At 46.7% G+C, this 144179-nt stretch overlaps 1 protein-coding gene across 1 annotated transcript; it reads right to left on the bottom strand.

Annotated features, from left to right (window-relative positions):
- Window positions 1-7536: 7536 nt before the first annotated feature.
- Window positions 7537-85000, bottom strand: FRMD4B (FERM domain containing 4B; the record flags this gene model as incomplete). The annotated part of the gene is made up of 23 exons (XM_082289025.1): window positions 7537-7657; window positions 9102-9234; window positions 9811-10616; window positions 11261-11386; window positions 12550-12697; window positions 14153-14209; window positions 16887-17115; window positions 18355-18474; window positions 18562-18695; window positions 18826-18967; window positions 19456-19594; window positions 20000-20076; window positions 29715-29801; window positions 30707-30764; window positions 31816-31881; window positions 33072-33155; window positions 46609-46631; window positions 47579-47635; window positions 59193-59277; window positions 62483-62575; window positions 64089-64183; window positions 64896-64961; window positions 84839-85000. 23 exons carry the CDS (start codon window positions 84998-85000, stop codon window positions 7537-7539), a joined length of 3108 nt encoding a protein of 1035 aa, XP_082145151.1.
- Window positions 85001-144179: the final 59179 nt, after the last annotated feature.

The raw sequence follows: 144179 nt of genomic DNA on the forward strand, positions 1-144179 counted from the left end.
TTGGAGAGCAATTTCTATGATACTGGCTTTCATTTTTTTGCTTATACCCACCCCCAACATTTATTCCCCTCTATTACCAATACATGGCATTTCCAAGTGCAGCTGGAACGAGTCAGAGAATGTGCCCATGTAACATAACCTTGCATTACTTTTAAGAAACTCATAGGCTGATGGGAGAGTCTAAAATTGACAGACAGTAGCATACACCAAGCATGTCCAGCAATGCAGTGCAACCCAATACAGGGATTATAAAGGGTCAGATGATGGGATCTTAACAATAACAACCACTAAGGAGCGGGAGCAGTCATAGAGAGACACCCTGTGGGAAAAACACCAAGGGAAAAAAACACCCACCACACCTCCAAACTCTTCCAGATATAAATATATCAGATTAAGTTTGTTGCTTAAATAGAGTAAGGACATCTGACTTTAGAAGTATTTGCCCAACTCACTTGACAGGGAGCTGCAAAGTCAATCCCTGTGAGAAGCAGAGGGCACAGCAGTGGTTGGATCAGGGGAGGATGGAGCAGCAGGCATGGGGATACGAGCCCTCTAGTGCTGCCCCAGCTCAACAAATCTCCACATTTCACCTCTCATCATCTCCCATGATCTCTCTCATCATCACTGCATTGATGTCTGGTAATTTCCTCTGCCCCTAGAGAAGCAAGCAGGGCTGCATCTCCTGTTTCAGTGGGACTTGGACGCTTCTAATTTGGCCCCCCAAAAAATAACTCAGTGATTTGTTTATATATTTTTCTAAGATTCCATTTTTAAAGACGTCTGAGAGCAGCTACAGTACCTCTGCAGTAGGAAACCACCTCTGTCATCATCCACGTTCCTTATTACAGGGAAAAGAAAATGTTAACAAGTGTAGGGAGAAAAGGTGAGTATGGAGAAGACTTTGGTCATGACAGAAATTAAGGACAGAACATTTCAGCCTGGCGCAGGGCACTGACCTCCCAGACTGGCCTGTCCAAAGCAATCCTGGAGGGAAATGCGTTGGCAAGTCGGATGTGTATGCCTTGGTTTGTATCGAAAAGGGTTAAATACTCAGGAGATGGATTTCTAAGTAATTTCAACTGTTTTAAACCATTTAAAAATACCAAAACCCCCATGATTTTAGGGTAGGAGACAGCCCCACATATGAACGTTTACACTGAGATTTTGCTGGTAGGGGTCTGGAGATGACACGAAAGGCAGCTGAGCTGCTCCTGGGCATCTGGGCTGATGCAGGGCAAACCTTTGCCCCATTCAGAGCCAAAACATGATCCAAATCTGAGCCCCAAGGACTGAGTTTCTGTGCTTGCTTGCCACTGATCAACACTACACCCACCGTGCAATCCCCCAGCTCTTTTTTTTACTGACCACCTTCTAAAGTGGCTGGAGCAGCACCCCCAGCACAGCCAGGGCAGGCATGCTGCTGCTCTGCACCATGTTCAGTTACACAGAGCAGTTCTGTGGCTACAGGAGGGAGTTTGTGCTCCCAGATATCATTTATAGCACAAACACGGACAAAATGCTGAAGCACTCAGCATTAGTTTCTGCTAACTTGGTATTTTCCTTTCCCAGCTTGTTATTTATGCGACCTTGGTGAAGCACTTCTAAATACCTGAATGTTTTCATCCCTGGGTGGTGGTTTGTTACCTCTTTTTCCCAAAGCATAGTGCTAACAGCTGCCAAAAGGAGTAGAAAACCAGCCTGTGGTGAATAAAAACAAGTCTGTGAGAGACCACAAGTAATTTTGTTATTTTATGGGGGAACAAGCAATTCATGACGTTGATTATCTGACCACGACTTCAGGGACTGAGCTGCGGCTCTGCCTGAGACTTTTCACCAATGGGCAAACCCAAAAGGTGCCCTGAGCCTCAACCTGCTTTGGGACAGAGCTGAGGCTGGTTGTGGCCATCAAAGGGGGACACCAACCCCTGCACCAGGCACTGCCTGGGGACAGAACCCTGGGGCAGCACTGGCTCCTGTCTGATGGGCGCAGCTCGCCCAGACACAAAGCAAACACAGTGCTGAATCTCACACTGCCCCTGGGCATTACACAGGGCATTTACCCAAATGTTAACTGACAGAGGGCTTGTTATTCCAAATCTGTGTGCAAAACACAGAAATTCAATACTTTGCATGAGAAATGCAAGCTCAGACCTTCAGAGAAGATATTAATCTTCCTGAAAACTGTGTAAAAACCCATCTGTGACAGCATGTGCAATTCAGCAATTATTTACTGCTAACTCTACCTTTATTCTTACAATTCATCTGTGCTCTGGGCAGGGCAGAACCTCAGGAGTGATGAAAGCCTCATGATAAAACCAGTAGCTAGAATTAAATGTTAAAATGTACCCTCTCTTTTTAAGCCAAATCTATAGTTTCACTCCCAGTGTTGCCTGCCAGCACAATTAAATCAGAACTGCAATGACACGATGTCAAGGATTCTTCAAGGAGCAACACCATCATCATAACCTTTGCAAGGAGCAATCACCTCCACATTTATATGAAACACTGAATTCAGCACAAGCAGGTCAGGTGAGAAAAAGCCATCCTGGGAAATAATGTCACCCTTCACACTGAAATAGGGTGTATCTTTCTTTTATAGCATCCAAACCTATCACAGCCCCACACCTCATGTCCTCCTGCCACCAAAACGTGCCCACAGGCAGTGATGCTGCAGAAGCCACATGGCCACCTCATTCTGTACACATGGGGCACGTCCTTCCCTAACCTCAGGCTGGGAACAGGTGGAAGGATTTCTTCTAGAGTTACTCCAGCTGAGCCCTGGCTGGCTGCAAACTCTTCTCCATCTGCAGCCCTTTGATGACACTAATGATTAAATATAAATTGAGACTCATTCCTGCTGCGCTGGAATTGGGCAGGAGATGTCCTGGGAGGCAGAGCACATCCCTCTGCAGTCAAGGACTTGCTGAAGGATTTATGGTGATTCCCTTCATCATACGGGACAGAGAGGTATAACAAAGGTGGAGAGATGGCAAGGAGCTGCTTCTTGTTAGAAGTCTTGCTTCTCTGTCATTAAGGCCCTGACCTTTGTGTCATGTGTCCTTCTGGGCTACCAGCATTGATCACAACTCACACTGTCCCTTCTTCCAAGGAGGAAATGCCACCTCAGGCCTGATTTGCTCCATCAGAGCGCAGGGTAAATATCTGTGATGAAAAATCCTGTCCTGGGAGAGATTTCACTGAGAGAGATTTCACTACTTGTGTGAGGCCCTGCTGTAGCCGAGACTCTCAGTTTTATTAAATATGATAGAAAAGTACAAAGGAGATGGAAGAATAGTGTGGAACGCAGAAATCTTCCTAGAAGTAGTGTGAACATATCTAGACAGTGCCGGGCAAGCACAGGGTGCTTCTCCCCAGGCTCAGGAGCGCTTCTCCTGCAATGATTCCAAAGCCCAGAAGATGGAGCAAACCTTCAGTCTTTACAGGATTTCCTACACGCATTTTGTGACGGGCTGGGTCACGGTGGAGGCTTCTCACCTACCCAGGAGCTGCAAACATTGCTGCTGCATTGTTCACACTCCCGCTGAGCAAGCCCAAGGTCATCAGTGAGAAGTCAGCAGAAACCTGCAAGAGTCACATACTGAGTCACCTTGGCCAAAAACTTTCACATAAGTATAGCCAGGTGAATGTTAAAGATTAGTGATCTTTAAACATTTTTCCTGTGTTGGGGAAGGGAGTCCCGGCCTGAGCCTCATCCCTCCTTGTCCCTGCACCAGAGGAATGTCCAACACCAGCCTCCCACGGGGCTAGTGGCAACTCCCATCGGTGTTTGTCCTCCCATATAGCAGAGTATTTTTGTTCAAAACAGAAGAGAAAAAGCAGACAGCAATTAAAAATATCAGGCATGGCTTATTTTAGTTCAGTGCCCAAATTCCTTTGTAAGGACTCTGGCAAGGACTGGGTTTTCTTCTTAACTAAAAGCACTCAGAAACACTCCACTACACAGAGATTTGAGTGGGGTTTTGTTTCCCCTCCACAATCCCATCAGCAGCATCGACATTCTGAAGAGACAGACGTTTGTAAAATCGAAACCTGTGGGCCCGGTGTTCCACCTTGTTCACCTCTTGGCTTTGTTCTGATATTACCAGATAAGAATTGCTAGATATTTCTTCATACTGGAAGGGTCAGGAAGGATTCCAGAGGAGCACAAGAGGCAGGAAGGCTCCTCTCTTCAACTCTGCTGTCAGGCACTAGATGTCCTCAGTTATCCTGGTGAGACAGGCTGTGGTTAAACAGCAACACGCAGATGAGATAGGAATTCGAACAAAGCACAGGCAATTTGTATTTCAGCTGTGAACAAATAAGATAATCATTACAAGTATGTCTTTATTACCTCCTCAGCTGCATTATACAGACTGGTCTCTGTGAGCAGTTGTGCATGTGCATCAAAACATCACTCCAGAAATGCAACAAAGCAAGCTGGAAATCTGCAAAGGGCAAAGTTAAAGGTCCTGGGGAACAACTGGCAAAAATTGGGTGCAGCACCAGCTCCCTTGACTGGCAAGAGGTGCCACAGGAACGTCGTGCTCTCCCTTTCCCTCCCTATGCCACCCAAGACTGACCCTAAGCAACATCTGAGAAAAGAGAAGTTGGATATTCTTATTCTCTCTTCTTCTGGGCCTCCTTCTTCACTCTGTACTTCCACCCTTCATAAAAGTTCCCAAAAACACAACTCTTGCAGAGCCAGGCATGTGGAGAATGACAAGAGGGGCTCAAGTGCTACAGCTCCACCACCCTGCTTCCATTTCCAGCTCCTCTGCCCAGCTCTCACTGGAAACCGCAGCCAGGCTCCGAACTCTGGCCCTAGAGGTTTTATACACAATACCCCCAAATACAGCAGGCCATCCTCAGCCCAAACCCACCTCAAATTCCCATCTTCTCAACAACTTCACCCAGAATTGCCCTGGTTCTGTCCCAGCAAGCCAGGAGGCCAGGCTGAGTGCCAGCGTTGTGCAGGGCTGAGCTAAATCCTGAACTGACAGAAAAGCCAGTACAAAACTCAGTGGCTACAGCATTAAAGGAATGCAAAAAAAGTTTTAAATGGGGCACAGGCCTTGTTACACATCTTGTTTCCTTTTTGTATGAAAAGCTTTGGGAGTGCTGACTCCATGAGCTCTGGGTAAGGAACTGGACTTGGGACCACTCATCTTGCTGCTCAAAGCACTGATGGTTTGTAGCAGCAGGGAGCAGTCAATGAATGGAGAATGTCTGCCAGCAGACAAACCTCAAAGGCTACTGGGAGAAATGAAAAAGTACAGTGTCATGGGGGTAATTTTAACGGGCACATCTGCAAATGTTTCTAACACCTATTTTCACCAGCAACCTGGAAATAAGAATATAATCCTTACTGGTGGTTGTGAAGTTTATGGATGCCACAAAAAGTAGGGAATGACAACTCTGAAGAGAGGAGAGTGAGACTGAATAATCTCAACTACTGGCTGACCAGGGTGCAGAAGCAGTTGCACATCTGAAAGCCAAGTCACTCCTACAGATAGGGGGGTGTCTCGGGGCACAAACTCCAAAGAGGACACAGCATGTGAGCAACACAAGCCCCAAGAGCGAGGTTCCAAATGGGAAAGGCTGTGGCAAGTTCTAGGTGCAAGGACAAATGAGCAAGAAGCATTTTCAACAACACAAGGCCACCTCTGTCTCTGTATCACTGCAGGGATGCTGAGTGAGCCCACCATGGATCCTCAGTGCAGCTGATGGAGAGGGAGAAATTCTGACTTGAAATCCTGATGTTTTGGGAGTCTCTGAACTGCCTGGGGCCAACCTTCCTGCAGACAAGGCCACTGACCCTCTGCACTTCGCCCAATACCTCAGGCCAAAAGAAATCAGACCATGGTGATTTACTTCAAAGCCCTGAAATAACACACACTGCACTTTTCCAAGCACTCAAGGAGAAACAGGAGGAATGCTGAAGTGGTTTTGGTAACACACTTTTTAGTTTATTGACCTATACAAAATAATAGGTCTAAAAAATTCAGGAGTAGTAAAAGAATAAGCAAAAAGAGCTTTCGCATTTCTAGAAGGCTATACAAATATGCAAAACCAAGGAAATAAGTTACTTTTTATTTTGTTTTTTCGTTTAATTCCAAATCGCGACTCTAATAATACAAACGACTAAGTACCAGCTTAACAAGTGTGTCCTTCTGTATATATTACATGCTCTGGAATATTGGTAAAAAAAGTCAAAAAAGTTTATCAGAAACTTTTCTATTCACAATATGAACAAGGAGTAACTAATCCTTTGTATAAAAGAACAAAAGAGCACCATTTCTGGAATCCTGAAGCACAGTACAGCTGAGAAACGAGAGAGATTTTACCGTATGCAGACGAGTCATCAGGAATCAGGCAGGACAACCCCATGCCAATTTGTTCCTACAGATGGATGACCTGAGGTAGGTTTATCCCTCTTAAATCAAGACTGCAGTCGCAGGGTTTTTTTCCTACACAAATGGTTCTGTGAAAACGCTGTTCTGTCACTCAGTGACTTTGCAACGCACCTGGCAGTTCAGGTGACTCGCGGTACAATCCTAATGCCCCCCACTTTAAGGCACCCACTTGGCTGTTTGTGTTTGCATCCAACTTAAAATACTGGCCATTGCTATCAAATTGTTCCCTGGGGCTCCCCACTGTGGATCCTCGACCCACTGAGGCACAGCAATGTGTCACTGTCACCTGGTGAACAGCGGTCACCGTGCAGCCACCGTGAAAATTTGCCTGCTCCTCCACACAGTGAGGTTGTACCACGGAGAGGTCATTAAATGGGCTGCTATTAATTATGCTTTATGGTGGAAAAGAGAGTTCAAAGTTAACTGCTTCTGTTTCCAAATCCACAACTACCTATAGTTTTACATGACATATTGTGTCAGCATTTTTTTGCTTTCCAGAACTTGCTTGTGGTGCTAACAAACACTCTTAACAACACCCCAAAAACTGGACAGACTCATTCAAACCTCCATAATAAAAAAACTCCAGCCTTCCTTCAAGTAATGTTCCAATACTGATTCAGTCACCCTTTGCCTCACTCATGCACACAGTATCTATCCTTCATAAGCCTATGAAACTCCTTCCAGGTCCTCATAAGCCATGGCAGAATAAATTTTCATTTTTTCTTCTTCTTTCAGACATCAGACTTGTGCTCCTAGTATTTTCCGTAAGAGTCTCCTTTTCACATTTTTTTTTTTCTCTGAGGTTTGCCTTCAACACCTTCCAATCTTTCCAAAAAGTGCTTGCTATATATAAATACTTCAACCAAGTGCTGCATCTGGTCATAGATGAACTGTGGCTTGCCCTGGCTCCCAAGGGCTGTATGGATTCACAAAGAAACACCATTTGTGGAAAGACTTTGTCAGTTTGCTACAGTCCCCCTCTTAATGCTGAATTCAACCTTTCCCAGCAAAACAGCCCGCTTCCTCTTTTTGTTCCTTTTGCAAGTTCCACCCGAGGTCCGCCTCGGCGCCGCGGCGTTTTGTGCAAGGCACGCAGGGGTAGGAATGAGGGGCTGCACTGGGGCTACACGAGCGTCCCGGGCTTGGAGTCCTCATGCCAGTACAGCCTCTGCTCGCTGCTGGGCAGGTCTTCCTCCAAGCCATCCTCCTCGTCACCGCCCAGCTGGCTCGGCTCTGCGTACGTCCTGTAAGGCAGACACGGCACCGGGATCAGCTGAGGGTCTTCCCCAAGGCCCCTAAATACATGCACCTCCCTTGGGCTCAAAGCTGTGCTGGTTATTTTCAGCTTGCCTCCAAACACAAACTCATTTTTTTGTGCTGCAATCAGTAGAATTGTGTGCAAGAGGGATCTCAGCTGCTCAAAACTGTGATAGAATCGCAGACTGATTTGGCTTGGTGGGACCCTAAAGAGCATCTTGTTCCAACCCCCCTGCCCTACGTGGGGACACCTTCCACTAGACCAGGGTGCTCCAAGCCCCATCCAACCTGGCCTTGAGCTCTGTTAAGACTGTTGGGTGTATTAATTGCTTGTTTGCCATGATCACATTAAAGTAGAAAATAAAGCAGATGGACAATCAGACAAGTGATTCAGAATATGGAAAATTAATAGCTAATGAACCTCATTTAGATAAAGCTGCTAATATAAGCAGAATTTTCAAAGCTCAATTATAAGAAATTAAGAAATTAGTAGAAACAACATTTTTAAACACTGTTGCCATAGATATTTTAAATCACTTCGATAAAACAGCCCATAGCACTTAGCTGAGAAAAAAAAAAAGGATCTAGCAGCAGCTTTTATGTATTCCCTTACACTTTCATTTATTTTAAAACAAACAAAATTAAAAATTCAGTATTTTCACACAAGTCGGTCTGGCAGCGAGCACAAACTGCAACCCACAAAGCAGGAGGCACACGTGGGGTACTCATTACACTGAGCATAAGTGTATTTAAATGTGATGGCATTTGTGGGGGCAGAGTCATTCCCCAGGGCAGGAGATTTCTGTCCTCACAGCCAAGTGTTCTACAGTGGAGGAGACCCATCAAAAACGCCACAGAAGCAGCAAGAGCTGCAGGAATTCCTGCAAGGACTAAGCAGACCCTGGGCTCTCTGCAGCCCTTGAGAGAGCCCCCACAAGCAGGGGGCCTGTGCAAACAGCAGCACAACTCCCATGGCTCCTGGGTCCAGCTCTGCCAAGGGAGATTCCTTGTTTTTCCAGAAGTTTATCAGCACAAGCACTACAGCTTCAGAAACCCAACAGGACTGTGTCCTGCCAAACTGCTGATGGGGTTCAGGATGGAGCCCCCCACCAGAGGGACTGGGCTCACTGTGAGCTCTGCCTGCAACACTGCCCAGGGCATCACAGCTACAGGAAGTGGAACATCTTTGATTACCCAGCTGCAGCCAGAGGAAAAGGTTGTGCAACCAGTGAGTTCATTATGACTGCTCCCCCAACTTCCTTCAGTGTTGGGGTACAGTTAGTGGTGGTACAGCTGATCTGCTCCACACAGAAAACCTGCTCTAAGTACTCTTCACCCTGGCTCTTTGAAATCAAGCTGATTTGCTCAGAAGTTTTAAGAGCCCGTGACATGCAGGAGGAAGGGCAGAAAATCTTAATATATTTTACTCACCTGCTCTGCAAAGGAAGGTTGCCATAAACATTCCCATAACAGCTGGCATAGGAGGAATGAGACAACGTATCGTAGTCTGAAAGTCCCAGTGCAAGGGGGTTTCTCCAGTTCCCAGCAGTGTTTGTAGAAGATGCTGCAATTAAAAAAAGGATTACAACAAATTAGACTTTTCTTCAGCTAGTCAGCTGAGGCAAACAAGACAATTCTCATCAGTGATCTCTGGGGTTTTTCAGGGCACATAGGCAGACAACACAAACATAAAATACGATTTACAAGCCCTGTAGGGAGGAAAGCACTGTACAGGTGGTATCCTGGAGCTTTAAAAATGCTTTCTGACACATTCAGTGATGTTCATCGGGCTATATTTGGAAGCCATCACAGCCACTGCATTTACATGGCATGAAGCTTTGTACACTGCGTCTAGTTGCTAAATACACCTGTCTGAAACTCAAATGCTCTTTGCCCTTCTCTGGGTTACTGTACTTACACAAAGAGCAAAAGGTCGTTTTACACTTGGGAGACGGTAACAAGCAAGACCTTCCTTCCAAGAACAGAACAAGATCCTACTTTTCAGGATATCCACCTTTCAGGACAAAGCTCTGGCCTGGCTTCCACTCTGCTGACTTCACTGAGGCAGTTGCAGGGGACAGAATTGAAAGCACAGCAGGAACTTACAAAAACATTCAGCACAGCTGAAATCAGACATTACCTGAAGAGAAAGACGACACCCGACTGCTTGGCGAGCACGGTGTCTGCAGACCAGCAAAGCCCAAACTCCTCTGAGACCCTCTGTCAGACTCAAAGCCTGCCTGCAGGCTGTGACCCTGCTCCTTCTGGCTGGAGGCACGCTGGTACCAGCCACGGAGATGCTCTGCTACTAAGGCCTTGTGAATGTTTTTGGTTATGTGCTCCGTTTTAGCAACTTGCTTCCTCGGGAGCCTCAGGGTTGCGTACGGGTTGTGTGGAACTCTGTCCACTTTGTCCTCGTGGTAGGACTGGAATTCCCTGTATCGGTCATATCCGTAATGTGCCGAGGAGCGGTAGGAGGGATTGACACTGTACTGCCCCTCCGTGTCACTCTCATAAACATATCCTCCGTTGTAATAAACATCAGCTTCAGTGTACGGGGAGTATCCAGAAATATAGTAATTAGTGGAAGGCTGCTCCTGACTTTTCTGGAAGATACCATTGCGGACATCCTTATGGGCCAGGTTTGGCATGCTTCCCGAACTTGCAGCAGAAATATTGTGTTTCTTCGACCGTCTTCGACCCCTGGTCCTGTTGTCAAGGGTCTGAGTGGTGTAATATGGATTAGGAGTGGGTGTCACGCAGTAATACTCTGCACTTGACTGGCTGGTGTAGGATGATCCATCGTCCAGGATCTCTGTGCTGCTGCTCCGCTGGGACTTGGACAGGGAGAAGGCTGTCTTTTCAGCAGGAGTCTCGGACAGCAGGTGGGTCTGGGATTCCAGACTTCCGCTGCGCTGCCGGCAGTGGTGTGGGGAAACATCTGGCCTGGAACAACACAGATGCTGGCTGGTTAAAGGCAGTCTCACACAAACATACACACAGAGCTGCGGAGAGCACACGTGGACAGGTCAGCTGCCTCCCCAGTCGAAGCACAACACAAATCCTGCCTTATCTTTCTACACAGAGTATTTGCAATGCACAGAACTCAGTTTGGCTGAATTTTGTATTGGCTGCAACAGTAGGAGATCTCCCATATAATAATCTGTCACGGTGAGCAAGGTTAATCTGTGACAGGGACACACAGAGCTAAGGTCACAGATGCACATTTGGTATTGATTTACAGGAGGGCTCCCTCAGCTTTTACGTAGTTAAAGCCTACACAAGTAATGAGCTTGGAGCAGAATATGGGAAGACGGGTTTCCTTTGGACCTGTCTCTCAAGCTCTTGATAACATTTTAAGATTCTTAGCATCTCTCCTTCCCCAGCATGGATTGTCAGCTGTCTGATAGTACAGGTGAGCTCATACTACAGTTCTGTTCCCATAGTAATGGCTCTAATCAACGTTTAGAGAGCCTGACCCTGCTGTGGGAAAACTGTACAGCAAAGGACCCTTTGCCCTATTAATGCCATTTGCTTTTATTCTTGTGTTTCCCCCGCTGGACATGGCCCTTAAAGCACAGGTCCCTTACTGTAAGTGGCTGCTGCTGTAGGCGTTGCGTGTGAGCACGGGGGTTGTGGGCATGCTCCTCCCACCGTGGGGCTGCGCCGGCCGCTCCAGTGTCCGGAACGGGCTGCTGTGGGTTGAAAGCACGTCCCTGTAGCAAAGGAGACAAGCCCAGTGAGGTTAAACATCCCACAAGTCACAGCACACCGAGTAGGTGCACCTGAAGTCTTGAAGAAAAAAACGAAGGGTGGAACAAACATAACTGGATGTGCTTCCCAATGTAAAGAATAGAATTGTTAAATAGGAAGAAAAATTCAACCCCTTCCTGTGGTTCAAGGGAGGTCTTTACAGGATGATCAGCAGGACAAGCTGCTGCCAAAGGACAGAAGCATCGAGGAGAGAGCAGGTAACAGAGAAGCAAAGGAATTAGATTTTCAAACTAAGCACATCACAGCTAAATGGGTACCTATGGCTATAATTTGACTTCTGAACTTCATGTGGAGGAGTGCTTCATTTGTCTTGAGACACAGATGACAAAACAGCAAAGACACGGCATTACTCAAAACTCTAAACTGTTCTAAAGCGTGTCTTTAACAGCCTGCTCACACAAGACAGTCCAAGAAATCTCAGCATCAAGTGGGAATCCCTACACTGAGGATAGCTGCTAGCACCAGATCTGACATGATCACACATGGCACGATCACACAATTATCTGCAAATCTACTGCTACTTATGTGCTCCATGGAGCTGTTCTAGCTTGGAAAGTGCCCAAATCCCATGGATACACACAGCTGGCACTAATGATGGAAGCTGGTTTAATACCAGTAACTCTGCTTGTAAATGGAGAATTGTCCATCAGGCCTTACATGAATTGTGTCTGCTTTGACAATGTACCTGCTGAAATACCGATACCATCAGGAGGGATGGGTAGGGTTTGGTGCTGTCTGAATCCACTAAGCACAGTCATCAGGAAAATGACAAGTTGTTTAATTAACACTGAAAAAAAACCCAGAAACTGAGACGAAGAGTGACAGCAGTGGTAGGCATGAGCAACTCCTTAAACACAGCCCTTGCTATTAAATTTCTCACCCATCTCAAAACTCTTCACAAAAACTACAATACTCTTCAGTTTCAGACAGTGTGTCAACTACTAATAGACACTTTTGTTCCTAAACAGGAAATTCAGCTCTCATCACCAACTCCTGCAAGCCCAGAAGAGCGTGGAAGCAGTGGGCTCTACTGGAATGCTTGGCAGGGGCAGGATGGAGCTCATGCCACCAGGTGGAGAGTGCAGCAGCAGTGAGATGTGCCTACCTGGAGTGCCTGGTTTCCAAGAGCTGCTCATTTATGGATGACTTCCTGAGATGAATTCTCTCCACCCCAAGAGACTTTGGTGGAGGAAGTCTTGGAGAAAGCTGTGCAGAGCTGGGTCTCTGCGCTACCGCAGGAAGCGATTCACTGACTGTTGGAAAGGAATATGCATTTTGTTAGAGCAAAATCCTTGGTATTTTTGCCCTGTGTGCAAATCTGTGGCCCCTAAGGAGAAGCACTTTGCAGTACAGAGACAACAACAGGAGCTGTGGATCCAGAAAAGCTGTCCTGCCTGCACTGAGCTCTCCTCCACATGGACAGGACATCGTGGAGGCTCCTACAGATCCCAGCAGCACTGACTCCTATGGAAACTACACCCAGCTTGGGGCTGTGCCAGATCACAGAATGGAACTTCCTGGGAAAACATCTGCCTGCAGAGCAATCCTTTTCAGAGCCAAGCAGGCAAGCTCAGCCTCTGCAAAGGCCAGTTCCTCTCCCTCACCTTCCAGCTCTTGAAAATGACACTTTAAGAATTAGTTTTGAAACACAGCCTAAAAGGGACTGACTTCAAAAGCAACTGAATGAGCAAAGACAACTGACAGACACATTTGGCTGAAGGCAACTGGCAAGATGCTGGTTTGATCCTTGTTCTCACTTTGCTTAGGGCACAACCAGGTCCTGACAGAGTCAACAGGAAACTCCAACTTATGCATATAAATGCAGGACAAGCATCACAGAGAACATGTTCACAAGCCTGGCTCCACTTCTACTTGTACAAGCAGGAATCAGGTGTAAATCCATTTTATAGCACCACCTGGTTTGTGTAAGTCTAAAACTGGGACAAAGTGAGATCAGAATCAGGCCTGAACTCAAAAGTGAGTAATAATTCAGATAATGTTTGTCCCCAAATGATGATTATCCAGTTTAAGGGAGAGGCAAGCCAAGTCCTTTCTACCTTGTGGAACAGGGTGTGAGTGTGTCTGTGGGTGTGTGTGTGAAATGAGTAAGCTGAGCAAACACCAACCCATGCAAGATGCAACCTCACTAGGGAACAGATAAATGTAAATAGAGCGTTAATATCTGTGACTATTCCACTTTTCTCTAAGTTTTATGGTAGCTGTGAGGACAGAAGGGCTGGGCTAATCATCCCAGTTTGTAAGTCCTTCAATTCTAGGCCAGGTCCTAGGGGTGATGTATCTGGCACCCACAGTGTCCTCAGCTTGCAGGTTGGTCATGTTAAAACCAACTTCCTTCTCTAAAGCTGACTCAGATCAGCTCACAGAGCAGCAACTTTCAATAACTAACCCATTAAGAGGAAAGACATTCCTGAGTAGCTATTTTTTCCTCCACTATAAAGTAATTTATCATCGAAAGCCACCAAAATGATAGAATCAGAGAATGACTTGCACTGAAAGGGACCTTAAAACTCATCTTGTTCCAACTCCCTGCCATGGGCAGGGACACCTTCCACTTAGAAATTTTGCTCAAAGCCCTGTCCAACCCGGCCTTGAGCACTTCCAGGGATGGGACACTCTGAAGGACATTAAGTCAAAGAAATAGCTCTGAATGGACACACTTCTTGGGAAAAAAAGGAGAAGCATCATACCATCATCATAGGTGGTTGTGTCTGACAGGGAGCTGCTCTCGGATGGAATGATATCATCTGTGAATAAAAACAAAGACCTTAAGCATAAAAGAGCCAACATCAACTTACAAATATCTAAATGCAGTTTATTTTCTAGAGTTTCAGAGCCAGCTGATACTTGTAACACTGCAATCTGTATTCTTTAGCCTCCACAGCCTGAAGACAGTCCTGGTACACCATCACTCTGTGTGTTCACTGCAGTTCAGCTAGCAACCCAGGTAATTATCAAAGGAGATTTATTTTTTTTTTATCTGCAGCAGGAATCAGGCCAAGATTTACAAAGGTGTTTTCCACCCGACTTCCAAAGATCTCACAGGGTGTTTTGGTGCTTCAGTCAGAGTCAGGAGCCTACACAGACATGTAATCTTGGCTGTTAGCAGCTAATCTCCTCTAGGTACACCTGAAACCCCACCAGATAGGTACAAAAAGCCTTTTGAAATCTGGCATCCGCTTTTGAATGTTTCATCAGCATATAGATTCTGTTTCAATTAAATTAAGATATAATTTTAGAATAATTCCACTGATTTCCATCAAGGTACTGCAGATTCCAACAACACAGACAGCAGGAACTGTTGTATGGGCATACTAATCTTTTGTTTCTTTTACATTTTGTTTCTTATTCACAGCACTTCACTGTACCTGCCTCACCCTGATGCTACACACTGCTCCTCACTGAGAAACAGCCTGTCCTTGCTAAGGCTTGGAGCAGACCACCAGCAGCAGAGAAATGAGGCTCAACTAGAGATAATTAACCCATGGACAGCTCAATCCCTAGGCTGTTTCTGGCAATATATGGCACTGGTGGGATAAAAAAATCTCCATGAACCTTCAGGCATGAGAGAAAGGAAGCAACAAAAAATGACAGTGGCAGCCACTTTGTGTATGACACCTGCTTGTGTCCTCAGCCACCACAAGCACGTGCAATGTGCAAGGAGCTGCTCTTGCTGTCAGTTTGCTGCCAGGAAAGGTCTGGTTACAAGAATGTGGTAAATAAAGCAGCTGTTCAAGAACAGCAAAAATCAGGACTGGCCCCTGCCCTGGGGGGACTTGTCAGACCACCGAGGATGGGCTGCAGCTCAGCTTGCAACCTGACACTGGGAAAAAGCTTCAGGGGAGCTGATTCATGTGGATTTGACCACAGGGTGGTAAAGCATGGAACTGAGCCCAGTGCAGGGAGGAACAAGGCCTGCTGAGGAAAAGAAAAAAGCCAGCCTAAAGCTATAGTGCTGGTTTCAGGGAGGGTCTGCAATGCTGACATATTCAGATATGGTGACATATCTGAATTTAAATCCCAGATCTGTGCAACTCCCTTCAAAGGTGGAAGAAACTCTGGGCTAGAGATGGAGGTAAGGAAAGAGAAAGTGGAACATGGAGAGCAGTCCAGTATGTCCTTCACCTCCTTCCCCTTGGGGCTGGGATGAAAATAGCTATGGTTTGATTCAGTAAATCAATGGGACTATTTAACATATTACTCCCAACAAGTCATTCCCCAAATTCACAGACGCACGTGACTCATCACTGCTCAGCCTTCTGAAACCCAGACCTGGAGCCCAAGAGCACCACTGGTGACAGTGGCACGGTTACACATAAAATCAATTATTGAAGCAGGTGACAGCTCTGCTTCAGGTATACAAATACACACTGCAGGGTGAGAGCCTGGGACTGGAAGGGAATTCAGCTGCTTATTTCTGGCTCGGACAACAGGGCAAGAAACTGCCAGCAACAAACAACAGTGACCATGGATGGGTGGATGGATGGATGGATCTCTCTGCTCACCAGCCTTCCTGGGCCTTACCACACACCAGGTGCCCCAGGTAATACAGGACCTTCCACAATCAGTATCCAGACTGGTGAGCAAGAGACTGGAAAAACACACGTTTCCCTCCCCTCTGTCAATCAGGAACAAGCTGGGCCACATCAAATACCGATGATCAGCCTTTCAGAATAAACACTTTGTGATGATGGATAGCCCAGTGATGCTGTGGGGTGTGTCGGGGTAGGGATCCAAAACTCCTTCAATTGGCTTGGATACTAGCAGGTTTTCACACATTATCCTATGAAGCAGCAAGAATCTCACTTCCCTTAGGAGAATCACACTCTCAGAATGGAGGGACCAAGAGGATCTGCTTTTACTGTGCTCATCAATGGCAAATGGGTTTAGTTAAAAATCTGTTTGCTACTAATTGCATTCAAAAACTCCTGAACTTCACTTATGACTTCCTGGAAATCAGGAATTTTGCATCGAAGAGCAATGTCTTTGATCTTTATTTCCTCAGTCCTGTAGAAAAACCTGCCTGCTCTATTCCTGCCGGAACTGAAGTGCTGCGGGAGGGACGGGGGAGAGATCTTCCATGTGACAGCTCAGATGTACAGCTGCACTCAACACACCAGGAATTCAAGCACCAGAAAAGCTTCATCCAAGATGTTGCTGCCAGCCTTTTTGTGCACAGCATCTTCAGTCCATACCTGGTGCTGGAGCACGTCTGTGCTTGCTCCCAAAACTGCAGCTCACTCGGCCCCCAGCCCACAGCAGAGCACTGAGTGTATCAGATGCAGCAGTTGCATCTTTTTATTCTTATTTAACTGCCTCGGAGAAGGTAAAAACCATATAGAGGAGATGTAAACAAAGCTTCTAAGTAAGCCAAATTGCTCTTTTTCCCTCCTGTTTGCATCAGAACATGGGGAATTCTCTCACCTGGTAGAGCCAGAGTTGATTTCTGGGTTGGTTTTTTGCCACACTTGATTCTATATTCATTTATGGAGTTTTCTATCTCTTGCAGCTTTTTTACAGCATCAGCATACTCTTGCTTTCTTTTCTTCTTCACGTTTTTGCAGAGGTCTGGCTCGCTGGCAAGTTTCTTTGCAGCTTCCACCAACTTTTGGTGTATGATAAAATTGCTCTCCAAGTCCTGCAAAGTAGGATCCTGCAAATTCATGAGATGAGTTATTTACTTGTACTCCACAGAGAAATTACCAGCGAAGGTTATTAAAGAAAAGATCTATTTTTGTGGTAATGAAGTGAACTCTTGAGCACAAAATACAGAAATACCGAAGTTCATACACAAGACAATCTCAGCATATGAAAGAATTAGATCTTATTTCTGACTAGGGTACGATTACGAGATCTCTTGGGCAAGGTCCAAAGGTCTCAAGCCCAGGTGACATAACACAGGCTCTTAAATTCAGGTTTAGGCTGCTAAACCTCCTGCTATGAATCCAACCCTGAAAACATCTGTTCAAAATCTCTCTCTACTTTAGAGAAAATAAAAATGGAAATTGGTATCACCATACCTACGTAAGAGGGAGTTTCAGGCTTTAATTAATTGTTTGTAAACTACTTTGAGAAGCTCAGATGAAAGGCACTGCAGAAGTGCTAAGCAACACATTATTAAATCTGGTCAGCAGGATTTTGGTTTAATAGCATTTAAGCAGTTCACATAAAATCACTTTGCTGCAGACATGGAGCACACCAGCCCTGTGAGGCAGGGCAGAGAGTTTCTGGTGAAAGACAGATGCCAAGTGCCCAACACCTACTTACTTGGACGATACAGCTTGTTAACAAATCTCAGAAGGAATGAGGGGGAATGGAGTGTGTCCAGAAACTGCAAACATCTGAATTACCATATCATCGAGTCAGTCTCTGCCAGCAAAGTTCATTTTAGCTTCTTGAGCAATGCAGGAGGTTTTACTCAGGAGGAACCTTCATTAAGCCACAGGTAAAACTCCTCCTCCTGTCACACAACTATGCTCATGGACAGATGACTTTGCAAGGGGGACAGTGCACACCCCTGCCACGTTCTGGGTTCAAACATCATCCCAACACTACACATGCCAATGTTCCAGAAAAGCTCAGAGCCGTGAGCTGCCAAATGGCATTATGCACCTGATCTTTTCTAATTAGCAGCAAAATATTCATTAAAATTCATGCAGCCATGGCCAAACCAGGGGTTCAGGTCGGGTGAACTTAAGGCCTTTAGAAACAGCCAATTTCCTGGCCAGTTCAAAGCGTGGCTGAAAGAAGGGCAGAATGCATCTGGCTTTCCCACTCCATGCAAGGAACTGTCCCAGCTGCCTCCTCTTAAAACACCCAAGGAAGAGCTGGATTATTTGCAAGTGGCTTTGGCCACCAGTCTGGCTCCCAGCAAACCAGCTGCCATGCTCACCTCCTCACTGGGGAGCAGGTTGTCATCCAGCTTGAACGCCGTGCCCACGCGCCTTCTCACCTGGGGAGGCTCCTCTCCAGCACCCAGAGGATACTCCTTGGGCATCTTGCCTGTCAGCTCCTGGGGAACAGAGAGGGCTCCACATAAGGCTCAGTGGGAGAAAAGGGCTCCCACCTCCCTGACCCCAGCGTAAGGTGCAGTTCTCACCGCCTCTCGCAGGCAGATCTTCTTCAGCTCCTCAACTTTCTGAAGCAGTTTTTCCTGAAGGAGTTTCTCTTTCTTCTTTAGTTCCATAATTTTCTCCTTCTTTTGTTCTTCACTGACCTCTGAATCCTGAGAGCCTGGAAAACATGCTTTGTATCAGAGGATTTCCACGTAAAGGCCATTTTTATTGCCTGGTAGCCTCATTTCCCTTTTAACAAACACAAGCCCCATTATACCTGGCTACTTCACATTTACGTGCAGTATTACCTGATGAGATCAAACTGCCATTGCTGGCCATAATAAGCTGGTTCTTGGCCTCCAAAGTCACCAGCTTTGACACTTTTGGTGTTCCCATCTCTGTCAGATCCATGGCAATATCATCCAAACTTCTGGCTGAAGGAATTTTTGCCTGAAGGAGTTAAAAAAAAATCCAGCCTCCTTGAGTTACCTCTAATTAACTTCAGAACACATCACAGACGATGACATTTCACACCTCATCTCCCACAAAATTAAGGGCTAAAGCAACAGCATCACACAGGTGCTTGCACTGTGCACAGGCTGTTTGGCATTCCTCTCCCCCAAAACCTGAACCATCTCCCAGCTCAAAATCTCTGCAGTTTTCAAAACAAACACAGGAAGGAGACAAAAGAAAAGGCAGATTGGACATCCAGACATGGGAATTCCCTCTTCCATGATTACACTTCCATAGCCTTTAACTGCAGGCAGGCTAAAATGGATCAAATAACAATACTGCCACTAATAGACTGGCTCAAAAAACTGACAAAAACAATTTGTAGTTTTTCTCTGGAGACTAGTTCATCTGTGGAAAAACACGCTGAAGAATATACAGGAAAGGTGTTGAAACCCATGCTCGCAGTAAAATGCCTCATAACTTACTTTGCTTTGCTTTCTGTCCAAGTAAAACTGGTGCTGACTGATTGCCATCACCCAGATGGACTTGATCAGGGAAGTGTTTGCATACCAGGTCTGCACCACCAGCCCGCTCTGACTAAAGGTCCTTCTTGATACTGAAATTCTGAGGAGGTTAAAAGAAACACAGTTTCAAGACAAGTCTTTGAGGTTTGAACTCCACAATGCCTCTCTCTTAACCAGGCAAGGCTCAGCCTTAATTTTAGGGATGCGAAAACTCAGATTTCCTTCTCCCCATCACCCAGTGCTGCTGCAAATCTGGCCATGACAAACCGTCCTCCCTCTGCTACAAGAACTCCCTGAATGGACACACAGGGAATCTGAGAGAACACCCAGGGATGTGAAAGCCCCGGTCTGCCCTGCCAAACGCTGATCAGGATCAGTCCCAAAGCCCCGAGTAAACTCACGCTTAGCTCTGAGGCACCTCCCACCCCATTCACTAACACGTGATGATGAGTTCCCACTGGGTAAAGATTAACCTCATTGACAGAACTGCCTCCTGCAGCCTCACCTGCGGGGATCGTGTACTTCCACAGCAAATTTCTTCTCACGGAAATAGAGATTTTCCAGCTGTTTCCATTGAAATAGCTAGGAGAATTGGGAGAGAGAAGCAGAACATGGTCACTGAACAATCACCAGTCCTCTTTCCCCAAGGTGGCATAATTTCAGCAAATTCCTGTGTATCCTCAGCTATGGCATGGACTGAGCAATAACTACATTCATAACGTCAATTAGAAGAAGCACATAAATATAGGATGCCCCCTCAGTAATTTCACACTCTTACAAACAATGTGCTGCAAATTGAGGATTTTGCCAATGACAACATCTGCTTCCATCAATAGCACATTTAATTTCACTGCTACAAGTTCCCAGAGATCTTGGCAGGGCAGTTAAAGTAATTTTCTCTCTGATTAAACACAAAAATCTCTTTACAAAGTAATTGTATAGACAACTATGGTCTACTTCCCTGAGTCAGAACATCCCCAGGGAATGGCAGCAGCTTGGAAATAGCAAGTCTTGTGAAGACACTGTCTGAGACATCCAGCGTGACATTTTGGAGCAGGGGTACAGCATGTACAGAACAACAGCAGCTACAGGAGGAAGCCACCCCCAGCACATACTCCTGCTAGAAACCCACATATTTCCTGCAAAGTGCCAGCTGGGAGAAGAGATCAAAGTCAGTCGGCGCTTGGCAGCTGCACCCATGGGATCAGAATTTCATACGAATTCGCTCTCCTTTAGCAGCAGCATCAGCCACCCCCTGGGGATGAGCCATCGGGGGCTGCATCCTCCCAGCCCAGCCTAGGCTGCTCCCCGGCCCCTCAACCCAGGTTTCAGCAGCACCACCTCCTGCCCCCTCTCTAGCAGTGCCAGGGTGCCTGGATGCACATGGGGACCCACAGGGCATCCCCAGGGATGTCCCCTGACCATGATGGGGTGCACAGGTGCAGCAGCACACTGGAGTTTACATCAGCTGCTTTCCACACCTGCAGCCCACACGCAGGTACTGGAGGTACCTCAATCCAGCTGGGCAGGCAGGGACAGGGTTCAGTGAGAGACCAGCCTCCGACACCAGGGATCCAGCTGAGGCACCCAGACCATCACAGCAACTCCCTCCTTTCCCCACTGGAGTTTTTCCAAAGCCTCCACGGGTGCAGCCACCACACCAGAAACTCCCAGGACACACAAAATTCCCACTGGCCTCTGCCAAAACCTGACTTGCCGTGCTCCCTCCCACTACAGAAGGACTTCAGGTTTTGTAAAAATGACGTATTACACTGCTGCATCTAAAACATTTATAACACAATGAAACATAACCCAGCACATTTGTTTTTCAGGGAAAAAGTGGCTCTTTAAGCAGCCTTTCCCTCTGTTTAATTAAAACTTTCCTTTCTAGAACTACAACTACCAGAACCTGCTGTAGAAAAAGTGAAGCCAACTGGAAATGTAATTTACTTAAATTAATAAACTATTTTGTAGACGATTGTGGAAGTTTCACTCTGCTGCTTAAATAAGTTTATACTTGTCTTACAGCCCTCCTGCCCAGTCACACCGCCGCCAGAAGCGCCTCTTTACAACTCTGCACTGAGCTTTGAAAATACGTAATCTTAAAAAACGCAAAAGGAAACAGCCCAAGCGGTCTGTCAGGACACTGACAAATAGCACCCGAGGGTGCTCCAGCAGGGATCCCAGCCGGGATCCCGGCACAGCCCCGGCTGCCTCCCCGCGTCCCGCACTCACCTCGCCGCAGCCCCGCTGCCGATCGCGGCTCCCCGGCCCCGCCGGGCCGTGTCAGGGGTGACATGGGCAGGGCCGAGCCGTGCCGTCCCTCCGTCCCTCCGTCGGGCTGCTCTGCCTTGGCAGCTTCGCCTCCCACTGCTGACACACGCCTGACATCACCACCCACCCGCTCCGCTGCGACGCCTCCCACACCCCTTTCTTTCCCCAGATAAAGGCAAAGCCCAACGGCGGAGGGAACGAGGAGGATTCTGCGGAGGGGCTTCACCCCTTGGAGCACCCCGAGTGCCTGTGGGGGCCAAGGCGGGGGCAGTGGCGTGGGGGTTGCTCGGGGTCCCCGCGGTGCCGTGTCCCGGCCCCGCCAGCCTTGACTCACACCCAGGGGCAACAGGTTCGACCAGAAGCATCATCCCGGCGTTCCCGGCCGGCCGCCCGCTCCCACGCTCGTAAAAACCATGGGCGGGCTTCAAACATGACCTCTGGAAAAAAACTGCCTTGCTGCCTCTTATCGCGGCGGGTGATGACTCCCCGTCCCCTTTATCACTTCCTTCGGGTTTTTCCCCTCCGGACGCGTTCGACATTCCTGAGGACTGCGGGAGAAGGGGACACCTGCCCGAAGGTGGTGAGGGTCGCGTTTGGCAGCAGGACAAAAGGCAGCAGCCCCAGCACCTGGAGCAGCCTCCTGCCCAGGCAGAAGGACACAGGGGTCTGCGCGGACCCTTCCGTCAGCCTGTGCAAATCCGACACCAGGATCATTTGCAGTACCGAGAAAGGGAAGAAAAGCCTTTGCATTTTTAAGAAAACCTGCATGGAGTTGCCTCAGGATGTGGGTAGAGCCTTGCCCCATTTCCTCCCCACCCTGTGAGATCCATCCCAGCCCAAAAGGAGCTGACAGGCGCCCCAAGCATTCGCAGCTGGGTACATTCACCACAAAGACATCTCTGCCTCCTTGACCAAAGTCTGGGATAACTCCAGCTCCCCCCTCTGCTGCTCCACAGCAGGAGAGATGGGAATTGGTGTTGTACGAAAAGACACATCTTTGCTCTTGTGGACTGAAAAGTGCCCTGTCCTCAAACTATCTCACTTAAGAACAATATAAGCTCCTTAGCAATCACCTCATCTGACCAACCCTCCTAACTCAGGTCCTCGTAAAAAAGGTTGATGATTAAATGAACAGCTTTAGAGTAAGTTGAGAGTTAATAATATTTATACAGATGCACATAGAAATAATCCTGAATGAAAATATTACAAGTTTCTGCCTAACACGCTTGGATTCATAAAAACAAGAGGGAAAAAAATGGACTCCATACAAACAATGACAAAAAAAAGCAATAAAGCGGTAACTTTCTTTAACCGAAATTTTTCTAACTCTTGGTCAAAAGGCAGCACTCAGGAAACCATCACTGCACTAGAGATCTCCTGCTCCCTTCAAATACTCCCTACCCTGTACAGACATGTTCCTAAATAATTCCTAACTTCAATCTTACCTAAACTACATGTATATTTAAAGACAAAAGAGTGGCAAAAAAAACCCCAAAACAAACTGGAACTGGTTTTTGAGGGCTGGAAGAACAATTAGGAATAATTAAAATGTTTTTGTGGAAGTTTTGCAATGTATGTTCCTTTTAACCAGATGATTAAGTCCACCTGAGCTAATTAATGTTTTCTTAATAGCCTTCCCATCCATCTAGGTTGTCAGATCCTTAAATGCTCCTGAAAACTCCTACTGAGCATCCCAGGGGCTGCCTGTCTGACTCTTGGGGAAGAATTTGGCCTGGTCGAGGTTTCTTTTCTGGGATTTTTTGTAGAAGGCAGAGGTGCAGCTCTGGCCACATCTCATTACCCAGGCACCTCTGTGCACCAGCCAGACTCCTACCACCCAGCTGCTGCTTTTCCAGCCCACGAGTTTAGGCTTCCTGCATTTCTACTGTGATTCAGTTCCAGATACCAAGGAACACTGAAGGAAAAGGAATCGCCCTCCTTCTCACACAAAAAGAACTGTAATAGTCTAAGAGACATGGGATGCCCAAATGTTGAAACACCTTAAAAGAAGCAGCTGGTTTTTTACCTGGCTGATCTTGCATCCAGTTTTGAATAAAATGCAAGTTTGTCCGGGCCTGATAGCAGGAGCAAACTGGCTCAGAAAAACGGCCCCGTCAGGATTGCAGGCAGGAGCTGGCAGAGCCCCTGCCCTGAGACATGCAGGAGAGCTGCTCAGGGGCTGATGGCTCAATATTCCTGTGAGCCTGATGGATTTTGTTTAAAAAACCAGTATTTTAGTATTTTTTTTCAAGGTTTTTTTTTGCTAGGAGAAAATGTGGAGAGCAGCTGAGTGCAGGGGCTATGTGGCCACACACTGCTGCACCAGCCCCAGGCACAGCACGTGTCATAATTGTACCTGGGATGTTTCCAAGGTTAGTGGCAAATTCTGACCGAGAGCTAAATTACCCAAATCTCTGACTTTCCACCCAAGGGGTCTTTGGTTAAGGTCAGCATGGAAGTGCAAGCCATGCCACAGTGTTTGCAGCAGCCTTTCCCTCGGGAAGCACTTCCAAAGTACCTCGTGGTACGTGCGATGCCTGCAAGGAGGCTCAGCAACCAGCACCTTGGGAGCTGGCTGGGAACAGCAATCTAAAGACAAATCTGGCAATTCAGAGCAAGGAAACATAAAAGATTTCTGCCCACAGGAATGCACCCCACCCAAAGAGGGAAATTACCACCCTGGCAGCAGTGCTGGGAGCAGGGCTGTGTTTCAGCCCCTCCACTGCACTCGGCTGTCTGGCATCCTGCCTTCAGCTGGAATCCTTGTGTGTTACACTGCTGCGCCTGCCCATGGAGAGAGGCATTTGAGGAGATGGCAGGAGAGCCAAACTGCCCCACCTGCAGCAACTTCTGAGGGAAGGAGGCAGACAGCTTCCACCTCTGCCAGCATAATTTGGCAGAGCTCACCTGCAGGCATCCTTCATCCCTTAAATATTAAGCCAGTACTCTAAAAATCTCTTCGATCATATTTTTTTCTAGTACTTCATGATCCTTTTTTTGCCTGATCCTCACTAGCACTGGCATCACAAGGCAGAGGGATGTCTCAACATGAAACTGCCCCAAAACGTTTGTGTTTTGTGGCACGTGACATTCAAGCAACTTTTTGCACATCTGGAAAGAACTGAATTTCAGAGCAGTCTCGTAAAAGCCCTGTGCTTATTTTAAGTAATTACGTGAGCTTAGTATCTTCTATCTAAATCAATGGCTTGGTGAGAAATAAACACCATAAAAGAAATCTCTGCCTAATTAGAGCTGCCTGCTGAGAAGGCTGTTCCAACGCTGCTGTGTTCTGAACTATTCAGCAAAGCAGGACAGCACATTTACATGAAGTAAATGTTCTGCAAGGGAAAACCTTCAGCATCAACTCTTAGCATATGTCGAATTAAGAAAGAAATATCATAATACCTCCTCCTCACAGATCAGGAGCAATGCATCCCAACAAAGAGAAAGTCAAGCAAAAGAGTAAGGAGGCTTGCAAGGATGAACAAAGAGCTCCTGGACAAACTCAAACACACACAAAAAACGCCCTACAGAGGGTGGGAGAAATACAGAGAAATTGTCTGAGCAGCCAGGGGTCTGGTTTGGAAAGCTAAAGCCCTGGGAGAATTAAATCCAGCCAGGGATATTTTGAGGGTGGGCAGGCCCTGGCACAGGGTACCCAGAGAAGCTGTGGCTGCCCCTGGATCCCTGGAAGTGTCCAAGTGCAGGCTGGACATTGGGGCTTGGAGCAACCTGGGATAGTGGAAGGTGTCCCTGCCATGGCAGGGGGCTTGAAACGAGATGATCTTTCAGGTTCCTTCCAGCCCACACCATCCTATGATAAACATGACCCATTTCAAAATGAGTATATGCTAACAAAACCACTTCTGAGAACACAATGCAGTCAGGATGTCAAGCAGTAGAACCGATATTCTTGGACATTTGAAACAATACCATAGCAAGATTAGTTCTTCTCTTCAGATAATGTAGTTAATTTATCGTGAGGGAGTCACCCACATAAACACAGTAAGTGGGAGAACAAGTCAAAGAGCCTTCTCCAGCCCTCAGAGGATCCCCACATACTGGCTGAACACAGAATAAACTCAACTCGTGCCCTAATACACCCTCCATTAACAAGACAGACATTGTTTATCTCACCAGTGAGAAGAATGGGGTAGAGATAAAGGGAGATCTATTCTGGCTTGAAATGACAAACAAAGTCCTGGGATGTGTTTTATATTTTTCCTAATTGATTCAGAGGATACCAGGGACAGGATCTTGGCATGCCACCCTACAGCAAGCAGGAGGCACTTCTCCAAGCAGGAGGTGTCCCTCAGTATTAACTGCAGCTGAAAGAGAATATGTTTACAAAGCAGCAGGACTGCAGAGTTAATCCCAGGTCTGAGCTCAAATCTGAGCACGGGTTGCCAAACTCAGTCTGTTTTAATGCCCTGTGAGACTTCAGGATGATAATCAAGTGAGCTCAGTGTAACCTCCAGCCAGTGTGGAGCCACCGTTTTTATCTACAAAGACAATTTTCATAAATGACACACAAAATAATTCTCCCTTTTCAGTCTGTTACGGAGCTGGGGCACAGTGCTTCCCTCACTGCCTCAGCTGGCAGTCCTGGGTGAGGGGTAACACTTGGGCTTTGCTAGAAACTGCTCCCAAAGCAACACAAGCTCCCAGGAGTGACTTGGAGCAACAAAACTCCCAAAACCATCTCAGGTCAACCAGCAAAATATTAATAGCTGGAGCCAAACCTCCCCAGCCAGCTCTACACAGACAGACAGCCAGGGCAGGTTCTCCTGGTCCAGCCCCACGTCACACACCGGCCTCTCCAACATCGCACGCTCCCCTCACGGATGGTGATGATGGAGCACTGGCAGGGCTGGGCGAGAGGGATCTGGAAATTGCTTCATCCAGGACTCTCCTGCAAGTTGCTTCCTGTGAGGAGCTCTCAGCCTTGGACTTCGTGCAAGTGTTGATCCAATAACAAAATCTTGGGATAACCACTGCGCTCCAAGGCTCGTATTTAGGTATCTTTGCCTGAAGACCTACTTGGATAAAGCCAAAAGATTTCACTTTTTGAGGAGGGTGGTTATATTTCTTTGGATTTAATGGACCCTCCATTGATGGGTGCAGCTAATATATGTTTTATTTTTATTATTAATAGTAAAATTTTATTCTAAATATGGACTTAGCTCTTGCCAAATGCCTATGATTCTACAGTGAAACAAACACATGTGGCAGCAGTCATAAACATTGCAGAGAAGACATGGGGAATAGAATAAATCCCCCTGGTGTGAATTCACTGGGGCACAGGCACCAATTCCTGTTAAAAGCCTCCCATCCGAAATGCTGCAGCTTTCCCACCACAACAAGTATCAGAGAGGTTTGCACACCCAGAGATCACTCATAGCTTTAAAATTCGGGAAGGCCAACTTGGTCTTCATTAGACTTGAACTCAACCTTTCCCTTCTATTATTCTCTATTTATTAATCAGCTGCATGTATATTTAAACATCACCAACTGGAGAAGTGGAGCATAATGAGGATGCTCTTTCCCAGATGGCTAAGGATAAACACAACAGCAGTTTTGATCCACAGTATAAACAGCTGGATAATACCAGCACATGGCAGTTGTGAGTTTGGCTCCATTCCCAAAAACCAAAGCAAGAAAATTCTGCTAAATCCAGCAAAAGTAGCACCTTTGACAGGAATCGTTTACATGCCTATTCCCCTCCTGCCTGCTGCTCCAGAGAGACTCTTGGGAGATTCAGGCAAGCTGCATATACTCTTCTCTCTCTGAAATAAATTATGATACATTCATAAATATGAAAATACAACAATACTGATTAAAAGGAACTTCTGCCTGCTGCATCACAGGCAGCAGGGCTGTAGGTACACTGAAATAAGCAGCAGCATTTTAATTCCAAACCCATGTCAGATGTGGGTGCCCCTCTAGATCTGATGTCTGCTTGTCCCCCCAAAAGTGATCTGATTCCAATCACTTATCCCAAGTGCACTTTGTATTGCAAACCCTGAAATATTTTTCATATAAAGAAACTGTCTGCATACTTAGCCCCATATTACAGGCAGCCATGGCTCAGGACAAGCTGTGGCTTGGATAATTTTTGTCCCTTTGCACTGACACCAGACAAATCCTTAAGGGTATTTACAGCCATATCCATCCCCACAGTTTCAATGAGCTTACTGGAATTACACCTTCCACCCGCAATTAGGCTCCTCTCTCTCACCTTCCCTTTTAATCTCTATCCTCTGTTATATAATTATAATTTCACTAAAGCCAACAACTATTCTCATTTCCATTGTAACACTTCCACTGCAGAGATGACCTCTGGTTTTTATTTTATTTTTCTTAATCCTGCTGCATTCAAAGCCAACGCCTCATAACTAACTGTAGCAGGGTGTGACTTGGTATCTGGGCCCTGCTGACCTTAAAAAATGTTCTTAATCTGCCTGGTTGATGTTGTAAACTGAAATCCCACAAGCATAAAAAATGCTTGACAAAGCAATGCATCCAGCCAGGCAGGCTCCATCTTCTTGGAGAGCGTTGCTGGTCACAGCTGGACATCTTGGCTGCAGAATGATCCTTTCCTGGCTGGAAAATCTTATAGATGTTGCCTTAAATCAGGGAAGTGCTCAAGGGCAAGAGGACCTCCTCGATGCTCTCCTTTGAAATTCAATGGCTTCATCAAGCTGACTCGATTTCCAAAGAGTTCCTCTGTGTTGCTTTTAGTGCAGGCATGGGAAGAGACATCTGGGATGAAACTCTGTGTTTTACTAAACCAAGCAGAGGAAGGACACGAGAGCTCACCCTTGGACACACAGGTATATAAATACACCAAAAAAAAACCAAGTCATAGCCTGCTCTGGAAAAAGAGAAGATCAAGCTGGAAGCTTGAAGGGGGATTACTCCTTAACAAGGAAGTTTTGTTAAGCTGTGCTTTTTGGCACCAATACACTAAACAATATCATTTTGCAAATGTAAAAATTCCCGGGCGGAGAGCACAACTTCATGTGAACTCCTGCCCAGATCGTTCCTGGGGAAAGAAGAACAGCAAACTCCCAGGTCTCCATCCCCTCATGGCTTAGATGTGAAGACATGACCAGGAACAATGACAGCCCTGGCCCAGCAGAATGGCTCCAGCACAAGAAGCACCAGCTCTCCCACCAGCCATGGGGGTTAAAGAACCCTTCAAAGACTTTCAGGGATCAGTCCTGTCACAAGGACACACATGTGGCTACAGGATGGGGGGAGCTCCCACCAGCCCATGTGTTGGGTGCCTGGTGGGTTTCCAAGACTGCTGTCTGGGCTCTCTGCTGGGGGCTCCAAGGGAGCCAGCAGAGCAAGGCAGGACCCTCTGCCCTGTTCAAACAGCACAGGAGGGTGTGGGCAGAGTTCACTTTGCAGCAGACACACTGGGAAGTAGTGGGTTGGAGAAGGAGAAGAACAATCTCCAGTACTTGGCATTTATTCTCAATTCCCCCTTAGAATTCATGGAAACACAGAGTTACAGAGTTGCCTCTACAAGCCTGCAATTTCACGCAGTTCCCCTCGTATTCCGCCTCTATCAGTGGAGCCTTTTACACGTCACACAGAAAAAACCAAACTACAAAAGTGAAGTAAAAACACTGCCCAAGTACAAGACCTTGCCAAAACACAACTGCTTCATATTTCTGTAGTTATCCCTGGGGGCTGAAAAATTCCCATCCTGAGACCACCAAACTCAAGACACATGAGCCAAAGCTCCCAAAGGGCATTTCCACTATCTAGGAGAGGGAGAGATTTACTCCCTCAGTGCCAGCAGAGATCTCCTTCTGCCTCCAGCCCTTGGTCTTCTGCCCACCAGTCTAATAAGCAACAGCTTAAAAGAGTACATTCTGACATAAAACACCATACCATGTTTCCCCCACAAAAAAATCAGATGCAAAAAAACTTACTTTTCGGGGCTTAACTTTGTCTTGTAAGTCGTACTGGCCGATTCCTTTGTAACTTATTCCAAGCCACCACGGGATTCCTTGTTTATCCTGAAAAATGGACGTCTACGTCAACCAAGAGCTACTTAAGAATTAGGCAATTCCAAGAGTACAGCCCTTTTCACTCTGTGACAAGTACAAGTAGGTACAGAACAGAGATTTTCTGGCAAACAAATTGAGGTGAAGTGGATTGCTGGGGTGAACGTGGAAACTTTCTCCCTCTGCCTTCTGAGGCAGAGGCACAAAACCAGGTGGTGGCTGTGCAACATGGACAGAAAAACGACAGTGCTGCTGAAACAACAGAGTGTCACTGGCTGGAGGAGTGGCTGTGAAGGGGAAGGACAGGGGACAGAAAAAAACTGTGGCCAATGACTGCATCCACTAAATTCAGGCATGGATAGCCACAGGAGGAAAGAACAGCGTAAGACATCAGCTTCTCAGGTACCACAGTCATGGCCGTGACTCAAAAGTAAGGAGACATCATCTCTGCTGAGCTCTTCGGCACAAAACACTTTGGCCCCGGCTCTGCTCTACAAATGGGAATAAATGGTGTATTTCCATCACTCTCCAAAAGTATTTCTCAGCATTTGCCCACTCCAAGCACGCACCACTAATCACTTGCCACTTAGGAGGAGTCTTTTCCACATTTTATTTTTCTAATCTTGATTAATGTCTCTGGGGAAACTGTTAACTGCTTCAGGTCTACAAGTGATATCCAGTTTAATTAAGATGCTAGGAATTTAGCTCCTGATAGGATTACGTAAGGTTTTACACAGATTCCTTTCTGCTCTCTGGAAACAATTCTTAAAGTATATTGAATGGGGAAAAATTACAGAGCTTGAAAAATGTGGGGTTTCATACTGATAGAAGGGCACTGAATCATCCAACTGCTCCTTTAGGAATGCAATCCCACATAATAAGCTCAGCAATCACATTATCTATAGGCAGTTACTGACCTTTACTCCATAGTAATGAACTCCGTATGTTGGCAAAGCTTCTACCACTTTCATGTACCTGCAGACAGATTTATAGCATATCAGATGATTTTCTCTGGAGGGAATAATATCTATTAACATATTTTTTTCACACATACATCCAGGACACGTCATTTATCATTTGTATATTTTGAAGGCCTTAATAATTGAAGGCCCATGTTTTCAGAAAAAAATTTAGCATCTTGGCTTGGGGAAAGATGGGGTATTTTGGCTCAGCTAAAGCAAAAGGAAAATCTCTCATACAACAGAACGTTCAATCTCTTATCAGAGGATCACAGAACTGAAAGCAAAAATTCTGAACTGAACATGTGAGCCTTTTGGGAAATGTTGGCAGTAAAGACCTGCCTATAATTATTCCATTATGAAGCTCTGGTTACAAAGGATAGGCTCCAAATAAATCTGTTTATGCCGTTGTACAACTGTTTCATGAGGCAATTCAGAAAACCACTGAACAGACCATTTTTCCCTTGTTCCTACTGAAAAAAGACCACGGATTATTGAGACAGATTTACAGGCATTGAGGTACGTGAGAAAAACTACAAGGAGCCTGCACAGTGCAGCCATGGCCATCATCTCAAACATCTCATAACACATCCTACTGCATTTGCTAGCAGGAAAAACAGTAAATATTAATGGTAAAAGAAAAATACAATTCCACAGGCTCAGTGTGCAACTTGGAAGACCTTGCTATTTTGAAAGCCAAATTCTAAACATTTCAGAATTTCTTACTGAACTTAGGATAATACTAGCCCTTAAGAGTTTGGAGTGAGAATTAATTGATGGCAAGCCAGGTATGGAGAAGATCCATAAAGTAAGATCCAAACAATTTCTTTTGTGTTTGAGGTACCCAAATGACTACACAAATGACAAACTGCAAGCCTGTGAAATGTGAAACTTCAAATAATTCCCCTTCGCAACATAACTCAATAAAAAGAGAATCTGACAGATACAAACAACATCGTTTGCAGGCAATAATGACCCAAACAGCCTGCCTTGCCACTTCTCAACAAAAAAAGAACAGGAGAAAAGTAAAAATATCATCTTCACAAATTAACAAGTGTCATACTCACTGAACAATGGCTTGTCCTCTGGTCAGACCTTTAATTTGTGTATAATGCTCAATTACTCTGTCCTCACTGCAAACCAAGCACAAAACCCAATTTAGAGGCTCAGTGACTTTGTTCATGTCTTGACGGCATCTGTCGAAGCTCAGCCACCTGCTCAGCATGCAGAGCAGGGTCCCTCTGCATGTTTCTTGCTCTAGTTTACATTCTGGTTCTTGCTGATTTCTTTCCCACCCTTCATTAAGCAGTGTGGAGCTGCCTGGCTGGTCCCCACCATCGCATCCTGCCTTCCAGACTAATTAACGAATCATTTCAGATCAGCCTGTTCTGCTGCAGATGCTGCTGCAGAATAATGGTGCTAATTGTATAAATTCATCTTAACATTCTAAAGGACCCAAACTTCAAAGGCTGGTTAATGCTCCATATCTAAGACAGAAAAAGTTTAACCAGAGCTGTTTTCATTCCAGTGGATTTTTCCCCCTGACGTTTCATAGGTGAAAAAAACATTTGTCAGCAATGACCTTTCTGCATTTTTCCTGTTACATATTTCAACATTTTGGTTTGGAGGAATGTGAAATAAAATATGCATTTATGTGTCAGACACTTGAAAGCAAAGAAAAACCCAGCAGAATTCATTCTGAGACAAACAAATAATAAGCAAGCATGGTATACTTGAAAATCCATCACGTACACATCAAGCCTAAAAAACCAAAACAAATGAGGGAGTTGAATTTGCACAAAGGGCATCAATTCCAAGGAAACAATATCACTGATTCATCCTAAATGCTGTGCTCCTTTACATCAAATTCAAGCCCCAGAATTGGAACTGCCTTTCTCTTTCCAGCCTTTCTAGATTATTTTCTTCCCCTGTCCTGTTGAGAGGAGCTGGGTGGGCAGCTGGCAGCCAGCAAAGGTCACCCAACCACAAAGGCTCCACTGTGTGACAGATGAAGACCGAGGTGCTCTCTGCAAACCCAGGCTTGGCTGGAGTTCAGATTTCAGCTCCTTCTATCGCAGGGTCCCCACATATTCTGATCCAGCAGTTTCTGACATAGCAATTGAATTTGAGCAAACTTTCAAGGAAGAATTTGCATCAGATCTTGCATAATTTATAACCTTCTAAAAACTGGAAATGCTTGAACATAAGCAATTAACTCCATGTCCTGGGCTGAAAACTTTCAGAAGAGTTTGCAAACTGCTTAAAAGTGATCTTGTTGTTATCATTCATAGCAATGATTTACATTTTAAATTAAACAGCTCACCAGTAAGCAAGTGATGGATGCTCCTGCAGTGTCTTGGTAGGAAAGACGGGCAGCGTCTTCAGGTCTTTTCTAGTGTTCTCATCGCTGAAAAACCAAAAATGGCCCAGAGTCAGTGCTAGTGAATCAGAGATGGACTCATCAGTTTGGGCAGAAGGAAGGGCTGTATTTGCTACTCAAGAACGTGGCGTGTTGCCCCATGTCAGGCTGTCATAGCAACGTAACTCTAGAGGCCCTCTCACATGACAGCGATGGATATGGTGTCATGCAGGCTCATTATGCACACACGTGATGCTCAGGCCACCACTGTATCAATATTTATCTTGCACACCCTCACTCTTATTTGCTGAGTGCAGAATGAGCCCTGAAACAGCTGCAGAAGGAATGCCTCTGCCCAAAAGCAAGGCTTGTAGTGCTAAGTTTTGCTCTCTTTCCCTAAAGCCCTTCCTCTAGACAATACATTTCATGAAGCAGCGTGGTATTTGTCAAGTCTCAGAGTTTAACGATGATCTGATTCAAAACAAAGAGTTTCAGTTCATATGCTTTAAAATATTTTCAGTGAAAATAGCTGTCCTGTACTGCCCATTGCTGAGAAAGTTCAAATATTCTGGACTCTAGGCCCAGCCTGGAATGAAACACAGCGGGGTTGAAGTATGTGAATGCAAACTTCATACTTTTGTCACGACAAAAACCCAGCAGAATATTTAAAAACCTATTTACAGGCATCAGTAAAATGGTTCATGTTTTCTCCTCACACAGTCCATTAATTAATCAGCTGAAACCTGCACGCCCCATTTCGGCAGGATTTCTGCGTGCCTTTGCAGCAGCGCCAGCAAGCACCAACATGACTTTTCTATGCAAAGAATGCATCAGTCACGTCCATCAGCATCTGCCTCAACTTTGTCCAGGCTTTCCTTGAAGGTATTTTTCTGCTCCCAACTTCTGTTTTCATCAGACTGAACTATTAGAGTTTTCATCAGAGCTATGCCCACCCCCCCTTCTTCCGTCAAATTCCACACCCTGCGCATCCCTAGAGTAGATCCGTGGGCACTGTGGATGGAGCTCTGCACTCGAGGACACAGCAACCCCCCCTCCCATGATCCCATCTCCCAGTTGCCACATGGAAAGCCAGGAGATGAAAGGTTTTTTTGTTCCTCGGGAGCACGGGCTAATCGCCCTGCAAGGCCCTTCCCCAGCCCTGACAATGAGCCTCAGCCCAGAGTGAGGGGGACCACCTCTGGGGACGAGCAAACAGTTCAATCAACAGCCTATTTATTCTTCAATGTCTTTGATGAAGCTGCCAAGAAGGGGTCAATTAACGCCGAGGAGCGCTGGTTGCTGCACTCTTCTGCCAGGAATATCCATTTTTCTTTGCAAGCTGGCCAGCACCCAAGGGCCACAAACAGGGACAGCTGGGTAGAAAATCAGGATCTCTCCTTCCACCGCTCAATTACAGCCAACGCTCACCAAAGTTGAGTTTTATTCACCCTGTTACAAGCCCATTTTGATGGGATCAAAAGGCTGCAGGACATCTCAGCTTGCAGACAGAAGGTAGATAACCAGGGGTTTGTAGGGCCACATGGAAATGCAGACAGAGCATGCTCTCCCAAGGCCTCAGAAACCAGAGCGAAGAACAAAAAACCCACCCCAAAACTAAAATAACAAGCCCTGAGCAACCGGGCCTGAACTCCCTCTTGGAGCTGGAGGTTTGGCCAGATGACCTCCTAAGATCCTGTCCAACTTCAATCATAGACTCACAGGGTAATTGATTATTAAAACACGAATTTCCTCCCATTTTTAAACCTGACTCATCACTGCAATGGCTGCTCTAGCAGGCAGAGTTGGCAGGGAAATACAGTGAAGTAGGAGAGGTTTTGGAAGGAAGTAATAGCAAAGTAGCTCATTTTTACCAAACAAAAGGGCTGTTTCTGTAACTGCAGAATCTGGGCCCCCGCAGTATTCATAATCAGAGGTTTAATGGGTGGTCATTAAAGCCCTATTTAGAAACCTGGTTTTAAGGGCTGAGGCAATAAGGAGCCTGATGCTGGGAGGCCAGGCCTGAGCTCTGGCAGAGGCAGCCGGGCACGGGGGACAGCTGACACCCCAGCTGTCACCACTACACATGGATGGAGAGGTCCCAAATGGTCCTTCACCAATCATTATGGGTCCAGGAGCCTCCCGATCACCAAGAGTCTGCAGAAATGCCACAAATCCTGGCAGCTGCATCTCCCATGCTCTGAAATGCCACCTCTTGCAACACTCGTGGCCTCCAACAGCTCTACTCGCCTTCCTGTTTGGTTTTTGGGCCCCTCGCCTCTCCAGATCTATCTGAGTAGCAACTTTATCCTCATCAATGCCAAAACAAGGGTGCTAGTTAAGCTTGAGTGATGAGTAGCAGCTGATCAATATGAAAATGTCTACCACTGAATTTAAATTTTGAGGGCTAACCAGCAAACCTGCCCCAGAGCAGGGCCTGTGGGCTCTGAGCAGGGACACAGAGTGATCAAAGGGCTGTCACCACGTCTGTGCCATGACAGGGGGCACGTCCCTGCAGCACTGACCCAGAACCACAGCCCTGCTGCAGACTGTCAGCAGGCAGAGGCCACGGAGCTGTGACAACTTACAGCAGAGCTGGGCCTTCTCTCTTCTTCTGTCAACCTACAAACCCATCCAATTTCTTGCAATAGCAGAGAATACACTGATTTTATGAGGTAAGATTGGCCCCTGGGACTTGTCTTCCTGAAGGGACCCAACCTCACACCCTGAGGTTCAGACACACCATCCCATCCACATGCACTGGGAGAAGTCCATCAAAATGGACTTATAAAGCCTGAAACTCTCTGAGAAACAACATGAGGATTTTTTTCCCCCTGCATAATTGTAAGATGGAGCATGAAACAATCCTAGAAAAATGTAAAAGACCTGGGAAAAACAGGGCACAGCTCCTTGCACACTGGATGCCTTCAGACAGTGCAGGCTGGCACGCAGCAGCCTGGATCTGCTGACTGCACGCCCCAGGATTAGCATTTGGGATGATTCACGGCTTCAGGGATAATAAAAGCCTCAAACGGTCCTCCCCCTCCTTCCACAGAGTCCATTATCACTTCATCTGCAGCAACCAAGTCTCCCCTTGACCTTCAGGATCACTTTCCCAAGCCCTCTGAGAGCCAGCCGTTCCCCAGAGGTGACAACTCCAGATAGCAGGAGCGGCGGCTTGAATTATGACCTGTTCCTGTTTGGTTTCACAACGATCACCAGACGATACAGCAATCCCAGGGCAGACAGCCCCGGCTCCAGATCTCCCACCATCCACACTATCTGCCAGCCAAACACCCAGTGCTCTATCTGGCATGTCCATGGTGGGTTCCCACCAGGAGGAGGATGTTGGGACAGGGAGGCCCAACTTGCATTTAATCTGACCTCTGCTACAGAGGGGGTTTCTGGACTGGTGGTTTTTGGCATAATTTCAATACATAAACTTAAACCGCCCAGAGTCAATGGGGCCGAACAGTTTTTGGCAAAAGGTTTGTTTATTCCCCAGGAGGAGAATATAGGAAACTCTCATCTCAAGTATTTTTCCACTATGGAGAAAAATTAAACAAAAGCAGCAAGACAGACCCTTTCCTTCCTATTCCACCCTCTAAACAGGAGTTTTCTCTCTGGCAGATACAAAGAAGAAGTTGAATCAATCTGGACAATGCAAATGGAAATAATGAAAATCTGCATCAGAGCCTACTCATGCTGAACCTCATCTTGCACTCCTGGTACTGCCCATAATTAATTCTCTGTCCCAACATGATCAAACGTTGGGCAAGATGCTGTCCCCAGCACACCCTGCTCATCAGTGCCAGGTCTATGGAGAGGGAAGGCAGTTTGCCTCTAAAATAACCAATAAAAATACTTAATCATGTACCAGACTATCGATATGACTACCCACTTGAAACTATCTCCAGCAGCAAAACAGGACCAATCTCATGAGCTTCCTACAATCTGCTGATGTTACAGTGAAATTTTAGGCATCTTGCTAAAACCCCCACCAGAAATCCATGAAGGAACCAAGCCAGACTAACGTGGCATGCTCTGCCTAGAGCACGTTACTTAAAATTAAAGAAGAGTTACATATTTATGCCCCCAGAAAGTACATCTTGACAGCTTCTAATGGAATGATACAACACTCCCTGCCAGGCAAAGATTTACAGAACTGTGCTAATTAGGACCATTTGTCAATGGGTGCCCTGGCATTTCCCTGCACCCACTGTCAAAAACCAGCTTATGCCCATTGCTAATGCAGGTAAGAGCTCAGATGGAGTAAGATGTGGTTAATGAGATTAACAAAACATGAAGAGCAAGTGACACACCCAGCAGCAAAAGCAATATATTGGACTACAGCATAGAAGCTTATCAGCCCACAGATTCTTTGTAAATATTAACAACTCGATGAGGACAGGACTTCAGACAACTCTTAACTGACTAAATCAAAGGCAGGTGTGTCTGCCTCTGCCGAATTATGTTGATAACACATTATAAGGTACAAATTTATCACTAGGGAAAGTGCTTTGTATAGCGATTTTCCTCTATTCTTGGAGCCTCTTGACCCCACACAAATATTTTCTCTCGTATTGCTGTAGGATCATTGGATAAGTCACTCCAGGGTCCTTCTGACAGTCATTATCTGATGTTCAGCTAGTTCTTGAAATGAATTTTAGGCATAGCACAGGTAGAATTTAGAGTGGCCTTGCCTTTAGAAAATGTCAACCAGCCTCTCAAAATTAACCTGAAAGTTATTTCACGGACGCCTAAATACCAGCAAGTTTGAGAATTACGTAGGAGATACAGGGAAATGTGGAGCTGCACAGTGAAAGGATGATATGCTATTACCCTACATCGTGAAGATGCTTCAAAACATTTCCATCAGGATTTGTCACCTCATTCTCTTCAAGATATTTAGAGCTAGCAAAAGAAATACTCTGAAACAGCACACAATTAGAGCAGATACTTTAAAGTTTGACAATCAAGGGTTTCAGGTCAGATTATTCAGCTGATGTCAGTAATAGCCCTATTTCTTTAGAAGGACCAAATTCCTATGCACAAAATTGTACAAGAACATCCTGTGCTGCTGCCCACACCCCAGCCTGGTCCTAAAGTGACTTTCTGAAGTGACCAGACTCAGGCAAACATCACCAAGGTCTCCAGGGTGCTCCCATTCCTTACACTCACAGACGAGAACCAGCAACATGGACCATCCCACTGCAGCTGGGCTGCTTCAGCAACAGGGGCCTGTTCTGCAGGCTTTGAGTTTGTCGTAAAATAAATGGAAGGGCAGAGCGTGGCAACCTCATGCTCCCATGGAGGCTGCTCTGCCCTTCGAGGTACCACGAGAAACAGGTGTGAGGAGCAAGCAGTGAGGCAGTGGAGGGGGAAAAAATGAGCAGGGTCAAAAGTGCGGGAGAAAAAAGGGGGGAAGGAAGAGAGAGCAGGGGAGGTACGGGGAGAGACGATGGATTTAGCAGCTTTTGAGTATGCCAGAGCAGCAGGATCTTGGCAGCAGGATTTTGAAATGTGCTCTCCGACAAATCCTCTTTTGTGGCAAATGCCAGACGTTTCCCATCATTTCCCAACCTTTCAGTTTATGGTCTGCTGGCACACTCAAGAAAGTTATTTGTCTATTGAAGGGAACCCAGGATGTGGAGAGGCCATGAACAAGGGGCTCCCGTTGGTACAGGACCGCCAGAGCCCGACCTTCCCCACAGCCAGTGGCAGCTTTGCCGGGGGCAGGGCTGCAGAGGCTGCCACTTGAACACCAGATAGCAGCCGCCTGCTCAGAGAGGTATTTGAAGGGGCATTTAAGAGCCTTCCACCCCCATCTGTGAAAAGAGCCCTGATAAGCAGTGCAGATGGCTTTTTCAACCCCAGCTTGTTGGACATCTAGGCTGTGGCTATGCTGTGGTTTCCCACCTTGTGCAGCAGCAACAGCTTTAGTTTCACAGCTCAAGGGGGACCTGCACCAAACACAAAGTGTGGCTGGGACTGGACGACCATTCCCCACACTTGGACCAGAGCCTCGGACTCCCAGGCCTGACCAGCTCCAGCCCTGCTCCCTGAGCCCAACTTCTCTGCCTCCCGAGCACTGCCCAACTCTTGGGCAGAGCAGCAGCACCTACTGATCTGCTGGGGTTTGGTGACCACACACATTGGCTTTTGGAAGATGGGCCAAGAGCACCAAGGAAAATGCAACATTTCTCCAGTCAGCTGTATGCACACACCTCTCCATGTGAGGACACGGTGAGCAGACAAATGGGAACATGAGCTGCTCCCAGAGCCACCTTGACAGACAAGGCACTGCTACAGCTTCCACTCTGCAGACAAGGGACAGGGTGCCAAGGAAGCAGCTCTTTGTGGCTAGAGAAAATCTGTGACCTGGAGCTGCCCTAAATCCTCAGGATTTAGGAATTTAAATCCTAAATTCTTTTACAGCTCTTGGTGTGAAACATGAATATTCTGAACACAAACCCTTTTGGTCCTTGGACCTACTACCTACAATGCCTGGTGAATCCTGTCCCACAGACCTGGTATGACAGATCCATGTTTAAAGACCTGCTTGGTCATACCCACAGCACATGTTAGCAGTGCTCCCCTAACAGACCAGACAAAAGCAGAATGGCTCTGCTTTACCTGGGGATTTACTGCCAAGCAAAGATGGATATTCACAGTTGATACAACGCTTGAAGGATCCCAAGCCCTTCCTCACAACAACAGACTGTTATTTCTAACATTCATGCTTTCTTCCTGTTCACACAAAAGTCAGCTTAGCCATATTAGTTGTGGGTTTTTAGCATGTCTGAGTACAGTAGCAAAGTTTAAACCCTGTTATCACAGCCCAGCTGATACAGAGATACATGGAACCACAAGAAAAATAAAGTGTCCAAATAATGATAAAGACCTGACAAATCTGCAAAAGCAAAAAACTGAGGTTGAAAAGCTGTCATTCCATTTCCTCAAAGCACCAAATACACCTCACATGACAGATCTCAGACACCATGGGAAGCAAAAGCAGAAGATTTACTTTTGCTTTTCTAGAGTGAGTATGTTGTTAGGAATCAGACCAAAGCCCAAACTCCTGCTCACAGATGAGGGTGCAAGACTGGAAAAACTCCCTGTAGACCTGAAAAAGTTTTACAGATATTCAACAAAAAGGAGGTGAATACATTATAATGCAAAACCCATTAAATGTGATTTTTACAACAGGAAAAGGCCATGTGTTTTAATACTGAACCTGTACTTAAGGGGATTTCTAGGGACAAGGGGAAAGATCTTTTACACTATGGCTGTCATGGTGCTACTCCAAGCCTGGCAGCTGTGACAGCTCGTCCCCAGCACTGGAGACAACTTGGGGGATGATGAATTTCCTGGCACCGTGCTTGTCTTGTCTCTCATCTGTTTTGGATGCAGAGCACACACAAAAGACCTCTCTAGGTGGCTGGGTTGTACCCACTCTAGCTCTGCTCTCTGAGTTAAAAGTACTTTAAAAAAAAAAGAAAAACCAAAGAAAAGTACTGTGGAGGGACAATTAAAGATGACAAAACACAATAACCCCTTTTCTGCCCCGCTGGAAACTGTACAAACATCATGCATATGAAATGTAAAAATTACTGTTCCTTACCAAACTGCCATAATTGTGTGTGAATATTAACAGTTACATTGCTATATACAAGTAGTAAATCCCATGAGATCAGGTTATTAAATTACTGCAAACATCCTTTTTTCCCCCCTCTTCTTCTAATCCTTTTTGCTCATTTCCACCCACAGTGCTTCCACCTAATTAATCTGCTACATAGTAAGTGTTCTATACTAATTCCTTGACAGCCCTTACAGAACTGCTTTAAAATAGGAAATTGTAAAAAAACCCATTAAAATTACATCATTGCAGGCTGTATATGCTTTGGTCTGCCATGAACTGGATGAATCTACAAGCAGTGCCAGTGGAAAAAGCCCCGTTGCTCTGAAAAGTCTATCCAAAAAATGGCATCTTAAGTACTTTTTTTTTGGTATTTGCACCTGGTTTGCATGAAAAATAAAACACCAGGAGAAAACAATGTCTTCTTCTCAACTGCTGCCTCAATGCTGAGGGAGATGGAGCTCAGCAGTTCCCTGCCTGGCTCCCTTCTGCTTGCTGCCTTTCCTCAGCTCCTGTTCCTCATGGCAAACCTACAGGGACTCACCAACAAAAGAAAAAATTTCACCCTGCTAGAGAAAAATCACTGTAGTCTTCAACCAATTTTCTTTGAAAAGGATATAAAATTCAGTTAAGCTCTTGAGAAAGTGGGTATCTGATACCTGTCAGTAGGGGAATCATCATCATTGTATGAAATAGATATGAAACATGAGACTTTCCCTAAACTTGCTTATTTACTACCTTGGTTCATCAGATCTTCCCAAACCAAGCAAAATAAATAATCAACCCCCTCAACTAACAGGCTCTGAGTAAGTAGACTTTTGCTCATCTTGTCCTAAATTAGCTGTTTATTGAAAAAGAGGCAGCTGAGGAAAGCACACAGCTGGGTTTGACCGAGACAGAGTTAATGGTTCAGAGCCAGTGCCTCACCAGGTATTTAAAGAAAAAGTGCTGGGAGTCACAGCTGAAAGGCAAAACACACAATGAGTCACTTGGCAAACAAGGGCTGAGGAGCACAAGGGGCACAAGGCAGCGCCAGTGCTGAGCACTGATTTACAGCCAGGCAGACTCAGCCCACGGGGAGCTGGGGGCAGCCTGGAAAAAGGCTGAGGATATCAGTGCATGGGCGTTTCAAAAGTGCATTGCATGGAAAAGAACATCAGAAACTGAACTATGGTGCTGGTATGACAGGCACCAGATGGATGTTCTGAGAGTGAATCCTCTGGTGACCCACCAGCTCTTTTGTATCACTCACTGATAGAGGTGTGAGGGAATACTTGGGGCTGAAAGAGGATCCAGACTGGGCTCCAGTCTTTGGCTGCCAGATGAGATGTCCCCTGGTAACTCATCCCTGAACTTGTCTTCCTGCTCCAACCCCAGTCCTGGACATGGCCACAACTGGAGTTTTGGTCACGTGAACCTGACAAGATTCCCAAAATCAGGCTGGACAAGCAACCTCCAACAGACCTCAGGTGTGTCCTGTTCCTCAGGGTACCTTCATTTTGAGGTTAGCAGTAGAGTGAGCAGGTGCTTTGCTATCAGACAATTATTAACTTCTTTCCAACAGCTATTTTCTAGCACTGCCCACGTTATCTTTCCCACATTCTTTTCTACCAAGAGATCTTCCAGTTTGCTTGGCAAAACATTCAGCTTCCCAACAAAACACTACCCAAAAATCTCACACTGAGCACTCACTTTTAATTAGGAGCAAATTGTTAATACTACTTTCTGCACCTAGATCAAGAACTTCCACTTTTTTTTCTCAGTAGAGTTTTAAAGTTCAGGAGTTTCTGAACCAATTACTCCATAGCCTCACTTGCAGGGCTATCTCTCACCCAAACCTTTTCCTTTTACAAACTGTCTTTATCACCCCCATAACGATAAACCCCGGTGCCTTGCACATGTCAGCTATCAGGAATTCATTATTTTGTCTGTGTTATGTTATACCAGTCGGGAGTTATCTTTGCAGCCCACAGGCCAGAATCAAAAACGAATGCGTCAGCTATTTAAAGAAAATAGAAGCCCTCCTCCAGCAATTTAATTAACTTCCACGGAGCACGGCTGGGTTTCAGTCCTGGAAATGGTACTGGGGAAAATACGGTCCAAGATTATCAGTCAGAAAATAAACTTCTTTTTTTTTCCCCCAAGTCACTTTCCTTATATAGTCCCTGTAGCTAATCTGATTTTAATAAACATTTTTCCAATGCTAGGACAGCATTTAGGACTTCTCAGTTACAAACCGTCTCTCTCATTAAGCTACAAAATATATAGTATTGTACAGCATTTTCGAGGGCAAATGCTTAATCTGTAAACTAAATACAGCTAAATCATTTATTTCCCAAGGAAGACAGACTTTATATGTTGCATATTTACAAGATGAATAATTAACAGACTGCCAAAACATTACATTTCTTTAAAATTTAAATAAAATTCCTAAAATAAACAGAATATGTACGTTTTTCCCCCAAAACTGAGCCATGCCGGAAGATGCAATTTGAATCATATTCTCTTTCTAAAACCTTTGCATAGAGATTAAAAACCAAGATTTCGTAAAACCAGGCTTGCAGATTTTTCTGTTTCGTTTGCAAATACGAGAGTGGAGGAACGCAATTAACTCACGCAGAGTTTCAAAACTCCAATCAATGACTAATGCTTGCTTGGGGTTCCTATTGCAGGAGCTGGTTGAAAAGTGCTGGGAACTCAGCTTAAACAGAGGAGCAGTCAACTGGAAGCCATGGATGAGTCGTGAAAAGCAAACACGAGCCAGTGTTACATCCTTCCTCTTGAGCAAAGTATGCCCAACACTGCACAGGAAGGCAGAGGGGCAGGAATGTGCAGCATCCCAGCCTTCCTGGGGACAGCACAGCTGCAGGACTGTCCAGAGGAACTGCTCTGCCCAGGGCAGCCCTGACACCATCCCAGCTCACTGACCATCCCTGTGACATCCTCTTCATCACACACAGCAGGGAATTTTCTTGGCTGGGATCACCAGTTGGGTAAACAGGAAAAGGAAATAAAGGGTACATGGTGAGCTACACTGGCTGTGGTCTGCTGCCACCTTTGTTCCTCATTCCTCCTGTGTCCCAAAGCCAGTCTAGGCTGCCTTTGAGAATCGAGAGTTGTCCAAACCAGGACATGCTGCGGGTGCAATTTTGAAGCATGCACTTAAGTTTTATAAAGATGTCTTCAAAACCAGGTCCTCTCAAAGCGGGACTTGGGTGGTTCACCTCACATAAAGCCTCTCTCCAAGTAATAAGGCACAAACTAAATGATCATTAAGGTCCCTTCCAACCCAAACCATTTTATGATTCTATGAAACCCCTGTCCTGTAAGAGCCCAGCTCATGACCTTGGGGTCCTACTGCAAAGCACCTGCAAGGGCCAAACCCCAAAGTCCCTGGTATCCCCATGCTGCCAGTGCTACCAGACTGCAAAGTCGCTCCAGAGTGACCTCTGTGGTGTAGAAATCAAAAGTTTTTCACTTTCTCCAATCGCCCACCTGTCAGGTTTGCTCACTGAAAAGAAACAGATTTCCAAGGAATGCGCTCACCCACTCAGCATGGGGCAGGGGAGGGTGTTGCTCAGGAGGCTGCTGCTCCCTGCCATCAGGGCGTTATCTGAGAATGTGAGCAGTGGATTGGGAAAGAGGCTCCTGTAGAACCACAGGAGTCTGATACGTTCAGGGCCTGGTACAGAGCTGACGTCAGCGGGAATGCTACACAGTGACCCCACCACAGGATGTGTCCCCATGGAAAAGCTGCCTATGGGATATGTGTGAAAAATCAGGCAGGAAGAGATCCCCAGCATTGCCTGGACTGGCCCAATCCTCACTTCAGAGAGCTAATCTCCAGGACTTCAGGCAATTCCTGTATTTACCCACGATCATTCAGCACTAGTCCAGTACCAAAAAAATCAACCTGCACATTCTCATGGAAGCAGAAGTGGTGTAAGAGCCACATTCCAGAAGGTGATTCAAAGCAGAATGGCCAAATGGCAGCGAGCAGAGAACACACTAAAGGCACTGCAAAGGGAGGCAAATCACACTGCACAGGAGCACTGCTGCAGGACAGTCTGTGCACCACAGCAAGCTGGGCAGCAGAGGCCAGTCCTTCAGTATCATCATTAAGATATGCTGGTAATTAAGCTAGTGCTTTATCAGCACTGGCCCAAAGGACCACTTGTGATCTGTGACATGAAATTCCTTCACTCCTGGTGTGCTCACGGGGCCTGGGACAGCTGGCCATGCTCATTTGCTACGGGGGCATAACATATGCTCAGTTTAACAGAGGAAACAATCGCTGCAGCTGTTTCCATGCAACTCTTAGGAGAATAGCTGCATTTGGAAATCACTCTTGTAGCAGAATGCTCTTCCCTCCAATTTTCTTTACATACTTCTGAAGGTAATCATGGGCAATCCACTCCTTGCAACGTGTCCAGGGAACCATGGGAAACAACCACAGACACAGTTCTTGGCCTCTAGAAGCCATACTTACAAACCTATTTATGGCAAATGATAAGGAGGCAGTGTTAAGTTTAAACCACATTTTCACCACTAAAGTGGTTTTTAACCTTAACCCCTGATCTTGAGAATCAAGAAAAATGTGCCACCAGTTGCTACAGCTTAACAAATTACTTATGGTGGAGTCAGCAGTGATTTTCTGGTTATCTGTGCCTAAACTGAGCTAAGCTTAGGGTGTCCCTGTGAGATAAGACAAGACAAGGGGTCTTCCTAGAGAAAAACTCAGCACACTACAGGTAAAAGCAATATACTGGGGATCACAAAGCAGGTCTACAGCATGGACGGGAACAGAAATGGTCTGCACAGCCAGCCCAGCCAGCTGGTCAAAGACATCTTTTTCTCCCTGCAGGTGTGACAGCACGCTGAGGATGAGACTTTGATGGACTTCACAGAGCGTGTCCTTCAGCAGAGAATGGACAGGCATTTGAAGAGAAGGGGTCTAGGGCATTGGCATTGACTTGACAACTGCCCCCTGGAACGGAAAGCAGAGTCACTCTGGCAGTCAAACGTGACTTGCTCTCTGCATTTGGGCAGACAGGTCTGTACTGAGCGCTCTCCAAAGCTGTTGTAGCTAAAGTGTAAAACACACCTCTCCTCCCATATGGAAACTCAGCAAGTAGTAAAATATTAACATGACCAAAGCCAATCTTCTGAACTTCTATTTGCTTGGTGAGCTCTTTCGAATGGAAGGTCTTTCCCGAGCGAGTGTGTCTCCACCTGCTCCCCACAGCCCCTTATCACAATCAGAGCTGGGTAAGATGCACCTTCAAGGGGAAGCCCAACCTGATGATGCAGCTTTAAACAGCTCAAGCGGAGCAAGGGGGTCCCCCATCAGCCACAACACAACTGCTGGGTCAAGTGCAGGGAGGGAGAGGCCCTGGGGCAGCTGCAGGAGAACACGGCTCATTGATCCCCGCGGCAGCTGACAGCCCCACGTCCCTGCACGTGCTGCCACTGCATGGGCATGGCTGTGGGCAAGGTCACCCACATGGACCCAAACACAGTTCTGCAGGAGCACAGGCAACGGTTTTCTTGGCAAAAGTTTGGCAAAGCACAGGCTTTCTGGCAGGAAGTGTGGGAGCTTTCCCCTTCTCCCACTTCGGCACCCACATTTGGGAGGGGAGCAAAGCGTGGTAGCCTGAAACACTGTTTTGACTCAGAGTTTGCTCACAAAAGGCATTACTCACCCTGCAGACTCAGATTTTATCCAGCCCAGCAGCACATTTCACTCTCTTTGGGCACTGCTCGCAGCTGGACTTTACCCCCATTTGTGATTGTTTGCAATACAATGCCAACACAGAAAAACACATCCATCAAGCACACCAGTATTAGAAAGGAAAATGTTATTACCTGGAATAGTCCCCTTTAGCTTCCTACAATTGAAAAACAGTGACAGAATTAAAACATGATCTCTTCAGAAGCCCTCGATTTTCCCAGCATTGTTCACTTCCCCACTCCCACAGCTCTGCGGGCAGATCCTGACCCCCGCCACACTCCCTGCAAAACACGGAGCCTGCCTGCATGTGCTCGAGAGCTGAACTTGGCCCCTCATGCTCCCAGCTGTAGATAATCCACCTACAGCATAAATACAACTGCTTCCAAAATGGGGGTGAATTTCACATCACAAATCAAATGTCGCTTTTACTGCACAAGAAGTGAAATACAATTCTCCTTCCTCTCTCATCCAGGCAAAAGTTGGCTGTACAGTCAGCAGTTGGGAGGAATTGTGCTCACTGGAGATGAAAACAACTGTTCAGGCAGATCAAGCTGCTGCAGCTTTGCTGGGGCACATTGTCATTGACAGTGCAACAGGGGAAAACCCCCAATATTTTAAAGGCACAATTTTATTTCATAGAAAGCGGCAAATAACTGGAGTTTAAGTCTCAGTACAACAAAACTAGATTAATGAGAGGGAAAAACTGACTCTGTATATTTCAACATAACAGAGGTATCAAAACCATATGCTCTGAAAAGAAGATTCACAGGCATAATATAGCTGATTTAGCTGCAATATTTACACTTTTCTTCCCAGATCTCTGGAATGTATTTAAATTAGGGTAAGTGATAAATTGAATGGAAACCTGCCCAGATAAATGACTTCCCTTGATGAGGTTTTACTCTTTCAATTTAAAACTCCTCAAATAAATATTTGTCTTACTCGCCTATGAGGAAAGTAACTCCTGTATGTTCCAGCTTCCCCTCCACTCCCCAGCCGCGGAAACCATCAACAACCCTGCGGGGGCTTGTCTGTATGGAGTGGGGAAAAAACCCCAGGAAGGGGAATGTGCTGAGCCAAACCGAGCCGGGAAGAGACACTCACCTGGAGCACCAGGGCGGCCAACTTGAAGACGGTCTCGCTGTCCACTTCGATCTGCCCCTGTGCCGGAGAGAGCAGAGCGTGAGCGGGCGCGCCCGGCCCGGCCGCGGGGAAGGCGGGGAGGGGGCAGCGGGGAGGCGGCGCCGGCTCTCGCTGCCAGACCGGCGCTCCCCGCCCCGTGTCCCCCCGCTGCCACCGCCACACAGCCCGGCCACACAGCCCGTCCTCCCACCCCGAGCCCTGCCCTCCGCCTGCTTTCTTTACAAATCTCGCTGTTACTGCATTTCACGGGATGCTGCTCCGTGTGACTGCACCCGAGCTCACCAGGACACGGTCCCGCACGCTGCCAGCCCTTGCCATGCAGCAACGAAGGGTTTTTAATGGCTCGAAGAACACACCCTTCTCGGGGCAAGGTTCACAGGTCACAGAACCAGAGACTGGTTTGGGTTGGAATCATAGAGTGGTTGGGTTTGGGACCGTAACAACCATCTGGTTCCAAGCCCCCTGCCCTGGGTAGGGTCAGCTTCCACCAGACCAGGTTGCTCCAAGCTCTGTCTAACCTGACATTCAACTCTTGCAGGGATGGGGCATGGCAGATACATGGTTGGATGGCACCCAGGAGCACATATCAGCTCAACAAGTATCAGTATTTGACAAGATCTAAACCCCTGACTCAATCTAGAAGAAAAGGTATTTCCCAGCTCAGTGCTCTCCAAAGCACAGAAGCTGAGCTTGGGTGCATCTATCCACTGGGATAGCCGTGTCCCAGCCAAGAGAAGACCAAGAAACTACATCATCTCTTGGTAAAGAGTTTTATTGCTTATAATTTTAGGACCGTTCACTCTTTGTTGTGATGGTGGTACACAGCCCTCTGATGCTAAAGCAGTCATACTGATTAATCACAAAGACAGCATAACTGAGTCCTTTGTCCTGCTCAGTCTGCATCCTACAGTGCTCTAGAACTCCTGTGGACTTGGAAGAACTGTTCAGAAAAACTGCACGGACCCCATGCTGGAAATCTCCTGTGCCTTGAGCCCACTCCAAAAGCTGCCCTGTCCTAACACCACTGGGTACTCAGAAATTCCACAGGTGCCAAAGCATCAAAACTACACAAGGATCCCGGTTTTTTCCCCCTGCTTACAAGCTTAAGTGCAAACTTTCAACCAGGAAAACCCCTGGCCTTGGTTCTACTCTGGGACCAGCAGAGACACTGGAACAGTAAAGGCGATGTACTGACAGTTGCAGCCTTTAGTTCTCCTGCATCCTGCAAACAATGGGTAAAGCACAAAACTGAGCCTATGAAGCAGCCCAGGAACACAAATTTTTCTTATTGACCTTCTGCAAATGGAGATAGTGGACATGATGCCTGCCTCCTGTCACTGAGATTCCAATACATCCTTAGTCCCCAGGATGTGTTGGCTGAATGAGGAGACAAAGCAGACCGAAAGCTGAAATAATGCCAAAACCAGGGCAGCAGGAAGATCTACAGAATTACATACAGATACAGGGAAATGACATCTAGAAATATATTAGGGCACATCTGGAGCTGAGCTAATTTACCACAGCTGCAGGTCTGGCCCACAGAGCCTAAATTCAAAAGTGAACAAACAAATAATTCAATTTTCATGGAAAGGAAGTTTTTTTGCCAGCTTTGTCAATAAAACATTCTGGCAACAGCACTCCCCCAGGCTTCTCTGACAGGCAGACCAAGAGGAATTTCCCCTTCCCAACAGGTGTGGCAACAGCTATGCAGAGTAGCCTCCAAAGAATTCCCAGACATATTTTATTAGAAGGAGAGGAGGGGCGCATCACAAGTTAAGAGAAAAAAACCAGCTTGAAGTTCATCCTTCCTTCAGATCTCTTTCATGTTGATGCTTAAGAAAAGAGGCAAGATTGAAGCCCAGAAGCTCTTCACATAGGTGCCATTTTCAGGCACTTTGTTACTTCCAGGTCTGTATCAGGTTAGTCTTTGTCATGCACATCTGAGCTGGCTTTTTGAAAGCTTAAATTGCATCTGCCCAAGCAGCCTCTGAGGGCAGCTGTGGTGGTGAGAGGATTACGGGAGATCAGATCACCCCTGCACCACGCTGTCCTGCACCAGCAGGCAGAGAACCCAGACATGGGAAAATGCCATCACAGAGAACCTCAGCTCAGCAGGAAAGGTGAGATCTGGCTCGGCAAAGCTGTCCCTGGATCACAAAATCAGGGAAAACAGGGCCAGAAGGGGCCTTAAAAGCTCATCAAAACCATCTCCCTGCCCCAAGGCGGAATCAGCTACATGCGGCTCATTGCCTTTTAAGCCTACAAGAAACGAGGAGATTTATCTCTCCAAAGCCCTCTCGATTTATTGCTGGCTCCCAGATAAGCTTGGTAAGCATCGAGATAACTCGATGAGCTGCTGCAGCAGAGTCTCTGCTGACCCACCAAGAGCTGCTGCTGGCCTTACAGGGGTGTTTGGGACTTAATAGCCAAGCACCTCCTCACTTTTCATCTTCAAAGCACCTCACAGCCATTAGCTAATTAGCAATAGTAATTACGAGGCTGCTCTTCTGTGTTTATTTGCTTTTTCCTAGACACTGGCCTTTAGACACTATGGTCACTTTACTGGCTGCTATGGCGTGGCCACAAGTGTTAACAGGGATCCCACAAACCACTTCATTTAGGGTTTTAGGAGACCAAAGAGAGCATGGAGGAGGACTGGCTTCTCTAGGTGATGAAGTTTCAGTCTTTGCTTTCAGAATGAGCGATTTGATGTGCCAGTGCCTTCAGCTTCAAACGCATTTGCTTAGAAGCTGTAAAGAAGTGAAGAGGTAAGAGAGTCCTCCCTGACCTGACCTCTCGAAGACGTTGCAGGTGTCTTGGCCAAGCAAAGGGGACAAACAGGTCACCCCAGGAGCAGGGCTGCCACCGTGTCTCTCCAGCTGCTGCAAACCTCAGAACAGGGTAGACCAGCCCTAGTTATTATCCTGTATCACCACACAGCAACAGTGGCAGGAGAGTGGGGCCACTCTAAGCAAGGCTCAAGAAAAAAACAAAAAAAAACAACCAACCAAAAGAACAACCCACCCTTTAAAGGGACTAAAATCACAGAAAAAAAAAGATGCAAGGGAGTGAAGAGACTGCCATGAAGACCTGCAGTAGCTAAGTAGCAAGCCAGGATTTGCAGCAAAGGATGCCAAAGCCCAGCTCAGCCTGTATTTGACAGACTAATGCGCTCCAAGTGACAGTGTCTTGGACAATTCTCTCTGAGCCTGGAAGTATTTTTCATCATAATATAACATTATTTGCCATCTGGCTTCCCAACTGGCCATTGCTGTAATGTAATCCAGCTCTGCCCTGGGCTGTCATGGAGTTTAGACAGGCCTTGACTTGACACAAATCCAGACAGTGATATGTGTCACTCTGGAGTGCAGGACCATAACTCTCCCCACTCACTCAGGCAATATTTTGATTTTATGATCATCTTTCAGCCTGGAGGTTGGAAGACGGGGGTTTCTGTTTCAGTATTGCTTTATCAGCAAGGTCAAATTTCAAAAACAGATGAGGAAAATGACTGTAAGAAGATTAATTTTCAATGCCTGCCATTGCCAGGGTAATTCAAGCAGAGACTTCAGTGAGCAAGTGGGGGGCCCTGAGAGCCAGGGCAGCCAGTGTTCCCACAGCCACGTACTGAAGATGAAGATGGAAGGTTTTCCTAGATTTATCCCAAGTGGGAACAGGGTCACCAGCACGAGGTTAAGTAGATGTATGTCATTCAGATAATGGAATCTGAGTCTTCTACATTTGAGATGTAAATGAGTTTAAACAGTCTAGTGACTGCAGCTCCAGGGAGGGGATGAAACTGATATTTTTAAATTAGAGTTTGCACAGGGACCAATCATTTTAACCAGTGAGACTGAGACCACTGGCTGTCTAAACCCTGCACTTGGTCCAGTGGATTCAGGTGGTGGCTTTTGTCATCCTGATACACATCAGAGTAATAAAAGGCTACAGCAGGTGTCCAAACTGGTTGGTGATTACTGCAGAGCAGGAGTAGGTCACTATCTCAGCATCTGGTAAAGACCAACTCAACCTTCAGTGCCCATGGGCAGAGTTTAGCCCCCAGTTCAGACAGCAGCTCAAGTCTTTTGCTGCACAGACATAGACTTAGAATGTGATAAAAATCACAAGCTCGGTTGTGAATGGAGCAGTGAACCCTCATTAGACACAGCAACAACACTAGAATTTACTGCCATAGAGATACAAGTCTGAAATCCTCATGAAAACTCAGATCAAGAGTGGTGATAATCAGATGAGCATTAACTGTGTTAAGCAAATCTTTAGGCTGCAAACTCAGATTAAAGCAGGTTTAAAAAAATAAGCAACACACAGGAACTGTCATGTTTAACTCTTTAGAGCCAGAGCAAGAAGTAAAAGTGGACATGGTTTGTTCAAAACACACATAACCTCCAGAGGTTAAAGACTGACAACAAAAACATTTCACCTGAAGATTTGAGAATTCAGATACCAACACACCTGTTCCCTCAAACCAATTCCTTAAAATTTTTATGAGCCAAAGACACCCCCAAAAATGCACACACTATGATTGAATAGCCTCAAGACAGCCACAATATTGAATATAATTACCAGTGGTTGCCGAAAGGTGTTTAAAAAAGCTGAAAGAAGGGTGCAATTAGTCAGAGGGAAAGAAAGGACCCAAACGTCTTCAAGATGTTCAAACTGAAGCAGGCAATTAGCTGGGTGTGGACCCAGCACAAGTGAACAAAGCAGTGCCAGCGCCCCTGTGCCCTTATCCAGCACCATGGTGACTTCCCACCAGGGATGCAGCATCCCTGCTGTGTGTCCTGGCAGCCAGAGGATGGGCTGGCAGGTCCCAGCAGTGCAGAAAGCCTAGCAGCTTTTCAGTGTTTAAGGCTTTTTTTGGCAGGTTAGGGAGGGCAGTGGGTGTTGGCCACAACCTGTTACACCACACAAGCTGCGCAGGAGGAACTAGGTCAGGCAGATCCTGTCACTCGCCCTGTCGGAGTGGCTGTGCTGGGTAATTAATTACTGCACAGAGACAAACACTGGCAGCACATGGATAACCTCCAGCATTAAATTGCCTGTCCTAATTACCAGCATTCACACCTACATCTCAGTCCTGGTGGAGTCACCTGCTGTTCACACTGCCCTGCAATGCACTGGAGGCACCATCCCACTCCCTTCTGCATCAGATGTGCCAAGCTTTGCTGAGCACCTTAACTGGGACTCACTTCCCAAGGACAGAAACTCTGAGCTGAGAAGAAGCACAGCAAAGCAAGTGACTCCAACACCTCAGGGAGGTAAAGCAAAGCACAAAAGCAGCAGAATACAAGCTTTTTAAGGAGCAAATGGCAGTCTGTTCCTCCTGACCTTCCTCAGAGGAACACTTCAGATTTCCACTGGTGCTGCATTTCTCCCACGGGGCCCTGCAGCCTGGGTGGCTCAGGAGGCCTCACACCGCATTTAGATGGTCCATGATGTCTTTCACTTCATGCATGGAACCCCACAGCCCTTCAAACCACATAAGGCAACACAGCCTGAGACCAAACACAGCTCAGTGCATGTGCAGAGACCAAACACAGCTCAGTGCATGTGCAGAGACCAACACAGCTCCCTGCTGGCCAGACCTGCTGCTTCCCACCTCAGGGGCTTAGGCCAACCCAGCCCGAAAATAAAAGCTGTTAGTGCCTCGTGGTGAGGAACAGCTTCAGGTTTCCCTGTTACACCCTTTATTTTGCTGTCTCTGCCAGCCACTCTCGTCCATCTCTCTTTGCCTTTTGTGCCTCAGCCAACACTTAGATGAAACTCCAGGGAAAGGAGCAGCTACTTGGAGACTCACAGTGCAACAGGAACACGTTTACTGTCGCTTTTTTTTCATTAATGTAAGAGTAAAAGCAGAGAATGGGGGAAAGACATAAAGACTTCCCGGTTTGCAAGCCAGGGTACATAGCAAGTGTCATTAACCTTAACATGTAATCACAGCCTTTCGCTTTCCTGCCCCAGCATCACGGTGAGATATCCAACACACACAACAACTGAACAGGCTGAGCTGTCGCAGCATCTTTGCTCTGTGGCCAGGAGATCAAAGGTGCAGGACTCTTCATGGCAATTAACCCTGTCGTTAGTTCAGGAGGAGGTGAATACATCAAGAGCTGTGAGGTACAAAACTCTGGCTGCAAATCAACTGAATCTTCATATGCAATGGGCCAGCCCAGCTGGAACACAACCTGCACCTCCTCAAGAGCCTCACAGGTCCCTGGGGCACCATCACCCTTTACAGCAGGCAGCCTTGGATCGACCTCAGCACTCTCAGAGGAGGCCCTGCACTAAACCCACACCGTGGCCAAGTCCCTCCCCAAAGCCACCAGCACAGAACCATGTGAGGTCTCCTGGAGTAACAAGTGGGGGGCCCCATGGGGATCTGCCAGTTTACATCAGCGTGGGGTTCTGCCTCCTCCTGCTGTCCCATTTTGTTCACAGGCACAACCTCGCTCCATCCTCCTCATCTGCTGACACACTGCTCTGGAGGCTGGGCCATGGGGGTGGCTGCCATGGCAGAATCCACAGGAGAGAGCAGCCCTGGAGGAGCAAAAGGCCAACTGGTCCTGCTGAACCTCAACCTGGGCTTTCCATGTGCTGTCTTTGGGAGCAGAACAGCCAATTCAGGCAATGGACAGAGGGTATTTAATAGCCTTGGCTAGGATCAGACTACAACGTGTTACAAGGCTACATGGGAACGTTCCCCTCTCCCTTGAGATGGGGGAGAATTAGGAAATATCCATTATAAAACTTTTGAGAACTCTCTGATACATGACCACTTTCCTCTTCATGAGCTGGAAACCCACCAGACTTCATGCTCACACCAGGGGTCTGTTTCAACAGCTCTTCTTGGTAAGCACTGATCTTCAGGCTGCCAAGTGCTCACAAGCATTGCTGTTCATGGAGCTATCACAGTTACAGACTCCTCTGAAAACTTACATTTCCTTTAACTTTTCTCTTTTTTTCTTCTTTTTTTAAAGCAATTCTTACAAGTCCTTGAAACAAATGGGAAATTAAATAAACCCACCCAGAGACACAGAGGAAAAAGGGAACACAGCCAACTTGACCAAGATCTTCATTTACAGAACATGTTTTAAGGCCTGGCAAAGACTCAACCTTATGGCTGCAGAGGTATATAGAGGTTAGCCCTAATGCATAATAAATTTGACAGTGCTTTGCTAGCCAAGTAGGGTGTTATTTTTCCAAACTTGGCTGCTTCAAAAGAAGAAAAGACTAATTTATCTTTCCAAATTTATCATCAGCATGTGCGTGACCAGTTCTGACCCACCTCCCTAAAAATATCTGAGCTATGGTCATGGGCTGTGCAATAACACACTGAACACGTTACAGAGCTCCCTGTGCAAACACATCCATTCTGAGATACCCGTTTCACCTGGAACCAAGCACCAGGCTTCCACTCTCAAATTCCAGCTGTACAGTAGGTTTCAGACAGCTGTAAATTTTAACCCAGCTTCTTGAAGTCAATGACAGGAGAGAACGCTTTTAAATTGAAGTTGTCACCACTGAAGGTTTTCAGGCAGCGATACTCACTCAAAGCCTTGGAAAAGAGAGGCACATAAGAGAACGAGAGCCCAGATATACACAAAGCACTTCCAGCCTTTGCATTCTCCCAAAATACATGTGGATAAACGAGTTTTTAACCAAGTTACTGGGAGGCACTTCCACAGACCTGGATATATAATTATCACCAGCTCCCACCTCCTGCTCAGTGGTCCAAGCTGTTCCTGGCAATGGATGTGGCTTCTCCAAGCTCCAAGAGCATGGATGAGCAGGAGCCAGGCAGCTGCTGGGACCACACAGGACTGACAGGGCCTGGGGACTGCAGCACCAGACCAGGGGGCAAATAGGCAGCTTGACATGAAAGGAGGGCAGGGTGAGAGCTCTGGCAGCATTTGCTGTCTCAGCTGGATGCCAAGGTTTGTGCAGTGAGGGGGCATTGGGCACTCTGCAACAGCAAATGTTGTGATCTGTTCACATGCAAAGGAGGCTTCACAAATGTAAAAATGAGGTCTCAGCCCTCTTGTGCTTCAGGCAGAGGGGTCTCCCCTGGCTCCCCAGCTGCTCACAGGCAGAGAGGAGACTGCACAGAGAACAGCACAGGTCACACAGGATGCACGAATCTGGCATGTGCCAGCAAACTTCCCAGAGGCACAAAGGAGATTTGACTGCACAGACGAGCACAGAGGTGGGGGAGTGGGTGGGAAGTAGAAAGAAATAAATTTTTGGCAGCTGAGATTTTATTGTCTATCTCGTCCCCTCCTTGCCAAAATGTCTACAGGGATTGCAAAATGCACAAGCCCCAGATTCCTCCAAGTCCTGGCAGGATAAAGCAGTACCTGATTTGCAGCAAGGAGCAGTTATTTGCAAGAAGGAATGTGGAGTTGAAAGGTGAGGAAGAGAATCATGGCTGTGTACTGCAGAGCACCAAGCAAGCCTTCGCTCTCTTCAGAGCTGTCATGCAGGTTTTGATTCCATTAGTTATTACTCATAATCATATTTTGTAATATATTATATAACTAAGAATATAGTTAATATGCTATATTATTTACTCTAATTTTTTATTCATCTGAGGAAAAATGGCCAGCACACATTGCCCAGCAGCTCCAGCCTGACCCCAGAGGTTCTGGACTTCCTTAGGGGGATTCCATTCTCTTTGATTAGATACAGCCACTTACAGGATTTCACACACAGGTATCTTGAAAATACTGTAAATACATTTCTGATGCAGCCTCTGAACCTTGTAAACCCAGGATAAATCCCCTCTACAGGAAGGACTGGCACAGAGCTTTGCCATTGTGCTGGCTGTGCTCACCCAAGCCTTTGTCTGGCTCTCCTGGTGTGTCCCACATGCCAGCAGGAGCACTGGCATGCCCATGTCACAGGCAGGGCAGCATCAGCCTCTCCCCCTCTGCTCAGAAAGCATAGAAGCCATGGGAGCACAGGTACCCACACACTGCTGTGCTGTCAACACATGCCAGGCTCAGGAATGTCACAAGAGCACTCAAGCATCAGGTATTTGCACCATCCTGGATTTGGGTTTCCCCTATGGGGAAGGGCTACAGTGAAAACTTTGGAAACACCTTTGTGAAAGCAAAAAACCATGACTGACTTTTAAGCAATCCTATCCACACAGGTCTTAGCACACCCCAGGTATTGCAGCATTTATCCTGAACCACATTTCTGACCCACACAGAGCAGAGGCTTCATGCAGAAATCCATGTTAGGATATTGCCCTGGCAGGGCATCCTCTGGCACTGCCTGTGCACTGGGGAGCTCTCCTGAGTACATGGGCTGGGTCTGGGTTGCTGCTTTTTGATACACTGGGGTTTCCTTACTCCATGAATGCAGCAAAGAAAGGAAAGAAGTGAGGAAAAAAAAAAAAAAAGGAAAGGCAAAAAAGCCAAGCGGAGGCAGGTCTAACCTCCTGGAGCTGGATTAATGACTGAGAAATGCCAGGGAACATTCCTGGCTGTCATCAGTGAGCATCAGCCACTTGCCTCATGGAGCTGGGGATCTGCTCCTATTCAGACATTGCTCATCCCGTGGCTCCTTCCCTGGCCCACAACTGTGCCAGCAGCACCATGGGAGAGGACAGGCTGTGGAAGCACATCTGAGGGGCCTTTGTGCATCTTCCTGTCCATATCCCATGGGCTTACAGACGAGGGTTGGCCCCATGTGCCCTTCACAACTACCTGAAACTGAGAGACTGACCCTAAGTTTGTCACGTAGGACAGAATATTTTTACAAGAGTTAATTGGAAGGTTAAAAGCTACTTGAGAGTAGATGAACTGGCTCCTGCTGAAGGAGCCACAGGCATGAGCTGGGCTGTGAAGCTGCCAGGACAGAGAGGGCTGCAGGCAGAGCCAGGACTCCCCAGCTTTCGCTACATGCTGAATCACCTGGTGCTGCCCATAGATCCTTCTCTCAGGAGGAGGTGATGCTGCTCATCCTCATCCCTCTGCTGCCCACAGAAACTGAACACAACAGAAACCCTCTGCTTGTGGCATTTTTGCTTGCAGGAATGGGGAAGCCACACTTTGAGTTCCTACAATTAGAGCACACACCTTGCAAGCCATAGGGTAAAAACAGACCCAGCCTGCCTTCAAACTTTTTTTTTTTGCAACTTTTTTATGCTTCTCTTCTCCTTTGCTTTCTGTTATGCTTTATACATACACATAAACACATATAGAGAAACCCAAATGTTTTAATATTGACTAGGGCTTGTTTCAATAGCAGTGGCATTTTCTACATTCCATCCCAAAACCAGACCCAATTCCAAAGTTATTTGTGCTATCTGTCCAGTTAAACTTCTCCAGTTAAGAAGCAATTTAAGGATGGCTACAAGTTGCCAAGACCCTTCACTTTAAGTGGCAGGTATGTCAAATGGAGATTTGCTTTTTAATAACCATAACCAGTGAGGCCCCAAGTTCTTTGAGCATCTTTCAAACTTTAGCATGTTGTAAAAAGGCACCAATTTCCTTCACGCTTTCAGAAAAGAATTCCTGTACAAAGCACAGTCACAACTTTGCCATTAACCACTTTCTATATTCTTCCATAAAATAGTGAATACTGGATGCTGAATAAGAATCCTCCAAAATCTGAAGCATATCAAAGGTGAAAACTTTGGCTGGCTACACTGAGCTCCACCAGCAGTTAGTGATACAGGATTGTTTCCCAAGAAAAAGTGGTAATAACCAAGTGACCCTCTTAGACTGATTGAACTGTGAGTGAAAACAAAAGGCACCAGAGTTTGACATTAACTGGAAAATCCGAGAAGCATCAGAGTAAAGTTCACTGAATTGCAGCTACACGTAGGGGCATGGCAAAGTTGGCTGTCACACCACTCTTATTCCAGACCAAGGTGTATCTGCAGCAAATCAACCTTATTTTTTAAGATTTTGATTACCACATCCTGACGTGACTTTTAAAAACATGTATTTTACCAGTTTGAACATTTTAAGAAAACAGTGGAAGCCTTTCAACCAGAAAGTAAGTACAGAAAGTATTCCAACAACTGGTTGTGATTGCTACTTTATAGGATTTGCTCTTACTATTTACTGTTACTTTACTACTTCACTGAATTAAGGCAGGAAATTAAGAAATTAGGGGCCAAATCCACAACATAGGACCTTCCTCATAGGCCTTTTCTTCATAAGACAAGTTTGATTCAAGGTCAGTAAAGAGATGCTTGCCTTGAGTGTTTGCTATGCAGAGAGCAGGAGGATGTGCCACTGAGCAGAGCCTACCTGGGGAGCTACAACCCAGATTTCAAGTAACTTGAAAGCTTTTGAGTATTTAAGACTCACTGTAGAGCACTGAGCACACAGCAGGGCTGTGAAAGCAGGACTAGAACCCATCATCAGCCTTATCCATTTGCACGAAGCATCAGCATTCAAGGCAAGGAGAGTCAGCACACTGAGATCTTAATACTTCAATTAGTTTTGGAAATCAGACGCAGCTCCTACTAAGTTTGCAGGACTGTGTATGTGGCAGAGGAGCAATAGAAGAGAGATGCACCAGAAGCTCCGAGTCTTACCTGGTGTACACAGGACTTGGCATTCAGAAAAAACAGCTCTACTGTAGTTTTGTCCTTGAGAAAGGAAATGCTTTCAATGTAGAACCTGAAAATTAAAAAAAGAACCAAAAAAATTAGTTACTCTCTTGAATAGGTTTCATCTTCCTCCCAAGTAATTTTATTTCCTCAGTGTTTTGTTCTCTAGCAATAAAATAGCACAGAGGAACTATGAGCTACTGCACTTAATTTCCTGCCTATTAGGAGGGAAGAAGCAGAAATCACAGGCTGACAGCACACAGGGAACAGGGACTCCTGGTTCAATAGATCCCAGATATCTGATGCCTTTTCAAATGAGATGAAAACCCTGTAGAACGCTACAGGAGCAGAGCCCATCCCTCCTCTGCAGGCGAAGTCACAGCAGTGGAAAAGGCAATTCCAAATGTGTTGCAGGTGGGGAAGCCAGTCCAACACTCTGCTGGAGGACAGGGGTTGCTGGCAGCCCTGCAGGACCACTTTCCTTCCAGGAGGAGAGCAGAAATGTTAATCAGAGCCATTAACTTTCCTTCAGGTCCAGATGCTCCCACCAAATGCTAGGCAGAAGACACAACTTTTTTTCAGCCAAGCAAAGACCTGGACCACCACTGCCTCAGCAATGCAGATCACCCCAGGGCTCCCCAGTGCCTTGTCCTTGATGGCAGGAGGGCTGGATGACAAACACAGGGCACTCAGAGCCAGGCCAGTCTCTCCCACAGCCCCATGGTGCTCTTAAGGCTCCTGACAGCCTCAAGCTCCATCCCCTAATGACTGCACTGATGATCATCTTGGCACAGATGATTTGCAAGACATTGGAACAAGTCCCCAGCAGCAGCACGGAGCACGTAGTAGGGAGCAGTAAAGCTGGGACCTGCCACACGTGTCAGGAATGTCTGCAGTGTTTATGCTGTGACTTCAGAAAAGTGAGACATTAAATAGTAATTGCTTTAATATTTCACATTCCTATGGCGTGTTCCATCAAATTAATTTTAAAGCACTCTCCAGAACGCCTCTGCAGATAATTTACCCATTTCACAGGCATGCAGCCTGTCCAAGGGGCAGCCCAGCAGCCGACCCTAGACATTTGAAAAGCTGTTATACATTTCCATGACTCATCTTTCTCCATGAACTCTATGAGCCACAGGTATTTCCACCCTCTCTTGATCTCACCTGATACATTTTTTTCCCAACAGCTTTGCTAAACTTTATTTTAAATACCCTTGAGTGTTTCTCTTCAGTAATGCAGAGCAGAGGGCAGGACACACACTCTTCATCCTTTCCTAACCTGCTGCTAGACCAGCCCTTCACAGAGCAAACCTTCCTCAGCCTGCTAAAACCTTCACCGAAACGTGATTTTCCTCAGCTAATGACCTCATTTGCACTTCCAGTTTCTTTCAGCCAGGGTCAGGTGTGGCTGACTTACCCTCAGCAGCAGGACAGTTCTGGTTCTGAAGAGAGTCAGCTCCCAGTCACTGCTGGTACAAAGCAGGAAACTGTAGGATCTATGGATTTAGGGTGGGGGCACAGGGGGCACTGCCCCCTGCTCCAGCTGTGTCCTCATTCTCTATTTCCTCCGTGGTACAAGCTGTACCCTCTTATCACCCCTGTACAGATGGGGAACACTGGACCAGAGATAAGGATGTTCAGGGCATGACAGGCTCATTCGGGAACACCATAAAGTGCACATTCTGCTCCTATTTCCGATGCTGTCAGCTTCCTTGAAACTAAAATGACACTTCTGTAAGTCCTCAATCTGCATCATAGAGCCCTTCAACTGAGTGTACCGTCCAAAAACCACTGTGACTGGATTGAGTTTATGCCAGCTGGCAATAATTAAAATCTCAAAGGATTATCATGTTTCCTTATTGAACAGCAAAAGCTCAGGGATGAGAAGTGATGAAGAAAAAAGAGGAATCTGCAGATTCCTCTATTTCCAGTAATGCAAGTGGAAACTGCAGGTTTTGAAGTGGCTTTTCTGCTGGAATTATCTATTTTCTATGGGGCAGGCAGTTTCTGTAGTGTTAATTATTTCTGTATCCTCCTGCTCTGCATGTCACTGTCCACCTCCTTGGTTGCCTGTTTTGGATCTCATGACCCCAGAGCAGTCAGGCTAAAATTTCCCTTCTAAAAGTTGATCTTGCCAAGCCCACTCCTCACAGATTAACTCTTGCCCAAGTCTCTGCACAACCTGTCCTCTTGAGGACCATCTTGCAACAGAGAGGGCCAAAATGAAACCCATGAGCAAACAGCAAAAATTCCAACCAACAGAATGCTCAAGTTATAGGATTGCCTTCACAGATTTCTTGGGCTGCCATAGGCTTTAACCTCCCAGATCCTGATCAAACATTGTAAATAGTGAGGAGTGCATCATCCCTTTATAAATGGAGCTTTTTCTTTCTGTTAAGTGTGGAAGAGGAGCTCTGAACACCACCACACATCAGCATGTATGCAGCCAGAACAAAGTGCCACTTGTTTGTCCCATTCCCTTGATGACCAGTGGGGGACATGGGGAGGCGATGGTGCCGACTGACCCAGCTACACGAGAGGCTCTGCCTTGGAAGTGCTTCAAATAATTAAGCACACAAGGCATAAATTTACCCAGATCTGAAAAGCAAATGAGGTCAGTCTGCTCTCATTTTCCCTCATAGACTGCAAGGAAAACAAAAACTCCAACAATATTAAGAATATGATGCTTGATCTTTCCTGCCAGCACAGCTCTGTTTCGTAGGACGTGGGGTTTTTTCAGGCTCTTAACCAGCAGAGCTCTGCCAGCAACAGCCCTAAAGTAATGCAATTACATTGGCCAAAATCATCATTTTGCCAGGGATTTTATTCTTTCCTGGGGACTGGTTAAGCTGTGAGCAAAACAGCCATCAGCAATCCCTTTAAAGTACAGACAACCCTTAGGTAAACAGAAGGAAAAAAGTAAGTACGGTTGTTTAAATAAACTATATTGCAAGCTAGCACATTTAAAGACAAGTCAGGCAAAGAAGATATTTAAAATACAAGGTTTTAAACAAAAAAAAAAAACCCAAACCCACCCTAGGAATAATGTCCTAGTAACAGTTTAAAAAGTAGAAGGTTCCAACCTACTTTATTTCATAGTGAAGTACAAAAGAGAGCAGCACGTAGCCAGGGCCTAATCTCCTTCTAAAAATAACACATTGCTTTGACATTTATTTCCTTTATCAAATCTGTAATCAGTTATTTTAAACAAAACCCCCTGGTGATAAATAAACCCAAGTGGTAATGTTTGCTTGGTGGAAACAATTACTCACCTAACGGCAAAGTACAAAGTTGCTGGCCCTGGTTTCTTGGGCAAGTCATGGTCCAGGACACGGTGATCCAGCTGCAGCCAGACGCTCTGACCTCTATGGAAACAGGTTAGGGAGAAGGTTAAAAACTGGGATGGAAAATACAGAAATTGGTTCTCTTCAGTGCCCTCGTTTACTCCAAGTGTTACTTTAAAAAGTTGAAGACTCAGCTCCAAGGCAGGCAAACATCTCATCAAATTACTTCCTTTTTTTTCCTAACCCTTAACCCTGAAAGGTTGAGCCATGGGTGCCCTCCAGAGGCCATACACTCCCTCTGAGCACCCAGCCCTGTGCCTACACCAAGGCAGGAGCTGGAATCCCACTGGAGTTTCTGGGGAAGCCAACAGCTTTCAGATAATCCCCTGGCAGCACTTTAAACCTCACTGTGACTCAGTGCCAGCAACCAAAAACATCCAGAAGAATTTCATGGCAGCTCCTCTAGGGGAAAAAATAAGCCAAGTACAAACAGTATCCTCAAGGGATTTACAGAAGAGCTGGGGGAAGGTATTTTCCAGCAAGTGGAAGGACAAGGATGTGGCAAAAATATTCTAGGGATAGCCCAAGATGTGAGTGGCTGGTAAAAATACCACGGTGCTGGGGTCAGGCCCCCAGAGAGAGCGGCTCCTGTCAGCTCCAGGAACTCCAGCGTGTCCCCAGGGCCAGTCCTGCACCTGTACGTGGGATGTGCCTCAGCAGGGCGGCCCCAAACACGGCTCTGACAGGATTTGTAGGGGAAGCCTTCCATCCAGGACTGCACAAAAAGCGGCGACGGAGAGCAGCAGGAACTGAAGCTATTCCCATTAGACAAGAGGTTTATTTAGGGGCTGTAGTAGTGCACAACTCTGTGTCCCCACTGCCCTAAGCACCTCTGCTCCAGCTTTTCTGGGGGAGCTGAAGGTAACTCCTCTGGAGACGCTGGCCCTGCACCCAGCAGATGTGGGGAAGCATTTCAGTGCCCTGCTGAGAGATGAGCCTAAACACCAGGTGAGATTGCAATTAACCCAGCTGACTCTGGGTTAGTGCCATGGAACAGATCTCCCACAGCGCTCCAGAGCCCAGACAGAGCACTGTGCCCAGGCTCAGCGAGAGGAGAGTGGCTCCTGGGCAGAGCTAACCTCGTAGCTCACTCTGCTCGGGAAATTTGGGGTTAAAATGCTCAGTAATACATTTGAGATTCAGGTGAAAAGCAGTAGGAGCAATTCGTTTTGGAAATAAATGCAAAACATTTTTGTTGTTACTAAAAGTGCAGAGGAGGAAAGCTGAGGGTATTCACATGGGAAATTATCACCGAATCAGTTTTTTCACATTGTGAGACAAATATGAAATGTGAAATCATCAGGAAAGTATTTTACAAGGATTCTCTGGTTTGTGCCTGAAGATATTTTCCAGATAGTTTCTGGTTTGTGCCTTCCCCTTTCCCTAGCCAAGCAGCACAAGTACAACGTAGGAAAATCTTTCTTCTTTGAAAGAAAAAGTCATTTTTCCATCATGCCAAGCTGCCACGGTTTCAGAGATAAGGTTTTACATTGCAATAAGGACACAGCTGTTTAAAATAAATAAACACACTCACGTATCATCGATAAATGTTATCCCAAAATACTCCTTTTCTTTCAGGTTGAAGTGTGAGGCCACCAGATCCAGCAACTCCCGAGACAAAAGTTTGGGCTATTGAAAGAATAAAACCAGTTTTTAATATTAATAGCTTATTTTTTTAAAATAGCTTTTAATATAAAATAAATAAATTCTATGCAAATACTGACATTTGAGTACACATGGCAGTACTAAAACCCTGTTGTACAACTCCATCCAGAAGTGACATAGCAGACTCAGGGTGTCTCTGTGGAGCTGTGTGGGATTTGTGGAGCATGGAAAGGCAATTCTGTGCTTAATCCATGACATTAAGCTGAAGGGCCCAGACTAAGTGCTGCTTTCCTCTTTCTGGGGTAGAAGGCAGCATCCCAGGCTTTCCCACACTTAGAGCAGGAAGGATCTTTCAATTAAGAAAATATTGTGCAGTGGAGGATCTCGTGCTTTGAGTTCTGCTATGGGAATAAAACATCCTCAAAACCACAGGGTTTTCTTCCCATCTAAATGACAAAAAAACACCACCACAAGGGGTGTGTTTAATATACTCAATGAATTTTGGTGAAAGCAAAAGCTGAATGTAGAAGTGCAGACATTTTGCCCACGATGCACAGGGAAACCCTTCAGATAATCCAGATGTCAGGAGAAGCACATATGCCTGAGCACTCTTATTCTACTCCTGTGAGATTTTCTAGTAAGAGGTATAACTTCAATCCCCACTTCAGCTCCTAAAAGAAAGTAAGCAGAGAAATCTGGCACTGTCTTCCAGTCCCCAAAAGAGTGAGGTCTGTACCTGAACCAGCAGCTCCAAGTTCCTGTCATCGAGGAGATGCACCTGGCAGTGCCGGCCCTCGGTCATCTGCAAAGACAGCAACACAGCCCTGTCAGGTGGGTGGGATTCCTGGCTTTCCTGGCTTGCACCAGAGCACACGAGGCTTGGGGACAAGGACAGTGGGAAGCAAGTGTCTGATTTTGATGGATAAGGGAATTGACTCCATATCCGAGCTGAGAGTCCTTCTCCAAGGACTCGATCTGGGGAGCTGCCTCAGCACTCTCAGCTCCTGTCAGCTTCAAGCTGGAATTAAGGGTATTTATCAGCACTCAGGATCAGATAAAAAACCCATAAATGCTGTGAGAATTAAATGTGAGGATGAGCCAGCCTGGCCAGTGCCACATCCACAGCCTTTTGCTCTGGTGAGAAGCAGATGACCAGCGACCCATGAAACCCAGATCTATCCAACCCTCCTTGCAGATGAAGTCTTTACTAGCAAGTTAACATTTTCCCTTGGACAGCTATTGGAAGTCATTGCCTCCATAGGATTCTTACATAGGAGCTGCACATATCAGGAAGGTGCTTGAACTGTGGGATTAAGAATGGGATGAGCTTTGCAACCTCTGATGCTATATCTGAACCACTTATTTCATGTCACATTTACCTCATGCAAACTAAGACTGCCTCTCTTTAAGAGGCGAGCAATTCAGAAATAGCTGCCCATTATGCCCTTTTAATATCTGCCCTTTGAAATCTAATACATTTCAATGAAAGCTTTTACATTATTTAATATCTGTTCTAATTCTGGGCCTTTCAGCATCATCAGTGAGGACCAGCTTTGCAACACTCTCTGGGTGAGAGCTGGTGAAGGAAACCTGGCTTTCATATTTATTCTCCCAGCCTCAAAGTAACTCACTTTCCTGACAGCACAAGCTTCCAGCCGACTATAAATTGTGAGCTGTGAGCAGAGGCCGGGGGTGGTTTGCTTAGACAGGGGCTCCCAGAGGGATTAAACAGTAACACGCAATGGTTTCTCCTTTCACATCCCTCTGGCTCCTCAGGGACAGGGACAAGGACAGCGCTGAGCTCTAGTGCCACCAGCACCTCTCATCACCTCCTGCCCCTGTGCATGCTGCACACCCAAGCCCTACAAAGACTTAAAAATAAACACGATTTATACGTGATTCCAGTAGAACTGAAGAGACCTCCCACCTCTGCCCAGCGCGGCCCCTTTTGCACAGCGAGGGCTGCCGAGACACAGGCGCCTCTGTCACCAGCCAGCCCTTCTGCCCCAAGCACCCAAATCAACAAAGCTTCATTGTTCCAACTAATTGAGCTCTCTTTGACCACAAGCCGAGAGGGAGTGCCCTCCTGAGGAGCTCTGCAAGCAGGTCAGAGATGAGCGCCTGCAGGCACAACTCCCTGTAGTGTCCGGGAAAACTGGGCTGCAGCATCTGTGCCCCAGCACTAGCAAGTCATGGCACTGCTGAGCATCACATCGCCCACCAAAACAGCAACAGCGGTACAAGGACCGTTTGCAGAGCGAGTCTAGAGGAAAGAAATCCCTTCCTTTCCCTTTGTCTGACTGCTACGAACGTGGATTTGTACAGAAGTGCCAGATGAGGAGTGGCATAACTTGCACGCAGGAGTTCAGAGCACAGGGCTGCGCCACCCCGGAGACAGCAGCGATCTCACCCCTGCATCCCTTGGGGCTGCACCCTGCAGAGCATCATCCCCCATGCCCTGCACTCCCCGCAAGGTACCACTTCCAGCGTTTCATCCTTCGGGTTCTGGAAGAAAAGCTGCACCACCTCAACTCCAGCTTGCAGCACAGTCCCTGAGATTTATCTGCTGTCCAAACACGGCACCCAGAGCCCTTAAATCCATTATGATCCACTCCCGGGTCCATTTGTTCCTGAGAGCTGAAGTGCTGCCACGGCAGGCTCATAACTAAGTCGCGTGTTACCATCAATTAATCATTTCATCAGTGCACCCTTCAAGGTGGAGCATATTTCTGGCTCTGACACACTGCTACCAATCTGCCCCTGCTGCGAAGTGTCTGATCCAATAGTGTTTTTAAATCATTCCCCATCTGTTGCTCTGAGATAGCACGAGGGTTGCCATTATTTAATTGCGAGCTGCTTTAGCTTTCACCCAGTGAAATCACATTAATCACTTCTGACTGTTTTAATTGCCTCAGTTGTCTGTTGTTAAGTAAAAAAGGTTTCATTATAGCAAACACATCCACAAAGCCTCATGCTGAGGAGAAAGAAAGGTATCTTGATGGATTAAAATAGAAATACCAAGCATCATCCGTGCTTCAATTCAGCTATCCAAGGTAACTGCAAAGCACCTCAAAAGTAAATAAACCTCATGACACCCCTGAAGATAGGCGAGATATAATTATCCCTGATTTTATTGATGACACAACATAAGGAAACAGCTTGGAAGTCTGATTTACAGATATACAGACAACATTTAAAACCTGAGATGCCAGGAATCTTTTCTCAGAATTCACACATCCACTTCCCAGAGCACTGGGAAGTTCAGTCAAGAAGTTGCAGAAGATGCCAAGGTGCCCAGTGACAAAGCACCGTGAAATGCCTTTGCTATGACAGACCTGGCAGCTCCCACCTGCGTCCCCAGAGCTCTCTGTGGCCATGGGCTCGTGTCACCACAGGGACACTTCATCACATGGACAGAGCTACAGGACAGCAATGTCCAGGGCCATGGAATGCCTGTGGCTGTAGCTCTGAGAAGAGCTGCTCGCACCCCTCCACTCCCCCAGCCCATTCCTCCTAAAACACCTTCTCCACCCAGGATGAGACACAAGGATACTCACTGTGTGGCATCACAGCCTGAGCAAGGAACACAAATCTGCTGGTCTGACCACCAGCTTTGCACCTGTAGGCTCCAATCCCCAAACAAAGCAGTGTTAACCCGGACAGTCCAAGCCCTTGTCCTCCTCCTGCACACCCAAAGTTTCAGCCACCAGCACCCTGGTTCCTGCAGCTGTGCAGGAGCTCACTCCAAGTTATCCCCACCCCATTCCTGATGGGGCAGAGAGCACTTCACTTGGCTTACCCCGCTCTTACAGTCAGAAGTAAATAACTCCAAATTACTATCACAGGGAAGCACAAGCCCATCCTACATCAGGAATGTCGCCCACCAGAGAGGTCATCTCCAGGAGACAGCTCTCTCCTCACATTGAGCTGCCTCCCTGTGCAGACAGGGCTCTGATGTACAAGAATACTCACATTTCACAAGCCTTTTCTGTACAGGAGGTAGAACCAAAAGCTTTGGAAGCTATTGCAGCTGCAAGCTCACCTCACAAGCTTTGGAGTGTCAATCCCCTTCCACCAGCCGTGTCCAGTCCCAGGTGTGACATGACTGTGGCACAGCAATGCCACAGAAATTCTCCAGCACAGTCACAGGTACCAGTAATCTGGTCCCATCCTCTTGCCTGGAGAAAAGCTGGAGAGCTTCATAAAGAGGCTTCCATCACCTTCATCAATGGATTTTGGCCAAGGAAAGGTGCCTCCATCTCAGCAGCTGGAGACTCTGAGCTCCTGGAGCAAGAGCAGCAAAGGACTCGTTTTAAACTCTGCCAGTGACACTGGTGTGATTTATTTGATTTATTCCCCACAGCACATCCGCTTGCAGGTCTGTTTCCTCAGGCTCTGGGAAGGGACTTGTGCTGTGTCCCAACTCCCAGGGCACTGGGCTCCTCAAAGACCCAAAGCCCTGGAGTCCTTGCTTATACATTTTCTTTCATCTTTAATTCAGGACAGACTGCTAATCTGAACAATATAATTGATTTTCTATGTGTTGGACCAATCCATCACGAGATGAGCACAGCTGTCTGGCTCAGTCAAGAGCTGGTGTGAACAGTCTTGAGATATTTATACACACACACATCTGTTTTCAGCTTATTCTCATTGACTTGGCATTGTCTGTATAAATGAACAATTTTTGCAACATGCCCCCAAATTGGTCATCTTAGCAGTTATTTTTAAAAGCCTGCTAATATTTAAGCTATTATCCAGTAAAAGAAGTAGCAGCATAAAATCTGTGAAGCATCCTTGTGTCTCATCTCATTCCCAAAAGGAAATTAGGAGAGAGACGTTACACAGCCCTATTTTTGGCAAAACCATACAGAGAGGCTGGGATCCTGGATTTTTGTTGTTTCCCAAAGTCACTTGTATTCTCTGTACGCAGCTAAGCAACAAAACCTCAGAAACAGAGAGGACTGGAAGGAGACAAACACTGTCCAATGCAGAAACACAGTTATATCAAAATACTGCAGCTCTCCTAACTTACAGGCTGTCAGCAAGAATCTGATTCACACAGATCTTCAGTAAAAGAGGCAGATAATGAAGGGAAAAAAAAGAGGAATTCTCCAAATATCCATGTGTGGAAACTAAAGCATATGAGACTGTAATTCTACATAGCAAATTACCATTATCATAAAGGTTTCATTAGCTGGGAGGAAACAACGTTTTGCCCTCTCTTTTTTGTGACAAAAATATGATAAATTCTCCACCTAAAATCATTGAGGCAGATTTTCCACAACATCCATCTTTGAGAAGAAAATCAGCAATGCAGAGAAAAAAACCCTACTTCTTGGCTACATAGACCAATCCCTACAATATCCTGAGCCTGAATGTTTATTTGGGAAAAAGCACATGCAGGATATTTGTGCTATTTCTCTTGGACAGAAACATCCTCCCTATGCAAAGCTGGTTGTTACATGCAATATTTTTAGACATCCATGTGTGTCATCCCGTTAGGGAAAAAAATGAGAAAAAGAAAAGAGTAATTAGACAGGGTGTAAACAGGAAATCTCAAAAAAAACCCCAAACCCTTAAGCCAAAAAAAAAGCTGTCAGAATAACACATCTCCTGAAGGGAAGCTTAGGAATGGAGAATCATGAAGGGTTTGGGTCAGGAGCAAAACCAATGTGTTGCACTCCCTCCAGGTCAGATTTCTCCTCCCAGAACTGGGCAAGTTATAAAGAAGTCACTTGGCCTATCTGTCACTGACTTCTATTTTTAAGCCTTTTTTGTTTTAAGGTCTAGGAAAAGCCAAAAACAAAATCCCAAACCCTAAAATCTCCCTGGCAAAAGAAGAGAGGATGATATGTAAGCTGCACATAATTAAGACAAAACTGGCAGCTGTGTCTGCTCAGAGCTCTGTGCGTGCATCCCAGCTCTTCTCCCTGGGGAAGTGCCATGGTTTGGGCTCAGCAGCCCACGTGTGCACACCACTGGGAAAGTGTGACCTGCCCAGGGACAGGGTGGCCCAGCCAGGGTCCTGCAGCCACCTAAGTACCCATCAGCAGGAGCTTTAAAACCACCCCCACCTACCTCCAGCAAGGCTTCACACCTTTAATACCCTGAATTCCATGAGAAGTCTTTAGGAAGGAGCAAACCTCTCCCCCCCAGTTCTCCTCTTTCCTTCCTTCCAAGATAAACCCTTTTGTTCAGGCCTGGGTGCTCCTGGAAACATCCGTGTGTGACACCAGGGATTTGCTCCCATCTGCACTGAACTGTGCACATTATTTCCATCAGCTCCTGGCAGGGTAACCACGTGAAATTAAACTTCACTAGCAGATGAATGGTTCCAAAAGGTATTTTATAGGCAGGCAAAACCACCTGTACTGATGCATCCAGTGATGAGAGCGAAACGGGAACCATTTTCCCTAAATAAATGGCCAGCACACAGCCTTAAACCTGCACTTTGAAAAATGAGGAATTGGACTGTGGTACATCATTAGTACATAGATTATAAAAACTGGCTCATTTATTCCTGAAACAGCCACACCACAGTGGCTCAGACAGTCAGAGCACTGAAGGAACTAATACAGATAACAAAAATCTGAAGAGCAAAATTCCCTCTCCCAGAAGGCAATGCTGTCCCTTTGCACACTGGTTTCACAAAGACTGTGCCGTGAGGGCATCCCAAAATGCTTCCATCCTGCTTTTGGCAGCTACTCACAGGCAGCAGCACTGCTTTCCAGGTGCACAAGCCCAGGGCACCAGCCTGGAACTTTAAAGGATTTCATGTCCAAATCCCTACCTGAGCTGCAGTTAACCACCCATTAAAGCGTCACCAGTAATTTCTTGTAAAGGTTCTGGGGTTTTATCCAAACCTCTCTTCTGTAACTCATAAAGCCTACAAGAGTTTCAAAGCTTAATACTGAAGTCCCTAAACTTCAGATTTTCACTGGCATTTAGGTGGGTTTTTTCCTTTGGTTCTGAAGGCATTTAGGATCAGCTCCTCAGCTGCCTCAGATCAGCAGTGCTCCACTGACTTTGGTACAACCAGCCAGCTATGTCTGGCCCCTGAACGTGCACAGCCTGATCAAAATGTGAAATCACATGCAAGGATGTCTTGCAATAAGGAGCTGCCCTAACCAGGCACAACTCAGGAAAATAAAAGCCTTTGCCTGTCCTTCTGGAAGGAAGGGGCCTGTATGCACCTGGGGGGAAGAGGGAAAAACTTATAATGGTTTAAATGACCTCAGAGCTTCCTGGTGTGTCTGTTGGGAGAGCAAAGCTTCATCATGTTCCAGCACTTGGAGTCGCTCAGAACTTTACGGAATAAGCAGCAAAATAACAGACAGAAGTTTGGGGTTTTACCAGCATTTCTGTGGAAGCTTTTTAAAGAATCTGCACAGATCTTCAAAGACACCATGATGCACGTTCTGAGGAACCCATCTGCAACCCACAGGTCTTCCCTGACGAGCGTAGGTGCCACCACTCAGTGTCCCATGGTGGGAGGTGCTCAGGGTGAAACTGATGGATGGGCATTGGAAATGCTCCACTCTCCCACGGGTGAAGAGCTGAGGAAGGGAAGCATTGCCCCATCCCACACCCCACTGTGGGCCTCTCCACCAGCTTGTTTGCCACAGAGCAGTGCAGTGCCCTCCCCTCTGGACTCACTGGTACCTCCTGCAATGCCCAATGGGTCAGCTCTGGGTCCAGAAACTTGTGTTTTCCCAGTCTCTGCTCACACCAGCCAGGGCAGCCAGTGGTTCCTGCCACGACACCACAGTCTGGCTCACACAGACACAATAAACCTGCAGTGATCCCTTCGAGGGCAGTGGCAGAAGTTCCACCAGCTTTATGGGGGCAGACCATGTCTCCAGACATACTGCCTCTCCTTCCTAATCTTCAAGTCATAAAGAAGGCTTTGGCTGAAGTCCTGTCTCCAGTGTAGTCAATTAATTTTGCCATTAATTTTAATAGGGTCAGGATTTTGCCTTAAATCATTTGTTATCTCACTATTAACCTTTAACAGAAGCCAGTATCTGCCTAATGTTAAATAGTCAGTGATGGTCCACAATGGCTGGTTACATCTTTCATCCTTTGTGCTCTGGCAAACCATCCTGTAGGACCAATCTCGCCTCCCCAGGTGACTCCAAGTGCCACCCCCGTCCCTCCCAAGGGCTGCAGAGGCCCCCCTGGCTCTGCACACTCATGGGGTGTTTACCCACAGCAACTGCAGGGACTGTACAGAGCCATTCCCAGCCTCAGGGCGTTCTCTTTCTCAGGACCAGCCAGGCAGGGAGAGACACTGAAAGCCATAACTGAATGACGTGCACAGAAATAACGTTTTAAGATGAGACAGGCCGCAGAAAAGTGCAAGCTTTGCACTTTGATGCCCCTTTGATGATGCTCTACATGGAAATGTTGGCTCTGCTGAAGTTTGGCAATGAGCTGGAGATAAAACACAGTGCCTGGAACAGGGGGCTGAGAGGCTCCCCGGGTTGCATGGCACCTTCCTAAAATAGCCATGTGAGCTGGAGATATGATGAAAAAACTGGCTCCTGCAGAGCATCAACTGACTTTCATGTAAGCCCCACCAGCTGAGCCAGTGAAAACGTCTGGCACAGGAACAGCCCAAGTGCTCACTGCAGGCACTGTGGCTTTGCAGGGCCACGTGCCAACAGACTTTCCATGCAACTCTCCTTTTCCCCATTTATTCTATTATTTCTCATTGCAGGGGATGGCAAATCTAAGGGACTCTTTCATTCACTCTATTGAAGGCTTGTACAGGATGACAGGCACAGCCTCCTGGGGTCATTAGAAGATCCCACTCACCAGAGCAGGTCATGGGGCTCTAAACCTCATCCTGCTCTCCCAAAATTCTCAGAAATGGTGAGCACACTGTAATAAAACCCCGAAACTGAACAAACACGAAGAGAAGCGATAAATTAAAATCCAGGGAACAAATTAATTCAATCTTCCTCAAAATGATAAATCCAGTAACCCAGCCAGGAGTTAAAGTCCTCTGCCAAGAATGAAATATAGGCAGGAGAATTGCAGCTTCTTGTTCCCTATCAGGAGCATGCAATGTAAAAACCTCACCCCTCTTCTCCCCATGAGGAAATCTTGCAGTGTGGCTGCCTTTCCTGATGCTACCCATGGCTTATCCTGTACTTGCCTTTGCTCCATTCCACACAGGGTGCAGGGGTTGTTCACTGTGCACCAGCACAGGAATGAAAGCACTCAAGTGCACAGGCAACAATCAGCCCTGTGGCAGGAGGCAGAGGGAAGAACTGCTGCTAAAAACTCTTCCCTGGCTCTGCTGGCCCCAGGCTTTCCAGCTGCCAAGCAGCATCCAACCAGCATTTCACCTCTGCTGGCACTGCCAAAAGCCACAGGATCTCTCTGGCAGTGTTATCATGGATGCTGAGTCCCTCTGACAGAGGGGGAAAGGTTAGATATCCTCTTGAAGGATCAGCACCTTTATTGCAAGAGTATTCTCCTTAAAGGTGTCTCATGCTGAAAACTGGAGTGTTTCTCAAACAGGTCATGTCATTCCACATGTGCTGATGTACCAGTCCTGCCACTTTGCAGTGCATTTAAAACAATAGCGAGAAAAGAATAGGCAGGCAACTCTGCAGCTAATCCTATAAAAAAGCTATCAGGAAAATTAATAGGAAACAATCAGTACAAATCTGCCACAAATATCAAGTCAATGAAATCCAACATCTGCTTTCCTTGGCAGAACACAGCCAGTAAATTCGTGTCTGCCGGAGACACGCTTATCACCAGCACTGCTGAGACACTGCGGGCAGGTCATTACTGCACACAGCCCACGGTGATGTTTTGTTCCAGTGCAATCTCTTGGGAATTCAGGGGGGAAAAGTATCCTGTGGGATCAGAGAGCTTTCCTGGTGCTACCTGACAGAACAAAGGCAGGGGCAGCCCATGAAGGGGCACTGTCTAGAGGCGGCAGCATCCTCTGCCCCCGAATAAGCAGTGCCCACCCTGGGGCAGGGCTGGCCACCCGCCCTCCTGTGACCTGTCCTGACCTTTGCTGCTCAACCAGGAGGCAAAGTAGTTAAGCTCCAGCTTCTTTGCTTAAGTCTCTACAACACGAATCTCACGGGATATTCTGTGCAGAGCTTCTGGTAACTTTTCCTGAGTTTTACCTCACCCCAGAAGCCATCCCTGACCCACTCGAACAAACCCAGCTTTCCCTGTTACAGGAATAGTTACAGAAGACTGAAAAATACCCTTCTAGAAGAGTAGTTTTACAGCCCTGGAGACCCACACCCTGCCCTTTATGCCTTTTTGCCTCTCCCCAGCCCTGCACCTCTCCCCCATTTCTGATGACTTTTCACAGGATGCTCCTCTATCCCCTCCACCACCTCCCTGCTCACCCCTGAGTTGGGTTTTAGAGGGAAAGCTCCCAAAGCAGGAGGCACAGGCAGAGCAAGCCGTGACCAAATATCTACCATCCCCTCCAGGCAGCATCTCATCCTCTAAAGGCATCTTGAATCTCTTCCTCCTGTGCCCCATCCAGGTCCCTGCACCCAGCATCCCTCCTTGGACTTTTCCAGCCACTCATGCTTGGCAACAGCCTCTCATGAAACCCAGATGCCAGCCTTGGATGGACAGCAGATAAGAAGGAGGTGAAAAATAATTTAAAAAGAAGGCTAAAGCACAAGTCCTTTAAATCTGCAACTCTTTAAAAAATTGCAAAGAGCAAACAAATGAACCAAGAGAAGTCACAACAGTGAGTATGGGCTGGAGCAGACAGCGAGCAGCGTTTCTGTGGAGGCAAGGAGCCAACATTCGCAGTGCCAGCACCTTGCCAGGCACTCGGCAGGGCTGATCTGGATGGCTCCACATTCACTTTTAAAGCAAAACAAGTGCTTTGGATCAAAGGCTCTTTCTCAGCAGCCGTTACCTTCCAGCTCTGTGTGCACTGCTGCATCTCCAGGCCACCTCTTCAAAAGGGTTTTTTGGGGGGAGAGAGGGGAGGGGACCTTATGAGGAGATATTTAATAGTTGCATGCTGAAAGGAGTTACTGTACCAGGCGCCGACCGCCTTTTCTCAGGAGTCATGAATCTGTGCTTTGTTCGGGTTAAATCATATCTCAGAGCAGCCCATAAGGGTAATCTCTGAAAAGAGGTTTTCTCTCCAACCAGAAGTTATAGATCTTTGCTCCAGCTGCAGCAAAGTTACCAGGATCCAGCCTGGATTTAGCCCTTTCCTAAAGCAGCCAAGGCAGCACTTACAACAAAGGCAGGAAAAAGCAGCCGTAAATGCTGGGATAAACAAACAGCCCCTTATCTCCTCAATGGAGTGCAAAAGATGCAAAGCAATTTTTATGGACTGATCCTTCAAGGCAAAGAAAAGAGCAAGCAGAAAGGTTTCACCCTACACCACCCAAACTTTCTTTGCTCTGTGCTGCTTTCTGGCTGCCGGCTCTCCGGGGCTCACAGCTCTGAGCTCTGTACGATGTTTAACTCAGGACACACTGCAACAGCACTAAATAACATTATCTGTCACTGCTAAGCATCAGAAATTAAAATACAGCCTCTTACCTCCACATCACACACCCTGCTGGTTTAAATGGACTGGAGACACCCAAGAAGTACTCCCAGTGTGCATGCACTAAGCCTTTATGTTTTCTCTACTTTCGAGCTGGGGGAAGAAGGGAGACATGATCCCGGACTTCTTCCGTTGCCATATAATCTGAAGGAAGTGACCTTCGCTTTTGTTGCTTTGATTACAGATTCAGAAACAAAAGCCCTTCCAGTGTGAGCCAGGGGACACAAGGGGTTGAAATGGGATTGTTAAAAATGGGAAAGCATTACAATTGTGGGTTGTTTTTTTTTTTTTTTTTCCCTGTCTGTAATATTAACCCTTTATTATAAAACCGAATGAAAAACCAGCAGTTACTGACCAAAAGCATAGCACAGGTGCCAGTCCTGGGGCAGTGAGACACCTTGGTGTGGGATCGTGGTCCCTGTGTCACAGCAATGGCTGAGGACCCCCACGCTGGCAGTTCTGTGCTCGCTGGGAGCTTCCATCACCCCTCCCAGCTCCTCCACCCACCCACATCTGGGGACAGGAGGGGCCTTTGTGTAAAGACTTGGCACCGCACTAAAACTTCAATCCATCCCCAGTCTGAACCCCTTGGAGCAAGGCTGAGCCCTGTGGCAGTGGGGACCAACCCATCTGAAGGGATACAGGCACAGAGATAACCAGAACTCCTCTTCTCAGCACACCTGCCCTCGCCTCATACGCTCACACCCCCACAGTCCCTCCCTGCAACAGACACCCCCGGGTGCAGCATTCCACTGGATTTCCCAAACTGCTTTCCAAAGCACGGGTCTGCTGCCTCTGATGTGAGCTGCTGCACTCTGGGCAGGACACCAAGAGTGTGGACACAGTTTACACCCTTGGCCACCACTCTGAATTTGCTCCTGGGTCTACAGGAGTGCACTTTGCTGCTGGTAGAGGAGTAAATCATCTGCCTGCTGGTCTGCTGCTCCCTTTGCAGGCTGTTCTCTGTGTGCAAAACACTGAGTTCTGTTCTGATTCCCGGATTCCTTCCCCACTGGCACATCAACCCACACGGCTTCACACACCCCCCGGCTCTGACGCAGCAGCACAAACTGTGTAACTGTGTCAGGCAGAGCACAGGTGCCACACAGGCACAAAGACAGCTCTCCTCAAAGAAAACTCGAACAGCTGACACTGCTTTCACTGAAAACGAAAACACAGAACAACAAAGAACTGTGCACCCAAGTCCAGGAAGCTGCAACTTCCAGAATTCCAACCTGACCTTCGGGCAGGTACACAAGAGGAACAAAGTCTCAAATTTACACATGCATTTACTTGAAAAACCTGAATGCTCTTATTCAGTTATTTATGCTCTCAACTGAGCAGTCACTATGCACAGAGAGGACAAGCTGTGAAGACCTTCCCAGCCCAATTTTTATAACCCAGGGATTTCTTCTAATAGAAAAAAAAAATTAAGTTCAACGCCTGGAACAAACTAACTTGCTTTTTCCAGTGTGAAAATGGGTCACACTTTGGACAAAAACACCTCAGAGATGGAGCTCCCTCTTCTTAGAGGTTCTGAGGCCCCTTGGCCCAGATAAAGTCCCCCAAACAGGAGGCTCTGTACCCACTGTTTGAGGCCAACAACTGGTTCCATGAAGCTGCAGAGCACTGTATAAAGACAGAGCCTTCCCAACAATGCTGGGGAGAGAAGCAGCACTGCCTGGTCTACCCATCACACAGGGTGAGGCAGCCCTGCTCCCCTCGCCTCCCCAAATTACCATCAATCCAGACACCTCCAGAAGGCAGCTACCCCAGACACCTGGGATGCAGTGAGGTGCCAGAGGTGTCTCACCCTCCTTGTTTAATTCAGAAGAACCAGCTTTGATCAAATAACCACCCCTTAGCTGCAGACAAAGAGTTGTCTTTTTTCCCAAAGTTATTTTGTAAAAGCCAACATTCTCACAGTCATGAGACTATAAAAGGTTTCCTCTCCATGCTCAGTATCACAGGTTTCATGAAAAAACCATAAGCTGGCCCCACATCAGGCAGGAGGGTGCCAGGTCAGGTCCAGCCAGCTGGTCCAGACTTCACCAACAGCCTAAGGGATGGCAGCAAGACAGTTTGGGGAGAGGATTTCAGAGCAACAAACTTCCATTTGTCTCCAAAACACAGACTGCAGAGCCCCAAAAATAAGATGGAAAATAGACAGTGAGTCATGTTTCCTTAGAGAAATGACGTGAAGGTTACCTGGGTGGTGCCAGCTTCTGCCCTGCTGGGATAACCACAGGGACAGGAATAGCTGGAGAAGGGAGAGCACAGCTCCTCAGAGGATCTGTGGCTTCCAAACAAACACAGACCAGGGCTGCATAATTCAGCTGTACAGATAACTTTTTTTTAAATTAAAAAAATTAGAGTTTAAAAAAATACAGCACACCTGTAAGAGGTAGGAAGCTGTTGGAGTTGAGCACAGGGAAATCTCTGCAACTCTGAGGCAGGAACAAGCTGAGTTTGGGGATAGCAGTGCCACGACCCTTCACTGAAGGGTGACCCTCCAGGGAATGCAGCACACCCCAGCTGCACCCCAGCCCTCCCAGCAAGGTGAGCAGATGCAGTGTGCTTCTTGATGTGAGAGAGGAATTACTGCCACTTTCACTACGGCTTAACAAGCACCATCCTGCTCCAAACCTCACACCCTCTGCCCAGCCCACATCTCCCTGCCTGGAAACCACAGGCCCAACCAAAGGTAAAGCCAGGATGCTCAGGAACCAGCACATCACCAGCAGTGCCATGGGTGGAAGTGCAGTGACTCCTCCATCCCTGTTCCCAGCTCTGCTGGCACCACTCTCCTGATGGCCAGCAGGAAGATGCACACTGGGGCACCACCCCCAGGACAGCACCTACCCCACATCAGCTGGAAAAGCAACCACAGAAACACCACAGTCTTAATCCTAGCATTGCCTGGACTGTCAAAGATGACTTTTTATGGCTGAAACCAGCATGTTCAGTCTCTTTTCAGCTTTTTGAGGACACTTACTCTCCCCATCTCCTTCCCCAACACACCACTGATGCATGTTTAAATGAATGACAGATCAATTAGTGGGGAAAAGTGTACATGTGTATTTGTGTGTGGGAGGTTATTTAAGCTAATATATTCCAGCACTGATAGCTTTATCCTCTTTGCAGTCTCTGAGAATGAACTGGCCTCCATCTGTACAGAAGATTAGTAGAATTACTAATCACTAATTATGACTCAGAGGTTTTAAGAGCAATGCAGACTCCACAAGGGGTGGCCTGATTTTCAGAAAATGAGGGGACAAAGATAGCACAGTGCTATTTTAAGCACATGGACAGTCCATCCAAGATCACAAAGCGCTGCAGTGACAATGCCAGCAAAAAGGAGTGACAGAGAGATAAACACTCAGAAGGACAAAAATGAAGCTTGGAAAAACCAGCATGTGCCTGAAACACTTTTAATTTTCCTTTTCATACAGCTTGTGCCCAGTCAGAGTGAGCTGGCCAGCCTCTCTGCAAAGGCCAAAATGGAGATTTATCCAGGCAAGCTCATACAGTGGTACCTTTGTACAGGACTTTCTGCCTCTGAGAAGCGACGCCAGCGACATTCAAAATCTAACGTATTTTGTGAGCTGAGTCACATCGAAGAGGAAAAATATTTATACAAGCCCAAGTGGTTTGTGAATAGAAGGCACTGTTTGAAACTGGCACCATGACACCCCTAAGGAAATGAGATGAAGTTCACAGTCTGGTTGTGAAGTTTGTCAGCAAGGGAAGAGGGAGAAGTGGTACCAAAAAAAAATCATATTTTTGTTTGAATGAACTCTCTCAAACAGAAAGCGCTATATCATGAGCTCAGATGGAAATATATCTGGAGGAGAGCTCTGGAAAGCTGCTGTTGGAAGTGTGCAGAGCCAAGTTTAACTCTAAGCTGTCAGGAGGCAGTGCCCAGAGCCCTCCTAAAGACTCCCCCAAAGTCCCAGCCGTGGGGACACCTCCACGTGCCAGGTTTGGACATGATGGGAGTTTCAGCACAGCCAAAGCTCTGCAGGTGACATATGAGCAGCATCACTGCCTTAGATCAGATCCCTTTAAAAAGAAAAACAGCTGGATGAAAGCAGCCAGAGCAAAGCTTTTCCAGGGTGACTGGTAATCCCCAGTGCACGAGTTTAAATCTGTCAAGGGACAAAGACACATATTCAGTGTGCTCCAAAACAGGTTTTCAAGCTCTCTTTGAAAAGTCCTGACCTATAAGAACACCTGAGATGCTTCTGCTGAGCATCACTCCTGGGGTCTGTCTGGTGTGGAACAAAGTTCTGCCCTGACAACGCAGCGCCTGCTTTGTGCCCTCCCTCACCACTCCAGCACTGCTTTTCATCACTGTGGAAAGAGAAGGAGAAAAGGCATCTCAATTTGTCGTCAGCATTTTTCATAATGAAAAGTTGAGGTGTGGTAGCAGAGGAAGCGTGGTGCTCACTATCCAAACCAACTACGTTAGCACTGGAGGAAACAGAAGTCAGCCGCTTCCTCTCCCGCTCCTCCACCCCAGGTACCATGGGCCAGACACACATACAAAGCTGATTTACTGTGCTTCATCAGCAAAATTCTTTTCACTTCACACAGAGGAAATGACCTTTCAGAGAGGTTCAAAAGCACTTTGTCTAAAAGACCCACACGAAAAGTTTACACTTTTACGCCATAATTTATCAGCTAATTACCAGTGCAATTGATCATTCCAGTTACTCCTAAACTGCTTAATCACAGAGATGCTCCCCTATGTGGTTGTACATCCAGCAGATCAATCACAACATGCCACTATGTTCTGCAGGGAGTTTGGGAACAGTTTGCCCAGTTTCTTTTCACTTTGCATGGAGCAGACTGACTGACACACCTTTAACCCTCACCCTAAAGCATTCACTTCACCAGCTTTTAATTTATAACAGTTAGCTGCATCAGCAAATAGATTTCAATGCAATGCTTCGTTCCTGCTTAACCACAGTGAGGAGTCACTGTGTGTGGGATGTATTGGTGGCAGTCGGCACTGATATCTCAGAGGAAAACTCCGTGTCAATATCCCAATGAAAATCAGGCCAATGAAATGCAGGTGACTAAACACAGGATAAATGTTGATTCTAGAAGTTTTTGGCTTTGCAGCTGCTTGTTAACCTCATTTATATAAAAGTTTCACTTTGTTTTACTGCCCTATAATTAAATCTAAGACAGGTGGCCTATAAAGCCATCATGTGGAGAGCCCTGCAGAAAGCTTATTTCTGGAATAGTATCAGGACACCTAGAAATGCCATGCTGTCCCATCTCAGGCATCAGGAGGGGCTCTGGGCAGACCCCCAAAGCCACAGCACTATGTGCTAGAGCTCCACAAAACACAGCCCTCACTCCTTTCTCTGGTAGGAAATGGGAACCCTTGAGTGAAGGCTTCTATGCTGAATTCTCATCCAGGAATATTTCCAAGCCCTAACAGCCCCAAAAACTCATACGGACTTGCTGCTGTTAGAAAAAAGACCTGTGCCAGCTTTTCTATCAGCTGTCTCTGCAAATCTGTTATTTCTAGGACAGGCTTTAAACGCTCCCTGCCGTGGAAAAGACAATGTTCCCTGGCATACAACCCAAGGGCTCAGAGAATCGACTCACACACTGTGCAGCCCCTCCCCTCGTGCGGGTTCAGGGGTTATTTCAGAGTGAAACGGGACACCCCAGCAGAGCTTTGGCTCACAGCCTCCTCCAGATGAATGGGCTCTGGGCAAGCAGGACATCCCTTCTATTCTGGCAGGTGGGACAGATGATGGTAAGCATTCTGGAGCAAGGACCAGCTTGGGGAAGTGCCTGGGCTGGGGCTGAAGTGCCCGTGCCAGTGACCAGGTAGAACGACAGGTAAAACCCTGGAAAGTGTTTCCCACACATACATGACAGAAACACAAAGGCTAAGGAAAAGGTGACTGACAAAGGCTGGTTTGTGCTTGTTGGGATGGGTTTTAGTTGTGCTTAAAGCTGCTAAGGCAGGTAAGGGCTTTATGCTGGCAGAGAGGATTTGAGCCTGCCCTGCCAGCCAGCGCTGCCCCGTGACCAGCTCTGCACCTGCTGGCTCCCAAACACCGATGGGGACGACCCTGCTCGGACACACAGAGGTGTTTGTGGCTTCTCCATGCTGGGACTCAAGCTCAGTTCTCCCACAAGGCTGCCAAGAATTTTGTATTTTAAAAAGACTAAAAATCCTCCTCACCACAACAACAAATGTAGCAGCCCAAGGAGAAGGAATCCTACTTGCTTTCCTTTCTCCACAAAAATGTACTGATGATTAAATAGAGACTTACTGGCAGCATCCAACTCACACAAAAATAGCAACTGGCCCACAAAATGTGACTCCCAAATACTGATCAAAACAAACTGAGGCTGCCAGGGCTGATCAGCAGCACAAGTGCCTGTCACCTCACTCTCCCCTGCATGTCCCTTGCACGCAGCTCAGTGACAAAGTTCTGTCTGGTGTCCTGATCTGTCACACCATACACAGTCCAGGGAGCCCTCAGAGAGGGGAAAAGCCTAAGTTCAGCCAAAAGAACCTCTATATAAAACCTGTGGTATTTTTCACACCTGGAATATGAATGCAAAGGAGCTACAGAAATATGAGTATTGTGCATGAGGCCAAGGTGGTAAAGGACTGTGTTAAACACATGTCCAGGAGTCAATTTTAGTAAGAACACAGGACAAAAAGGTGCTTTCATGTGGCTGCAATAACTACAGGACTTCTGGGAAAAAATCTGAGAGGACAAATAGCATCCCTGGCAGGTAGGAGAGTGCTGTTATACCCTTTTTACAAAGAACAGGGGAACAGAGGAAAACAATTTGCTCAAGACAATGCAGGATCTATGGTCTTGATGGGACACAAAATCTCACACCCAAGACTAGAGTCCTGTCCCACAGACACAGCAACATCCACCTCCTCAGAGAAACAACCCCATGGAGAGCTCTACACTGCATGTGTTGCTCCTGTGTTGCTCCACTGAGCCTGAGGTGAAGAAATGTAACCCCGTGTGGCTCAGAGTTCCTCGCTGTATGTGAGGGTCACCCAGCCACTCTCTCTAGCCGTTTCCATGCTTGAAGTGCTTAAAAAAAATGAGAAAACCAATTTGATTCAAGCCCTTGCAGGGCTCTGGTATCTGAGCAGTTGGGTGACATTTAACGCTGTGTGCTCAGTCCTCACTCACTGGACTCAGCCAGGGGTTTGAGCAGCTGAGGGCCAAGACTTCAGCACAAAAAGCAAAGTGTTACACAACCCAACAAGGAAGAGCTGCAGGGCATTCTTTCAGCCATCTCGATTTAATACACCCCAAATTACCTCTAGCAAATTCCTGATGTTAAAACATGAGAGTTGCCTTTTTCCTGCTGGGTTTCACCTCCCAGGGAAGACCCTCAGGGCAGTGAGTGGAGAGCAACAGGTCCCTGCATGATCCCAGCAGTCTGGCTGTGACAAGTTGTGGGCAGAGGGGAAAGGGCACTCCCTGTCCACTTCCCTGGCTCAAGGTCTGCCTGGTAGGTTGAGAGAAGGACCAGTCTCCTCTTTTTACCCATTTTCACATCCCCCATTCCAGACACATGCACACGTCAGTGATGCTTTTCATAGAGAAAAGACAAGACAAAGCAACCACGAGGACGCAGTAAGTTTGGGCAGAGATACAGCTACACTTTGTTTTTGAAAAAGTCTCTTTTCACTTCAAGCCAGCCATCAGAGTATGGCAGCTGAACAGGCTGAATACAGCTGTTGTCAGAGCTGGTCCTCACCAAGCCTTTATTCCAGCCCTGGAGGGATGGGGTTTACCTCCACGGGGATGCAGTAGAGAGGGAAGGCAGTCTAAGCTCCATGCTCTTTATGTGAATGGACCCTAAAAATAACGCCCACACAGCACAGGTGTAGGTGGATTTTAATTAGAGAGGAAGAAGAGAGTCAGGACTGCATCCCACCACATTCCTACAGGTCAGTAAAGGTGGGCAGATGAGGAGCAGTGATGCCTTTACTCCTGCATTCCCTAACTAGTCATGATCCATATATGGATCCACATCCACAGTGACACCTGTGTCAGACACATCACGGAGTGTTTACGTGCATCATCTGCCCAAGGTACATTCAAGCACTTGTACATCCACCTCTGTAAAGCTGCTTGCTCACTCCTGAGCCTATCCCTAAAGCTAAATACCAGCAGATCGCTTTAGGATTAAACAGGCACAGATGTCCTGTTAGCATGACTTTCCCATGGAAGTTGCATCCTGGTGGCTCTGGAGAGCTGTTTGCTTTGAGCTGTGTCATTCTCTGTTTTGCAACACACCAGGGAGAGGGGAGAAGCTGCTGTGAAAGATTCACCCTCATGTAGCAAACACACACAACGGCGCTGAGAGCGGGCATGCAGCACAAGTTCACATGCGAGACAGAAATGCAGACACACAGAAATAAATAACTGCCAGCAAAAACAGACTCGCAAAAGAGTGACACCACCCTCACTGCAACTGGATACCACAATAACTGCAAGTACAGGGCTGTGTTTCCTGCCTGCACGAAGGGGAGCCCCCCAGTTGCCATTCCAGGACTCACTGCACCCCTCCCAAGCAGCAAGCCCTCTGCCATGCAAAGGGCTATCACGTTGCAAGCTGCCACTATTCAGTGACACAAACAGCAGAAAAAGCTACAGCCAGTCTCTCCCCATGGGAGCATCGTGCTCCGAGTGCACAGGCAGAGAGGAGCTCGCGGAGCTCCGTCCCCCAGATCCCGAGGGCAAGGATGGGGACAGCAGCAAGAGGGGCTCCGAGGGGCTGTGATATGGGGGGGCAGCTGGCTGCCAAAACACTTCTAGATTGACTGACTGATAAAACCTATTTGGCACAGAAAATATCTCCCCCAAACCCCGAATTCAGGCACACAGCCGGCACTTCGAAAGCAATACCAGGATCATCTCAGAGCCAGGTTCAGGATCCTCTGAGCACCTTCCCAGCTCTGCCTCGATGCTCTTCAGCCCATCCCAGCCGCCTCGCCGGGGGTGCGCACGGAGGAACCAGCCCGAAGAGAGAACACGCACCCGTCAGGTGCCGGGATGCTGTTCCAAGGAAAAGCTGGGACGAAGAGCTGGGTTATTTACCTGATAGACATCGCGGAGGCCACACCAGGCTCGCAGCGCCTGCCGGCACGCCCGCAGCCGGGCCGCGTACCATCGCCGCAGCGCTGCCACCGTCACCGTCCACACGAAGCGGCTGCCGCTGAACAGCAGGTCCTCCACCCCGCACATGAACACCGAAGCCATGAGCCGCTCCGCTGGCAACACAAGCCCCCCGTCCCGGCTGGCCGCCGCTGGCTGCTCTCGCTGCCCCGCTCAGACGCCTGGCATGAGGCTGCCCGGCTTTATACGGCGGGCGGCGGGCAGGGGTGTTGCACAGAGCCAGGGTCAAGCCTTGAAACAAACTCCTCTTTCACGGCGCTTCCTGGGCAGATTCCCAGGCATGCCCCGGCTCCTGACGCCCAGCCAGCGGCTGCAGTAGCTCAGCCCTACCAGCAGCTCACACAGCAGCCTTGTCCTTAGCAGCTTATATAAAGCTCTGTTAAGCTCCAGCAGCTACCACTATGTTTTCCAATTAAATTTTAACCCTTTTGCCATATGCCCTGACAACAACCCCATTTAGATGCTGCAGGAGGAGAGGAAGCCGCTCACCGGCGTTCAGCGCTGCCGCACTTCAGTGAGCTGGGCAGGCGCTCCACACACGAATCCCGCGCTATCTGCCTCCAACACCTCATTATCTGCTATACAGGGAACAAAGCTGTCATCGTTTGCTCCCGGCTGAGCCCGTGCTCAAATTATACACTAGAAATCCTACTTGAAAAAGGCACTTGTGGGAACCAGCAAGTGGAGGGAAAAAAAAAAAGGGGGGGGGGGGGGGTGGAAATATTAGTCCTGCAGACATAGAATAGCTTGGAAGAGACCTGAAAGTTCATCTCGTTCCAACCCCCCTGCCATGGGCAGGGACACCTTCCACTAGATCAGGCTGCTCAGAGCCCCATCCAACCTGGCTTTGGACACAACTTGGGCCAGTGCCTCACAGTAAAATAGATGCAGTAACTTCTCTTCCAGCTCTGACTGTGGCAAATACCCACAGCACAGAGCCATCCCTCTGTTCAGCACTTTCCCCTTGGTTGTTGCATCATATGGGTAAAACACCCAAAACGCGCTAAAGAGATGATTTGCTCTACTCTTAAACTAACTCCATTAACACAGCACTTGCTGCATGAGAAAAACAAAGCTGGGCGTTGTGGCCGAGCTCTTCACAAACAGCCCAGAGCAAATAAACACTGCAATAATAACCCACGAGAGACTCCAGCCTTGCCTCAAGCCAGTTTAAAACTGGACAGCACCCTGCCCTTCTGGGGCTTTAAGTGTTAATGGTCCCAAGCCGCACCTCCCATTTGAGAGCTCTTCCCCATTACAAGTTAAGGGAGGGTGGAAGACGAAGGACGATTTTTCTTTTTAAGACCTCCCCTCAGAGGATTTGACACTTCCTAACCTTTTTGGCACAGAAGCTGCTGGGAACCAAATATGCCACCATCATCACCTTGTTGGAGAAACTATTCAAAGAGCAGATTTATGGCTAAAATCATCAGCAAGGTTGACCTGTAAGAGCACACTTGTACAATGCAATGAATGGAAAGGGGCAGGAACAGCTTGCATCCAGGCTGGGAGGGAGAGCTAAATCCCACGGCATTGCCGGCACTGCTTCCCCAAGGGCACTGCCTGCCTATCCCAAATGGTCCTCACGGGAGAAAGACACCTGCGTGCCCACAGCACAGCGCAAATATTCACAAACCCCACTTCATTCCTTATTAATCAACCTTCTCCGTACTGCAGGAGCTCACCACAGTGAGCGCCGCTGTGGCAGCTGGGTGATGTAATTCTGCAGACAGATGACTGCCTGCCTGTTTGAGACAGGTTTTGGACCTGTGTCTCCAACATCACACTTCTCCCTTTCATGCACAGCAGAGTGAAAGCAGCCCTGCTGCTCCTCTTGGTGCTGGTATCCCTTGGCTATGCTGTTGCCAGGGAGTTTCGGTCCCTCCAAGCCTTGCTTTCACGTGGGGAAAACAATAACCATGTTTCAAATGGGTAAGAAGCTGCTACAAAGTGAGCTGAGGCAGAGAAGGATTTGGCTTCTTGTAGCAAGAGACAAGCAAGGATTTGGGCTCTACATTGAAATCCAGCATCCATATTCCACCCCAAGGGTTTTATCATCCCTTGGAATCACTTAGAGCCTGTAGACACAAAAAGTCTTCTTCCTCCTCCTCCAGTGTTGCCCACCACTGTATTTAGAGGACTTTGACAGCAACCCACATGTACCAAACACAAAAAGTTTCCCTCTTCCACTGGGAGAGAGTGGTGACAAATATCCATGGGGTTATTCCAATAACCTGAGCCAGTCCCAGTACCAGGCTTGGCAGCAGGGAATTGCCGTTCCCTCACATAACACTGCATTGGAGAGGAATCAGCCAGGAAAATCTCCAATGGCATCTGTGCACTGTGGTCAAGTCATATCCAAATTTAAACACAGAGATAAAAAAAAGATCCAGTTTTCAAGTGCCATTTCTAAAAGAAAAGAAAAGAAAAGAAAAGGAGCTTTGTAGTGAAAGAAACAGGGCAGGGAACAGCCCCGTCCTGCGACAGGAAAATCCAACCCACCCACTAGGAAAAGTTTACATGGTTTTGTGCTGTGCCTGCTGTCCTCAGTGCCTTTTTGTTTTGCCTTTTTCCCCCTATTGCCTAACTAGATTGAAAAATGAGGATGATTATTTTCTCCTTTAACAGAGCACAGAGGATCTGTGGTACGTTTTTTCAGTTTGGGGATTTTTTTACATTATTGGGTTTTTCAATTGCTCTGTGATCCATGGTATCTTTGCACTGAACCTACATGTCCTGCACAATTATTCTTTATGCTTCCCAAGCTCCTGTGAGCCTGAGCAATGCTCTCAGATGCTCCATCTCAGAAGGCAGAGCCACAGGTACTCAGGCCTTCCCTCCTCAGTGCTCCCAGCTGCTTTTCCCATCAATATTCCCACTGACCTTGTGCAGGCTTTATGCTCCTACAGCGAAGTTACAGCTCCATGGGTAGGCTGGAGCAAGGCAAGAACCTTTTCCCCACCCTTATTCAGGGTACATGGACTTCAAGTCCAGCCTCATGAATAAAAACTTCACCCATTTTTTCATCCCTTTGATAGATGAAGTAGGTGATAAAACAGGTAAAATTTAAGTCCCATCTGGACTTCACCTTCCCAGCTGACCCAAGTACAAGAGTGCACTGTCCCTCAAACCTGGATAGAGTTAAACACACACAGAACAAAAAAGAGCAAAGAAAATTTGTGATGCAAAAGACAGCTAAATGCAATTTAGCATAATTTTGGTGGAGTTTATATACAGCTGATGAATTATCCTTTCACATCAGTCTTAGTCCTTTATTGACTTCCACTTTAAGAACCTGATTGCAAGCAGGTTAGTTTGAAACAAATAATACCCAGGCTCCTTAGAGTCAGAACAGAAAACAAAAATCAGCAAGGGAAAGCCAGTAGGATAAATACCCAGGTGGTTTCCAAAGGCTTTACCATCCAGATTTCCATTCTGGGAGGAAAAGGAGGGCGAGAGAGAGCTCTCAGAAAATGTCTTTGTAGATATATGTACCACTGTCAGGGGAACACAGGAGACAGCTACTGCACAGCTGTTTGATGTACAGTCATATGAACAACACAGCATTCATTGCTGATAAGGAATAAGCCTACACAACAGTGATCTAAGGAGAATGTCAGTTTAAAAGGCAACAGAAAACTTGATGTGTGTCAGACTCGTGCTTCTCCTCATATTATTGACTGTAGATCCAGAATAATGAGCAATAAAAAGAACAAAGGTTTGCTACCAACATAATAGGAAAAGATGATCCCAAGTGGATTCTCAGGCTTCCTTGCATGTTATCTTCTATGCCAAAATTAATGGAACAAGGTTTAGCTGAATTGCTGCTCCTCTTTTCAAAGTTGCTCATATGAAGTTCCCATGAATAGAGAATTCATCTGCCTGTGAGGCCAGAGGACAAGAGCATCAATCTGCTTTTAAATCTGCAACACAGTATTGCTCCTAGACAGGACTTTTGATTAGGCATACAGGAAAGGACACATATGAAGTCCCTAGTGATAGCTAATGAAATTAAAGCTTTGATCATTTTCAGTCTCTGAACCTTCCACAGTAAAAGGTGAGTTATTGTTCAGATGCATGAAATGCCAAATTCTGCAGGCTCGCAGATGTCTGTCCTGACCAGAGCATTAAAACAGGCTCTAATCCATGATTGCACTCTTATTGATTACACATGATTGCAGCCAATATTTGTAACATTCTGTAGAGCGAGCAGTAAAGCTCAGGGAACACAAAAAGCCCCACCAAGCGTCCTCACAAAGTTATGAGAGACAATTCTGCTTCATGGCACACACTGCTATTGACATCTGCTGTTGCCGCAGCTCCAAGGGCTCCAGCCTCAAGCCCTGACCCCTGGGCTGGGCTCAGGGCAATGAGAAGCATCACTGGGTTCTGTGCTAGAACCCAAAAACCTGTGGTACCACACTGTCCTCTGAATTCCCACCAGGAACCAGCTGCAGTCCCACTTCATCCTGCTTCACCCAGATGTGTTTCTCCTTTCTGTACAAATCTCTATGCAGATTTTCATCAAAATCTTCCCATTTTGCTCAAGTTAGAAGCCAACAGCACACAATTACACTGCCTTTAAAAAAAATTTTTAAAACTGCTCAAAGGTACTGTTTTATAGGCGGTTCCATGAGCATGAACAACAGGACTACTTGGGAATTAGGACTTTCAGACAATGCTGAAGGCTGCATATCCTCTACAACTTTATTTTTTAAATTCCTGTCATGAACCAAGCCTGTCAAGCTGTGAGCATTAATGCAATTAACCCCAAATAAAGATGAAGCAACTTTTCAAAAATTGGTTTTACTAGTCTCTGGCCCTTAATTACTAACTTAAATATAAAGTGAAATGCAGACATTGGGCGCCCTCTCTTTGATGTTCTAACCTCTCAGTACATAAGATGCTTAAGCAGCAGCACCAGTGCACAGGATAAGTCTGTAATCCAACCTGCCCTGATCAAGAGCTTTTAAAGCAAGATTCAACTTCTGGTAAAAGTGTTTGCAAACCAATTTGGTTCCTTGAGATTATTAAAAAAAATATTAATCATAATATGCCTCTAACTAACCTACTTAATCCTTCATATTAGCACAAATTTGAGGACCTCTCGGAAATTAAGTCTACACTTCCACAAAGATTTATTTACTGTCATTCACATTACCCAACTTCAATTTAGAAAGAATGAAAGGGCCATGCTACTCTCCTTCAAGGCTAACAACAACATGTCAGTGGGCAAAAGCTGGGAATTGAAATCCTGATGTAGAACCTGATAAATAAATAGCTACATGCAGTGTAGCATATGTCAAGTGCCTGATGTAGCTGAAAGCCACAACTACACCCAAAATGATCCACAGCTCCAGAGGGAGACTGATACCTAATGCTCTCCTCTCTGGGTGAGGCACAGCCTCTAATAAGCTTATTTAACAGCAGCCTTGCCTATTTCTAAATGAGGTGCTGATGTTTTCCCTCCTCTCACACAGCCTGGGCTGTACTATATTGCTCTACACTAATGATATAAACACAACACCGTGACAAACACATTTTTAAAGATGAACAGCCACTGTGCCAGAAACACAAATTTCCTGCAGTCTGCATCCCATAGTAAACTAATTAGCACTTCACATCAGAAATGAAGTGCCACAGTCTTTTTACTTTATAAATGATTAAGCAGCTGCTGTCTGATTCCTCAAACAGCAAATTTCATACCTGCCATACCCAGAACTACAAAATCAGGTCAGGTTCAAAACAAGTAGCAGATGCTCCAGTTTCACGAGTCAGGGTTTATCATCTTGCACTACCACGCTATCACTGTCAGAACAACATCACCCAGTTTCCAGAGCACAAACCTAGTTCCTCCAGTACCCATGGCCAGTGCAGCAGGGCTATAATTGGGCACAGCTCCACCAGCTTCAGTGAAACCTCACGTGTCCAAACACACGTAATCAGGTGGGGATGTTGAAGGAGTCTACGTGACATCTGGCATCAGGACTTCTAATGCAGGTCACTATTAACATATACCTACATACAAATTACATTAAATTTTTTATAAACATCTATTTTTAAGGCAGGAGGACTTCACAGCCTCAAAGTCAGTTTGCACTGAAAAGATACCTAGTAAGGAGAAACACCAGCCCAGACTTGTGGGGAAAGAAGGATCAGGAAATGGGAGTAAAAAATTTGATCTTCATCTGAAAGAGGATTTGTTTCTATCACACACAACAGAGTCTCTGAATGCTTTCCAGCTACACGTTTATGCCCTTTTTCAGCCGCATGGGTGACAGCCAGCAGAGCAGGAGGGGGACCTGCAGGAGGGCTGACATCTACCCAGGCATCAGCACCATGGTCTGCAGCTCTCTGGGCACAGAGACCTGCCCAGGGACAGCAGCACAGTGGCTCAGGATGTGACACTGCCTTCGCTGCTCCAGGATGGGGCAGGATCCTGGAAAACCACCCCCTTGTTCTCTGCTTTGTGGGAAGGGCTTCCTTCTCAAGCAAAGTTCCTTCAGGAGAGGAGAGTCATCACTGGTGACATGGGAAATCATCCTGCACTTGGTGCTGCTCCCAAGTCACATCTGGAGGAAACGAGAGATCAAACAGCACAGGGTGGAAACGTGGAGCATCCTCAGAGCTGCAGAGATTGGCACCACAACCACCCTCCGGACAGGGCTTCACCCAGAGCCTCCCTGAGAGAGCTGCCAGAGGAAGTGATTCACCCCCACCAGCCCCCTGTGAGAGGGAGGACAGCCCGACCCCAGCTCAGGGCTATCCTGCTGGGAAGCATCTACGGGAAATGATGGCACAGGGGAGCAAGACTCTGGCTGCCTTTGGAAGCTGAGGCAGGAAAAGTTATTTCTCTCCAAGCTGCTGATTTCACCTCACTGCTTCCTAACTAGGTCCCTGCCCTGCAGCAGGTCACTCTCACTCCCATGCAGGCCGTGCTGTGCCTTCTACCCCAGTACCAGCTCTCAGAGGTGGTCCCCAAGCCTGAGAGGGGACAAGGAGCCTCCAAAGAGGGACTGAGACCTTGCAGAGCAAAGGTACAGGCAGCTGTCCCATGAAAGTAAATTACAGAAAGAGACAAACACCCTCCACAGCTCCAATCTCAGTGTTCTTGTACCTCTAGCTCCCCCAAATTGGCAGGGGAGTAATAAAGTGCACAAAATACCTTCAGCATCCTATTTTTGGAGGCAAAAATATAACATCCTCTGTGCACTGACATACCATGCTGACAAAATTTCTACCTCCTGTGCCCAATTAGTCAGGTGAGTCAGTGCAGTCCCTTCACCTCCCACCCAGACCTGCAGCAGCTTCCCAGCCACTGGAGCAATGCCAAATCCCTCTCTGTGGCTGGACACTCCTGTCCATAGCCTTACTGGAGCCATGAAATGCTTCAGGGTCTTATCAGAGAAGTGGCAGGTTCAAAGTCTGGAGGACCAAAGGGTTCCAGACAGGTGACACATCCAGCCTCACCAGTTTGTCCCACACTTCCCTGGCAGCAGGAGAGTTTCCTCCCCAGCTCTGGTCACTCAGACGGACACTGTGCTCCCCAGCAGGTGCCACACCTGCTTAGCTTCCCTGAGGCACTGGTCCACGATGGATGCTGCCATTGCCCTGCTAATGTCCCAGACAAAAATGGGGCAGCGTCTCCTTCATTTTGAGTTGTCAAGGAGTATTAAAGGGAGCCTGGAGAAGCCAGGTAATTACTTCTGGATGAAGTACTTCACAGTAGATAGAAGTACGTGAGGAGCGTGAAAAGCCACGGCTGCCCCAGCTTTATGATTATTTTATAACCTCATTAATCTGTGGCAAATGGGGCAGAATTACTACATAACTTAAATACTGGGCAGAGATCTACAGCTCTGTAAGAGGAAGCATAAATGAGATAGTAAAGTTTCAGCATTTGGCAGATATATATGGACATAAGGACAAAAATAAGAACCCAAACCTACCAGTTTCCTGACAAGAATCTTTTAAAGAGTGAGAATAGGTGATATCTAAGTCTTGTAATTATATCCTCAGTGCATTCATTCTCTTAGGATGAGTAACTCAGGATGCTGTAGCTTCCAGAAAAATCGTGACTGAGAGCAAAGCTCTGCCCTTGATTAGACTTCATGGGTCATGCCTAGCCCAGGAAAGGTGTGCACATAGGAAAGGACTTGTCCTTCCCTATGTACCTGCTCAGATGACAGAGTTCAGATCACTGCATCCCATCAAACACGAACCAAGACATCATCTGGGATGCCTTTGTTCTTCTTCTCCCTATCCCCAGTTCCAAGCCACACACCCAGCAGAGCAGGATTCATTTCTGCATCCATTCAGCATTTGGCACACCAGAGCACCAATACTGATACAAGCATTCCATCAAAATCTTTATTTAAAGTAACCCAGCCCCATGGCTGCTGGTTGGCAGAGGCTGACCAGGATGAAGGCAGCAGCACAGCAGAGCAGCTGATGCTCTCCCAGGGCCACCAGCACCCAGCCCCACCACTCCAGCATGCCCAAGAGAATGGTCCTGAGGACATTTTTATCTGGGACTTGATCCTGCACAACCTGAAGACAACAGGTCTTTTTGCACCTGCTATAGGTGAGCTCAGTTCAGATCCTTTTGAGGCAGAGCTGTGCATTTTCCCAGCCAGTTTTTGCTGGGGGAGAATCACTAACCAGTGGAAAGAGAGAGCACTGGTAAATAGAAGAAGCAAAAAGAAATTGGTACTGCAAGTGTATATAATAACTTGCCAGCACTTTTGGTGCTATGGACTGATGTTTTCTGTGAGCACAAGTCTGCTGCAACTGTGCTTCCAGAGCTAGGAAACACAAAAACAACATTTCACAATGTCTCATCTGTTGCTACAACAATTAGTGCCTCATTTTATTAACAAAGTACCTATACAGGGTTCATTTGCCAGCTATGAACAAATAAATGGGCAATAACCATCTAGACTTTGAAAAGAGGCAGGTTGGGATGTTTTGTTGTTAGACCAGATGAGCTCTGGTGTAAAGCATCTCTTGAAAGTGAGCCTGGGTTCTGGGTGTTTGGCTGTGGAGAAGGAAACAAGTTGAGCAGCTCATGGCATTTTCTCAAAGAGGGGTCACATCGTGGCTGCGGGGTGCAAGAGGCAGCTGATCCAAAGGAGAAGGGGAAGGAGCAGCCATTGAAAGGATGTTTTCATCCTCAGAAGGCGTCCAAAACAAACAAGCAGCATGCCGTGGGCTTGATCCAAAGCCCATTGAAATCTGTGGAAAGCCTCCAGCTGCCCTCAATAGGCTCCTGGGGAGGCTGGGCATGCCTCAGGAGCCTCACACGCTGCCCCACCAACAAACACACCGACCCCCATGGGGATTTCACCTCCTGCAGCTCCTCCTGCCACTGCTGTTCTGCCCTCCTTGGTCCCAGCAGGCATTTTGCAGTCATTAGCTATTCAAGCCACCCAAAATCATATTATATTAAATGTACATATATAAAACCAGAATTTTTTTCCTACACAGCCCCACGAATACAGGAGCTCACACAGGTCGTGAATCTATTGCCCATGTAGCTGTGGCCCACAAGACCTGCACCATAAACCTGAACCATAACTCTGCTTCTGTGCTTCACAAGGCTCCTTCTGCAGCCACCACACAGGTCAGTCCTCCCCCAGATGCCACCCTCGTGTTTGCCCTGAAGTTTTCAGCAGCTGGACAAGAAATCTGCACTGATACCACAGAAATTCCAAATTCTTCTCACCAAGACAGGTCAAATTTAGACAACACGTTTTGCACGTTCAAGCTGAGCAAAGCTCCTTCAAAAGTGAAGAGTCCTGATCCAATTTTCCTTCCCTTTCTGTAAAGAAATCACCAAGAGAAAGGCCTGACGCCAGCAGCGGTATCAGATGTGGCAGGGTGGCAGCAGAGGCAGGGTGGGAGCAGAGGCAGGGTGGGAGCAGAGGCAGGGTGGGAGCAGAGGCAGGGTGGGAGCAGAGGCAGGGTTGGGAGCAGAGACGTCGGGAAATGTCAGAAACGCAAACAATGAGAAAGGAAGCGGGAGGGAAAGGTGGAGGGGACGGCTGGGATGGCCACGTGTCTGTGGCCCCTGCTGAATCAGCCTGGTGAGGACCTCACCCCTTCGGGAAGCAGGATAAGGTGCTGGGCACGGAGCCTTGTCCCTGCCAGGTGAGGTTTACCCACACCTCACCCTGTTCTCACAGCCCCACCAGACACATAGGGCACAGCAACTTCCCCCTTGCCAGCACATCTGTCCCCACAGCTGGTGGCCATGGCCAGATCCAACAGGAAAAGCTGTGCAACCCCTTATCCCAGTATTTGTGGAGGGTGAGGACAAGGGCCCGGGCCAGGGTGTTACCTCAGCCCACGACTCAAAGTCACTCATTCTTGTAGCTGACTGGGAAGAACAAAAAGGGAGAGACGATGGTAAAGCCCATTCTCCCGTTTTGCCAAAGGACAGTTGATAAAACAGGCTGTTAAAACTCATCTTAATATTGTTTGGATCCAATGTTTTGTTCTGGTTTTTAACCCCTTTTAACTTTTCCCTCATCACCTTGGCAAGAAGGGAAGCAGAGCAGACATGCTGAGAGTGCAGCTTTAGCCCAGCCAGGCTCCCCACAGTTTCCTAATCTCTCTTCTGGCCATCCTGCAACAGCATGAACTCCCCAATGGGGGTCAATCTGCGACCATTCATACACTTTAAAAAGTTATTCCTGCTATAATGGGCACAAATGAGAATTCCACATTTGTTAACAATTATCCCAGGCAATAACTTCAGTCTCCCCCTCACACTTCAAATGGAAACAATGCAGGAACTGAGTAGTACCTGTTGGCAGAGAATTTTTTAAATAGATGGATAAGAGGGGCTGAAATGGCTTCCTAAAAGAAAAAATCTCATTGCTTCCTTCTCCCCACCCCCCCCTTGGGATGTAAAGCAGACTTGAAAACTGTCCTTGCCATTATCAGAGCTGTGATTCAATCAGCATTTCATGGTCCTAATTAACGGGTATTTGTTTTCATGGGTGTGATTCCTCACTTGCCAAGACTGCAGAATTATAACGCATTTTTCCCTTCCTCCTTGGGGAGGACATGAGAACTTAGCCAGGGAAAGGAAGCCATTTGGAGCAGGAAGAGGATGCTTGGAAACAGAGCTGGGGTGCTCATATTGGGCCCTTTCTGAGGTCAGAGGACCAAACTGACATTTTGTTTTAAAAAGTCTGCTGTTCTCATTCACATTAACGGGCAGCATTGTAGCACAAAAGGCCCTTTGCCTGCCTGTTTGAGCAGGTCACTCTGTCCTGCCCAGCTGTTCCAGGAGGATGCTTCCCAGAAACCCTGCCCCCATCCTGTGCACATGGTTGGAAGGGGACAGGGGACATCCAGCCCAGGGAAACCAGAGCACCCTGTCCTCCTCTTCCTACAGTTCCACATCAGGAGGAAGGAGAACTCCCAGCCACTGCTGACTGGACCCTATTACAGTTCCATTCCCTCCTGCCCCAAATACCTGTTCCTCAAGACAGGTAGCAGCTTTTGGGTGGCAACAACTCCAGGACTAGGGTTTTGGAGGGTAAAGAAAGCACAGCTGAAGGCTGAAAGGGGCTCAAGTGTCCCACAGGCTGCCTGAAGAGACAGTGACATTGCCCCTTAGGGGCACAGATAGAGGGGACTGTCCCTCTCCATCACAGCCCTGTCCTTCCCACCCTCCCCAGGCACTAAGTGGCCTTGGCAGATCATGGGGATATCTGTCCCTTCTGCACAGAGACAGCAAGCTCCTTCAGCACACAACTAACTCATGGCTAGGATTCACACGGAAGGGGACAATAAATTCTGGGGTTCGAAAACAAATCTAGTTGGTGCTACATTTTCAAATCCTCAGGGAGTTAAAAAAATATATACACATATATATAAAAAGAATTACATTGAACATCCTTCCCCCCTTCCCCTGCTGGATGTTAAATTAAAGAATGCCTCCCCCCACCAAGAGCACAGCAGCCACGGGAGTACAATTCCTGCTTCTGTATTGCTAAGTGATGCATTGGCCTTACAGCAGGTAAAATTGTAGCACAGCACCATCTGTTCCTCAATATGCTTCCTGCCAGCTTCCATCGCAGGGATTTACTCCCATAGCAGTTCCAAGGTAGGGCTGAGCTGCTGGGCAGAGCATCTGTCACAAGAGAAAGGGACCTGTCACCTGCCCACTGCCTTTTTGGGACACAAAAGGTGTCTGAAAGGTGGGGACAGAACATTTATTTTCTGTCATACAGCACAGGCTCACAGTGCCAGCTCCAGTGAATAGTCCCTGATGATGCTACACATCCTTAAAATATTGCAGGGGAAGGCACATTTTCCAGCTGTTTGTGCCTTGTGCCAGAGCACGTTTAGATCAGCAATTTCTCTTCTAAATATTCCAAGGGTTGCTGCAAATTTTCCACTGTGATAAAGTGGAAGGAGAAAAGCAGCCAACCGTTCCATACCTTTAGACCAAAATTTAAGGGACTTGTACACAAGTACTTGTGAAAGCCTCAGACATCAGTCAGGCAGCTCCCAGCTTCTTGTGTGTGACGGCTTCAGGGAGATCTCAAACAGTGACCAAAGCACCAGGGAGCTCAGCACAGAGCAGACCCCAAGGGTTCCTGGGGGAACTCAGGGGGTGCCAAATCCCAGTGCTGGGGGTGCAGAGCCCTCCCAGGGCTGCCTCATCTGCAGCTCCCTTGAGCTACTGCTGAAGGACAGACCTGGCAGGCAACAGAGCAAAACCTGCACCCCAGCCCGACCCGAATTCCTGCTGTTCTGCCTGTGGAGCAGCTGGTGGGGCTCTGTGCTCAGCAAGGGCAGCAGAGCCCACGACAGCTGGAGCAGCTCTGGCTGTGGCTGCAGCAGCAAGCGTTTTCGGGCTGTGAGGTTCTGGTACAGGTTCCAGCACCTGGCCCAAGCCAGGGCAGCATTCCCACATGGTTAAGCCTCCATCCCCTCAACACCCATGGTCAGCATCATGTCCAAATGGATGCCTGACCCACCAGCCAGCCCAGCACTGGGAATCACACCACGAGCAGGTCTGCCATGAGCAACATCCATGCAAAATAAACTTGGGAGAACCCTTTGAATACCCTTCATGCTCTGTCACTTCTGATCCAAGCTCCAGGAGCACCTCCACCAACCACAGGCACATCCCCCCAACTCACAAGGTGATAACAGTCTCCCAGGTTCAATCAACTCATCAACTCAAACAAGTTCTTCTCACCTGAGACTCAGGAGACAGGCACCTTCTGGCAGGGAAAGCTGCTTTCACACCTCACCCTCTGCCACACGCCATAAAACTCTTCTTAGCCCCGTATCCAGATACTCCGCTCAGTCCCCCGACCTTGGCTTGGGTCTTCTGCACAGCCTCGTCCGTGGGGCTGTCACTGGCCAAAGGCTGCTGGCCACACACCACGGCGCCTGAGCTGGTGGCTGCAGGCAGGGGAATTCCTGCAGCACCGGGAGAAGCGGCCAAGCACCTCCCAGGGCACCCGGGACAAGAGAGCGCCTGTCAGCAGACGAAAGCAATGAGCAAACTGGTTCAGCCTGTTGCTGCCTCTGCTGAAGGCCAGCTCGGCACAGGAGGTGTTTAAGTCATGTGTTTGCTCCTGCCCCAGCTTGGAAGGGGAAAAAAAAAAAAAGTGGTTTCATAGGATTTAAGACTTTCACCTCACTACTTCCAAACAGGTTATTTGATGACTGAAATAAGGACAAAACAAGACCTAGAACCTCAATGCCAAAGTTGTAGCAAAACAAACCCTTCCTCCTCCTCCTCCCAGATTTTTTTTTACATATATGCACCTCCTCTTCTACAGCCCTAATTTTATTGTTCAGTCAGGCATGGGGAGTCTTGTTTCCACTTCTCTTCCCTCCAGCCCCATCTATCTCACAGGCTGTAAGACATCAAGACAATCAGTATCACTTTACAAACAACCAGCCCCCATCTCCCATGGAGAGGATCCATCAATGCTTCAAAAAGGTCCAGCTGATCTGAAAGTACAACCTGTTACATTCTCCTTATATCTTAACTATCTCAACTCCCACGGTTGCAGGTTTCAGTAGCTGTTCTGTTGCCTAAGGGATGCACCTCACAAATGCACCAAAACACACAGCAACCAGCTCTGAGCCAGCACAGAGCCAAGGGAAAGGCTGATTTCAAGTTGGGCCAGCCTGGCACAGGAGCCTCTGGCCCACCTGTGGCTGTGGGACTCCACCTCTGCCATCAGAAACACAATCTCACTTCAATTCTTCAGGAGAGCCCCAAGGAGCTCAGATCTTGGGATGCTTTTCTCATTTCTCCCAGTAAAATGACTTCCTCAGGAGAAGTCATTGGACTCCTCATTCTTCACCACTGCAGCACTGTTACTGCCTGTGCTTTGCTGTATTTCAGCCCTCTAGTAGAGACCTGTTGCTGTTTGGGGAGATTTCCCTGCTTCACTGTGCATCCCAGAGGTGTGTGTAAAATCAGCACCCCCAAAAGAGCCACTGCCTTGCCTACAGCATCCAGAATGCTCCACTTGGAGATTTTGATATTCAGGATTTAGAACATCTCAAAGCAGCTTTGCATGAGTGCATTTCTGACCTGATATTGGACTGTGCTGCTGGGAAAAGCCTAATGAATTCATATTCACAGTTCTCCAGCCTTTGCTTATCCTCAGCTTTATACACCATCTATGGATTTCATTCTTTTCATTATTTCACTATTTTTGCAGTGTCTTTATGGGACACTACAATGCAGAATATCTATTTTCCCTGGCAAAAATCTCGTGCATCCTAAATGGAAACATTTTTCCAGATTTTTACCCACAGTCACACAGAACAACCTCCACGTCCCAGCCTGTAATAGCAGACATGGGTTACAGAAAACACCAGGTACACGGCCAAGACCCTGGTGCAGACTGAACCACAGCACAGCTCCATGGTGAATTCCTGAGCCCCCCAGCCCAGCAGCTACTCCTGCTGCATGCCTTGGCTCAGTCCAGATGCAAACCCCTCCTTGCTTGGCATCTTCTAGGTTCATATCTGCATAATCCTTCCCTCCATTAGGCTAATGAATGAAGTGTTTCCAAGGAGCAGAAATGTATTTGTTACCTAATTACAGGAGTCAGGCTGAAGCAGATCCTTTAAACAAACACATCCTGACTAAGCTCTTCTAACCCTGTTTACCCAATCTCCCCCCTCCAGCCCCTGGGTATCCCCAAAAAGCAGCAGCACTTTGCTGCTGCAGGACCGGTCTTTCCACGGCCCAGGGCACTGGCGACTGTTTCAAGCCCGTCCTTATGCAAGGAATCTGTCCAATTCCCCTCCTGGGTGAATTCTGTTTCGGCTCCCCTCCTGCATCCACACACCTGCTCTTAGAGAGGGCAGCTCCAGCACTAAAACCATCCAACGCTGCCAGAATCTCCTGCTCTCCCTGGCTTTTATCCTCGGCAGCTGCAGCTTGCATTTTTTACAGTTTTGGGGGCCCTCACACATAAAATTCAAGCCTAGGGGAGCTGTCCACACTGCTTGGGCAGCCCCCAAGGAGTCCAGGGTTGCCAACCTCATCTCAAAAACTGTATTTTTAATCCCAGGGATCACAATGAGGATGGTGGCAGCTGGCAGGACTTGCACCGGTTTCAACCCTCCCCACACACGTGTGCACCACGCTTACTGCAGTATACAAACACCCAGAGAAATACAGGAGCAAAACGCCTGTCCTGAAGTATTTCAGCCCTATGGACACAAAGCAGAACCTTTCCCAGTGCTTGTGTGGTGTGGTTGGCACAGAGGCATGCCAACACGCTGTGGTGCCCGGAGCCTGTGCCACGACAGGGAGGAGCAGGGGGCACAGCCCCAGCGAGGGCTCCCACCCCCAGGCACGGCAGCACAGGGCACACACCGCCCCAGCCCCGATGCACCCCTTAAATAAGCCTCCCCACGATCTTATTCAATTTTATTATACGGATACCGCGTCCCCACAGGCGCCTCCCGCCTTTTCACGAAAACCAAATTTTCCCCCTCTCACTTAACACCCACTAATCGGCCAGTGCTCAGATTCCCATCATCAGGCCGAGGTTAAAAGGATGACAACGATCAAATTGTCGGTGCGGGCGCGGATGGAGAGCGGCGCTGGCCGAGCTCGGCTCCCGCAGGGATTGATCCCGGGCAGCGCCTCACTAGAGGGCAGCCAGAACACGGCTCCCGCACCCCAAACCTCGGCAGCGCAGAGCCTCGGCCCCGGAGGGCTCCAAGGGAGACGGATAAAGGGCCCCGTGGGATTTCAGAAGGAACAGCGTGGTGAGGGAGAAATAAAACACTTAAACTCTATTCTGTGCATGTGGTGTGGCTCAGACACGGGCTGGGACTCGAACAGAGGCACATTCCTTGCTCCCAACACTCTGACTGCTCAAATCCCCTCATCAGCTCCAATATTCAACCCTGCTTTTGATGGTTTTCTCCACGAAAGCGACAATATTTAGTGAACAATGAAGGCTTTTCAGCACAACCTCTAAATTTGTCTCCACGACCCCAGGAGACAGAGGCACTGAGTATTTGACTACCTACAGAGGTGAAAAAAACAGCATTTCATAAAAAATCCCAGCAATTCACGCACACACACAAAAAATCCAGGCTATAATTTTGTTTTCTTGATTATACCAGACAAATATAAATCAATGAACAAACAGCACCACAGGAAAGTTCCCCTTTCCCATGGGAATACTCAGGACCTCACCCACTAAAATCCTTCATGCCAGAAACAGTGAGATGTAATCCAATGCTGGGAGACCTACTCTGCATTTTAGGTATTTATGGTAAATGCTTACCATGGTGTAATTGCCTTTGTATGGCAACAATATATTATCCTATTAGAAAATACCATGGGAATCGGGATTTAAGGGAGATGGTGTAAATTCTCACCAGGATTTAATAACCTCCACTGGGACTGATTTGCTTAGGTCAATAGTTAAACAGATCAAATATTCCCAGTGGACGGTTTTCTGATGGCATGTTATTTATTTGAGGGAACAGCAACCTGATCCAAAGCTTCCTGGAGCCTTTCCAGGCTGGGTCAGTCCCTCCAGTGCCAGCAGATGGTTCTGGAGGGGCTTGAACCCAGCACAGCCCCATGCATGACCCCATCTCAGCAGGGACTGCCTTTCAGTCAGTTCTTCTCCATGTTTTAACCAACCAAATTCAGTTTTACTACAGATAAAAGTCTTCACAAATTGATCTCTGTTAGAAGAAAGTTGCTCTCGGAGTAGAAAGGAACATAATTTAAAATACACGTCAAAAAAGAGCATTGGTTTTTAAGAAGAGGACGATTTTCCTCCTTATAAGTTGCTCTCAGGTCTTCAAGGCCATCATGGTCCCAGTTCCATACCCAGACCCCAAATGTCAGATCCCAAATGTATCCTTGCTTCAAGGAGGGAAACACTGTATCCAAGAATTCCCCTGTGAGAAATCAGTCCTGTCCACAGCCACCATGTAATTAATGTTTTCCTGCTCAGTGCGCTCTAAGAGCACATTGGCAAGCTGGAATGTGTTTCATACACATTTTTTCCAGTCTGTCCCTTAATCCACGTGAACTCATAGCGAAATGACAGGACAGAGGTCACCCTTCACTCTGTTACTAGAAAGTGAGCCCGGAGGAATCCCACTGTGGGAAACAATCTGCAGGGCAGCACATGAAGTCACTGCTTGAGACACCTGCAGTAGCTTAGAAACTTGGACAGAATGAAGAATTAGCCTTTTTCCAGGACTGCTGAATATTATTATTCCTTTCCTTGAACATGGATTTTCACTTATGTATACACCAGAAATGAGAAAGCAAGATGGCTTGTATTAAAGACCATCCTAGGACTTTATAAGCAACACTTACATGCCAAAATCTCATATTGGACTTCTTTTTTTATTTTATTCTCCAACTCCAGTAATTTAGCAGCACATATTGATTTTGAAAGAATGGGGAAAACTAAATAAGCAGGATGCAGGGACAGCCAGGAGTAACTGCTGAGCCAGAGAAAGGACTAAAAAGAATAGGAAAAAAAATTAGTATCACTTAATCAAAAAAGATTAAAGAGAGAATCCACATCTTCCCCCATTTGAATGGCAAACTTCCCATCAGATTAAAGAGACCACTTAAAACCAGAATGTCTTCCATCAGAAGGCTGGGTACAAAAAGGAAACCAGCTCATATTGTCCAGAGGCTCAAATATTATTTCAGTGTATTCTAAAAAAGAGAAATGTATAGAAAAAAGATAATAAATATTTTCTTTTTCCTCAGCCAAAACCATTTTCTGGCAGTGACCCTGGTGCTTTCCAGTGCAGGACCACGGGCACTGCTGGGGCTGACACAGGGCTCATGACCCACTGTGGACACAAAGTCCCTCCCAGCAGTGCCAGCTCCACATGGGATACACAGGATCCCTTCACCCTGCCCTCCTCAGGGGGCTCACACCAGCAAGAGCTGCAGCTGATGCTCAGAGCATCATTTGAGGTGAAGATTAAGTTATCCATGTTCTGGTTGGGCTCCTGGAAAAGTTCCCACCTTCTCAAAAGTGAGCTGCAGCAGAGGGCTAGGAGAAACCTCCCCCAGCCCTGGGGACAAGGGGGACAACACAACCTTCTCTCTCCTGTAACACAGAACAAGCTGCCCGTCCTCTCCTCAAACAGAACTGTATTCTACTGTCGAAAACCAGGAAAAAAAGAAACAGTGTATGGGGACAGGATTAGTGTTCAAAATTAATTAACACTAATGCCCCAACAAATGAGTTTCATCCCAGTTTATTCACTCCATCCCAGAGGGAGAACATCCTTCTTATCAGAGCAGAGGAGAAAGTGAGGACAAGTCTAATAAAAAGACAAGCTGTGCTTCCGAGACTTGTTATTTTTAACTAATTCTCCTTGTTTTGTTCCACGTTACTTTAATTAAATAGCTGAGATCGTGGTAAGAGCCCAATCTTGCACCAGCACTAATCTGCAGTGTCCCACAAGGCAGTGAGGGGCTGGGCTCGAGCTGCTGAGCACCGTTTCTCAAGAGGCTGTTTTCATACACAGCACAGTTGGGAGGCTTTGCTATATTACCTCAGGAGAGGAAAAATCCGTGTCCCTGCAGAGCTCTGACTGTGCCCTGTGTGTCAGGGGGTGTTACATTCTCCAGGTGATGTCTCCTAACCAGGCACCTGTGCAGCAATGGTGGGGTTAACAGACACCTCTTCATTTTTTCTGGTCTGTAACACCACCAGAGGTAGGGTTGGGGTTTGGTGATTTGTTTTGGGGTTTCAGTGGGAGTGTTTTTTAAGAAATTTTCAGATATTTTTCCATCAAGAAGCACCCTTCCAACCAAGCATGGCTCTGCTCTGTTGTAGTTAAATAAAAGCTCGGTCTACACTCAAGATTAAATCTAGCAAACACTCAGACACGACAAACTGTTCCTAAAAGCCCATCAGACAAAGCAGGGGCCTGCCCCCAGGACCAGGGATTGTGGGAAGATGACAGTAGGGTCCCTCTCCAACACACATCCATATGTATCCCGTGATGGGCCAGTTTGCAGTACCACACACCCAAACTCACAGTTACCGGGGCAGAAAGAAGGGAAATATTTTGAGAGAGGAGTGCAGAGGTTCAGCTGGCGGCACGCTCCAAATGCAGTTTCCCACAGCGTCAGGGTCAGAGGCACTCTCCCCTCCAAACACAATCCAACAATTTCACTTCATCTCTGCACCAGCCAAATGAATCCCCGATGCAATCCCATAGGGTTCCTAGTGCTTGTAATTTTCCAAGGACCAGGGCTGGCAAGTCTCCAGCCCTGACAGCCTGCAGGACCCTTTGCAGCCCACTGAGGGTCCCCCCACCAGAGCCTTGGAGCAAGAGGCAGCAGGACCTTGCTGGAGAAATGACCCTGTGCCTTAGCTAAGGGGTCTCTAACCTGAGACTTCTGTCTCCCAGTTGGGTTCTGATAAATGATGTTCTCGGGCAGTAATCACTAATTCTGTAAGAGGAGACCTCGATGATGACAACAGCAGTGAGTCATCCCCCTTGCATACAGCCCCCAACGCCTTTCACTCCCCCTTCCAGGATTTGATTCACAACAGTCCCATCTGTTTTCAAAGCTTCTTATCTGTTTGCTTTAGCCTGCAGCTCACAAGTTTGCTCTTTTTCCCTTTCCTTAGGGAAAGGCCACGTACCAGCGTGGGCAGTGGGTTCAGGCATCAGTGAGGAGGAATGAATGGACATGGCTTCTGTAGTCACTGCTCTGAGAGACCTCTGCAGCCTGAATCACATTGCTGAGCCACTCTTTGTTAGTGTTGTCTTACACAGCTGCAGCTGAATTCAGTCTGGAAAAACATCTATTCCCTTCACCACCTATGAAAGTTTATTTTCCTTTAGTATGAACCATTACATGTAATACAACCTAGAAGAAGATGACAGGCAAAAAAAAAAAAAAAAAAAGAAAAAAAGAAAAAAGAAAGGACACTTTATAAAATGCATATTAAGTGCAAAATATTAGTTCCAAAATCAAAAAATGCCAGCTGTTGGTTCTGCTCGTTTTCTGGGACAGGTATGGTAAAAGAAAAGGATCTTGGAGGGATGCATTCAAAGCTTAAGCTGAAAGGGAAGGTGGCAGAGGAAGCAGCCCCCTCCAGCAGCATTCAACCATATCACAAATGCAAAAGTGGACAATCCTGTTAAACAGGCTCAAAGCAATTGAGTCTCATAGTGCAGTTCACTGAAACTACAGGAATTTGCCCTCTAAACCTTCCTTCAAGTACCCATGTCTACACTTAGAGATCATAGGAAGCATCTAATAGATAAAATTATCGACCTTTCGAAAGCTCGCTTTAAGCTGCCTACAGGGAACCACATAATTATGGGATGAAAGATAAAGCTTTGTCTGGGATAAGACAGCATAAAGCAGTGAGGAATGCATTATACAGTTATCATCTGGGCTTCTTTCCATTTGCCTTCTGAGGTTCCTATCTTCAGGATCTCCTCAGCTGCCCTCAGATACACAGACCCACCAGCTATTGCAACACCAACACTCCAAGAGTCTGGAATTGAAGATGTAAGAGGAGAATTCAAAAGCAAAGGGCCACAACTCTTTAAGAGCTGCAAATATCATGGAAATCATCATTCCCCATCTTCTGTGATCTGTCATTCTGTGATTACCGGGAAGGGCTGGAGTTGCAGCAGCACCTAAAAACATCATGGGCAGACAGTAAGGGAGTATAAAAACTCATTCTTAGGGCACAGACCAACCACTAAATGACAGGGGTTAGGTTAAAAGCTCCCTCCAAGGACTGGCTCACCCATAGTTGTTCTGAGTCAAGATGCAACTTTCAGCTGGCTCCTGTCCCTTAAAATTACTTCCATCTGCCTTCACCCAGCCAAGCTTCTGGCATAAACAAAACCCTTACAACCAAACATCCTCTCTCTCCACACCCCACTGTGCATTCCATTCTGGGAAGAGCAGATTCCACGCTGACCTACGGCTCTGCAGACATGCTTAAACACTTCTGGCCTCATCTCTTTTGCAGTGTGGAAGAGAGTGGGGGCAGTTGTCCCCAACAGAATCTTTTTTTCCTTTTGCAGGGAAGAGGCTGGCTGCTCCCTGTGTCCTACCACCTTCACTAAGAGACAAAAGGACACAACCCACACCAAAATTTGCAGCAAAGCTACCCAGCATCTAGCAAAGTCCCAGGCTTTTTTATCATGTTGGACCTGCTTCCATCCCATCCCATCTTGTTGTCATCCCCTGGGAAAGGGGAGCTTTGCCCACAAGACCTCCCAATGCACCCTCAGGACTTGCTGTGTGTTTTGAAGCACTCAGCAGTCAGATTCAGAGAACAGAATCCATTCTGCTCCAAGGTGGCAGTGCTGGAGTGCTGGACTTGTCATGTATTGGGCTGAACACAGTGATATTCAGCTTCAATGCAAAAAACCTGCAATTAAATTGATATATTTTGCAATCTTCTCACGGACCCCACTCTTTTATAACAAAGGAACTGAAGCACAGACCTGACTGCCCACAAAAAGCCAGTTCCAGAGCTTGGAGCACAGCTACATCCCAGCCTCATCCAGAGCTACATCCCCTCTACCAAACAGTCCACTGCACTGTACTTAAGCATATATAAAAAAATAAACCCTGCAGTAATCCTTCTTTTGCCTCTTTTTTTTTTGTTTTGTTACTGTATGCTCTAGCTGCTGTTGGACAGCAATTTCTGGTTCAGGCTCTAGGTCCATTTAACAATTCAACTAATAGTTGTATTTTATTTCTCAGACTATTAGCATGTAATGGAGCAGCAGCAGCCTTGGCTCCTGCTGTCTGGGAAGAGAGAGAATTTGTGCCAAGGGCTAAGTGCATGCCTTGGGTCAGCTGGTCCCTCCAAATCCCAGAGTACATTATCTTGGGAGTGGGAATTCACCCCACTCTGCTCTCAGTAGGAACTGGATCTTCCAGCTGCTTTTCAAAAGATAAAGAAATATCAGTAGGTTTCCTAGTACTTTCTCCACTTCTGTACTGCTCCCAAATAACAGAACGCTGCTTAAATGAGATGTGCACACTCACAGAACAAGTTAATTAATGGTCTCAGCCTAAATTGGTGAAACCAGCATGCCTTGAGCAATGATTTAGCACTTCAACACTCACTGCCAGATTTTCACCTTCCAAGAGGTCTTTAATCCTCCATATTAACATTTAGCTCCCTGCTGAGGGGCCTCTTCCAAAACTCAGCTCTTTGGGAGCTTGTTCTCAAGATGGAAGCATCCCAGGTTCCCCACTGAGCTCAGGAGCTGGAGTGGGGCTGCAGAGCTGGGAGGGAACTGGCACTGCATTCCAACAGCAAAGGGATGAACACCTGCAACATCTGCCCAGCCCTACAGCAACAGGAGAGCGTGTAAGAGATGAGCTCTTCAACCCCAATCAGATCAGCAAAGAGCCTCATTTCTGAGGTATCAAAGTTGCCACAGAAGCAGGTTCAAAATTGAAATTCCTTCCTGCTGAAGGCTGCTCTGATTCTCCTTCATCCTGCCAGCAACTTCTCTTGCAAGCTGTATTTTCTTATATGAAAGAAGAGAGCAAAGAGAGGAGGGCTGGGGAAGTAGAAAACATTTCTAAGAGCTGCACAGTTGTGTTTATCCAGCGTGCTCAGGTTCTGGTTTGCAGGAATCACTGTACCCAGGTGTCTGCTGCACACACTGGAGTGGACTGATGACTGCTCTGAAGTCCCAGCCAGGGTCAGTCACAGCCAGGGAGAGCATCACTTCTGCCTGGGACAGGCTCCATGGAGCAGAGGTGACAAGGACAGAGAGGTCTGAGCTGTGCACCAATCTCAAGGAGCCTCTGCTGCAGGCTTTGCAGGGGTCTTCCTCCTGCAGAGGCTGAGCCCAGGCTGGGCTCTTGGGCAGCAGACAGACAGAAAATCCAAGAAATTTATGGAGTCATCATCCCTGAAAATGTTCAGAAAACATGTAGGTGTGGTGCTTAGGGATGTGGTTTAGTGGTGGAGCTGGCAGTGCTGGGCTAATGATGGGACTCGATGGTCCTAAAGGGCTTTTCCAACCTTAATGATTCTGTGATTCTGAGATCACTCAGGGAGCAGAGGGACGACTGCAGCACAGTCAGGTCGTGCTCAGCCCATCAAGGTCTTCCACAAGACCGGTCTGATCCCTGAAGATGCAAACACAGATGGGGAAGAGGCAAACCAGGGCTCTCCCCACTCCTCTCCCCACGCACGCACCCCCTCTTCCCCACTTCATCTCCAGGAAGAGCAGAGCAGGCAGCGCTGCTGTTCTCTGGCCAGCTACAGCACAGCCCATCTTTGCTGGGACACAGCCAGCTAAAGCACTGGGTCACAGGGGACATGGGGACAGCAGTGACGTAGCAGAGCATTTCAGCACCTCTGACCAAAGCCAGCCAGTGAAGCAGTTAGGTACAGAAACCTACCCCAGCACTCACCCAGCTCTTATCCAATTATGACATAATTTTTTCCTTCCCCTAAAGGATTAAAGCAACCAAGAGGGAGCACAAAGGGAGAGGTGGGAGGACTGCAGCAGCATGAGGGAGATGAGAACCCAGGGGCTCCTGCCTTTGATGTTTGGATGAACACATCATTGCAATTACTATGTCAAGGGCTCTGCAGTGTCACTGGTAAATAAATCATCCAAGGAAATTAACTGTGCAGGGAGCTTGCACCACAAGTCACAGCAGGTAAAAATGAGAACAGAGAAGTCAAAGCATTTCAAACAGAGGAAAAGCTCCAAAATGCCAGGAAAACAAAGTAACATTTCAAATTATTTCTCTGACAAATATAAAATCTGTGTAGGTGCCTGTACAGGGAAGATCAAGACTTTAGATTCATCTACTGTTCTTTGGGAAATGAAGCCATTATTTAATCATGTGTAGTTTTATTGCAGACAGAGAGGATAAAGAAATTATTTGTCTTGTACAAGAAAGAATCTGGCACTTAATACCTGTCCTGATACAGCATTAAAAACTATGCAATACACTAGTTATTCTCCTTCATCACAGAAAACACCTAAGTTGTCTCTTCCCCTCACCTGCTATCACAATGAGGTGATCTCTGCCACATCATAACACAGAATTTCACATCCCACTCTGTTTCAAGAGTGATCCAAAGTAAAATGCCATCCCAAGCACTCAATGATCAGTGGATTTGAGTTCCCTGCTATGGCTGATGCTCATTTCACAGGTGAGTGAACAGGCCCATACAAACATGTTTGCTCAAGACCATTGGTGCCAGGAGCAGCCAGAGCTTCCACCCACCCTACTCAGGCACAATTCCTGACAGAAAACACCCCAAACCCCACCAAGCAAATGGTGCATAGCAAACATCACTGGCAGCACCTGAGAATGGATGGGATGGAGCAGGGGCTGAAGCCTGACTGGCGGAGACATTCAGCATTCTCTTTCCTCTCTGCGTCCTCTATCTCATTCAGTCTCTCCAAGCTCAGCCAAGTCCACTTTCTTCTCAGCTGTTTGCCCTAAGCTACCTCATCCTTGCCTCCATGCTCTCCCAGCCCAGAGGTGCAGCTCCAGAAATGCTTTCTAAATGCCTGTTTTGCAATTCAGAACATCCCTAAACTCTTCCATCCGCTCAGTATTTGCCTGTAATCCCCTTTGGATCTGAAGTGTTTATACAGTATTACTTGCAAGATTTAACTCAAAGATAATTAATTCAGTTCTGTGATTTTTGGCTTAATTTTGATTTTAGGGCAGCAAAAGAAAACCTTTTCTTGAATCAAAGCACTTAGAAATCTGACAAACTGATTTACAACCCTGAAGAGGACTCAACTTTTTTTTTTTTAATACAAACTAGTTCCACTTTTACCCACCCCCATTTTTGTTTAAACCCACCTACTGTTGGTGGGAGCACAAATTCTATGATCACATGCTTAATTGCTGTATCATGTTTATTTTAATCAGAACCCATCCCATTCCAGTTGCAAGTATTTAAAGCCCAGAGTTGGAGTGGGAGAGCAAATTAAAATGAGAAAAGCAGTGAAAGTGATGGCACCCACCAACATGAGCAAGCACAGCACGTGTCACTGCTCTGCAGCCTACCCAGGGCAGGGGCATGCAAAGGATGAGAGCGAATGGCTTCAGACTGACAGAGGGCAGGGTTAGATGGGATATTGGGAAGAAATACTTTATTGTGAGGGTGGTGAGGCCCTGGCACAGGTTGCCCTGAGAAGCTGTGGCTGCTCCATCCCTGGAAGTGTCCAAGGCCAGGTTGGATGGGGCTTGGAGCAACCTGGGATAGAGGAAGGTGTCCCTGCCTGTTGGAACCAGATGATCTTCAATGTCCCTTCCAACCCAAACCATTCTATAACCACAAACTCACTATTAATTGGCTGAGGCTGTTCACAACACACAATAGAAACAGTTCCCTTTCTCTTGAATTTACTAATTGAGCTTCTGACCATTCATTTGCTGCCACCAGCAGTATCAGTAAAAGTGCTCCAAGTCTGAAAGCACTCCTCAGCTGCTGCCAGGTTGCAGCACCTTCCGCTGCAGCCCCAACCTTCTCCACTCCCCTGCTATCCTTTCACATGAAACCCGACACTTAAATGATATCTAAAGGGTCTCAAATTGCCTCTCAGCAAGAGCCACCAGCTAACACCACATCTTCCCTGCAAGAACTGTTTAAAATTGCTGCACCTCCAAGCACCTCTAACTTCTCAGACTGATGCAGCACCAGAGTTGAGAGTCTTCCCACTCACATTACCCCATGTAATAAATAGAGTGCTCCTAAAAAGTAATTGATCCTCAGAACAGATCCAGGAAAACCTTGCCTGACAGAAACCTTATTGCTTTCAAACTCAACACCAGTTACATTTTCACAGCTATAAGAAGACATGATTGTAATAGATCACAGATGACAATCAGTGAATCCTCACAGACCAAACTACAACCAAATAACGAACATTCAAGAGTCTAAAAGAATAAAACATACCTGACACAGGCAAAGGGAGGGTGTTTCAGATTGCTGTCACACTGGAAGCAATGGGTCACAAAGTTCTCCGTCCTTAGCCTGAGACGTGACACAAACCAAATCCCTGACAAGCTTTACAGGGTGACCACACTGCACTGAAGCTGTGTCACACCAACTGTAGAGAGCTCAGCTTGAGGAACAGCACAGCAGACAAAGAATCCCAGCTGGAAAACACATTAAAAGCTCCAAGACCCTGAAAATGGCCTTGATCAGTTTTCCCCAATGGGACTACTTTTGCAGTAAAAAATGGATTCATTATTTATAGCAGAAAAGAAGGTGGCTAACTGCAGCTGAGGATGCCACTTTGGATTTAGTAATGTCCTGATATGGTGCATTATGTAAACAACACCTACACACATGGGCTCCTGCCGCCACAGCAAGAAGTTTTCCCTGTGTTTCATAACAAAAGCTTCTCCCTTTTAATTTCAAGGGAATCACAGTCAAGATTCTAAACTGTCTATAAGTTTGATGGGTCACAGCCAACTTTGGTTCTCTCCATCTGAAGTTCCCTAAGCTCTGTGGCCCACGCTCCCCTGTCTGGCCACTTTCTAGTCAGTGAACATGACTTGACTTCCAACCATTAATTCATCACACTGGATGGCCAATGTCCTCAGATTTGCACTCCCACACCCTTTACAGTCAAGGGACATGAATTCAGTGCACACTATGTGACAAGGCACTGTTTGATGTAGCACTTTGTTGAATAGTTTAGAGAACTGGGCACCTCAAACTCTCTAGGACTTGACATGAAAATTCAAGCTGTTTGTTTTCCATTAGCAGGCACCAAGCCATGGTGCTTTGCCTAGGCTGCTGTATTGCCTATCGTGATACTTCTAACATATTCTTTGCTGGGTGACCCAAAGCAGCTCCCTGTTCCCTAGGGATGCCTGACCCAATGTTGCTGCACTTCTAACAACACAGCTCAAAGTCTTTGCAGAGGTTGTAAAGTAAAGGCACAGGAAAAGAGAGAGAGAACATGAAAGCAGAAATTCAAATGTAGCTTTAATTTCTTGGTTTTAACTGTATGTATTAGGGTAACACAGAGAATTGCAGTATAATGCTCCTGTGATAACAGTCTTTGGGAGGGGGATGCTCTGAGCCCAATCTCCATTTTCTGTCCTGAGTGGCTTCACAGACATCAAACCAGGTACTCTGCACAGCCACAGCGAGGTAACTGCAGTCAGGCTCAAGACTTCCTCCCAAATGTTTTAAACATTTGCTCCAGTGAGAAATATGGCATATGAATTCAACACAGTGTTTATTCTATACCTCTGCCAGAGGAAGAGAACCAAGAGAAGAGCTCGCTCTCTGTATTGCTTTTATGCATCACTGTCAGCAATCACATGGTGAGACAAAGTCCTTTCAAAAAAGAAAAAATCCAAATGTCTATTTTGGGAAATTCTCATCCATCACGCAGCATTAGAGATACTCAAGGGACTCTGTCTTTATGTGATTTAGCATGGAGATTTACACCCCACCCCACCTCCTTATTTTACAGTCTTTGGTGGCATTATGCTTTGAGGTTCAGTAGCTCCAAGTGGGGCTTCTATTTAAAACCAACTTTACTGCAGGAAATTTTGCTGAAAAATACTTTTTTGGGAAAAAATGTAGCAGATGACTTGCTGACTTCTAAGACATGCAGATGCAATGAGCAAAAAGTAAAAATCCTGCTGGTTTGACCCAGAAAAAGGCACCCTCTAAAGTTTAAAAATACAGAATATCAAATTGTAGGGGGGAAAGAATAGTTTAAATTAAAGTATTAAAAATCCACATCTACTGGCAAAGGAGCAGGAGGAAAAAGACAGGCTTGACATGTGGTAGCAAAAAATGGGAAATTCTTGCTTTTTGCTTACATGGGTAACATGAAAATACACACACATAATTACACAGATTTTCCCCTGGGAACCCCACATTTATGCCTGGTCTGTACGAGAGGACAACACAGCTGTGACAGAGAACAGACATGTAATTATGTCTCTGTTGTGCCATCAACAAGCCCAGCATTTATGAACACACATCCCCAGGGATGCGAATCCCTCGCAGACACAGTTGAAAGCTCATATATCTCCTGCTTGCAGCCTCACCTTCTCATGCATTTCATTTTGGGTTTGATTATTAGATGCCCACAAGCACCTACTAAACAGGCAGAAGAAACCCTGGCAGAGCAAATGCCAGCCCTGCTGTTAGACAGGTCCAATAAACCAGGAACAAAGACTGCGGCAGCGCACGCTCGCCGCGCTCCTGGCAAGGCATGCACGGATCCAGGAGCAAGGATCCTGGAGGAAATGGCATTTGCTCACCTTGGTGGCACACTGCCACAGTAGTAGCCCTTGTTTCCCACTGCTTTCACTGCAGGTGCAAAGTATGGAGCTGTTGCTGTGGCAGGAGATGCAACATCTATGGCAGGGTCTTTTAAACAAGGGATGCTTAAGAGACAGCCCGGGCAAACCAGTCCTCCAAAGGACTCTTGGGGATACAAGGCAGAGGGGAAAACAAAAGCCCACCCCTTTGCAAATCAGGGGGAGGAAAGTACAACTGCCAGAGGGAGCTGGAGATGAGGTGCAGTAGCAAGTGAATGCCACAAACTGTCCGAAGCAGGGGGGATTCCCATTGTCCCCAGGAGCTTGTGTGGGAGCAGGAGTGACCAACACCTGATGCCTGGCAAGTTGCTCATCCATCTGGGCCAGGCACTCAACCCCAGGAAAAAGGGCCTGTCCTGAAATGTTAAATCCCCAGGGCAGAGAGCCACAGACTTCAAAAGACACTGTAAAAACAAGAAGTATATTTTCTACAGCACCAACTGTTCCTCCTTTCCTGCCACAGTGACCTACGTACCTGTGCAGGCAAAGGACCCCCATTACCAAGAAATCAGAGCAGCAATGAGCTTTCTGTCCCAACAAACACATCTAGCCCTCAGCAAAACACCTAGCTGCAAGATTTGTCTGCTGCTTTTATTCCTCACCCTACCCTAAATGAAGGAAAAGGCTATGAAATGCTTTTTTTGGACATGCCGTACAATGTGCACCGACACTGTTCCCGAGCAAAGGAGATGTCAGCAGAGGGCTGACCTGCTCTTCATATCCACTGACATGGACAGAACATGTGCCACAAACATCCTCATAAAACAAAACCCTTTTGGGAAAATCAGTGACCTTGCTGCTCTTGCCTGCCAGCAGCCCAAGAAATGCAGGCAGGATATTGCCCTTGTTCCCATCTTGGCAGAGACCTCTGTGGGAATATATCTTACCTCCCCGTGTTGGTTCCCATTGCATGGCCATAAACTTTCACATCCTGTAAATACACAGCTAGACATGAAAACATCAACTCATTTTGTGTATATTTTCACTCTTCCCTTTGCAGCCAGTGCCAGCACCATGGTAATTCACTGTGACTTGGGATTCCTTTCTGGCAAGTGCCCACACTAATTTTAAATAAGGCAGGCTTGGCCTGAAACCAGCCTACAGAAGGTGGGTTTTCCTTTGTCTCAGGATTGTAGGAAGCTAAACAGCTACAAAAAGAGCCAGAGACCATATTGTGATGAGGAGGTTGCAGGGGGAGAAGAAAGATCAATCTGAAAATACCTTGTGACAGTTTCCAAAACAGAGAACCTAAAACAAAGAGGGAAAAGATGACTTGAGAGCAAAGATTGCATGCAGCAAATGAAATAAATGGGAAGATTTCCAGTGAGTGGATCAGTGCAGAACAGCAGAGCCATTAAGGAAGCTGTATCCCCACAGCTGCACTCGCCATGCCCGGCAGCACACGCGCACCGGGATAATGTGGTCGTAACTCAGAGATGCATCAGCAAACAGCAGCTTTCCTGCTCCCTGTATAATTTAACAAAGGCACAGACACTGCTCTGTCATACTTCTCCTCCCTCAAAGAAGCAGCATCACTTTTTCTAGGGTTATTTTGGTGCTGGTTTAGATTTTCTTTAAGAGAGATCTCTGGATTAAGCAACCTTTTTACTTAAATAGCAGGCCAGGTTCATTGGTTCAGAGCAACCCTGAAAGCCAGATAGCCCCAAACAGTGTCAGATTTCAGTAACAGCTTGAATGAGAACACCTTGGCACACATCCCTGCACAACAGCATCGATGTGCCTGGAAAGCCTTGAGAATTAATACTCCATTTAGCACTACTGGGAATTTAGTGGTCAGTTTTCAGAAATACAGGGACATAAGAAGACGACAGTCTCCCTACACACAAGGCTGTGCCACCAACACAACCACCTGCAAAAGTAGCTAGATTTATGGGAATTCCTGGAGAGCAGCTGTGCAGTTATTCCTGCTCACAGATGTGCTGCTGCACATCCATGTGTGCTGTGCGCCTTCACCTCGGACACAACAACAGCAGGTCTTTGCCTATTAAGAGAAATTGCTTTTAAGGTGAGGCAGCGAAAGATATTGTTAGAAGTTTAGGCTTAATCCTGGCTCAGGGCCTACATTTACATCCCTTTTTGGAAAGAGAGGACTGAGACTGGTAGGTCTGCAGCTACAGAGCAGCACTGGACAAGTACCTGCCTGTCAGCTCCCCACAGACATGGGGATTCCTCCTCCTCCATCTCCTCTGCTATTTGCATTCATTTCATGCAGCACCAATTCGTCCAAACCTCCTGCTTTACCACACTCTGATCCGGGAGCTGCACCCATCCCATGGCCACCCTCTCCCCAGGGCCAGGTAACAGCTGCCACACCTCAGGAGTGCCGGGATCCCCAAGGAAAAGCAAGCCAAGGCTTGCCTGCCAGGCAAGACAGCACCTACAGCCACGGGAGGAGGTCATGTGCCCAACATCCTGGTAACACCTCTCCTCCAGGACCTGTCACCTTCCATCGAATTCTAATTCTTCCATCTAATTCTAAGCAAGCAGGAGAGCAGCAGAAAGAGCGAGCTCAGGTACAGCACTGCCTAACAATGGCAACGTGAGGAGTCCAGGTTTTCACACAGAGACTGTCAGAACAAGGAGCAGAAGTCATTTTCACTGCAGAGCTGTGCATGCGTCTAAGAACACACAGACAGCTTTACGTTAGCAATTTTTCTTCTTTAAATGAATCTTTAAGATACACCTGAGGGGGTTCCACCTTTCTGACCAGCTGCTGTTTTAAACCAGACCCTCCCTGCTCACAACAAGCTTAAACCCAAATAATCTGCACAGCAAAAATGAGGAGGTACCCAAGGCTGTTTTCTAGAAGTGGAGCCTCAAACCCTTTTGCAGTCAGGCAGCTGTTTTGTGGGCAGACATCTCAAACAAGCACCTCTATACACATGCAGAAGAGCTCCCCTTCCCTCCTCTACATGCACCAATTTCATCCTACTTGTGTGCACAGACAGGAACCAAACTGGAAGATAAGAATACCCTGGCAGGGATATTGCCTGCTTTAGTTATTTGATATCTCTGTGAGCCAACTAGGGCTTTGTTTGCTAAGCAATGACAGAGTATTCAAATTATGCTGATTAAAACCATTCAGTCAAGACATCATGCCTTTAGAAATATTGTTTAGTTTATGTTACAGCTATTTTTTTCCCCTCCCTGAATTCAGCAATTCAGATTGCTCCTCCAGCAAGCCAAACACAAGGATGATTAAATTCTTGCACCTCCAAAGCATAAAGGCATGACAATATTTGGCCTTTTCCAGAGCAAGGTCTGAGTAAATTGGAGTTTTACCAGGACTCAAAGCCACTTGGATAGTTCTGGACACCAGCCAGTTTCTAACCAAGTTGAGAAGAACTTCTTGGGAAAAACCATCCCAGCACACACAGAACTTTAGAAAATCAGCTCGTGAAGGAGTTGGTGCTGCCAGGAAATGGGTATTAAACTACCCAGTTCATTCAGATAATTTCTACAGGCTTCACTTGAGACTTTAAATTTTGTATAAAGTTTTCATCACCTTCACAGTGGCAAAGCTGAAAGGGCATTTAACACAAGAATTTCACGGTAGTGAATAGCAGCACAGAGGCACTAAATCACAAACATCACAAACCTGCTAACCCTCCCAGGCAATTGCACCGAGTTAAAGGTACTTGTTGCCTCTCATTCAAATAACCCCTGTGGTTTTACTGTCTGGGAAGAGGAGTACCTTGCTTTGGGACAGCAATTTCTTAGGAAGCAGAGTCTCAGACTCTGTCCCACAGGTAAAGCCACCCAGATGCATTCTCAATATGGCAACACAAGGGACCTTTGCTCTTCCAAACTCACCCTCCAACCACCCCACACTTGTTTCAAGCAAGGTGTTAAATTATATGCATTCAGATACACCATAAATCCCGTGGTGGCAGTGTGTTCACCCCTCCTGAGCAGCAGCTGAGGGGACCCCCGTTTGCATTACTCCAGCAGGCAACAGAATGGTCTGTCAAAGCTTTTGCTTTAGGAGCAGTGTTAATTTAGTCCCGAGATAAGTGTTTAATCATCCACTGCTTTACAACAGCTTCCCGCTTTCTATCACCCACCTGGTTGTTAACAGGGGATATGCAGCAATCCAGGACACAAGTCATAAAATATTCATGGAGTAACTGGTCTGGGACCCTGAGAGGCACATCCTGCCTGCACCAGAGCCTCTGACCAGCTTGGAGGGGATTCCTGGAGACAGGAGGCAGAAAATCCAAACAGGAGCAGGGCAAGGAGCTTCTGGAAATGTTTTGACAACAACAGTTGAGAACCACCACACTCTTGTTTTACCTTTAACAAGTTTCTCCGAGTCAGCTCCCTCCCTTCAGCCTAGAGCAATCCTTACAGCTACTTTTCCCTCAAACACAGTATTCCCTTATAGGCTAGCAGCTAATTTATGGCCATTCATTAGTCTGTTTAATTCAGGCAACAACAATTCATGCTGCAACTTTCTCAAATGAATTCTCAAAAACACTACCCCACCCTGGCAAAAAGTTAATTAAGGATCCTTTTACCTGCTCTCTGAAGATCACAGGGCAGATGCTGTCAGACAGGTTTGCTTTCTGTTATTACCAATTTCAGCAGCAATTCAACTCTCCTAATCCCATTCTGAATATCAGGTACCCACACAGACATTAAAATGAAATAAAGAGGATTATTGTAACCACCCAGGTAGCAGCGTTAGTTGGGACAGAGCTTGCACAGAGGACAAGACACAACTGAATGTGTGAGGATTAGTTGCTCTCCGTAAAGTCTGGAGGACATGCTGTTCCTCTGAAGCCCCCCTGGCCTTCCAAATATTTGCTTGAGGTTTCCTTTATATGCAGAGTTTCCTAGTGGAATGGTGAGCATGCAGAGCACATTCCTCTGCTAAGTGTCTTCTTCAAAATTTGGGTAAATACCAGCACATTCCTGCCCAGCTCACACAAACAGTTTGGACTCTAATGGCAGGAGCAGAATCTGGAAGGACAGCTATGGCCTTGCTACTGGTTTTCACCAAAACTAAGGACACAACTGATTTTGTGCTCTGCTAATCAATATAATTAAACTTCCCGAGTGGACACATTTATCCCAGTAAATGGTTGCTCTAAACCGTATTATTTAGACAAAAGGGAAGCTGTAACCATGCCAGAAGGTTCTTGCAGGTAAAAAAAGTATCCTGCATGAAAAGAGCTATGATTTGTGGCAGTGAAGCCATTGCTAATGTTATATTAGTGTCATATCAGCACTGAGAATTTACTGGACAGAGGTAAATTTGAATTTAATTAAATTTTTCTTCCTGTCTTTCCCCATCCTCCCTTTGGACATGGGTGTCATAGCTGCAGAGAAATTGCTGGCTTGAAATAATTGCCCAGTGAAAAGGCAAACACAAAACTTCCAAAACCTTTTGTTCTTGAGAAGGGCACAAAGCACCATCAATAAATCCCTCGGAATCCTTCCTCCCACAAGGGTAAGGTGCCATTCCTAACCCAACACCTTACTTAGGCACAATACCAGGCACAAAAAATCCCAGTTTCTATCAAAAGAAAGTCACGATAACCCAGAAGATGACTGACACAGTTACATATGGACGCTGTTACAAATACAAATATATTTCCTACAGCCCAGGCCAGTCACAAGGAGAGAGGTGCTGATGTTGAGGAACTGCATTAAAACTACCAAAAAGTCCATCCACCCCCTCGTATCCTGTCAGTATGTCTGGTCCAAGATTAATCTGCTTCAAAGCCTCTGCTCTGCCTTGAACACTCTGCTCGTTTTTCAAGTCAACATCCTGGGGCCTGGCAGGGATTTTTATCTGAAGAATTCCCTAACACACTATCCCCACAACTGGCTCGTACCTGCTGCCTCAGCTCTCTGTGCTATCACTCCTCTTCACACCGTACCAAGGAGTTCTCCTGACTGCAGGTTTGCCCCATCCAACACTTGTCATGGTTTTTTTTTGCACTGCCCCATGCAAACCCCCTCTTGCTTTGATGTTCATTTGCAGCCCTGGCCTGTGCTGTAAAGAGCCCCTCGACTCAGAATTGCAGCCCTTAAACTCATTTACTCCAGAGTTAGTACACCAGTTACAAGAACCAGCTCACATAAGAGACCACTAAACCAAGGAAGCATTTCAAGCAGATCTTTCCAACTCCTCAAAAACACAGGAAAAGCAGATGTTGCTTTGTTTTTAACTTTCCCTGATTTTTCTCCCTATGCACAAATGTCTTTCACATTCCATGCAGAATTAACCTCTGAATTTAAAGTCACAAGCCTTGGCAACCATCTCTCACATTCCACAAACGAAGGTAAGACTTGCAGAATTTCTCAGGATACCAAAAAAACAATTAAGATGAGCTAATTCCAAAAAGCTTTTTTTTCTTTTTCTGGGCAGTAAATGATGCTAAAGCAACATGGTAACCAGCATCAGGACTGACCCTGAGACCTCCAGAACCCAGACTAAATCTGCAAAGAGCCAGTGCTATTAGGGACTGAACGGGATATTAAAAATCTCTCCAGCCTGAGGTGATGGGCATTGCTGCTGAAAGCAAATCCTCCACCTGTTTTAGCCCCAGAGGAAGAAAGCAGACTACACACAGGTGTTATTCATCTACTACAAACTTCCTCATCAGACACCACCTCCTCCTCCTCCCAAACCTTTCATTCTTTTCCAAAAGCATATCAGCTGCTTTGGGCAGAGCAGTACTAGAGTGTTATCAGACATCTTTTTCTGTACAACAGGAATTTCCACTCCTGCCTGCTCCAGGAGGTGCAGCAGCCCTGATCCCCCTCCCCAGGCCTGGGAGAGACCCTGGGGTTTGATGGCTCCAGGGTACAGGATTGGGAAGTGCTGGGTGGAACTGGTGATGGTGTCAGGCAGAGATTCCCCTCCTCTCCATCCAGTGTTCACACACACTCCTGCAGCACATCCCTGACACCTCCTGAGGCTCAGCACTACTCTCACATGGCACCCAGAATGGTGCTTTTCCTCAGAAAAGTTTTGCAGAGGAAGGTGACAGGCACAAGTGATAAATTGCCAGGAAAATCCATTTTAACCACAGTGGATCTTGGCCCCCTGGTGAAGCAGCACTGACAGCCCCTTAGTACCAGATACAGCATTAGCACATGTGGTCATAAAATATGCCCTGTGCCCTGCTGTCCTGTAGGATGCTCAGAGGAAACAAATATCCCATTTTCCCCTTATTCTCTCCAGTTAATTGTGTGAAACAATCTACTTGACTACTTCTTTCAGAAGGGTGAACAGGCTACTGCAGGAGCACCTGAGCAGCACAGCCAGTGGTGCCACCAGTAGATGCTGTGTTAGATCCACCACTGTGTTCTAAGTGGGAATGACTGGAGTTCGTACCTTTGGCTCCATCTCCTCCTCCTGATTTCAAGACTAGTACTGTGAGAAAGGAACCAGCATCTGCATTTTTGCAAATAGCTTACTTGCCATTTCCTCTTGACTTCTGGCAATTCTGCACAGCCCCACTTTGCAGTCTGAGGATATAAACCCATGTGGGTAAAGGGAAGCTCATACCTAAAATCTGGGGGTGTGAGGGCCAGACTCCACTGCTCTGCAGCTGGACAAATGTGGAGTACAACACAGCTAGGTCAGACTGTAGTCTCTGACCTTCCTCCTACCTCTCTGCTGTGCATTGAAGGCACTTTCCTGCCCCACCACTGAATAAAGTATGCCCACTGTTGTTTAAGATTAGCTGTTACAACACACCTGGCTAGGCCAGCACACCTCAGTGTTAATCAGGGACTCCAAGTATCCAAGATATAAATAGCTGGACTGCAACTGTAGAAATTACTGACACATTAAAAAAAAAACCCCAAAACTTAAATGCAACTTCTGGCACCTCCAAGTAGGGGTTTGAGCCTGCAACCTTCAAAAGGCACATCTCTAAAAGACTCATCATATAGGAGTTGTGTTGTTAAACTCTGAGGAGACAAGTCCCAGGCTGCAGCCTCCCATCCTGGGCAGCCACATCTCTCCCTGCAGTGTCCACAGCTCATCTCTCAGCTGAGAGAATAGAACACACCTCCCAAGCTTATCCTCATGTCTTTGCACAAGTAAGGGAAAGGAAGGGCACAACATCTTTCTCATCTGATACAACAGGCTATAAAAGCGAACACCTCTCTTCTCCCCAAGCCTGCAGCAGGACTGCACCCACTCAGCACAACAATGGCCAGATAGGAATCTCAGGTTACCTTTCCACTTACCTGGACTCACTGGGTGAGTTTCTAAGGATGCAGTGCCAGGCAGTTCATTCTCTGGAGCATTTCCACCCTTGCTGCTCCCCACTGGACGCTGCTTGCTTTGGCCCCTCCTCTGGCTGCTCTCCCCAGCTCAGTCCCACCCATGGCTCTTCTTACTCGCTTGGGTTTTGTTGGTTTTTTCTTTCACCACATTTTATTTTGGGAGGACAGGACTACAGAGCACCACCAGTATGCAAAAACAAAACCAAACAAGTACAAGTCTGCAGAGGAAGTGCCAGACACACAGTCTGGCACACAGCACACCCCGCCACTCAGTACTCAAACAGCAGAGCTGGAGACAACAACTGTTAAAGCAAACTGGGAGTCTGACTCCTGGTGCCACTAAAATCCCACGCAGCTCTGTTGGAGATGGGAGCAAAGATGACACACTCAAATGTATTTGAATAAACATTTGTGTCTCAGCTGCTGCAAAGCCCAGGCTCCATTGAAGTCTTATGGAGGAGTTTGGAGCAGGGAAAGGGATTTCTCAGTCAGGGAGAAGAGGTGTAGCTTGCCCCAACAAGTGTGTGATGCTCTGACAGGGTGCAACTACTGAAAGACAAGATGTTAATGCACTGCTAACAAAATTTCTGTCATTAAGCATCAAAGCTACTCATCCTAGGTTAAAAAAAGAGGTTCAGGCTGAGAATGAGGAGGTTAAAATTAGTCTAAACACCAGCTCCCCGGTGCTTAAAGTGAAAAGAACCAAGTCAGCAGCCAAGCTAACTCCAAACAAGAAACCTTCAAAGTACTCCAAAACAGGGTTAAAGATGGATTTATACACACACACCAAAGACCCTTCTCCTCCCTTCCAAACCCACCATGTATCCACATGACTTTGACCCACATCCTCCCTTGACTAGGGGTGGACAATCAAGAAATCCCCATCCCTAAAGATCACCCAAACGGTGTAGTGCATCCGTGACCAATATTCCTGCAAGTGTGAAGTGCTGAAGCAGTGGTCACTAAAACTTCTAAAGATGAGCAAGGATTACAAGGGAGAAGTAAGATCTTGTATGATACCAGTCACCCTCAGTAAGCCCACACCCCTCCTCTCTTCCCTCCCTGCACCACTGTCAGGCTGACTTGACAAAGCCCATGATTTTCCTTTCCTCTCCCCAATGATAATCAGTTCATCTAAGGGACAAACTGAAGAAGCCTTGACTCTGCTGTGTTTATCAGGTTCATGCCATTACCTACACAAACAGCTGGCCAAGTTTCCTGGTGTTTCCTGAATGCCCCAAACTAACACAACATAATTACATTTCAACTTCATTTCACCTTCTGTTTCATGGAAACCCATCATTAGATGACTCCTCTCTCGTTTCCAGCAGATATTCACAGCCAACCCTCACAGTGATTTTCTTGTAAGTGCAATGAAGGCAAAAACATGGAAAAGAGGTTCTGCTGTTGCCAAGAGAGGCAAGCTCACACGGTCAGCATTAGGAAACACTGACAGATAAGCATGTAACTCTGTGCCAGATAATGCATCAGCCTCACGGCTGCCAAGCAGACACCTCCTGGAGGTTCCCATTTCTGCCTGCCATGTAAGCAAAATCAGGTGGGGCTGGAGAAGGGTTTAGGAAAGGTTACTTCTCCAAACTTTCCTTTCTACACAACAGTACAGACAATTAAATCAGAAAAAGATGCAGCTGATTTTCACAGTGTTTGAGACAACAGCAGAGTTAGAAGAAATTCTGTTACCTTGATTTAAAAAGAAATAATTTTGGAAGCAAGAAGGATGAACCAAATCCAGGCATTCAGAATCTATTACATTAGCTGCACAATACATACACATCTCTCCAAGCCACTAGCAAGGATGCTTTACAATCAATGCCAGTTGTGTTTTAGCTGCTAAAGTGTTAGATTATATGAGCTCTCTGCTAAGCTTTTTTGACAGTGGAGGAGAAACAAGTGATTTGAAACACTTAGGCTGTTTTACCATAAAATTGAGGAATATGGCACTGATTAGAAGGACTCCTACTGCAGCACATCCCTGTACAGTTCCCACGCTTCTCGTTTCTGCTCCATGTGCAGCTATCCTATGTGGTGCAGTCATGTTACTGAGAGAGTATTATTAAGATTTTGGTCGTTTAAAATTTGCTTTTAGCCAGGCCCTGCTGTCAGGCAGCATTCCTGCAAACAAAAACATTTCCTTGGTATTATGCACAAGAGGGAACTCAGTGTCGGAGTTAAATATGCTTAAATCACTGGATTTTCAATCCAGAGAGGTTTGTAGTTTGTTTTCTAAACGAGGAACAGAAGTCTAAACTGAGACAGAGTAGGGATAAAGTGTGAGAAGAACGTAAGAAGCACTCTCCACACACTAGAGAGAGTCTGGAGATCTTCCTAAGCTTCAGACACACATTTTTCCATCATTATCACCTTCAGAAACAAACACCATGATAGAGCATGTCAAGGTTTAATCTTAAACATGCACACCCCAATCTTTTTTTTTTTTCCCTTTTGAGATTTAAGACATTTTACCTTTATAAGAACTGCTTTCTTTCCTGGTTGGACTCAGCCCCTTGCACAACAGCTACCAGATGTGTACATCTGCTTTCCATAACATCCAAGCAGGGCTGTTAAGACGGATGCAGGACCCGTGTTCCCATAACTGTACATTTAGCACTGCAATGCCTCACTGTCACATGAGATCCATCAGCATGCTGTGATCTCAGCCCAAGGCTGGATTTCAGACAGCAGCCTCCTTCTGTGCCGTGCCCAGTCCATAACAATGCCTCTGCCTGGCTTCTCTCCTCTCCTTCCTCCTGGTTTTCTGAACTCTCGTCCACCTTTCCAACCTGAGTTTTCTTCCTGCTCTAAAGCATCCTCCTCCTACATCTCTCATCCTCCACCCCTTCCTCATGTTACACCCAAGCAAAGGGTGCACCAAGCACAGCCATGCAAAATTATTCCACAAGGTCTGACTACAAAGCAACAGCCTCTGCTGTGTTCTCAGGGCAAGGGCAGGCTAACTGCAGTGAAAACACTCCCCAAAAATATCCGCTGATTATTTTCATTACTTTCAGACTTCTTTCTAAAGTAGACAAAGTGGGCTTTGTCCCCAGACACTTCTAATGCCTCTCCAAGTGCTTCTAGAGCTTGGTGGGAAAGAAGGGAAAGGATGTACAACTTCTGCTGATCTGTTTAACCTACTATTTAAAAATAATTGAGTATTCCAGGTGTCTGTTTCTTAATCTTATACTTCACTTCAAAGAGGGGAAAAATCAATCAGATCATTTATTCATAAATCTGGAACACCTGGGAACTGGTGTTTCAGTAAAACTGCAATTTCATATCTCTAAAAGCACACAAATACAGTATGCCAATGAAATATTTACTTAAAACTCCAGGCAAAATTCTCGTCCTAAGATTGCCATTCATTCAGGAGGGTCAAGATTTTGTCATCAATTCTGCATCTTTTGTTTATTGATGTTCCATAAGAATTTTCAGGATAGAAAGACTTGAAAGCGATCTCTTTCTTGGGAAGTTCTTTGCAGAGAGAAACATTCTATGAGATCTTTTATTTTGACACCACACAGCAATAATAACCAAGACCATGCAGAAAAATGTCTCTGTGCATGTGCTTTGTTTCTGCTTTCAAGTACACAGGGTTTGTTTTCAATGCAACACAAGGTAAATGGATTTGTTTCTAAACCATCTCTCCCCTACACTGGGTTCTGAAAAAATAAAGGACTAATCATATGAAAGAGATTTATATACAGGGAGATTAACCAGCCTATGGAACTCTCTTTCAAAGGAACTAAAGATGACTCAGACATTAGCATGAGAAAAACTGTAGGGCTACATTTCTTACATATATTAAAGGATTTTAGATGCCCATCTCCCACTGTGAAGGCACAGCCACACAGCAGAGCCTGACCAGGCTGTGACCACTGGAACTGATCACTGGTGATCAATAACTGCAATAATTGATCACCTGCGTTCTCCAAGGCCAACAAGCAGCAGCTAAAACAATTCTTTAGGCTCAATAACTCGACCATACCACCTCAACACATACCTAAAGGGTCAGCTTTAAACTTGAGGAGTGTAGCAGTGATCAATCCTGCCCTGGCAGAGGAATGAAGGACCTGCGCGGCTTGGGCCTTCATACATTTGAGTTCTGGGGCATCTTGGCAAACACTCTTGGACAATAGTTTTTATAATAGTTTGTTAAACTGACAGATAACCCCAGTGGAACTGCATTTCTTCTACCCCTTCAGCATTCCCCTTCTTCTGCACTCAAGTTTTGACAACTGCAGCAAATCTGAAGCTTTTGTCAGCTCTATGTACAGCTGACCTACTGAGAGTTTAGTCTCCAAACAAAGGCCATCACATAAAAGTATTTCCTTTCCTGACACTGCCCTGTAAACAGACTACACAGAAAACAAAGGACCAAAATTACAGTTTGCATGTATTCAATGTGCACTCTATGTTTTTCAAAAATTACTAGAATTCTGGAGGAATTATGGTTTAAAGATTTGTTGTGTTGCTTTAAATAGCAAAAGAAAACAAAAATACCTCCTTTCTCTAACCTATATCATTTAAGCACAGAACTGTTAACCACTGCTGAAAGCACTGATGCATTATGACTTGGGGCAAGAGGAAGGCTTAATGCTTTGAAATGGCTGCAACCAAACAATAGCAGCTTTGCCCGTGGGTTTTCAACACTACATTGGAGGCAAATTGCTCAGCCTGTACAAAAACTAAGATATGCTTTCTCCAAACCGGCCAAGGAATTGTTCCTACAGCTAAACGCTGTCATTCAGCACTACTGGTGAGATACACAAGATAAGGATGTAAACGATGTCCAGCGACCTATTTCCTGCCCTGACTCCTGACTGAGTCATTCTCAGCAAACAGTTTTAAGTATTGACCAATCTTGCAGCATATGGCGTGTGCTGCTTTATCTGAAACCTGATTACAAATGTGGAGGTGCCAAGCCCAAGGCTCCCATCAGTCCTTGTGATGATATGGTGGTCTAAAAACCTTGATCTTTATCTCCCTTGCAGTGCTGTGTCCTCGGCTGCTCAGAAACCCTTAAATAAAAATACAGCTGCTTTATGAAAACTGTTGTCTGCAGGCAAGTCTTCACAGTCACTCTGCAATCAATTTCCATGTTAAGCACAAAAGCTGTTTCACTGTGGTAGTCCAGTTAGGAATAAACAGAACACGAGTCAAAATATAGTATTAGCTCCTTAGAGACTTTGCTATTTTATTCTTTATGTTTTGGTATATAATCCAAGAGGAAAAGTCTGAAATGTTATTTAACCACATGGTTCTCACAGCAAATGAGCTCAGGAAGAGCTGGAACTTTTGTTGTCATGTAACCAAAACACACAATGTTCTTCCTTCTCCACGACACCCTTGGAAGGGGTGACCAAGAGAATGTCCAAGGTTGGCTCCTGTCCTGGTGTGCCACTCCTCTGGGCTGGCTGTGCCACCCAGCTCACACCACAGACAGGCAGAGCCTGGTGCTGTTCCGGAGCTGGACCTGTCACCTGAAACCAGCACAGACTGGGAGGGGCACTGGGCGACACCAGCACTGTTCAGGAGCCATGCAAGCTGGAAGGATCTCAGCTCCTCTTACCCATGGAACTGGATTGGCTCCAACCACTAACTCAAATGTATTCCCAACAGGAATGAAAATCTACACAGAAAAGACCCAAAATTGGTGGCCTGAGCATGATCTCATTGTTAAGTCAGGCACTCCCAGTCAGATGAATAAAGTCAACATCTTTAATAAGCCATCCTCCCCCTGCAGCTTCACTTCTCCAGGTATTAAAGCTAGGCCAGGCTTACAGAAAGAGTAGTGCCACCCTTGTGGGGATGCTGCCTGGCAATCTCAGGACGTAGAAATCATTTAACACAAATTATAGCTCCTCTTCTACTGGTTTTCCCAGGTTGGCCTGTACAACACCACATCTAAATAAAAGTTTTCTCTGAACCCTGGGACTGTACAGCTGTGCGTGACAGCCAGGGCACGCTGCTGCCCATGGCTCAGGGATCACAAAGTCCACAGCCCCAAGTCCCAGAAGACACAGGGATGCAGGGTGCTAATTCAGAGCCACCTTGCTGTGCCCAAAACCACTCATCAGCCCACTCTAGGGAGTACCACCAAGGTTTCCTTGGTTTCCAAACAGCCATGACTCCCCCCTCCCTTTTTGCTACTCTTCATATTCATGTAACTGCTGTAACACAGCATCCTGGGAGGGGAAAAAAGCAAACAAAAGACATTATAGCCAATTTGTATGGAAAATCAATTAAGTTCAGACATCTCATTAACCTTCTAACCTGCTTATCCCCCAGCTTTAATTTACACTACTGCTTGCAAATGGATTTGACACATTGGCCCACCACTTCCCTGGGAAGGTGCAACAGGCACGAACAGAGTCCTTGGATCCCAGAATACTCCATTTATCCAGGTCCTTCCCTCCCTCCTCCCTGCCATTCACTCAATGCTAAGAAGCATTGGAAGAAGAAAATAGGACACAGAAAATAGGCAAGAGCTCTTTCAAAATCATGTAAGCCCTGCAGCGGGCCTCCTTTTTACCTTCTGTTGCTTTAATTACCAGAAACTACGAGCAGGGTTGCCTAAACCAAGAATGCCCATCCACAGCCACATCAGCAGAGTCCCACAGTGGTGGCAAAGCCATGCTCACAGGAGTCTTCTCATGCCACATTTCACTTCCATGCTGTCACAAGACTGAGCCAGACAACACACACTGAAAATCAGTCATAGGTACTGCGTGGAGTTCTGGTTTTTATGTTATAGCACAAAGTCTAGGAAAGAGCCCTGATTTCTGTAGCTGAGATGCATTCACAACCTTTACTCTGGGGATCTCTATAGCAATTTCATCTCACTGCCCAGAAAACATCCAGCTTCAGAGAGCAGAGCTCCAGCATTCCCACAGGAAACCACAGAAAAGTGGTCACCTGCATCTTAGACCTCAGGAATTTGTTCACTCCTGTCACGTTTTCAGAGTTATGGAATTCCAGAGCTTGAAAGGTTTCTGTGCAATCTCTTCTAAGATGACATGCATATTTCTAATGAACTGATGCAAACCCTTAACAAGGGTTTTAACATGTTCAATACATCAGAATCAAACTAAAAGGATCAAGTCTGATGTGGCTGCACCCATGCAAGTCCAAAGGAATCAGCAAGATGAATCTTCCTATAAAACAGACCAGTCCTTGAAATCCATGCTGTTGCAGGAAATATAAATCTTTCCAAGGCAAGCACTGCTAACTTCTGCAGAATAAGCTCTTCAAAAGGAGGAAAAGGAGCAATGTCAAGAAAGTAATTTTTAAAAAGCAGAGAACAAAAGTGAAAATATGTACATTTTTCTAAACATATGTTCCAGCCTCTGTATGAGCCAGGCATAACTAAAGTACTGCAGTCTTCCCCAGCCTGCAGACACAACTCTCCAGCCAGTGCCCCTGTGGCTGCTCAAAGATTTCCCAAGTTATAGCCAAGTAAAAATTGATTAAAGCCTTCACTACTTCACTGCAGCTATTGGGAATCCAGCAAAAGTTACAAGAATGAGCTCAGCTGCTCTTTGCTTCCCATTAGGCAAAACTCTAAATAAAGGCAGTGCTTAAAGAACACAATCCCCTAAAGGAAAAATCAACAGCCCCCCTGGCAGCAGCTGTGCACTGCCCTGTTCCAGCAGAGACACAAACACTTTCAAATGGATCTGTGCCTGAAAACCAACACAGTACAGAAGGTGAGGGCTGGACCCTTTTGGAGACATTGTTCTAACAAGCTCCTAACCTGGTCTCTCCCTGGATCTCACCCTCTGGTACTCTAACACTCGTTTCCAAGCGCGATGTGCTCCACATTAACAGTTCTCAGCTGCATTCAGCAAGGCTGCCCTCATTTAGCCAAGGACCCACCAAATCCCATCTATATAAAAAAAGGCAGCAGTGAGGTCAAAGGTAAAGCATTATCTTATTCTACATTGTGTCAGTGTTAGGTTAGGAAGCCCAGTCTAAAAGCACACAGTGCTCAGTGTAATTGAAACTGATATCAAGTGCACAGGCGGCCAGAAATCTCATCCTTGTTATGCAGCAGGTCCTAAGTGGAGTTTATTTCAATTTAGTTCGAACCCATGGAATGGTAGATTAAGTGAAATTTAAACACTCAGGAAAAAGGAAAATTTTCTCAAAAAAGGTAGGTCTGGACTTAAAAATGCCATAGGGGGAGAGGGAAGATGCGTGCCAGGGCATCGGGTCTGCAGAGAACCTGTGCTAAGGACGGGCAGAGGAAGAAGGAGGCGAGAGGAAACACACGGAGAACAATACTGGGAAAGGGCTATTCTGGGCAAGAGGGAGAATGCGAGGCCAAGCCGGGCAGGGAAACAAGGGTAACAAAGGCAGAGGAAGGGCTTCCTCGCTCCGCACGGAGAGATTCCTGTCCGACCGCCTGCCCACACCCCTGACGGACCCTGTGCCGGGGCTGAGCCCAGCGCTGCTCCACTCCTTTCTCCGGAGGAATGGAGGGACAGATGCCCACACCCGTGGGTCTGCCCTGCTTGGCAGAGTGAAAGAGGCTGGGGATGCCACACGGAACGAGACTGGGGATGCTCTCAGCCCCTCCAGCCAGGTGCTGGTCATCGCCCCAGCGAGAGCAGGTCCCATCTGCGATTCTCAGCCCATCACTGCATCCCGTTGGGAATTTCACCCTCCCCGAGCGACTCCGGGTTGGCTTTTCCTGGCGGTCCCGTTCTCCTCCAGACCCCGAACTTGAACCGGGCGGTCCGCACGGGGGTGTTGCCCGCTCGTTCCCCTCGCACTGTCACGGCGGGGGGACCCCGGGCACCGCTCCCCATCCATCACCCGCCGGACCCCGCGGCCGTGCCCCGCATCCCGCTCGGAGAACAATGCGCCGCCCGCCCCCCAGCCGGCCTTACCTTGGCGGGGGCTCCGCGGTGCGGGCAGCCCGGGGAGGGGGCTGCCGGCCGAGCCCAGCCCGCCCCCGGCCCCGCCGCCGCCGCCTCTCCCCGCGCATCCACCCGCGGCGGCCCCGGCCCCGGCTCCGCAGCGCCCGCCCGGCGGGGCAGGGCTTAGCGCCGGCCCCGCTGCCCCCGAGCCGGGGGAGGGCGAGGGGCAGCTCCGCCCCGGCCGCGGGGACCCCGCAGCTCCCGGCGCGGGGGGGACCCGGGGATCGCAGCCGATGGCGGGGGGTGCGCGGGTCGCGCTCGCAGCCCGCGTGTCCCTGCGGGTCCGTGTGCCCCCGCTCTCACCCCTCGGGGCGCCGCAGCCGCCTCCCCGCGCAGCGCAGGGGACCCGGGCAACTTAGAGCATCCTGGTCCTCAACTTCGGCAGGAGCCCGAGCAGGGAGGGACGGGTCCTGCCCTGCTCCCCACAAACACGAGTGGTCACCAGCGGCAATTCCCTGGGAAAGCTTCCCCCGAGCCGCCGTGGGTCCTCCCCCGCCTTTGTTTTGCTCCCAGCCGCAACCCACAATACCGACACAAGCCGTGTGTCATGTCCTCCGAGGTGATGGATGGTGATTTCTCCAGGGCAATGGGAAGGGGCTGGATTTGCCTAAACCCAGCTACCTCTGTTCATAAGGAGCCTTTGTCATCCTCGCGATGTGAAGCAGAACAATAAGATGAGTTCAGAAATACCCATGCTGGTATGTTACAAACAGGCTCCTAATTACCATATGGAAATGAGCTGCCTAAAGTAATGAATCGAATCCTGGCTATTGTTTGGGGGGTGTCAGACCAACTGGAGGTGCTGGCAAGCGGTGCTGTAAACCAGGCTCGCCGTTTGCAATAAACAGCAGCATAGTGAGTTCTGTATATTCCACAAAACAAATCACTGCAGCTAAAACAGCACTTGTGTAGTGAAGAAATTCACTCTAACATTTTGCAATGAATGAGTATGTTACTGTTCTTGGAGAAATCACACAATCTTTGTTCATTCATTTGACCAAAATTAAGAGGCTTACAAGAGCCTCCTAGGAAAATGAGGTTCTTTTTTTTTTGGCAATAGAATCATATCAAATAATGGTTATTAGCCCCAGAAATGCAGGGTCTTTGTATTTATCACATCTACAGACTGCAGTGCCAGACTACCTGGTGCTTTTCTGAAAGCAGAGCAATAAACACAGCTTGACTCCCTCATGTATTTTGCATTCATCTCCATCTCCACTGCACAGCATTCCCTGGCTGTGTCTCACCCATGCCATTTTATAGCAATGATCTCTTCGTGCTCTCCTGATACTTGCTGCATCAATCATGCTAATGATGCTCATCCTCTTGCCTCTCCTCCCGCATCACTGCCTTCACCTCAGGTCCCCCATGCCTGGTTTTTGCTGGCATCTGACTTTTCTGGGGTTTTCCTCTCCTTAAATTCCTGTGGGGTTGTGGTTTGGGCACTGAAAAGTGCTCCCAGGTATTTCCTGCTGCCAGGAAGGTGGCAACGTTTGCCTCTTCGGCTCCAAACTGGCACAAGTCAAGAGCACTGCAGGAACAGCTTCACGTCATCAGGTATTGTACCTCACGCCCCATAACTTTTTCCTGTATGCTCTGCATACTGCAGCTCCTTTCTGCCTGTTTTACTGCAAGTTTCCTGCATTCATGTGATAACAAGTTTATCTGCTCCCTAGAAATACTAAATAGATTATTTTAGCTGTGTATACCACTGTAGCAGTAGTCTCATCCCTGTCTGATTTCCAGATACCATCAACCACCAACTCCCAGTGAGCTCTGTACCGCAGAAGATGAACAACTACTAAGCAATATCCCTAAAAAGATTGTTCTATATCACAAGAAATCACTGCCTACCACTTCAGCCATACCCTCCTTCCTGCATATAATACTTCATTAGGGGAAATTACACTGACAGATATTTTGATGTGATGTATGCATCCATTTGCCCTCCACAAATAATCCTAAATCAAAATCTAGAGGCAGAGGAGTGAGCTTCCTCTGAGCAGAAAAGGTCAGCCAATATTTATAATGGCTGATATAAATGCTCTTTATCTGGTTTATAGCTGTATTATAATAAAATCAAGAGGTTGTAGAAAATACTGCTGCTGCACCTGAACAAAGTGTGTGCAGAAAATGAGTGATAGCAGTGCACAACAGCAGAGAAGACCTTCCAGTGTGATTGATGAAGGGATGCAGGGCAAAATTCTTCAGTTAAGTAACCTCTGCTGGCTTTGCACTTGACCCTGAGACACCAACCCACACCAGGACCCCACTGTGGGAGGTGTCTGACAAATCTGCAGCAGCTCTTGTCCTCTGGAGCAGAGAGCCAGAGACATGAAGGACAGAGAGAGAAACCTGAAGACTTGGTTTTCCTGGGGTCTCACAGCAAGGCACAAAGAATTTCTTCCACTTTCAACTAAGCTAGCTTAGACTACAGCTCACAATATATGCCTCAGGTTCGGTGAGAAATTCCACTTCTGGTCCGTAATGGGGAGCAGAACTCAAAGTAAGACTCAACAACAAAGCCCTTTTGCTTTCCTTGTCCAACAGCTATTTACACAGCTCAAAACTCCAGAGATAAATGCATTGCAACACAATTAGTCAACACATGTATGTATCTGTTTCCTGAGGGTTTGCAGTCTGAAACAGAATTCCTGCATTCCTAGCCCTGCAAAATTATTTTTTTGGATATCAACTCCTTAAGTAAATCTCTAAAGGCTATGCACATGAGTCAGATTGGGGAAAATGGCTGAATTTATGCTACTTTCCTTATGTGAAAGGCAGATCCAGCTCTGACCATAGCTCTTTCCAAAATCCCTTTAAAGCAAGGAAGGATTATTAATGTTTTAAAAGGTACTTTTCCTCTCTGCTGAGGTCCTCCACTGCTGCTAATCTGTACAAACTGCCAGAGTGGGTATCATTTATTATTTAGGATGAACAGTGCAATGCCAGGCTAAATGAACAGCTAGTCCAACCCGTCAGAGCACTCTTCTGGGACACCCCAGTAAAGACAAGCTGTTTATGTAGCTTGGCACTGACATATACAGATCCTAAAGTGAGGAATCACTTGAGGAATAGTGAGGCACAGACTTGCTGTATTTCATGGCCTCTTCACAGCCAACATTCACCCAGCAGGTGCTAGCACCAGGTACCCAGCTTTTGGGGGATGTAGGGGGAAGAATTGCTGTTTGGCTGACACCAAAAATCATCTCTCAGGTTCCTCTGGAGCTGGAAAAAGATGATAATCGCTCCAGGGATAAACCACTTCCCATGCTTGGAGGCCCCTCTTTGCAGCCCAACTGAATACATTCTTACACAAAATCATCCTGCTTAGCTCCAAATACTTTTATTGCTGATTTCAGCTAAGTTGGATGATTTTATCCTAACACCAAGATGAGCACTCACATGGCTGGTGCTGCGCACCTGAGGGGGAGCACAAACCTCCAGAAGAAAATGAGAGCAAACAGCTTGGATGGGAAATGGGATCCAAGTGGTGGCATTTCAAATATGTTCATAAACCTTTACAGTACGGGCACAAACATGTCAGAAACAATTCAAGGCAGACTATGGTCAGCTCCAAATTCCCACAGCCACCTCACAGGATCTCCAGGAATGCCACAAGCCACCTGTTGTGTTACAAATCTAAGCCAGAATGTGAAGATTCTAAAAGATGCTCAATCCTAATAAACTTGGATGCTCTCATCGAAGATGTTTTTCCAGTTATAAGGTTTTCTCCCCCCTTTCAGAACAGGTCTGCTGAGCTGGTAGGCAAAGTCTTAGCTCCACACATTCCACTTGTGTAAACCGATTTCTCATTTTTCTGCTCCAGAGGGCTGGAGCCTGCAGGACAGGTAAGAGCTCCAGGTGGCTCTTCAGTGCTCAGAGAGGATGACAGCCCGGTCACTTCTGGGCACAACCCTCCTCCATGGCAAAAGGAAGTTGAAGGAAAGGAGGAAGGATGGGAGGGTGTTTCCTCTGCTTCTCTAAAATGTCCTTGGGTCTGTTCCTCATCAAGACCTTTTGCAAGTAGAATCTATTTGTAGGGTGTGATGTGGTTTAAGTGAACATTCTGGAAGACAAGGGATTGCTGGCTTTTCTCTGTTTTCAGATTCATATCACTGAGTAGTCAACTTTTGTGTATTTTTAGAAAAGGAAATGAGGTAAATCAAATGCAGAAAGATAGAGTAAAATGATGTCATTTACCTTAACTGCCAAAGCACACAAAGTGTTGTTATAAAAATACACCAGCAGTCCCGAGTCCTGAGAAACTCTTTGTAAAGCCAACTTTAGATGTTGTGATTCAAGTCCAAGGTCCAAATTCAGCAAACACATTTGTAGATGCTTAAGCTCAGCTTTCATTTGGGCTCCTGGGGTATCACCGAGGCACCAGTGCACTCCTGATATTTGCACCAGCCAGGTTTACAAAGCCTGGCACAGCTGAAGCATCTTCCTCTACATCTGCACCATGACACAACTCCTGCTCTGTTTTCAGGCGTGGGTTTTTGTGTATTGTCCACAATAATTAACCACATTTTCCTGATCATTTCCTTTCAGTGCTTTAAAAAGCTGCTTGGTCAAACTTGCCTGATACCAAATTATTTTTGGGTTATCCTTTGCCTTAAATTTAGATACACTGATGTCATTCTAATGTACTAAAATACATAAATACATTACTTAAATGGGGAAAAAACCAGCATTGCTAATTATGTCCAACAGTAAACCTCTTAAATATTGCTGCACAATCTTTATTTTTCATTTAAACGGGGCTCTGTTCACAGATATTCTTCTCAAATACTATAAAGGCAATTAGAATTGGTAATGACTGTAAACACCATTAGTCCTGGTAATTTGCTCTTTCCTACAAGCCTGACACACCCGATGTGCCACTGCCAGTGTTAGTCTCTCACGTTTCAGAGAGACTTGTGATGGTCTTTTCTGGCCTTCACCCAACTTTAGGGGCCTAAAATTTCAAGGCCAGGCTGGATGGAGCTCTGAGTAACCTGGTCTAGAGAAAGGTGTCCCTGCCCACAGCAGGGGGGTGGAACGAGTTAAACTTTCAGCTCCCTTCCAACCAAACCTTTCTATGACTCTATGAAAATTATCTGAGTGAACATAAGCTTTACCCATGCCATCACCCTGCGCCTCCATTCTTTGAGCTTTCCATAACCTATTCCATCTCCCCATTTTGTCTGCTTGTATTGCAAATGAGATCCTGTCTCCTACATGCAGAATTGAGAATAGCTGAACTCAGAGACTGCAGATAAACTCTACAGAAGGAGCCAAAGAATTTTCCAAAGTTTAGATTTTTAGGCCAAAAATTTTTCTAGTGTTTCTCAACAACAGGCAGTTCTTGAGGAGAATAGCAGGACAAGAAACACAGCCAGGTCCTACACATGCTCTCACAGACCTTTACCCATGCTCAGTAATACCAACAGAAGCTGGAGACATGGGTCTTACTCCTGTTACAACTAAAATATTCTCACAGAAATGATGCTTATTCTGATGGCTGACAGCACAATCTACTGGGCTTTTCTTGCATTTCTCCCACTTCATTATTCTGCAATCCTATTCCTGTTTTCATAGAATTAAAGGCAGATTATGAAAGAGAAAGAAACACAAAGTGGCTCGTTGCAGCACTTCAGTCCAACCACCCTGCACTCCACCCTCCACAGCATGGCATCCAGCAGTTTGTGAAGGTCTCCTGGGCCCTGCTGAGCAAGAATGTGTCTTTCTAGAGGACCCCCTCCTACATCTGCAGCACCAGTGATGCCAGAAGAGATTGTGCTTCTGAGCATTTCTCTGCATCTCTGTGTATTTATGTCTAAATGTTAGAAAGATTTTACACTCATAGTCCTGATAACCCCCTGCATTCATTAGTTTTTTAAAGAGACACTTAGAAAACAATTCCCCAGTTTGTTCCATATCCAAACAGTTTAAAATCTGGCCTTCTAGTGCCAAGGCGATCTAGAGACATCACCATGTATTGAAAAAAATCACCATTCATTGTCTCCTCAGGAGATCCAAAGGCACATTACTAACATTATACATAAGTATTAGCAGCTTTCTTTATTTTTTATAAATGGATATAGCCAAGGGTAAAAAACGGGAAGAGTCTGACCAGCCCAAAAGCTACACTCAGTCCACAAATCCATCCTCCCACACAGATCCCCTCTGTGTATCTCAAGCCCAAAATACCTCCAGAACTTCACTTACTTTCCTTTTCAGTCCTTGCTAAGCTACATATTGTGAACTTCAGCTTAGACCCAAGCATCAATCACCTTCACTGTGGACTACAGCAGTAGAGGAGGCTCATAAAATAAGAGTCTGGTGTGCTCTTTCATCAGCCCTGAAGCATCAGTTTCCTGGAGGCTCAGCTCCCATGGATGGGCAGGGCAAGATGCAAGGACAGCCACTGTACACAGGCCCAGAGTTGGTTCTGGGATGCAGGCCAGAAAGGCTCCTTGCAAGATGCTGTTTATGCCCTTAGCACTTCATCTCTTGGTTTCTCTTCCTGCAGAATATCCTGCAATGTGCCCAGGCCTGTTCTCCACCACTTTATTGTCCTGTGATTTTTTTTGATCACTAGGGAAGAGCTGTCAGGTTTTTCTCTGATGCTTCAAAAAAAGAATTGTTTTACCCTTATTTTGGCTTTCATGTATCAGAGCCAGAGCTCAAGGCTTCTACAGAAGGCACATTTGAACTTCTATCTCCAGGCACACTTGCCAGCCATAAACCAGAAGCACAGCCACTCTGCTGAGTGTCAGACATATCTTGATGGCTACATGGAAGGTTTATGTGAGGGCTTTTTGTTTTGCCTTTCCACCAGCCAGTCTAGGAAGACACATTAAGATGGAAAACAGCATAACACTAGAGGCATTTAACCAGCTAAAAATATTACCAGAGGTCAATGGACATAATTCTGACAAACAGACTCCTGCTTGTTGGATCCTGTTTATTTGATCATAAGAGCTGAAACTGTTCCAAAGGGTTTTGTTACGGTGGTGTCAAGGAGAAATAATGACATTGAGCCCATGAGATTTGCTCTGTCTCTTCAGTAATGCAACCTAGCTCAGACTGTGACCCATTGAAAATGAACTTGCTGACCTTCCATCAGCTCTCCCAGCCTCTGGAGTGCTCTTCAGGGGTACTCTGAAATGACTTCTGGTGAATGAGTGAACTATGCAATTACTCTCACACAGAGTCTCGGCCTCTCCACATATCAGGGGACAGAGCCTACAAACGTGTCCATCATGCAGCTCAGCTGTGACTCAAAGGGGAGTGATTCTATGACTCTATGTCATGCAGCTCCATGAAGATAAAGCCATACATTTAGTGTTCCCCCCTGAAAAAACAGTGAAAATTACTATGGCAAAGCTCCCTTAAGCCACACTTCAGCAGCACGTTTACCCTATGATTCAAATCCCACCCACGTAATCCACACAACCTCAATAAAAAAAAACGAGGCTTACCAAAGGAGCTGAGCTCCTTGATGTCTCCAGACATTGCACCAGCAAGACATAGTCAAAATCTCATTTCTGCAGTGCAGTGGTGGTAAAAACACTCCATAGAGGTTAAAGAACAAATTAGGAAAGTGTTTGCCATGGAAGAATATGGTATAGGTGATCTCACCTTTGGCAAAGAGAACATCAGGGAGCAGAGAGGGCCAGCAGGTCCCTAAGGATGGCACAGAACATCACACCACAGGAGCAGGGATCCTGCCAGCCAAGGCTCCCCTTGGGTATCTGAGCAAGGCAGGGCCACAGCTGGAGCTCAGGTCCAGGTGGGAGTGCAGATCAGGAAGCAAATTCACAGAGGATATGGAACCAAGGTCAAGCAGGGAATGTGGTCCCTGTGGCAGACTCCATAGCCAAGCACAGCTGTGCTTCTCCAACATGACTAAGGAGAGGGGCTAAATGCCCCTGGCTGAGTTTACATGGGCTCCTGGCCCATGGGAATCGGTGGAGCACTTATTGGGGGTACTCAGGGTGGTTAAAGCTAATCAGGGCCGTGTCAGAGACCCTTTCAAACTGGTTCTGAATGACTCCCTACCGGGAGTTTAGAGCTTGTTGCACAGTGGGAATAAAGTCTGCACTTTTCTGCAAATATTCATCTCCACTTCATGACAGTGCAGGCATCCCCACTTCCCGCAGGTTGACAGAAGAGGTCAGAAAAGTGCTTGGCAGGGAAGATTTAGATAATACAGGAGGCGTGTGTGCATGGGAAAGGCAGGGGGACAGGAGACTGCATCAGGCAAAAACCTTAAAGCCAGCTCTGATTCTTAACCGCTGACTCGAGGGCACTGTGAGCACTTCACAGAGCTGGGAGGCATCGCAGGGAGACCACTTGAGTCACAGTCAGACTTCTTTTCATCTCTTCTTGCACTTGAGAATTGTGTTTAAAGCCAGAAGAAAGTTTTTGTTGTTTTCTTGCTCATGCAAGCTAGCACAGAAGGCTGGGTTTGATAGATTTTTATGTCTAGAAGAGGAGCTGCATTTACACCTGTTTATACTGCATAAACAAACAAACAAAATCTGTGATTAGACCACAACATGTCAGGGCATCCAGAAATTATCCACAAGCATCTGCCTCATTAAAACTTGAGTTACCTGGGCTTCTACACCTGTAAATTGTAAATTTTATAAATCCCACCCTGCAATTCAGAAAATATTATCCACTACCAGTAGAAAATTTGCCTGGGAAGGCACAGAAAGGACATGGGATCTCATAGCAGCAAGCCTTTAATTACCAACTGGTAATCACCACAGTGATTAAATTGTCATCAATTCTTTGCTAGTTCCTCTTTAACCTCCTTTATCTGCACCCATCTAGTAAGGAACCTGGATCAAAGGACTACAAATGAGGTAGTGACCTGCTGTCCTGCATTTCAGGGGTATAGTTGTATCAAATCAGTTTTATTTCTTAGGTGCATGTAACATGTTACAGCTCAGAAAATGACAATTTCATGTGAAAGCATTAGAACAGTTTGGGTTGTGTTTAGTGAAGGCCATCTTAGAACTACATTTCCTGCTTACTTAAGGCATAAAAGGTTCCCAAATCCAGTGTTCTTCACACACAGCCATTTATTCAAATTGCTGACTACCCTTGCCACCCCTGTGCCACTTTGCTCCTTTTTCCCCCTTGATACTAGAGATTTTTCCAGATATGGAAATTGTTGTATCTTAATCTTAACTGCACCTTGATTTGTATTCACCATAGCAAGTGGATAATCCACAGGAGCCTATGCTTAAAAATCATTGCAAAAGTCAGGGCAGCCAATGCAGATGGCTACAGAGCAAGGATAATCTCTGGGTGGGTTTCATCCATGGCCATAACAGCCCAGTTACAGAACATCCACAGGAACCAACAGGCCAAGAGAGGCATAAACAAACAAACAAACACAATAAACTGGATACCCAGCCTGCCAGCAGATTAAGTCAAGAAGGAGTATTAAGTTGTTTGGGTTCTCATTTAAAAATAAATAAATTGACTCTCCCAGTCAATCTGCTTAATGTCTGATTGACATTAAGTAGATAAGCAGTGATTTAACCTTATGGGGTAGATTTCTTCCCATGATGCAGAGGTCATGTCACACTTGGAAGATGACAAAGTGAATTTTTTAATTTCCTGTCCTGCCACAGGCCAGCTCTGTATTTGCTGGGAGATGAGGGTGCTCCTTGTTTTTGTGTTTCAGATGCTCCTGGGGCATTCTGAGAGGGACCAGCAGAGTGGAAACAATGCTGTCAAATGGCACAGCAGTGCTGTAAATAATTCCATGCGGGGAAGAGCTGCCTCATTTAAGGCAACATAGAAAGGTTTAATGTGGGATATATTCATCTGGTCACTCAGCATTTCCCATTCTTGGGAGCCACTCTCCACAGCTCCTTGTATTGCACACCCTCACTGGCTCCAGGAGTGCCAACAGAGCACAATGTGCCAAATGATCCAATGCCACAACAGCCCCCAGGTTTGCTGCACTGTGTTCTATTGTGTTGATTTATCTTTCAATTTCTTACAGACTGATTGAGCTCAAACTGGCTCGCACAGCCACGCTTCCCCAGCCACTTGCCAGGTTCTGCAAGAGGTCATTTTTCGTGTTGTGTTCAGATGTCAGTGCAGGTCCCTGCACCCGCTCCTGCCTTAACCCCTGGGTCCCAGGGGATGTCCACTCTCGGTTCCTTCCAGGACTGGGATCTCTTCTGCCATCCCCTTGCCCCTCCATGCAAGATTAACACATGCAGCACCCTTTCCTCATTAGTTTTGCCCTCTTACCTCTCCCCTCCCTCCTGAAACAAGTAAGTACTAAGCCCAAACTGGGAGGTTTGGAATGCATATTATGGCCTTTGAGCATTTTGTTTCCTGGGACACAATTTTCTTATTTTGTGACAGAAGGTGTTTTTTTAGTGCTGTTGACAGCTCTATCCCCAAAATCAAATCACCTTAAATACATCATTAAGATTTTCCTCTGTTGACAGCTGATGGTCCCCAATGCCAATATAAAGAGATCAGCACAATCCAGTTCAATCCATTGACTTACTTAAATCGTCTCTGATGCAGATGGCAGGCAGGCCAGGCACCCTCAATACCTGCTGAGGCAACATCCAGGACAGTTGTGCCATCCAGCTGTGCTAGGAGTTTTTTCAGACTGAAGCAGGTTGGTATTTCTGCACCTTCCAATGTTTGAACCAAACTAGTCAGACCAGAGCTGCTGATGTCCCTGCCTGTGCTGGGAACTTGCTGCCACTGAGCTGCAGCACCTCCCTCCTCCTGCTCCAGCGCTGACACTGGCCCAGTGGCAGCAGGCTGAATCTTACAGCACAACTCCACTAAAACCATTGGAATTAGGCTACATCTCTGTGTTTCTCCCACAGCTCCTCAGGAAAGCATTCCTGCAGGAATCCCCAGCATGGCCACTGCTGTGCTGCTCTCTTTCCTCCGCAGAGCGGTTTTTGATGGCATTGAGCCCTCCTGCCCCCAGCACCCCCCAAGCTTTGCTGGCTCATGTAAACACCCTTCCACTTCCATCCTGCTTTCCTGGCTCAGCTGCCACTTTCCATCTTATCTTAAAGCCTTTTAATTCCAATGTTATTCCCTCACTCTCTCCTGTAATTCATTCAGCACACAGCTGCAGAGATACGAGTCCCTGCTCTCCCCTCTCACCTGGCTCTGCAGATAGTAAAGGTGTTTTTACATCCTCACATTTGTCACCAGGGAACGTCTCTGATTCATTGCCAGGTCACCTCTGCAGCCTCCCAGTGTCACCCTGCTGCAGGCTGCTTGTGAACCAGCTCCTGAGGGGCTGGGGCTGATAACACAACACAGCACTTCGGGGTGCATCAGCAGCGTTTGGGCTGTCTCAAAAGTGGTGATTTAGGAGCTGGCTGAAAGAACTTCTGCCCCTACACTGCAAAGGGAAGCATGATGTTGGGTCATGCTGTCGCTTCTCATCCCAAGGAGCCCTAAAAATCCTATTTGTGCCATTTCTCATGGAGCAAGGATTGCCCCTGCACTTCAAACATCACACACTTGGATATCCAAGTTTCTAAACCTCAAATAGCCTGTAAATGACACCTAAACACTCCAGCCTACACACAGGAGGAAGCAGACACATTAAGTGACAGAGGACAAGGAACTCTGGGGTGTGGAAGGCACAAGAAACACTGTGGACCTGCTTTGCTTTAAGAAGCAGTGATGGAAAATCTGGGAGAGGGCAAAAGAAAAGCTGTTGCAAAAAGAGTTCATTTAAGCCTCATAGGAACAGAAGTCTTATTCATAAAGCATAGAATCATTCAGGGCCAGAACTGACTAATTTGGAGAGGGCCAGGAGTGTGCATGCCTACAGCATCACCTGGATTCCTATGGAATGGTTAGGGTTAGGGTTCCACCAGGGCAACTGCAGCAGAGACCCCAGGTATGCTCAGCCAACAGAGCACAGGTCTGGTCCTGCCATCTGTGTATCCCCTCAGAAAGGCTTGGAATTTGAATTTCAAATGTCAAATGTCTACAGTGACTGGGTCACCAGGAAATTACTAAGCAAGAAACATTTGTGAAAATAATTTTGTAATGTTTTAACAATCACTGTAACATTTGGGTAAGAACTCAACCTGTTGTCAGGCAATTTGCAGGTGGAAAGGGATGAATAAATTATTCCCTGTGACTTTTTTTTGCCCAGACTATTTCACAGCTGTTAGCCGAAATTCCAAACCACTTATTTTTGTTTAACATCCTAACAAAAGAAATATAATTCAGGCTTAATGCCCCTAGGAAATGTGTCCTGTGATGAACCTCTGTTGCTGAAAATCATGTAACGCGTCTTCAATCACGGAGTCTTTGGAAGAACTTTTGCTTCCCAGAAACTGCAAATATCAAGAGGGGAATTTATTCTGGATGTTGTGTTTCTAAGCTTAGCAAATCAGGGATGAATTTATTTTTCTGCAACAAAAAACTCTCCCTTTCTTTCTGTAAAAATTCAATTATTTACAATGTCTTGAAGGCAGCATAGCAACAATAAAGATCAAGAAAGAAACCAAGGCAAGTGTGGAAATTTCCATCACAGAGACAGGTTCCCTTGGACAGCCAAGGACATGATTTGTGGCCGGCTGAAAAAAATACTTTGAGAGGCACCACAAAAGCTCTCGACTTGCATGCTTGAGGAGCTGAAATTGCCCCTTTCTCCTCTCTCTTCTCCCCACTGTACTTCATACAGTGTTTAATTTCAAAGGTCCTCGGGGGCCTGGCCTCTGGCACCGTGACTAAAATGAAATGTTCTGGCTGGGAGCTGAGGAGGGGGAGGCGGGAGGGCCGGGGAACAAAGCCCATGGGCTGTGCTGTGGGGAGAGGCTCCCCGGCTGCCACCGCTCCGGCATCACCGACTGCAGACAGCTAATTAACAGTAGACGCAAGTAATTAACAGCCGTGAAGCCAGACAGCGTTGCCTGGGGACCTCTAAGAAGCAAACCCCGCACGGAGCAGTGGGGTCTGTGGGTGCGTGACAAATGCCCATCCCAAATGATCGAAGCTCTGTCTCAGAGGGCAGAGCTGCTCCTGCCAGGATGCTCCTGCTGGGCGTCACCAGCGAACGCCAGCGCGGCTTTTGTAGCACGGCTCTGCAGACACCGAAGTTGTTAGAGATGGCACAAACCTGCGCTGCCCTCTTCATTCTTTCCTATTATGTCCCTTTACAGCTTTAGGAGGTAGA

This window comes from Coloeus monedula, assembly GCF_965178545.1.
Source record: "Coloeus monedula genome assembly, chromosome: 11".
NCBI classification, from domain to species: Eukaryota; Metazoa; Chordata; class Aves; order Passeriformes; family Corvidae; genus Coloeus; species Coloeus monedula.